The 115,280-nt window shown below is 42.5% G+C and overlaps 1 protein-coding gene and 1 pseudogene across 1 annotated transcript; both read left to right on the top strand.

Moving 5' to 3' along the window:
* The first annotated feature begins 42,732 nt into the window (after window positions 1–42,732).
* On the top strand, window positions 42,733–81,626 carry LOC117516193 (annotated as a pseudogene).
* A 1,795-nt stretch (window positions 81,627–83,421) lies between these two features.
* LOC117516189 (cytochrome P450 2D15-like) lies at window positions 83,422–112,090 on the top strand. Its single transcript, XM_034177101.1, has 11 exons — window positions 83,422–83,591; window positions 89,641–89,803; window positions 91,242–91,406; window positions 101,333–101,493; window positions 101,742–101,810; window positions 103,750–103,854; window positions 103,973–104,111; window positions 107,909–107,994; window positions 108,087–108,188; window positions 110,935–111,076; window positions 111,325–112,090. Exons 1-11 carry the CDS (start codon window positions 83,433–83,435, stop codon window positions 111,510–111,512), a joined length of 1,479 nt encoding a protein of 492 aa, XP_034032992.1. The 5' UTR covers window positions 83,422–83,432; the 3' UTR covers window positions 111,513–112,090.
* Window positions 112,091–115,280: the final 3,190 nt, after the last annotated feature.

Raw genomic sequence — 115,280 nt, 5'->3', positions numbered from 1 at the left:
GACCTCCACAGGGACGCCAGAAAAGATCCACCAGAGGTGTGAGTTGAAGATCTGTAAGACAGTGGGCTCCTCCAGACGTTCCCAGTTCACCCGCACGTTCCGTTTTGGCTTACCAGGTCTGTTCAAAGTCCCCCCCACCCTCTGATCCAGCTCACCCCCAGATGGTGATCAGTTGACAGGTTTGCCCGTCTTCACTCAAGTGTCCAGAACATGCGGCCTCAGATCAGATGACACCATCACCGATCACAAAATCGATCATCAACCTTCAGCCTAGGGTACTTAACATGTGCACTAGGGTGCCACTCATTATTATTGCCAAAGTTTTTTTTGTTCTACTCTTTCCAGGTCCCACCCGCTAATAGGCCTGGGCGACAGATTTGGCCTAAAAATAAAATCTCTGATTTTTTTTTTTTAGAAAAAAATTTGACTTAGATTTTTTCCGACCCCCCCACACACACACGCACACTTTTTTTTTTAAAGAAAACATTTAGTACAAATGACAGAGATAACTCAAAACAAGTTTTGCTTTTATTTGATCAAAAACGGGTCATACTAAAATACGAAATGGCTGAAATGGGGACTGATAATCACAAAATGGGGGTAAAATGTAACAAAATGGAGCAGAGTGAACCAGACTGACTCCAAATAATTACTTTTATTTAACTGTTTAGCTTTTGTTTTATGTGAGATGCGCTCAGTACATGTAGGGGCAGGTGCGCCATCTGGCATTCGAGAGATGAAACTTCAATTAATGGGTCAGTCTGCTCCATTTCGTTAAGTTTGACCCCATTTCATTATTATCAGCCCCCATTTCGTCCCATTTAGCTAAAAAAAAACTTAATAAAAGTACTTCATTGAATCATATTTGGAGTCAGTCTGCTCCATTTCGTGACATTTAACCCCCGTTTCATTATTTATCAGTCCCCATTTCGTCCCATTTACCTAAAAAAAAACTTAATAAAAGTACTTCATTGAATCATATTTGGAGTCAGTCTGGATTAGACTCAAGGTGATTGAGCCTTTTCGGTGGCTGTGCCCAAACATTGGAACAGTCTGCCTTTACATATCAGAGCTGCTCCAACTCCAGAGTCTTTTAAATCTGCTCTTAAGACCTATCTTTTTGCTTTGGGTTTTAATACAATTTAAGCTGTATGTGTCTGGTTTTTTATTTTTTTTTACTTGTCCTTGGTTTATTTGGATTTTTTTAATTGCCCTATTTTTTTGTAATGTTTTTGATATTGCTTCTTTTTTTTTACGTGAGGCACTTTGGGCAGCTGGTGTTGTTGAAAATGTGCTATATAAATAAAATTGACATTGACACGTTTTACTCAAATATGAAATTTGACCTAATTTAAGCCAAATTTGACCTGAAGCAAAACCATGAAGTTCAAGGTCAATTGCTTATTCCAGGTAATAGTTTATGGGCAAGACCAATCAGTATATTCATGCCAAATTTGGAGGAAAAATTGAAAAAAAAATTGCGACAAAGATGGAAAGTTGTTTTGTTGAATTTAGTGTTTGACCTTCCTGTGTTCTTGACCTTTGACCTTGATACTTTTGCATACTGTGAGGTGTCTTGCTAGGGCTGCTATGTGTGAGGTTGCAGTTTAGATGACACCGACTGCTGTCAGACGGCCATAAAAGGCACTGAAGACTGCCCAATGTCCAAATGTCTAGATGGCAAACACGGGACCAGAGTGGGAGGCAGCGTTGTGTTCCTCACGCGCACATGCACATGCGGGGGGCTGAAATTATCACTCAGCTCTGTGTGTGTGTTCATACACCCGTTTATGGCCAGATTTTCTTTTTTGAGTTGTGGAAAAAGTTGCATTAGTACCTTTGAGATTTTTTATTGTGAGTAGAAAATGACAGTAATACACTTCGGCAGGGGTGGGCAACGAGGGCCGAGACACTGCAGGTTTTCCTTGCAACCAATCACCTCACCAGGTGGGTTGCTGATGAGCTTCTCCCCTGCACATAAACACCTGGTCATCAATGAAATCACCTGTGAAGGTGAGTGGTAGCAAGGAAAATCTGTAATGTCTCGGCCCTTTATGGCACATGATTGCCCACCCCTGCACTTCGGCAACAATTGTTGCCAGTGGGGCAAAATGGGTTAAGGCTGCATAAGCCACTAAGCGCATGCAGCACCTCTCAAACTCCATCAGGTTGGATGGGGAGCGTCGGTGCACAGCCATTTTTTGAGATGGTCTGATTGGTGGATTGCTGCGGAGATGGTTATCCTTTTGGAAGGTTCTCCTCTCTGCTGGAGCTCTGCCAGAGTGACCATCGGTTTCTTGGTCACCTCCCTGACTAAGGCCCTTCTCCCCTTATTGCTCAGTTTAGACGGGCCGCCAGCTCTAGGAAGAGTCCTGGTTGATGCGAACCTCTTCCATTGTCAGATGATGGAGGTCACTGTGCTCTTTGGGACCATAAAAGCAGCAGAAATGTTCTGTACCCTTCCCCAGATTTGTGCCTCGAGATAATCCTGTCTTAGAAGTCTACAGACAATTCCTTTGACTTCAGGTCTGTGGTCTGACATGCACTGTCAACTGTGGGACATTATACGAGGTCTATTAGATAATAAACCGACCCTTTTATTTTTTTTTTAACTATATGGATTTGAATGACGTGCGATTACACCAATCATGCTTCAACCCTCGTGCGCATGCGTGAGTTTTTTCACGCGTGTCGGTGACGTCATTTCCCTGTGGGCAGGCCTTGAGTGAGATGTGGTCCCGCCCTCTTGGCTGAATTCCTTTGTTTCACACGCTGCTGGAGACGGCGCGCGTTGCTTTATCAAAATTTTTTCTGGACCTGTGAGGAATATCCGAGTGGACACTATTCGAGAAATTAAGCTGGTTTTCGGTGAAAAGTTTAACGGCTGATGAGAGATTATAGGGTGTTTCTGTCAGTGTAAGGACTTCCCACAGAGCGGGACGTCGTGCACTTCCAGGCGCCATTGTCGGCCTGTTTCGACCTGAAAACATCCTAATTTAAGGCTTAATTCACCCAGCACGTCGTGAGAGAACAGAGAAGATTCAGAAGAGGCCGGCATGAGGACTTTTTGCGGACACTCCACTGTTTAATGAAAGACGTGCGCGCAAATTCGCCGAGTCATTTCTGTGACGACTCGGCAAATCTGTGTGCGCTGCAACAGGATAAACACCTCCTTGTTGAAAACCATTTGTAAAATTCAGGTGGCTTTTGATGGCTTTCAAGAAGTAACTGAGAAATTGTTTAACAGCTTGGGCATGTTCCAACTTGCCCGTTAAGGTTTCCAACGGAGGTGTTTTTCCTGTCGCGACCCCCCGCGGTCGGGTCCGGCCCGACATGCGACTCTGCCCGCACGTTCTTTCATTACAAAATGTCTGTTAACAATGGAATGTCCGAATAAACTCCTCATGCCGACTTCTTCTGAAAGTTCTCTGTTCTCTGACCACTTACTGGGTCAACAGAGCCTGAAATGTGGAAGTTTTCAACTTGAAACGGCGAGACGCTGCCGCCTCGAAGCGCAGATCGCCGTCAGGCGCCGTGGGCCGTCCTTACGGCGACACTACCAGACCAAAATCTCTCATCAGCCGTTAAAATTTTTACCGAAAACCAGCTGAATTTATCGAATGGTGTCAACTCAGTTGTGCCTTACAGTTTTGAAAAAATTTTGATCAAACAAAGCAGCAGTCTCTGAGCCACTCCTAAACAATGAAAAAATCGACGAGAGGGTGGGCCACTCCTCACTCAAAGACTGCCCACAGGCGAATGACGTAACCGACAGGCGTGAAAAAACTCTTGCATGCCCACGAGGGTTCAAGCATGTCTCATGGAATCACACGTGATTCAAATCCATATTTTTTTTGAAAAAAATAATAAGGTCGGATACTTTTCTAACAGACCTCGTATGTCTACAGGTGTGTGTGTTTCCAAATCATGTTCAATCAACTGAATTTACCCCAGATAGACTCCAATTAAGCTGTAAAAACATCTCAAGGATGATCAGGCAGCATTGGAGGGATCTCTCGAGGGTCTTCATTTGGCACAGGTAGGTGGTCCAGGTTCCAGATCTATACAGCCGGGTTGCCATGACAACAGCTTTGTAGACGAGGCTTTTCCTGTCTTCTCAAAGGTGCCTCGTTTAAAACAACGGTGTGAAGCCGTCCTAAGGCAGTTAAGGCACACTTGAGTCGGTGTTGGATCTGTTTTTGAATATTTGAGGTATGGAAAGTTCTTTTGTAATATTCCACAGCTGAACAGTGCACTTATTTCGAAAAATGTACTTTTCACCGATAGCTTTATATCTTGATCACAGAGAAATCTTGAAGACCATAACAGCACTGACAAAAACTTGGAAAAACACTTAGCATGCATAAGCCATATGCTTTAGTGTGTATTTTTTGTGAACAACTGGACAGTGTTTGTCTTTGTTCTATGCACTGATATTAGACTTTTTCAGTACCTATGTCAATATTGTTAATAGCAGTAACATCACTGACTCACATTAAACATACTGGTCAAAATATCTCAGAAACATATCAAATTCAACAGATCACACTCTCCTGCCCACAATTTTGAACTTCCCACCAAGGTCAAAGGCAGTGGGAGCCACCAGTTGGACACCTGAGGATCTGGGGGTGTTAAGTCTTTCAGCATTGGAAAACCAATTGTTTGGTAACAGCACTGACATGTGTTATGTGCTGACGCGGGTCAGAGAACCGAACCAGCATCTGACAATGGCCCAGCGCTAAATAACCAGAAAGCGGTTCCAAGAAACTAATTTATTTCACTCCTGGGCAATAATTCATGTACAACATAAATATTCAGCTGTCTGGCAAGGTGAAGGACGGTGCGCTGTCCAGCGCCCAAATGGATCAAAGCCCGGCACTTCTGGACTCAGATTCACCACCGAACACCCCCCAGGTGGATACGACAAACTGACTCTGTGAAGGACGGAAAAGGTGAGGTAAGTCAGAGCTACAACAAATATCCTTCAGAGGCACACACTATCAGCAACACATTCAGGTCTGAATTTAAGCTTTATGTAAATGAGCAGCTTCTCACAACAGGTGGAGGATCATCAATCCGTACGCCACGGCAGTGAGAAGCAAACTGCACAATTCTCATCAATGTTCAAATATACTGTATAACAAAACGCCAAATTACTATTAACGATTATTCAGACGATAATCACCTCTGATGTGTGCTGACAGCATGTGTCCCTCACCCGTCCTCCTTCACAGGCACGATGTGTCAAACCCTGGTGCGGTCCTCAGCGTCTCACAACCGCACGTCACAAGGTCGAGTTCCCGGCAATTCTGCTCAAATCACTCATGGCTTAAATGCAGAACGCCATCTCATTATCTGCTTCAGCTGAAAGTCTTTAAGTCTGCACGTGAACATCCTCCACAGGTGCAGCCAATAGTTCTGATGAGGGTGAAGGACTCTTCTGCCTGCACCTTCTCCACAGAAAAAACAGTTTGCATACCACTTGGAGAGCAAAGAAAAGAAAAGAAGCACCAAAATGTCCAGCCAAACCCCCCAACACACAACAGACATGATACCTTTGAGGATACTGGTAACAATGAAAAAAATATCTTATAGGGGTACCTGCATACTTAATGTTGTGGAGTGTGAATTAACATCATCATTGAACTCAACAAAATATAAGAATTTCCTCCAAATAGAACTCGACTTAATTTTCAGCCAAGGCTTTGAGACACTGCCATTTTTCATTCAACTTTCAGTTTAAATCATCATATCAAAACTAATAATCATGGACAGGGTCTTTATTGGGTCAATTCTTTCAGTGATGTTTACACTGATTACTGACCCGAAGAAAAAAATAAAACTATCCTGATTTTTTTTAAGGGTTCAATCAAGCGTGGAAACAATATCACCTGGGCCAAAATGTACCCACATTTGTGGGTACATTTATTTCCAGTTAAAGTTCAAAAGCTGCAGTGACATGCCCTCAGTGTAAGGTTACTGGGTTCAGTTTTTACAAAACATTAACTAGTTATGTATGCTCATTGTCAGGTCAGAGATTAACTAATGACAGACACACTCTTAAACTCAAATTTTTAATGTGTGACAAAGTCTTGCATCAGTTTTCAATGAAATGTTTTATGGCTTTTTATGTTTATTTCTAGTTACACATTTCTGGTTTCAAAAAGACAAATACACACATGCATCCACAAGTTTGATGTAATACCCCTGTCACAGCTTGATGGTTTAACCTGCGTATGCCGACCATATTAAAAAAAAAAAAAACCACTGGCCTACGCTGGCGTACGTCTAATAAGTTATGGGTAGATTTTGTGTAAGTTAAGAGCACATTGAAGCACGCTGATTTACGTCGTAATGCACCGAGCACCTCGAAAAAGTTTGGGCATGCACAATATTTTCGACATATGGCAGCGTATGACTCATATGTTCTGCACGTGCGGGACATAAGTTGTGTAATTTACTCGAGTCGAAATTGATTGGCTGAAAGCTGCAGTCCTCATGCAAACAGACTGTTTCAAATATTAAAACCATTCACACACGAAGTAAATAAAAAGTCTTAATCTTACCTGTTTATTTCAGTCAGATTCATCATGACGAACACGTATCTACATAAAGCATCCTGATTTTGGAAAACGTCTGAAAATAACACGATGTAACACAATTTTTGTTCCTGGCTTCTACGAGGTCTGTTAGAAAAGTATCCGACCTTTTTATTTTTTCAAAAACCATATGGATTTGAATCACGTGTGATTGCGTCAGCCAAGCTTGAACCTTCGTGCGCATGCGTGAGTTTTTTCACGCCTGTTGGTTGCGTCATTCGCCTGTGAGCAGGCTTTGTGTGAGCAGTGGTCCACCCCTTTCATCGGATTTTTATTGCGAATAAATGTCTGAACAATTTGGAGCTTTGCTGCATCAATTTTTTCCAGAAACTGTGAGAGACCTCCAGTTGGACACCAATCGGAAAATTCAGATGGCTTTCAGGGATGATTTTATGGGGATTACACAGATTAAGGGGTGCTCCAGCCGGTTTAAAGACCGCCCACAGCTGCTGAGAGCGCGCTGTGCTCCGAGCGCCGATCGACAGGCTGAATCAACCAGATCATTTCCAACGTGAAGGCTTTGTTGATCCGGGACGTCGTCTGACTTACACAAAAATGGCAGGAGACATGGACATCAGTACTTTTCGGCACATTCCACTGTTACAGGAGTTTTTTTTTCATGGAAAGAGAAGCGGAGGAATGCGCCACGGAGCCGTTCATGGCGCGGCACAAAACCACCTCCGTGTTGGTCTCTCAGGATGGCTGGGATGGATGCCTTTCTGATGGCTCCCTTGATGACGTGAATGACTCATTACCATGAACAAAAGACTGAAACTCCTTTGACCTGAGTACCCCATTGTAAACAGGGGATAAAGTGTGTCTCAGACCCCCTCCCCGGTTAAGGCTGGGTTTCAAATGTTTCACAAAGAGAGAGGGGTCAAGGAGGCATTCTTTGTGAAACGTTTGAAACCCAGCCTTAACCGGGGAGGGGGTCTGAGACACACTTTATCCCCTGTTTACAATGGGGTACTCAGGTCAAAGGAGTTTGTCTTTTGTTCATGGTAATGAGTCATTCACGTCATCAAGGGAGCCATCAGAAAGGCATCGTCACATCATTAGAGGGACAGCTGTCCAGCCATTAGGTGTGCTAACTACAGCACAATAGTTGCTAATTAGAGCTATTGTTTAGTCACTAGCCTATAGCAGTCTGCCTCTCAGTAGGAGGGGTCTGGTTAGGTTTAAAACTCCAGCTTTTGTTGGCTTCTGTTTTATTCTTCTCTACAAGAGTCAGACAGAAGTCAGACTTCCAGAGCAAGAATTTTAGCTGAGGAAGCTTCTGCGATTTGAAGCGAAACGTCCTCGCGTCAAGCAACCCAGTCCAGTCGAAGATTCAAGCTTCTCTACTATGGCTTTCAGATGGCTTTCAGATGCATTCGGTGGCTTTTCAGTCATGTGACTATCCGAGAAATTATGGATGAGCCTGGACATGCCAGAACATGTCCTGTGAGGCTTCATCACGGTGTTGCTTTGCACCATGCGGCACCGCCGCGATGCACGGAATTCCCCCGCTCCTCTTTCCATGACAAAAACTCCTGTAACAGTGGAATGTGCCATTCATTTCCAAACTGGACTCTGTGTTTTATCCGGGATGTCGTCTGACTAGCACAGGAATTGCGGAAGACGTGGACATCAGCACTTTTTCGGCACACTGAGACAGACGTGCGGAGGAATTCCGTGTGTCGTGGTGGTGCCGCATGGCGCAAAGCAACGCCGTGATGAAGCCTCACAGGACATGTTCGGCATGTCCAGGCTCATCCACAATTTCTCGGATAGTCACACGACTGAAAAACCACCGAAAGCCATCTGAAAGCCACCTGAAAGCCGTCATGTGAGACCAACACGGAGGTGGTTTTGTGCCGCGCTATGAACGGCTCCATGGCGCATTCCTCCGCTTCTCTTTCCATGAAAAAAAACTCCTTTAACAGTGGAATGTGCCGAAAAAGTACTGATGTCCACGTCTCCTGCCATTTTTGTGTAAGTCAGACGACATCCCGGATCAACAAAGCCTTCACGTTGGAAATGATCTGGTTGATTCATCCTGTCGATCGGTGCTCGGAGCGCGGCGTGCTCTCAGCAGCTGTGGGCGGTCTTTAAACTGGCTGGAGCACTCCTTAATCTGTGTAATCCCCATAAAATCATCCCTGAAAGCCATCTGAATTTTCCGAATGGTGTCCACCTGGAGGTCTCTCACAGTTTCTGGAAAAAATTGATGCAGCAAAGCTCCAAATCGTTCAGACATTTATTCGCAATAAAAGTCCGACCAGAGGGGTGGACCACTGCTCACACAAAGCCTGCTCACAGGCGAATGACGCAACCGACAGGCGTGAAAAACCTCACGCATGCACACGAAGGTTCAAGCTTGGCTGATGCAATCACACGTGATTCAAATCCATATGGTTTTTGAAAAAATAAAAAGGTCGGATACTTTTCTAACAGACCTCGTAAGTGTTATATTTCAACTGCTTATGTCTAAAGTCTATGGAAAAATGACTACATTAAGCACAACTTTGATTTTATGAGCACAGCCCAGAAAATTTCGAATTTATTGTGACAAAACAAGGAAATTTTTATATTTTCGTTCATTCGGTCTGATTAAAAAACATCACTTGCATGGTAAATAGACAAAGTCATTCAAAAACCACTCAGAATGGTTCAGAAAAGAGTAGGTTTTCTAGATTTGCGAGTAAATTGCAAATCGCTTTCTCGAAGAAGCGCCCAAATGTAGTCCCCCATCATGTTTTCGTTATACTGTCCTTGGTAACGATGTTCAAAGTCCAATATAACTTGATGAAAGTGCTCGCCTTGCTCCTCTGAGTAAGCTCCCATGTTCTCCTTGAATTTGTCAAGATGAGCGTCAAGGATATGGACTTTGAGGGACATTCTGCATCCCATTTTGGCATAATTCGTTATGAGAGTCTGAACCAACTGCACATAGTTTTCAGCCTTGTGATTACTCAGGAAGCCCTGTACAACTGCAACAAAACAACAAAGCCTTTTTCTCGGGATGAACTGTCTATGAATAGGCGCCATTCACTCGGGTTACAGGTGATACCTATCGCCTCAAATAGACCAGCCACATTGTTGCAGAAGCACAGGCCATCTTGCTGACTGAAGAAGTTGGAAAATGTTTGGTGACACTTTCTCTGATGTGTGACTTGCACGCCTTCATCCAACAAGTTCCACTGCTTGAGCCTGGATATTAGAAGCTCAGCATTGGACTTGGTAAGACCAAGGTCTCTGATCAGATTGTTGACGTCTTTCTGGTTAGGGAATTATGGCCTTCTCTCCTCAACCGCATCTGTGAAGCCATAATCTGGATCTCCGATATCTTCCTCGCTGTCTGACTTGCTGCTGTCTTCTGAAGGTGGCTGATCCCTCTTCGGGGGAGAAGGAACAGGCAGCTCAGGGCAGTGTGGTACTGGGGCAATGGAAGAAGGAAGGTCTGGATAAATGATTTCTGGTGCATTCTTGCCAGTGCGATGTTTGGTAGGATCCACCATGCAGAAGTAGCAGTTGCTTGAGTGGTCAGTCGGTTGCCGCCAAATTCGTGGGATGGCAAACTTCATGGCTCTCTTTCTCCCCTGTACCAACCTGTAACATAGCAAATATAATTAATTATATAAATTTAAAAGTTGTGTACACATTACTCAATACAGGGTATGATATTAACATATAACATATTTTCCTATAGTACATTGACATATGTGAAATTTTGTCAATTGCATCTCCTTAAACTGTACTAGATCTAAATCATCGAAATTCTACAAAATAAAGCACTGCCATCTAAGCAAGCAGCAATTGTTCACTTTACCTTCCAGAGTTTTCTTGCAATATTCGCATGTGAAATGAGGTGCCCAGGACTTGTCTTGATCCCCAACAGGCATGCCGAAGTATGCCTTGTAGGCCTCACACATCTTACGACATGCTTTCACAGAATACTTTCTCGCTTTTGTCTTTATATACGGAAGCGTATTGCATTCACTGGATAAAAAAAAATTTGACCACTGATCTCGTAATTACGAGAAAAGATCTCGTTATTATGAGATCTTTTCTCGTAATTATGAGATCCTGATCTCATAATTATGAGATCTTTTCTCATAATTACGAGAAAAGATCTCATAATTACGAGAAAAGATCTCGTAATTATGAGATCTTTTCTCATAATTACGAGAAAAGAAATCTCGTAATTACGAGATCAGGAGGCACCTGATCTAATAATTACAAGATCAGGAGGCACCTGATCTTGTAATTACGAGATCAGGTGTCTCCAGCTTCCGTATGCGCGTTTCCTCAATGATCAGCTGGCATGATGGCGCTGTCACAATTAATCTGCTATTACCACCTTCTTGGTCTGAGACACTGGGAAATACTGATATTTCTTAAAAATGAGGATGATATTAATATTAGTATGTCAACACTGCGCAGGCATCTCAAGTCGTTGGGATTGTTCCGGCGGAAAGCCCAGTCTGACGTGCTGGACATCGCTCTCTTTCTGCAGGAGCAGTTGAACCAATACGGTATGCTTCATGGATACAAATTCATGCATTTGAAATGCATCCAAGATGGTTTGGTAGTGACTCAGAGAACTGTGCGGCACCTGCTTAAAATCCTAGATCCTCAGGGAGTAGAGCTGAGGCAACGGAACCGTATAAGACGACGCCTGTATGCAAACCCGGGCCCCAACTTCTTATGGCACATCGATTCCTACGACAAACTGAAACCATATGGAATATGTATTAACGGTGCTGTTGATGGATTTTCACGTATGGTCATTTGGCTGCATGCTTATACCACCAATAGTAACCCCAGAGTTATTTCTGGTTACTTCATTGATGAAGTTGAAGACAGGAGCGGCGCGCCCACACGAATCAGGGCAGACCTGGGCACTGAGAACCGCTCAGTGGAGCAGATGCAGATGTTTTTAAGAGGTACCCATGACGATGAGTTCAGTGAGAGATGCTACATTACGGGTTCAAGCAATCACAACCAAAGTGTTGTGTGGGCCGCTGAAGAGGAGGTACTGCTGGCCCACCACCACCAGAGGGCACCCTGCCTGGAGTGCGGGCTCCAGGCACCAGAGGGCGCTGCCACCTTATGGGAGCAGCCTGGGTGACAGCTGTCACCCATCACTGGACACAGCTGTTCCACTCAGCACGGAGGTATATCAGTAGGACGGCGTCTCCACCTCAGTGCCGAGATATCGCCTTGAGTTTAAGGTAATCCTTCTCTGCAAACGTATACTAAAGACTCTGATAAACCTTGCTAAACCTTTTCAGGACAGCTGATTACAGAAAGCAACTTGCTCGGATAAGTACTCACCTTTCCTGCTTCAGTGTAACAAGAGGTGGAGGCGGCTTCGCCCCTCTCCATCTACTGGGTGCGGTCGCATCCCTACCTGTGTGTTTGTGCTCTTTCCCGCCAGCAGTACCGGATCCGACGAGCGAAGGCAGTGGCCACCTGGGAATTCGGGACTTGGCGGTTCCAGTACTTCTGGGTTTCGGTGGCAGAGGAGATCTGGGTGGTTCCGGTTCGACTAGGACGGACGTCTCCTACCTTCGAGCCTGCCCACACGACACCAGCAGATTTCGGCTTACACCTCCAAATTATTAATTGTTGTATTAGTTGTGCTCTTTTCACAACAGTAAAACTTGTTCTTTACTTTTCTCCATTGTCCGTTCATTGCGCCCCCTGTTGTGGGTCCGTGTACCTACACTTTCACAACAGGTAGGACCGCCAAGCGGCTGAACCCCAGGCAAGCCCGCTGGTCACTGTTCTTTGGCCGTTTTGACTTCCGGATTACCTACCGTCCCGGGACCAAGAATCAAAGATCGGATGCATTGTCCCGGGTACACGAAGACGAAGTCAAAACGGAACCGTCGGATCCCCCGGATCCCATCATCCCGGAGTCCGCTATCGTGGCCGCCCTCACCTGGGACGTGGAGAAGACCGTCCGGGAGGCCCTGACCCGTGACCCGGACCCCGGAATCGGACCAAAGAACAGACTATACGTCCCACCAGAGGCTAGGGCTGCAGTCCTGGACTTCTGTCACGGTTCTAGGCTCTCCTGTCACCCTGGGGTGCAAAGGACCGTGGCAGTCGTCCGGCAGCGCTTCTGGTGGGCGTCCCTAGAGGCCGACGTCCGGGACTACGTCCAGGCCTGTACCACCTGCGCCAGGGGCAAGGCCAACCACCAAAAGACCTCAGGGTTGCTACAGCCGCTGCCCGTCCCACATCGCCCCTGGTCCCACATCGGCCTGGACTTTGTCACGGGCCTCCCGCCGTCCCAGGGAAACACCGTCGACTTCACGGTAGTGGACCGTTTCTCCAAGGCGGCCCACTTCGTGGCCCTCCCGAAGCTACCAACGGCCCAGGAGACCGCGGACCTCCTGGTCCACCACGTCGTCCGTCTGCATGGGATACCATCAGACATCGTCTCCGATCGCGGTCCCCAGTTCACCTCGCACGTCTGGAGGAGCTTCTGCCGGGAACTGGGGGCCACGGTCAGCCTCTCGTCTGGGTACCACCCCCAGACCAACGGGCAGGCAGAGCGGGCAAATCAGGAACTGGAGCAGACACTTCGCTGTGTGACAGCCGCGCACCCGACGGCCTGGAGTACCCACCTGGCCTGGATCGAGTACGCCCACAACAGTCAAGTGTTGTCAGCCACCGGCCTCTCCCCTTTTGAGGTGTGCTTGGGGTATCAGCCCCCCTTGTTTCCGGTGGTTGAGGGAGAGGTCGGTGTGCCCTCGGTCCAGGCCCACCTACGGAAGTGCCGTCGGGTGTGGCGTGCCGCCCGCTCTGCCTTGTTGAAGGCCCGGACGAGGGCGAAGAAACATGCAGACCGGCGGCGGGCCCCGGCCCCCAAGTATCGTCCTGGGCAGGAGGTCTGGTTGTCCACCAAGGACATTCCTCTGCAGGTGGACTCTCCAAAACTCCAGGAACGGTACATCGGAACTTTCAAGATCCTCAAGGTCATCAACCCCGCCGCAGTGAGGCTCCAGCTTCCGGCCTCACTGCGGATCCATCCAGTTTTTCATGTTTCCCGGATAAAACCCCATCACACCTCACCCCTCTGCACCCCGGGTCCGGCACCACCTCCTGCCCGGATCATCGACGGGGAACCGGCTTGGACTGTGCGCCGGCTCCTTGACGTCCGTCGGATGGGCCGGGGTTTTCAGTATCTGGTGGACTGGGAGGGGTACGGTCCCGAGGAGCGCTCCTGGGTGAAGAAGGGCTTCATCCTGGACCCGGCCCTCCTGGCCGACTTCTATCGTCGCCATCCGGACAAGCCCGGTCGTGCGCCAGGAGGCGCCCGTTGAGGGGGGGGTCCTGTTGTGTGGGCCGCTGAAGAGGAGGTACTGCTGGCCCACCACCACCAGAGGGCGCCCTGCCTGGAGTGCGGGCTCCAGGCACCAGAGGGCGCTGCCACCTTATGGGAGCAGCCTGGGTGACAGCTGTCACCCATCACTGGACACAGCTGTTCCACTCAGCACGGAGGTATATCAGTAGGACGGCGTCTCCACCTCAGTGCCGAGATATCGCCTTGAGTTTAAGGTAATCCTTCTCTGCAAACGTATACTAAAGACTCTGATAAACCTTGCTAAACCTTTTCAGGACAGCTGATTACAGAAAGCAACTTGCTCGGATAAGTACTCACCTTTCCTGCTTCAGTGTAACAAGAGGTGGAGGCGGCTTCGCCCCTCTCCATCTACTGGGTGCGGTCGCATCCCTACCTGTGTGTTTGTGCTCTTTCCCGCCAGCAGTACCGGATCCGACGAGCGAAGGCAGTGGCCACCTGGGAATTCGGGACTTGGCGGTTCCAGTACTTCTGGGTTTCGGTGGCAGAGGAGATCTGGGTGGTTCCGGTTCGACTAGGACGGACGTCTCCTACCTTCGAGCCTGCCCACACGACACCAGCAGATTTCGGCTTACACCTCCAAATTATTAATTGTTGTATTAGTTGTGCTCTTTTCACAACAGTAAAACTTGTTCTTTACTTTTCTCCATTGTCCGTTCATTGCGCCCCCTGTTGTGGGTCCGTGTACCTACACTTTCACAACACAAAGGATTGAACAATGGTGGGGATTTTTAAGGAAACACCATGCACAATTCTGGATCAATGTATTCCAAGATTTAAAGGACCATGGCCACTTCTCAGGGGACTTCATCGACAAAAATCTCATACAATTCACATGCTTGGAAATAATTGAGGTAAGTCTTTCTCTCCTTTTGGGTGAATGAAGATAGCACTTTGAATGAGTTAAGTAATGAATTAGGTCTGTTTGTTACCTTCACTGGGCTAGACTTTTTATTCTGTCAATAAATCATGACTTGCCCTGAGATATGCTGGCACTGTTCATATGCCCAGCTGATCCAGTCGTTTAGTACAGTTTTGTGCGCTGTGATCATCTCTCTCCCTTCCAAGCTGTTCATATTCACAATTCAAATGTGAATAAGAATCCCAAAGTATTTTCTTCCTGAGCTGCTAAAAAAAAAAAAAAAATGTTGCAAAAAGACTCACATTCACAACAGGTTAATTATTTCTCAGTTCAAACCTCATGAGCTTCACTTAAGTTCAGAATGAATTTTACACAGAAGACTTATCTGTCATCAGATTTATTAGATTCCCTTCACAGCCTCTTTGAGGTGAAAAATGGCTGCAGTGTCACTAAAGTATGGGATAAAAAATGAGTAAGTTTAGGCTAAGTTTTTTTTTTTTTTTCTTGTTTGCTTTTCTTCTTCTAGAGAGAGCTGCAGGACCTTGCTAACCTGTGGAATTGCCACAGAATTCGCCCCAGTAGGAATGCAGTTTCTCCAAGTGGACGACCACTATTGATGTACAACATTCCCCATCTGTTTGGCACTACAAACTACATCAAGGCAGTATCCCATCAACAGATCCAGGCTTGTAGAGAGGAATGCCTGCCAAGAGGTCCATATCCATGTGATGAGACTGTTTTTGACATTTGCTGCCTTGCAATGTCAGAAAACTATCTGCACCCACCTACTTCTTCTGAGGAGGCAATTGAACTCTACCTTTTCTTACGAGCCTACATCCACACTCAGATTTAATAGTAAGTATAGTGCTAAAGGCCTAGTATAGTGGTTCCAAAAGTTTGACCCATAATCAAAAAAATCAAAATCTATCCAGTACCCAGGACCCCACCTCATATTTTTTTATCCATAAACTCAGAAAATAGTAAAATAAAAAATATTATGTGTGTGTGTGTGTGTGTTAAAGTTCCCCACAGTCATTATCTATTTTTGTCTAACAGTACAAAACCAAAAGATATTGAATCAATCAACTATCATTCAAGATAGTGAATCATTTAGTTCCACAAATAAAAGCAATAAAGGGTGAGCGGTGATTAGCTTCTGAAATGGCCCTTTTCACTTGTAATGATGGATGTCACCGCGGCCACAGTCCACAGGCTGCTTTCACTTTCTTTTCAGCAACTCAGCTCCACTTAATGCTGCAAAAATGAAGTGAATTCAGCAATTTACAATTAAACCAGCTTCAGGACAGGACTGAAGAACAGATTTATCAGATTTATTTTAAGAACAGATTTATCAAACTAATGTGGTTGTCTGTGATTTTGTTTAAATTTATACTCTTAAATTTATTCAAAATGAAAGAGTTGTTCGTGTGTGTGGTGGAGATACAGTTTTACATCGTGTGTTTGCCTTTTTAAATTATTATTATAAAAACTTGGTAGAAAATATTAATTGTTGCATTGATTTGTTACTGTATTGTTTTTCACTTTCTCTACATCTTTGCTTAATAAAAATGAAAACAGTTATTCAGTTATCAAAGCAGTGGTTTACTGATCTTTGGTCGATTGACTTAGTTAAATATTGTAACTGATCCAGCTGATCTGGAGAGAGGACTTACTTTGTTTTGTGTAATCTGAATCTTGAGGAGGTTGTTGTTGTTGTTGTCCATTCAGCTGCTCCCATTTTTGTTTGGGGTCACCACAGTGGATACAGCCAGATCCACACTGGTATTTGGCACAAGTTTTACACCGGATGCCCTTCCTGACGCAACTCCAGTGTAACCTGGAGAAACACACAGAGCCGCTGGTGTTCCAAAGAGGTCTCCCATCCAAGTATTAACCAGGTCCTGCACTGTTTAGCTTCTGAGATGTGACGGGATCAGGCTGACACAGAGCAGACCAGCTGCAGAGGCTTGAGGAAGTAAAATGCCAAAATCCAAAATAAATAAAGCAGAAATGACAAAAAAAAAAAAGGCTAAAAAAAAATCACATTATGTTCAAAAAATATTTTCCTGTATCATATCTTGTCATCTTGTGACCCTTTTGATTAATCCAGTAATGTCTTGTGGGGGGTCCAGACTCCTGAGCCCCAGACCAAGAATTACTGGCCTAGTAGGCCTAGAATGACAGTATACTAATATCAGCAACAAAAAGCAAAAAAAAAAAAAAAAAAAAAAGTACATCAACGATTAACATGGATCAACAATAATAAAGTGTGTTGCTTTGATTCATGCACCATTTTGTAAAATGTCTTGAATGACTCCCACTGTTTCAGTTTATTAGGTTAGGGATAAGGGATGGAAATTAGCCACTGGCTATAATCCTGCATATTTACATGAAACTGTTTATTAATATGTACTGTCCCTAATTTAAAAAATAAATCTATAATTTAGCTTTATTAATCCCCACAGGGAAACAGATCCACCACAAGGTCACAAAACAAGCAAACAGTCAACAAACATCAGAAATACAAGAAGTTTATGATTGAGTTGTTGGTTTTATTGCGTGTTCTTTTGTGACTAATCAACTTACCATAATGTTAGTCACAATTCTAGTCCTGGTTAAAACCAACAATACATTCAGATTTTTATGGTTCTTTAAAGAGTAACAATGTTGTCTTTTTTCTGTGTTTCAGGGTGTTCCCAGACAGACAGCAGCGACCTGCAGAAAGATAACTAGCCAACCGGTGCATTTTAACTTTAAAATTGCCTGTAACTGACCTGAAATATCATTGTCACTGTTGTTATTTTTGTTGTTAATATCTGTCTAATTAATGTTTTGTAATCACCATGGCAGTGACAATTGCAAATTTACCTGTATTACATCTGAATGTCATTTTAGTATGAAGACAATTGAAACCTGTGAGGTACAGTATATGTTTAAAGTCTTGATTATGTGTAATGTATACACTGTGGGCTTTGTCAAAAGAGTAAATAATTTATAGGCTCTGTTATAACTTTGATTCAAACACTTTACCTGATTTATAAAGGGACCAACTGGTACCAACTGTGCCCAAATCTTTGTAATATAATATTGAAATTCAAGCACTCTGGAATTCATCTTCAGGATTATCGGTCTCTTAAAAAATGCTGAAAAATTACATTAGACAGCAAATGGTGAACACTAATATCATTAATGTGGCATTTTGTTGAATGCAATGAAGTTAATAAAAACTTTTTTGTAGTTTGTGTTGTATTAAGTGAATACATACTGATAAGTGGCACCTAACACAAAAGGAAATCCACACAAGATAAACAAAAGAACACATTTAATTAATGGCACTTAATCAACATTAATGAAGTATAAAGTCATTATAACTCATTTTACAACTATTAGCAGAGCTTGCCTTTATTATGAACATAGTACTTGAAAACTGAATTGATCAAATCTGTGACAGATTGCCACAGCCAAAATTAAAGTAAAAGTTTATTGGGGCAACCTACCAACATAGTACTGGCCTCACCCAGAACAATATTTTAATCATTTGCATGAAACATTTGTCTTACTTATAATTTGAATAGCACTCATAATAACTTTGACTAGAATTAAAACCACAGAACACACTGCTGGTACGTAATAATCTTTCAAGTTATGTGATGTGAGGGGCCAGCCTTCAAAACCATCACAGTGGAAAAAAAAACAACCTCTGAGTTCAACTGAACATTAATACATCAATGTCTGAGGGGTTGCAGTGCATCAAAGACACACTAATAAAACCACAAGCAGACAACTATGAATTAACATTGCAGCCATTATTGCACTTTTCTAATGTATAAAATTTTCACACTGAATGATACTGTCAAACACATACCCATAATGGACAACTGGCCTCTGGATTTGCTATAACATTGCAAGATATTAAATTCATATATAACAGCAACCTTTGAACCACACAGTATGTTTACACAGCTCTGATATGAATATGCTGATACAGTGCCCTCCAAAAGTATTGGAACACTTGGTATTTCACACATTTTAATTTGTTTATGTCATTTCAAAAACAAACAAAAAAAAATTAAAATTCTAATATTATCTTCCTTAAACTCAAAGCAGATCTCTTAACTTGATATAAATTAATAAAAAATATAAATGCCAAGATGGTGGGTTGCATATGTAATACAATGCTTTGGTATAATACCTATAAATAAAACATTTTATTTCCAGTTTTCTTCAGACAAGTCAGGGGATGGATACATGGACATTTCCAAGTCACTGAATATGTCTTGGACTTGATTTACATAAATTATGAGGAAATACAAACAGTTTGGAGAAGTGATGAAGTGGAATAGAGAATGGTTTTCCTTCACCAAAATATCAAATCTATCTCAGTTGTACTTTCTGGCAAATTGTAGCTGAACTTTCAGGTCTTCTTTTTAAGAAAATCCTCCTCTGTGCACTTCATCATGAAGGTGTATAACTGAGGATACAAAATGCGAAACATACACTGTGCACAATTTCTCAGCCACAGAAGCCCGTAACTTCTTCTGGGTTGTCTGGGTGTCTTGGTGGCTTTCCTCACTCTTCTCCTTCTTGCACAGTCACTCAGTTTTTGAGAACTGTCTACTCCACACAGATTTACCACAGAGTGCCATACTGTTTGTATTTCTTCATAACTGATGTAATAAAGTCCAAGACATATTCAGTGATTTGGAAATGTTCATGTATCCATCCCCTGACTTGTGTCTCATTACTTATGCAATCCATCATCTTGGCTGTTAGATTTTGAATGAATTTATACCAAGTTGTAGAGATTTACTTTCAGTTTGACTCTAAGGAAGATCTTTTTTTTGTATTTGAAATGTCTTAAATTTAAATGTGTGAAATATCAATTGTCCCAATACGTCTGAAGAGCACAGTATATGATATAATCATGTCTGCTTTTAACTTGCAGTATTTTTTTTGAACTGCATGCCAAACTGCAAAAATAAAATAATCTCTTGAGTTTATCTCATAGATGAACTGTAGAACTTCTAGAACAGACTGGTATAAAAAAAGTGCAATTTGATTCAGAATTTTGGGACTTCATTTGAGACACAAAACTTTTCTTGAAATCTACTTCTGTCTGAGGTTTCTGATATTTAAGAGTGCAGTTTGATTAGATTCAGAATGTCAATATGGACCCTGCTTGGTCTGTACACAGTTACATGCCATTCCTCACTACACAATATCCATAGTGTAATAGTTACTCATCAGGACATTCTCCATCTCCACACGTAACTCTGGGTAGGAGTTATATGTACAGGGTAACTCCAAAACCGATCCACAGGTGTGTGCAACTGGTCTACGTTGCAGTCCCTCCAAAGCTGTAAATATAACTTCTATGTTTGTGACACAGATGATATCGGAGCCTGTTACAAATCTCAGCAGCCTTCTGAGACCCACTTCATCCAATCTTCGTATGTACTGCTGTAAAAATCCAAGGGCTTGTCTCTCAGCTGGACTCTCTGGTCTTGACTCAATTAGCTTTAGGACTTTCCTGCAAGTTGGTTTTTTGTCTGTATACATGATCTGTAATTTTGCTGGTGTGGTTATGGTGGTCTTCAGGAGTTGTGCTGCAACTGCTGACATGTTATCAAGAGCATACTTTGACTGCTGTATGATTTCTTTGTGTGCAGCTTGAAGGAGGACAGCTTTAAGGTTGTCTTGTGATGGAACCGTTTTCACTCCCAGACGATCCAGCAGATCTAATAACTCATCCTGGCCATCACTATCAAGGTCTCCCTCTAAGGCAACAGTTATGAGTTCTCTCTCACACTGACTCAGGTACAACATCATAGATTCAAACAGTGAATCAGTAGGCACAGCATGCTCTCCAAATATCAGTGCTGTGGTAAATGCTGGGGCAAGGCGCAATGGAAAGTATCCTTGATCCAGAAATCCCTTGACCAGTATTCTTCCCACAGCTCTCCACTCTTCCTCCTGCCACTTTGGTGACAGAGATGGCACCCTCATTTCTGCCCCCTCTGCTGCAGAATCCAAAAATTCTGTCCAAAAAGCAGCATAGGCATCTCTGGCCACACCATCTGCATCTGCACCCCTTTCATTAATAAACGAAAACTTTAAAGGATACGTCAACATTAACTCATCTTTGAACTGACAAATCATTTCCTCTAAAAGATTCACTCTGTGAAGTTTGAGACTCACATAATGCTGGTCATAGTCTGCATCAGAACTTGAGCAGTCAGTATGTTGTTCATGGTCCCCTGACACAGGAGTGGATGTGGAGGGGGCACTGTTGATGTCTTTCTCAACTGAAGTTAAAACTGGGGTGGCATCATCCAGCTGAATCTCTGGGGGTGTGTCATTATGTGCATCACCACCTGAATGGACAGCACAGCCAACACGATCCTCTGAGACAGGAGTGGATGTGGACAGGGCAACACTGAAGTCTTTATTTGTTGGTGTGAAAATTGGAACAGCAGAATTCAGTTGGACCTCTGAGAGTGGGTAACAGTGTGCACTTGAATGGACTGCATGGTCATCTGCTAAGACAGGACAGCTTGTAGTAAAGGCAACACTGAAAATCTCCTCCATGGGAAAGAAAAGTGGAACAGTGTCATCCAGCTGGCTTGGAGAGGATTCACCTACTAGGCCACCAATGATCACCTCTGAATGATCAGACTCAGAGGTAAGATCAACAACATTTGAGTCTTCAGCTGCACCCGATTGTTCTCTTTGTGGTTCATTCAGTCTGCTTGGCTTTTCTTGGTGCTCATCAGAATTGGTCTGTATCTGCTGCTCTCCTGTAGTGTCACCACATTTGTTCTTTTTTCTGTCCACTTCTGTGTCAGATAAGTCTACCAAGTGTGTTGTGCTTAGGTAGAACCGTAAAATCCCAAATTTTGACACTGTGTACAAGTCGCCAACAGTACTGCTGTCATCAAGGCGTGATTCCTTAAAGTCATAAATGTCGTGTACGAAATCCTCCCATTTTCCTTTTTTCGACTCACCATCTGGAAAAAACAGTTCTTTGGCAAGTGACAAAATGTCTGTCTTGGTTGAATACTTGGATACCTCAAGTACCCTGGTGCCACCACCAGAACGCTTCCTCACTTGTTTTCCATCATGGATCCACCCCAACTCAAATTTTTCTTGTACTCTTAACAGCATTTTTAGAACGATCCCGGATTGGGTTTTTTGCACTTCTTGCAGGCCAGGGTTCCTGTTCATATTCCTCATCTTGACTTGCTGTTGCTGTCCTTAGTTTCTTTTGAAGTTTTTCAAGAAGGGACATCCTTGAACTACTGTCTTTTTGTTTTTCTTTGTCCAGACAGTATCGCCTCAGAGCAATCCTGTCACCATAAGCTGGTATATAGCGTGCAAGGTAGGCATCTTCTATTTCTCTGATAAGTGACGTGTCAATCTGTAAAGAAACATTATCAATGTATTTAAGGCATAACAGGTTAGGAAAACACACTTTGTACCCAGGAACAAAATAAAAATAAAAATTTGTCCTTGTCATGGCTGAAGAAACAAGTGCCTCTGTGGTTTTCTGCTCCAGGTGCACGTCTCAGCCGGCACTTTGCGCCACAGCGCAATCAATTCTGTCTGCACGCAATGAATATAAATCCCATGATCCACAAAGACAAAAATAAAATAATGTTAAAATTACTCTGTTTTGCCTCCGTGTGGAGTGAACACACTGCACGACACCGTACGCATGCTGGATGACATCCTCATCAGCGTTTAAGTGTTCCATCTGCTGAACAAAAGGGTTCTGCCTGCGGCGGAAATGCAAATCAAGCCAGACTTAACTGTTCCGACACGTACAATACCATGCAGTACCAACCCGAACCACTCGGTGGAAATGGGACTGTCGGTATACGCTGGTTAAATCATCAAAGTGTGACAGCTGCATTAATTTATTAGACATACACCTGCGTATGCCAGCGTTTTTAATATGGTTGGCATAAGCTGGCTAAATCATCACATTGTGACAGGGCCTTAAGGTTAAGGTAACCAACATTTATGAAATGAAAACTGGGAACAATTTCAGTTTCACAGTTCTTTTCCCTCTCCTTTTCTTTCTGCTGCCCTCAGTTCCTTGGGGTAGTCACTGGCAGAAGTTATGTGGCTTCTTGAAGGTCAAACAGCATTGTAGTTCAGAGACAAATATATCATGAAAATATCACATTTATGCCCACAAATTAAAAGCAGGGACAGATCTGGTTGAATGTATTTTGCCAATGGTAGCTACTGTACTATTATAAAAAGCTATAGCACAATCTATGGTATGGTACACATTACAAAAAAGATCTGAAACTATCAAACATCCTTTACTGACCTGTGGACAGACACCAGACTCAGCTCACTGCTCAAAGGCACTGTTCTTGAAATGACACGTGGCTGGATCAGTTACCTGGGTAGTTGCCATCCATGACATGGAGATGTTTCATGGTATGGCAGATGCTGGGACACATGGCACCAGAGTATGCACCCGGTGTTATGGTTTATGGCAGAACTGAACCCCCCAAAAATTCAGGAAGGGACCAGACATGAGTAAAAATCAGTTAATGGTTTATTTTCCAGGCCAAGACAAACAGGATCACAGGAGGGCCATTGGCAGCAGCACCAGGGCAAGCAGAGATGAACAAACACAGGACAAACAAAACCAGACAGGAGCACAATCAACCGGAATAACACAGCAACTGAGAACAGCAGAGAAAGCGAACCATCATTTCAGTCTTGTCCGAGTTTAAAAGTAGGAAATTGCTTCAACATGGACATTCAGCTTTTCACTGATGCAAGGCAATCCTCTAAGGATTTTACATGTATGAGATTACCAGCAGTTTTCGGCATGTATAACTATCATTAGCATTACACTGAAAGGTCATGGGACGTCACAGACTAAGCTAATAGCGAGCCTCCGGTAAGCTAGCTTTCGGTGTCTGGGACCATCGCACTGTGATTCGTTTTTAATCAAGATCTGCTATGTCCTGAAAGCATCATGGCATTAAAAATTCTTCAAAAACACATGGAGGAATTAAAGGAATCCATGAACATGATGTCTGCAGAAATGGCTTCTTTGATAAAGCAAAACCACATCATTACAGAAGTGCTGGGAGAAATCAAACAGTTAAAACAGCAGAACTCTGAACAAGAACAGAAAATTTTACATCTGGAAAATCGGGTGTTATACTTAGAGCAGTATTCACATATGAACGATGTCATCATCTCCGGACTAAAAATCAAACCAAGGAACTTTTCACAAGCTGTAACGGGGAGTTACTGCTGAGGACAGTGGACATGAGGAAACTACGGAGGAACAGGCGACTGCATTCCTTCATAGTAAACATATTGTCATTAATAAAGAAATATCGAAGCATGTGACACTCTGCCGACTCAGGATAAGACATCCACTCCAGTTATCATTATCTGTTTTGCAAACAGAAGGCACAAAATTGAATTACTTAAACAGGGAAGGAAACTGAAAGGCACAAACGTTTACATAAATGAGCATCTTACCAAGAGTACTGGGAACACTGCTAGAAAAGCAAGGCTACTTAGAAAACAATTTCAAACAAATTCACTCAGTCTGGGTCACAAATTGCAAGGTTTTTTTTTTTTATCAAACTAAAGGATGCACCTGAAAATGCCAGAGGTCTGTGTATCAGGAATATGAATCAGTTAGAACGCTTTGAGTAAGTTACACTTTACTTAATATGCTTTTTTTTTATTATTGTGGATTACATTGCTTTTAAGATGGCAATTGAGTTTTCAAAATTTACTCCTGCACAGGAGCTCAATTTAAAAAATTTGATGACACCAAACACAGATTTCATAACATTGAAAATAATATTGATCTAGATTGTTTCTTTCTTAAAAATAGAAACCATCATTGTAATTATTATACTGAGGAACAATTTAAACAATATTCCTTCACAAACGGGGCACTCTCTATTATGCCTTTTAATAGCAGAAGTCTTTCAAGGGATTTTCCAAAATCTAAGACTGTTTAGTGGAGCAGATATGCTCAATATTTGAGGTGAATCGTGACTTTGATGATAAAAGCATGAAATTTGGCAGAGTTAGAGCATACCAACCAGATCATACAAACCAGATTTGATACTGTTGACCATAAAATTTTATTACAGAGATTAGAGCATGTCATAGGTATTAAAGGCACTGCGCTGCGGTGGTTTGAATCATATTTGTCTAATAGATTACAGTTTGTTCATGTAAATGGGGAATCTTCTTCACAGACTAAAGTTAATTATGGAGTTCCACAAGGTTCTGTGCTAGGACCAATTTTATTCACTTTATACATGCTTCCCTTGGGCAGTATTATTAGACGGTATTGCTTAAATTTTCATTGTTACGCAGATGATACCCAGCTTTATCTATCCATGAAGCCAGAGGATACACACCAATTAGCTAAACTGCAGGATTGTCTTACAGACATAAAGACATGGATGACCTCTAATTTCCTGCTTTTAAACTCAGATAAAACTGAAGTTATTGTACTTGGCCCCACAAATCTTAGAAGCATGGTGTCTAACCAGATCGTTACTCTGGATGGCATTTCCCTGATCTCTAGTAATACTGTGAGAAATCTTGGAGTTATTTTTGATCAGGATATGTCATTCAAAGCGCATATTAAACAAATATGTAGGACTGCCTTTTTGCATTTACGCAATATCTCTAAAATCAGAAAGGTCTTGTCTCAGAGTGATGCTGAAAAACTAATTCATGCATTTATTTCCTCTAGGCTGGACTATTGTAATTCATTATTATCAGGTTGTCCTAAAAGTTCCCTAAAAAGCCTTCAGTTGGTTCAGAATGCTGCAGCTAGAGTACTGACGGGGACTAGCAGGAGAGAGCATATCTCACCCGTGTTGGCCTCTCTTCATTGGCTTCCTGTTAATTCTAGAATAGAATTTAAAATTCTTCTTCTTACTTATAAGGTTTTGAATAATCAGGTCCCATCTTATCTTAGGGACCTCGTAGTACCATATTACCCCATTAGAGCGCTTCGCTCTCAGACTGCGGGCTTACTTGTAGTTCCTAGGGTTTGTAAGAGTAGAATGGGAGGCAGAGCCTTCAGCTTTCAGGCTCCTCTCCTGTGGAACCAGCTCCCAATTCAGATCAGGGAGACAGATACCCTCTCTACTTTTAAGATTAGGCTTAAAACTTTCCTTTTTGCTAAGGCTTATAGTTAGGGCTGGATCGGGTGACCCTGGACCATCCCTTGGTTATGTTGCTTTAGACGTAGACTGTGGGGGGGTTCCCATGATGCACTGTTTCTTTCTCTTTTTGCTCTGTATGCATCACTCTGCATTTAATCATTAGTGATCGATCTCTGCCCCCCTTCTCGGCATGTCTTTTTCCTGGTTCTTTCCCTCAGCCCCAACCAGTCTCAGCAGAAGACTGCCCCTCCCTGAGCCTGGTTCTGCTGGAGGTTTCTTCCTGTTAAAAGGGAGTTTTTCCTTCCCACTGTGGCCAAGTGCTTGCTCATAGGGGGTCGTTTTGACTGTTGGGGTTTTTCATAATTATTGTATGGCCTTGCCTTGCAATATGGAGCGCCTTGGGGCAACTGTTTGTTGTGATTTGGCGCTATATAAGAAAAAAGTTGATTGATTGATTGATCATTTTTGGCTTTAGGGGCATCGCAGAGGCAGCCATTTTCTAAGATGGCTGCCACGGGTTGTTATTTTATCAGTTGCTCAGGCTGTGGACCATCAAGGCTCTTTATTTCGGTGGCTAATCCTACATATTCAAGGATGAGGAATGCAGTAGTACTATTTACAATATGCTAGCACCTACGTAACAACATATGGCTAGCATTAAGGTAATTAAATAATTGTAAAACCATTAAAATATGTAATATTGGTGATATTATACATGTTTTTGAACTGTGACTAATGAAAGTAAAACACAGTGCCTTACTTCTCAATGTTTCATTAATTGCTGTTTACAAGAACTATCCAGTAGAGGGAGCTCTAAAAATAGTGAGCCCTTCAGCAGCTTTTGGTCATCCACTATTCTCTGTAGTAAGACTTGAAGATTTGATTGCTGCAAGAAATGTATCAGCAGTTTTTCTCAATACTCAACAATGAACATGTGAAAGTTTTTAATTAAATGCATTTATACAAGCACAGTGTTTATTAGTCCTCATTATTAAGCAAGCTAGCTACCTAATCATCATGGCTAACATCAGCAATCTAAATGAGTAGCAAGCATTTATGAAGGGGCTGTAAGTACATACGCAGCACATTTCAAACTGATTTGAAATTGTGATTTCATTGGTCAAAACATGAGTAAGTTACACTTTACTTAATATGCTTTTTATTATTGTGGATTACATTGCTTTTAAGATGGTAATTTGTGTGAAATGTGCATATGCAGCACATTTCAAACTGATTTGAAATTGTGATTTCATTGGTCAAAACATCGGTATTCAGTTGGTTTGGGTCCGATGCCAATCTCAATTTTTGGGACTAATCTCTATGTACATTTGTATGCTTTCAGCTGACCTTGACTGGTCTGTTGCAGCTAAATGTGCCCTGACACTTGCACGACTTTGATCCGCGCACTTGCACGCACTTCGTCATGAAGATCCCACCCACTGTGTTCCCACCTGGATGCCATGGTTTGTTTCACTGGACGCTGTGCTTTAGTATGCTGGATGCTGCTTTATGTAAAATAATTATTTTGTGGCAGATTCATTATTTTCTGTCACAGTTGGCTGTTGAAGACACCTCCAATTGTTTCCGGAATCACAGAGGACTGTTGCAGCTGGACCCAATGTATGATTACTGGAGGAAAAACGCAGCTCATGACATTTAATATCCACAACAAAGTAAAACATTAGGAAAACAACAGCGCAGTCAACAAAATTCTCTTGCCACCCAAAACAAATGAACCTTCTTCTTCTATGGAAAGTATTTTCGGCTTGCAAACCAACACGGTCATTACCGCCACCAACTGTTTTGGTGTGGAACTGAAATGAACTGAATGAATGGACTCTGATGTATGTTGTCAACAGTGTTGCCACAGTTACTTTGAAAAAGTAATCCAATTACTGATTACTGATTACTCCTTGAAAAAGTAACTTAGTTACTTTACTGATTACTCAATTGGAAAAGTAACTAAGTTAGATTACTAGTTACTTTTTTTGTTACTTTCCCCAGCTGCCAACAACAACCCTCTGCCACCTCAACATGACAATGATACTTGTTTTGCCAAAACTCACTTTATAGTCACCCTTTCTTGACTTCAATGAAAATAAATACTTGTTTTATGAAAAATAAAATAAAGACGTCTTTCTTGACCTCATATTTAACTGCTGACAGCACTGTAAAACTTGCCATTTCTAACCTACATTGTTTATAAATGTAACTATTGAATTCTTTCTAACATTTTTCTAACATTTAAATTCTCTCTAAACATTTTACTTGTCCAAATTATTATTATAAGTAGTATTAGTAGTTGTAGTAAACAAAAAAGGCTTCAAAACTGGACCTTTAATCTAGGGGTGTTGTGGGGGGGCACATCCCTGCCCCACACCCCCATTCCATCTGGATTTGCCCCTGCTTTGGCGTTTGAGCACAAAGAATGGATAACATTTATTTATGCAGAAAACATGACCAGATTTACAGGTAAGAAAGTTTTATTGCGTTTTCACATCATGTGCTCCTCAGAAAGAGAGTTTAGGTGCATTTGAGTGAAAAATAGTGTTAGTTGTTGATGTGTCACGGAGGATCAGCTGTTTTTAGCAGCAGATATGGAGCGGCTCAGCTCAGAATTCTAAATAAAGGAGAAAAAAGCATAAAAATGTCTTTGTAAAGCTCAGTGCAGGTGTGCTGTTATCACTGCGCTTTAAGAGGTGAGGACGAGTCGTAGCTGTTGCAGAAAATCGCGGATGAAAAGCTCACAGCTCTCTTAAAGTGGGCAGTTCAGTCGAACCCCAACCTCCTCACCACGGACCAAGTTTAATGCTGCTATCGACCCACAATAGTAAAAATAATAGTAACGCACTGTGACTTGGAGAAGTAACTTTAATCTGATTACTGATTTGGAAAGATTAATGCGTTAGATTACTCGTTACTAAAAAAGTGGTCAGATTACAGTAATGGTTACTAAGTAACGCGTTACTAAGTAACGCATTACCGGCATCACTGGTTGTCAAAAATAACCCAGAAACATTCACCACATGAGTAAAAACCCTGATTTCCGGTCATTTACGGGAAACTTTCATGACTGTGGTCTCATCCGACCAGACTATATTCTCCCTCTGTTTCACAGGCTTGTCTAAATGTTGTGTTGACCAAAGTTCAATATTGTAAACTCATGGTGTCACACTCGAATCAGTTAAATAACTCAGAACACCTGCAAAGGTTGCCTGAGGTCGTCTCTCAGTCTGGTTCAGTAGCCTACACAATTATTGGGAAGACTGCTGACATGTCTGTCAGGTTTACTGGAACAGCGTGGCTGGACACAAATGCTGGATGCAGATGTCAGTAAAACAGAGTTTAATAAAAGTTCAGACAGGGTTTGGTACACAGGTAGGCAGGCCAAAATAAGCAACAGGATCCAAAGTCAAGGGGAGCAGGGGATTTCAACCGATTCCTGTATTACAATTTCCATTTTGCCGTACTTGGTTATGGGCACCAACTTTTAGCAGTTTATACACACAAAATAACTAACAATTACACACTCAACTGGGCTCTCCTGGCTGGCTCACCAAATCTGTAACCCTAATTATCATGTAATAATCAGAGCACAGGTAAGTAATCATTAACATTAATAGCTGGACCAATAACAGAAGATTTTAAGCTTGTGAGAGCCCTTATTTTTGAATACCCAAAAGACACAGACAACAATGGCTTGAGTTTTGATTATGGCCACTTGTTAAGGAGTAATTGTTGTATGGCTGGGGGGGCCTGGCTGCCTTTTTGTTTCTGTCTTTTGTCCTGTCTTTTGTTTTTCCTTCCAGGTGGCTTGCATTTGGGACTGAGTGGCTGTGTAGCTGAGTTTATCAGGACCTCACCCTGATCACCTGAGGCTGATCACCTGTGGCTCGTCAGGACTCACAGCTGTGGTGCATCTACATGGATTGGAACATGGTGGCATTTAAGACTGGAGTACACAGTGTGTATTTGCCAGAGACTCAACCTTGTGACCAGACGGGTGAGATCGTCGTCTCGGGAGCCATCTCATCATCAGTGGATGCAGAGAACGTCCAGGTTTGATGCATGGTCTGTGAAAGAGGAGGGGGTGAGGTCTCACGCTCGTCAGCACACTTCCTGAGGTACGTTAGATTTTGTGACTAACATTTATACAGTCAGCAAATGTGGTGTCCCTCACACCTTATTATATTGAGCTGTATGTTGGTCGTGTAATCAGCTTCCACTGCAGTGGAGTTTTGTGAACTGGGTGTTCCATGCCTCCAGGGTGGGAAGCTGATTAGTAATTAAGCCAGGAAGTGTTTGCTGTTTGTGCACCTTTGAGCGTTCTCTCTGTGTGTTGAGTGTGGACTCACATAATGATTCCTTCTTTCACAGACTCGGTTTGTCGCGGCCACCTGGGGGGTGTCGGTGGGGTCCTTGGGTCCGAATTGGTTCTGGCTCCGGACCGTTAGCGCTGCTGGGAGCGCACCGCAAAACCACCACACCAGACCGCGCACTTTTATATTTTTTCACAGCACTGTTATGTTCATTAAACTCTGTTATCCTTTGTACCGTGCTCTGCTTATTTTATACTGGGTCCTTCAAACGCTGTTAGTCTGTTAGTCTTTCTTTTTATTTTTTTTAGTTTCACCTCCCCAGGGTTTGATGGGACGGTCCCCTGGGGGGTGATGGGGTGGTAATTGGGTTGTTTTTTCTTTTTTCTTTTTTTTTTGTTTGTTTTTTGTTATGCCCTCTCTTCTCCTCTGACTCCAGCCGGGTGTGCCGTACGTGTCGGCGTCGCTGGAGTGGTGCAGTTTGGTTATGCTGGGCGTTTCCCAGGTGACCTCTGCACCCGGGAGGGGGGGGGGGTTTGGGGTATTTTCTTTTTGTTCCCTCTCTTCTCCTCTGGCTCCAGCCGTGTGAGCCGTAGTGTCGGCGTTGCTGGAGTGGTGCAGTTTGGTTATGCTGGGCGTTTCCCAGATAACCTCTGCACCTGGGGGGGGAGGGGGGGGGAGGGGTGTTGTTGTTTTTTTTTTTTTGTTGATTCCCTGTTCCACCTCCGGCTTCAGCGCGCCTTTGAGCCATCTGCCATCGGCGTGGCTGAGGTTTGGGGCAGTGGGATATACCCGCAGCTGGTGGCTGGTTTAGAAGTCGGAGGAGTGCCGCCGTTTTGTGCCGTCTGCCATAACCGCTGTTCCACTCCTCCCGGTTGGCTTCTGGGGTATAGTCACGGTTGGTGACACTGGACGTGCTTCCAGTTTCCACTGCGCCAAGGGGGTGGGGTTGTTTTGTTTGTATGTTTTTTTTTTCTCCTTTTGTTTTTCCCCCCAGTTTCCGCCCTCAGGGTTTGACTGTGGTGTCCTCTGGGGGGGAAAGGGCTGTGGGTCCATCTAGCCATAGACGGCCGGGGCTGGGTCCGTTGGTCATGAGGGGAGGCGTCTCCTGGGGTTGATGGAATGGTCCTCTGGGAGGCGCTGGGAGACCCCGTGGGTGACATTGGATCCCAGAGGGACCTCGGCTGTGGTTATTACTCCTGGAGCTTGCGGGATGTCCTCTGGGGGGTGTTGGTCCCTACATGTCGTTAGGGGGGGGGGGGGTGTTAGTGTTTTTATTTGTTAGCTTAAGTTTGGGTTGTTTTTCTTTTCTCCCCTTCCCGGGGTTTGATGGAACGGTCCTCTGGGGAGGGGGGGGTGTTAGCATTTTTATTTGTAAGCTTAAGTTTGGGTTGTGTTTTTCTTTTCTCCTCTTCCCGGGGTTTGATGGGACGGTCCCCTGGGGAGGGGGGGGGGGGTGTTTTGGTTGTTTGTGTTTGTCTTTTTTGTTTTATGACTAATCAGACTGTGAACATGGTTGGACAAAGGCTGACCGCACAGGTTTAAGAACTCCTGGCCACACCTGTGCTAAGTGACTGACAGAAACAAAGGCAAAGATGCAGCCAGAGGAGAAGACATCAACCATTCTGTTGGAAGACGAAGGCGGATACGGTTTCCAGCCATGGTCCCTGGAGGGGGGTGTTTCTCCTGGGCCTCATAGCCAATTCCTTGGCCGGGTATCTATCTGGGCTTACACTTCTGGACACGGTGAGAAGCTTGACTATCAAGGAGAGACTTAGTAGAGTTGTTGCTTCTTCACATTAAAAAGGAGAAGGTTGAGGTGTTTCAGGCATCTGGTGAGGATGCCCCCCTGGTTGTCTCCCTATTGGGGAGGTCTTCTAGGCACGTCCAACTGGAAGGAGTCACTGGGGAAGACCAAGGACCTGCTGGAGGGATTATACTGCCCAGCTGTCTTGGGAAAGCCTCAGTATCTCCCGAGAAGGGTTACAGGAATTAGCCAAAGACAGAGAAGCATGGGATGAGCTGCTGAGTCTGCTGCTCCCAGGACCCGGACTGTGTGTGTGTGTATGTATATATATATATACATATACACACACCACAAAGACAAGAAATGGATGCCTGCAACACGTTTCAAAAAAGTTGGGACGGGGCAACAAAATACTAGGAAAGTTGATGAATGCTTAAAGAACACCTGTTTGGAAACAGGTGCGTGTCATGATTGGGTATAAAAGGAGCATCCCCAAAAGGCTCAGCTATTCACAAGCAAGGATGGGGCGAGGATCACCCCTTTGTGAACAACTGCGTGAGAAAATAGTCCAACAGTTTAAGAATAATGTTTCTCAATCTTCAATTGCACGGAATTTAGGGATTCCATCATCTACAGTCCATAATATAATCAGAAAATTCAGAAAATCTGGAGAACTTTCTACATGTAAGCGACAAGGCCGAAAACCAAGATTGAATGTCTGTGACCTTCAATCCCCCAGGCGGCACTGCATTAAAAACCAACATCATTGTGTAAAGGATCTTAGGGCCCTGTCCCACTGGCGTTTAGGAGGATTTGCATATGGAATGCGCACAAAAGTGGGCCACATCCACCAAACAACCGCAATAACCATGTAACATTCCTGTCGGCCGCCATCCGAACACGTCCGTGATCATCCACAGAGGCACACATGTCCACAGCCAGGATTTTTGAGCGGCTCAAAAATCCTGCTGCGGATGAGATCTGCGTCACTGCCTGAACATATACTGAAGACATACACAGGACATACACAACCAACGCGCCGCATATCCCCTGTCATCCATTGATATCCGCAACCGACGGGTTGGCGCAGCTTGGCGGCAGACCGGAACAGCGTGCAAAACAGATATGACGCGTGCCCAGCACGGCCACAAATGGTATGTCGCGCATGCAGACAGAATGGGTACGGATGAAGTGAGTGCATCACGGCCGCTGTGCCCCTCATGGGGGCGCCTCCGCGGTCGCCTTCGCTTCTGTTCCCTGTTATATCCGCTTTTTTTCCTCATGTATTCACTGATCCACCCCGGGACATTTGTCATTTCCGCCCACCTTTGTTGCGGACGCTCAGCTTTTGTCTCCTCATTTCATGCGCAAATCCTCCTAAACGCCAGTGGGACAGGGCCCTTACCGCGTGGGCTCAGGAACACTTCAGATCATGGGCATTGTGTCCTCCGGACAAAAGAGAAAAAGGACCATCCAGATTGTTACCAGCGCAAAGTTCAAAAGCCAGCAACTGTGATGGTATGGGGGTGTGTTAGTGCCCATGGCATGGACAACTTAGACATCTGTGATGGCACCATCAATGCTGAAAGGTGCATCCAGGATTTGGAGCAACACATGCTGCCATCCAAGCAGCGTCTTTTTCAGGGATGTCCCTGCTTATTTCAGCAAGACAGTGCCAAGCCACATTCTGCACGTGCTACAACAGTGTGGCTTCATAGTAAAAGAGTGCAGGTACTAGACTGGCCTGCCTGCAGTCCAAACGTGTCACCCATTGAAAATGTGTGGTGCATTATGAAGCGCAATATACGACATCAGAGACCCCAGACTGTTGAACAACTGAAGTCGTACATCAAGCAAGAATAGGAAAGAATTCCACCTACAAAGCTTCAACAATTAGTGTCCTCAGTTCCCAAATACTTACTGAGTGTTGTAAGAAGGAAAGGTGATGTAACACAGTGGTAAACTGTCAGGGTTGTGGGGTTGGTTTTGGGGCTTGGTCTGTCTTCTTTCTGCTTGTGTTTACTCTGTCTTGTTATCTCTTGTCTTTTTCTCTCTGTTCTTGGTGGTGGGTGTCTCCGTCTGTCTGGCCACGCCCCGGTTCTGGGTGTCACCCCACACACCTGTTCTGTGTTTCGCTTAATCACTTGGTGATTGCTTTATTAACCGCTCAGTTTGAATCTGTCCTTTGCCATTTCGATGTGCCTTCTGCCTTCTTGCCAGCTCTGTTCTCGTTTCCTTGCCTTGCTTTTTGTGTCTCTTCGGTTTATGACTACCTTCTTGACCTCCGACCACGTATTTTGCCTGATGTTCTGGATCCTGTTGTTTTGTTTGGACTGCCTATCTGTGTACCGACCCAAGCCTGCTTACTCAGTAAACGTTTCTCCTCTACAGAGCTGTATACCTGCGTCGTGCATTTGTGTCCAGCCTGTCCTGCCTTTTCAGTCTGATAGATCGAACTGGCCAACAATGGACGCAGCAGACGCAGATCTGTTCCAGCGGGCAGTACGCCACCACAGCCAACAATTAGCGCAACAGGAGGATCAACTAGCTGCTTTGAATTCCGGTCTCACTGCATTAGCAAAGAGACAAGATACATTCATGGACTCAGTAAGTGCTCAGATGGAGCAACTGCTAAATGCTGTAAAACATCAGGCCACAACCCGAACAGCTCCTGCAGCGACAGCTGTTCCACCGGCTCCCGTTTCTGTACCAGAGGTCTGCAGTCAACTGTCGTGACCAGAACGTTTTTCGGGTGAGTCAGGGGATGTAAAACCCTTTATCACACAATGCGAGTTACACTTTGAGTTGATGGCACCAATGTTTCTGACCGATCGGTCGAAGATAGCATTCGTCATCACTCACCTCACCGTTCGGGCGGCAGCGTGGGCTACGACTGAATGGAGCTGGGACTCGCCATCCTGCTCCTCCTTGGCAGCCTTTATCAAATCCCTGCAGCAGGTTTTTCAGCGCTCCTCTCCTGGACGTGAGGCAGCACGGGAACTGTTGAAGTTAAAGCAAGGCCATCGCCGTGCGGCTGACTATGCGTTCGACTTCCGCATTCTGGCCGCACAGAGCGAGTGGAACCCCGCCGCACTCCACAACGTGTGTTTTTCCAGGGGTTAAATGATAACATCAGGAGCCAGCTCATCGCAACAGATCTGCCGGAGGACTTGGACGGCCTAATTGCCTTGGCCATCCACACTGATTGCCGTCTGTCGGAACACCATCGCCGGGACCGCCATCATCTCGGGACCACGACGGACCGGCCGTCCACTTCCGGTCTCTCGAGTGCCCTCCCTTCCACTTCCGCCGAGGAACCCATGCAGGTGGGGAGGGCACGACTCACCAGCAAAGAGAAGGAGCGCCGCCGCACGGAGGGACTGTGCTATTACTGTGGTCAACCCGGTCATGTACTCGTTCATTGCCCAGTCAGGGGTGCCCCGGTGCGGCCAAGATCGGTAGTGCGGGTGAGTCAGAGTTCAATTCTCCCCTCATCTCAGAACACGTTAAATGCTGAGTTTAAGTCTGATTCGTCCTCCTTAATCTGCCCTGTATTTACTGATTCTGGTGCTGATTCTAACCTCATGCAATCTTCTCTTGCCAGGTCCCTCGGTCTTAAGTGGTACAGGCTCTCACGACCTTTGACAGTCCATGCTGTGGATGGCAGCTCGCTAGGCCAAATAATTTTCCGAACACAGTCGGTTCATATGACCATACCAAATAACCATTCCGAAAGCATTAGTTTCCATATCTTCGACAAAATGACTCACCTGGTTATCCTGGGGCATCCCTGGCTGCAGTGCCACAAACCCCGCCTGGACTGGTCGCTCCTGGGGACCAGCTTGTACTAATGTCTGTTTATCCAAACCTGTTAAAACCTCTGTTGTACATAACTCTGATTTGGAGGGAGTACCTACATGTTACCATGATCATGAGGTATTCAGCAAGTCAAAAAGCTAAATCACTACCTCCTCATCGTACATATGATTGTGCGATAGATCTTCTCCCAGGGGCTGTACCCCCCCGGGGAAAGTTATTTTCACTCTCGGCTCCCGAACGCGAGGCCATGAACACTTATATCCAAGAATCACTAGCTGCAGGCTTAATACGTCTGTCGTCTTTGCCCGCAGGGGCTGGATTCTTCTTTGTAGAAAAAAAGGACAAAACACTCTGTCCGTGTATTGACTATCGAGGCCTTAATGACGTCACTGTCAAGAATCGATACCCCTTACCACTGATCTCAACAGCCTTTGAGCTTCTGGAGGAGGCCAAAATTTTCACTAAGTTGGACTTGCGGAATGCATATCATTTGGTTCGCATACGTGCTGGGGATGAATGGAAAACTGCCTTTAACACTCCCACGGGTCACTATGAGTATTTTGTCATGCCCTTTGGTCTCACTAATGCTCCTGCAGTATTTCAAAGTTTGGTGAATGATGTATTGCGTGAATTCGTCAATAGGTGTGCCTTTGTTTATCTTGATGATATATTAATTTTTTCCCCAGATCTAGAAACGCATGTCCGACAGGTAAGGTCTGTCCTAACAACCTTGTTACAGAATAACCTCTACGTCAAGGCAGAAAAATGTGAATTCCATTGCACCACTGTGGCATTCCTCGGTTTTGTGATTTCAGAAGGGCTCATACAGATGGACCCAGCGAAGGTTGCCGCAGTTCGTGATTGGGCGGTCCCAACAGATCGAAAGGCTGTTCAACAGTTTTTGGGCTTTGCTAACTTTTATCGTAAGTTTATTCGTAATTTCAGTACAGTCGCAGCTCCGCTACATAATATCACGTCCTCGCTTCTTCCGTTTGTATGGACTCCGGAGTGCGACGAGGCGTTGAGGACCCTTAAGAATCGTTTCACAACGGTCCCCGTGTTACTCCTCCCTGACCCCGCCCGGCAGTTCGTGGTTGAGGTCAATGCGTCAGATGCCGGCATCGGAGCAGTTCTCTCTCGAGCCGGGCCCTGAGATAATAAGCTACACCCATGCGTCTTCTTATCAAAGAAAGTCACTGCCGCTGAGCGCAATTACAGCATCGGCGATCGCAAACTGCTGGCGGTAAAAGTGGCCTTGGAGGAGTGGCGCCACTGGTTGGAGGGGGCACAGTTGCCTTTTTTAGTCTGGACAGATCATAAGATTCTTGCATATCTCCGCTCCGCAAAACGTCTAAATGCGCGCCAGGCTAGGTGGGCCATCTTTTTCAGCCATTTCAATTTTGTTTTATCGTACCGTCCTGGATCTAAAAATGGCAAACCTGATGCGCTTTCTCGGTTGGATGATTCCGTCACCTCTATTGCAACTCCCAAGCCGATTCTGCCAGGCAAATGTTTTGTGTCAGCACTGACTTGGAGCATTGAAGCTAAGGTTAGGTCTGCCCTTGGTAATACTCCTGTCCCCCCGGAGTGTCCTACCGGCAAGTTATTCGTTCCGGCCATGCTACGGGGAGAGGTCATTCAGTGGGGGCATGATAGCCGTTTTTCGTGTCATCCTAGTGCTATGAGAACAAAGTATTTGCTCTCACAGCGGTTCTGGTGGCCTAAGATGTTAGCTGTTCTGTTTGTGCCATGCACAAGACCTCAACACATCCACTTGCAGGCGCTCTGTTGCCTTTGTCAATTCCGGTTAAGCCTTGGACTCATATTTCTGTGGACTTTGTAACTAGGTAACCTCCCTCTAAGGGCCATACCGTAATCATGACGGTTGTTGATCGGTTGTCTAAAATGGTTCACTTTGTGCCACTGCCCAAACTTCCATCTGCCAAGGAAACGGCTGAGGCCTTGTTACAGTATGTGTTCAAATTGCATGGGTTGCCTCAGGATATAGTCTCAGACCGGGGCCCTCAGTTTGTATCTCATTTCTGGAGGGAATTCTGTCGGCTCCTCGGGGTCACGTCGAGTCTCACTTCTGGTTACCACCTCCAGGCCAATGGTCAGGCAGAACGCCTTAATCAGGAATTGGAAAAGGGCCTGCGGATCTTGTTGTCTCAATTTCCTGCCTCCTGGTCCACCCAGCTGCCCTGGATTGAACTCATTCACAACTGTTTGCCGTCGGCCTCCTCCGGCTTCTCTCCATTTCATGTTGTCTATGGTCATCAACCTTCTCTTTTTCCTCCCATGGATCTCCGTTCTCCTGTTCCTTCTGCACTCAGTCTGGTGATGCGGTGCCAGCAAACCTGGAGCCGGGCCCGGAGGGCCCTGTTATGGTCCTCCGTCCACTATAAAGCGGCGGTGAACCGCAAACGGTCCGTTGCGCCTCCTTATTCTTCTGGTCAACGGGATTGGTTGTCCACGCATCACCTGCCCATACGGGGTGTTCCTCGTAAGTTGGCTCCCAGGTTCGCTGGCCCCTTTTCGGTTGCTAAGGTCGTCAATCCTGTCTTTGTTCGTCTGTCACTTCCCCGGTCTATGAGGGTTTCTCCCACATTTCACGTCAGCCAGCTCAAGCCGGTCCGGTCCAGTCCGCTGTGCCCACCGGCCATTCCCCTGCCGTCCGCCCGGTTCCTGGGCGGGGGTCCCGTCTTCTCTGTGCGTCACCTTCTGGGTTCCCGGCGGCAGGGTCGTGGTCTGCAGTATTTGGTGGACTGGGAGGGTTATGGCCCAGAGGAGCGGTCTTGGGTTCCCTCCTGCTTTATTTTGGATCCCGGTCTTGTTCGCACCTTTCATGCTTCTCACCCTTCTGCTCCGGGGCCGTCGGGGGTCGGCCCTTGAGGAGAGGGTACTGTCAGGGTTGTGGGGTTGGTTTTGGGGCTTGGTCTGTCTTCTTTCTGCTTGGGTTTACTCTGTCCTGTTATCTCTTGTCTTTTTCTCTCTGTTCTTGGTGGTGGGTGTCTCCGTCTGTCTGGCCACGCCCCGGTTCTGGGTGTCACCCTACACACCTGTTCTGTGTTTCGCTTAATCGCTTGGGTGCTTTATTAACCGCCCGGTTTGAATCTGTCCTTTGCCAGTTCGATGTGCCTTGTGCCTTCTTACCAGCTCTGTTCTCATTTCCTTGCCTTGCTTTTTGTGTCTCTTTGGTTTATGACTATCTGCTTGACCTTCGACCACTTATTTTGCCTGATGTTCTGGATCCTGTTGTTTTGTTTGGACTGCCTATCTGTGTACCGACCCAAGCCTGCTTACTCAGTAAACGTTTCTCCTCTACAGAGCTGTGTACCTGCATCGTGCATTTGTGTCCAGCCTGTCCTGCCTTTTCAGTCTGATATAAACATACCACTGTCCCAGCTTTTTTGAAACATGTTGCAGGCATCCATTTCAAAATGAGCAAATATTTGCACAAAAACAATAAAGGTTATCAGTTTGAACATTAAATATCTTGTCTGTGTGCTGTACTGAAATGAATATAGGTTGAAGAGGATTTGCAAATCATTGTATTCTGCTTTTATTTACATTTTACACAACGTCCCAACTTCATTGGAGGAAAGAAAAAGTTTGGCCAATCACAGTGCTATATCCCATTCAAATAGCTAATGTCTGAGCAAATCGTGTCTATCAGAGACCAGGAGCAGTAACTGTTGTAGACTCATTGGGCCTCATGTATCAACGTTGCGCACTTGTGGCGTAAATTTACAGTGTAAATTTGAAGTACACCAAAGCTACAGTGACATGTATCAAGCAGTGTGCACCTGCCCATTTCCGGCGTACGCCTGACGTGAACTTGATAAATGCGGTGGGTGAAAACAATCGTAATTATAATAAACACGCCCATAAATATTCAGACTCCACTTCAAACACACCCTCATTTTACGACATGGAAGCCAGGAAGACGGCAAAGAAAAAGAACTCCACCAATCACGACGCATGCCAAAAGACAGTCAAAAGCGGCCGTCGTATCAATTGTTTTGTAGTATAATCAAAAAAGTGTTATAGTGGTCCCTCGTTTATCGTGGGAGTTACGTTCTAAAAAATAGCCCTTAATACGCGAAACTGCGACGTGGTCAGCGTTATTTTTTACAATTATTATAGACGTTTTAAAGCTGTAAAAACCCTGTCAAACCACTTTATACACTTTCTCAATCAAGCATGAACATTTTCTCACTTTTCTGTCATGTGTAAACACTCTCAAAGTTCAAACCTTATTAGAAAAATAAGACCAACCTGTTTTCAGGCCCAAACATTTGCTTGAGAAATAAAAATAGAATGTTTTCCTATAAATAATTACGATGGCTTTTAGAACTAACGAATTTAATTTTAACGATCAACGTACGAGGTTGGACACATAAGAAATTATTAATAGTGACTGACCAGTATTTCACAGTTCCTCTGATCGCGCCTCTGCGTCCTGACGCCGCGCTTTTTTCCACTCACACCTCGCTGCAGGTGTCTGTTTCCGAGTGACAAACACAGTTATAAGTAGTTGTTGGCGCTATTTTTTCTTCTGGGCGAGAAGATTCTTATAAACAGACACACAGACCACAATGCACTGTAAAAAAAAAGCATGCAAAACTGGACTAAAGAAATCCGCGAAACGATGAGGCCGCGAAAGGTGAACCGCGTTATAGCGAGGGACCACTGTATTCTCTTTTCACATGTCAGTAATTCTTGACATGTGGATATTTGCTTGCTCAATTAATAAGACGCCTAATTTTTTGGATTTCTTTATTTTTAAAATGTATTTCTTTATTTATTTTATTGTGACAAACGAATGGAGAAAACACAACCTGATTGCAGCACGGGCGAAGGGAATGACAACACTACAGTTGTAATTATCAGTTTCATTGTCTAAAACGATCACACCACATAAAGTTAAGCTCAGCGCTGCTCTGGCTCCAGGCTCTGGAGAAAAAGGCGAGCAGTGATTTCTTTGCAGTCAGCGCTGTGGCCACGGATCATGCTCGATAGACCAGCAATCCCGCAAAAGCGGGATTTGTATTGATTATTATGTAGTATAATCAGGAAAGTGTTATTTATGTAACATATGCATTGATTTGTATAATGGCACTGTTTATCATGTTGATCATTTACATTTTTATGTGGATTCCAGCGCTGGTTCATTTTAGTGTATAATTTACACCACCTCTCGACCTGGTGTATATTTTCAGCACAGCATACGCCAACGACCACATTGATAAATGCCAAGTAGCATAGCCGTTTTGGCGTACACCCCATATACGCTCAAATATCGCCGTACGCACGTTGATACATGAGGCCCAGTGAGTGTGTCCTTTTGGAACATGTTATATAACTTGCTGTGCGATTAGTTATACAGGGACTATCTTAAGGGTCTATCTTTCTTCAAGTGAAATTTTCGTGGCATATAATAATGTGTATGTTGGTGTTGTTGCAGCGTGGAGGCCAAGTGGTTAATACTGTACACTTGCTTTCAAAACTGAAGGCTCTCAGTTCAAGACCACACGGAAACAGTCGCATGACTGCTGTCCAATGTCAAGTCGCAACATCAAGCCCACACTGAGCTCTGTGTAGAACTCAGTGTAAAAAAGTCTATACACACACACACACACATTCAGTCTCAACTGAATGTGCACTGTAGAAATTAAAATGATTTGGGAGGACATTCATCTGACACAGTTGGACCCCCTACAAGTTACTTATAGACCAAACAGGTCAACGCATTTACCACAATACTGCTGCATACTGCTCTTACACACTTGGAGAATGACTGCTGCACCTGACAGCTGCTTATTGATTATAGCTCATGTCACATGCCACACTTGAAATGAATGCAGTATCCACTGCCACTGAAATGTCCGCAGTTTTATACATGTACACGGTTTATTTATTTAATTATTTACATAAATCACGGATGTGAGCGCAGGGGTGGTGGCCAAGTGGTTAATGCTCTTGGTCTTGGTGCGGAAGGTTCCCGGTTCAAATCCCACCCCTGCCACATTTCTCCATATGGGCTGCCGCAGACTTTACCCGGGCGCCCTCTGGTGACTGTTTTTGGCCGATGAAAACATCGCCGAGCTCAATACACATGCATGTAATTTGGTCATGTAGGGGTCAAACTCGTCAATAAAGTCGATTTAATGTACAATGGTTCATTTCAGGTCAGCTTGGCGTGTAAATCTCATGTTCCAGGCAGTGAGAGCTACCAGCTAGCTGTTAGAAGCAAATTAGAGACCAAACAAAACCAGCTGATTTCAACAAACAAACAATGCAGCCTGAGCTTGTTTTCATCGGGCGGCCAGTCGCGGAAGTACGAATTCTCGCCTTCGGATTCAACACTTCGCCGGAAGTGACGTGGCTCCGTGGCAACCCATAATTTGTAGCTGCATCAGGAAGGGCATTCGGCATAAAACTTGTGCCAATTCAACATGCAGATCCTCCTTGGGTTTGTTGTGGTGACCCCGAGTGCAAACAAGGGAGAAGCTGAAGGGAGTTACATACGTTACGTGTGAGCATAAATCCATGGACTTACAAATGAATTACTGTGGACACTACATCTAATATCTTTTATCGTAAGTTGCGTTTTATTGCCTTGTGTTGTTTTATATAGCTCAATGTTTGTTGTTCTTTCTTTCTTAAATATATAAAACTTTCAAAATAAAAGTTTAATAAAAGGTTTAGCGATTTCTCATCAGTCCAGACAAACTGATTCCCTTTAACACCATTCAAAACAATTTCAAACTGAGGAGTCCTGCTCAGAGACCACATGACTGTGTAAAGGTTGTTCCAGCAGACGGGGGGTGAGCATGGGACACAATTTAAGCACAGTGACACCCGTTATCATATTTTGTCCCAGAGCCCACGTTCCACCATGTTTGCGTCTGCTGCTCTGCTCTTTGTGGCTGCTTTTGTCTTGTTGCTTCTCCTACGCATAGAGAGGCCTAAAAACTTCCCTCCAGGACCTTGGCCCATTCCCGTGTTTGGAAACGTGCTGCAGCTCAGTGCAAAGACGCCACTGGAACAGGGTAAATTAAACATAAATGATATAAAGATAATCCCACTGCTCATGATGTTTCTATCCTGGATTAGATTTGGGCTCATTTAAGATTCAGCCGTTCAATCTGTTTGTTACTTTTGCATTGTTGTTGTTGTTGTTGTATGTTTTGAAAATAACAGATCTCTACTGGCCTCTACTGGTGGTTGGCTCTCACTGCGGTATTGTATCACTTACTGTTCCGGAGCACAGCGGTGTTTTTCTGTATCTGTTAGCTGTTTAATCTGCGCAGTTAGATTGATCTAGTTATCTAGATTACGATTTGTTTCCCAGTGTAATCTTTACGTGCCTTAACTAAAGCACTCCTTCTGCTGAATCACCTCTAAATTATTTACACATTATTCACTTTGCGTGTTTTTAGGAATCCGCTAGCTTAGCGCAGATACTAGCTCTTAGCCGATTTAGCATGGCGGCTTCTCCTGTCTCTCCCGCACTTTTCTGCTCTGGGTGTGAAATGTTTAGTTATTACTCGGCCTCCTTTAGCAGTAATGGTACTTGTAATAAGTGTAGCTTATTCGTAGCTTTGGAGGCCAGGCTGGGCGAATTGGAGACTCGGCTAAGGCTAAGCGTAAATTTGGTAAGATTGTAATTCACGTCGGCAGTAATGACACCCGGTTACGCCAATCGGAGGTCACTAAAATTAACATTAAATCGGTGTGTAACTTTGCAAAAACAATGTCGGACTCTGTAGTTTTCTCTGGGCCCCTCCCCAATCGGACCGGGAGTGACATGTTTAGCTGAATGTTCTCCTTGAATTGCTGGCTGTCTGAGTGGTGTCCAAAAAATGAGGTGGGCTTCATAGATAATTGGCAAAGCTTCTGGGGAAAACCTGGTCTTGTTAGGAGAGACGGCATCCATCCCACTTTGGATGGAGCAGCTCTCATTTCTAGAAATCTGGCCAATTTTCTTAAATCCTCCAAACCGTGACTATCCAGGGTTGGGACCAGGAAGCAGAGTTGTAGTCTTACACACCTCTCTGCAGCTTCTCTCCCCCTGCCATCCCCTCATTACCCCATCCCCGTAGAGACGGTGCCTGCTCCCAGACTACCAATAACCAGCAAAAATCTATTTAAGCATAAAAATTCAAAAAGAAAAAATAATATAGCACCTTCAACTGCACCACAGACTAAAACAGTTAAATGTGGTCTATTAAACATTAGGTCTCTCTCTTCTAAGTCCCTGTTGGTAAATGATATAATAATTGATCAACATATTGATTTATTCTGCCTTACAGAAACCTGGTTACAGCAGGATGAATATGTTAGTTTAAATGAGTCAACACCCCCGAGTCACACTAACTGTCAGAATGCTCGTAGCACGGGCCGGGGCGGAGGATTAGCAGCAATCTTCCATTCCAGCTTATTAATTAATCAAAAACCCAGACAGAGCTTTAATTCATTTGAAAGCTTGACTCTTAGTCTTGTCCATCCAAATTGGAAGTCCCAAAAACCAGTTTTATTTGTTATTATCTATCATCCACCTGGTCGTTACTGTGAGTTTCTCTGTGAATTTTCAGACCTTTTGTCTGACTTAGTGCTTAGCTCAGATAAGATAATTATAGTGGGCGATTTTAACATCCACACAGATGCTGAGAATGACAGCCTCAACACTGCATTTAATCTATTATTAGACTCTATTGGCTTTGCTCAAAAAGTAAATGAGTCCACCCACCACTTTAATCATATCTTAGATCTTGTTCTGACTTATGGTATGGAAATAGAAGACTTAACAGTATTCCCTGAAACCTCCCTGCTGTCTGATCATTTCTTAATAACATTTACATTTACTCTGATGGACTACCCAGCAGTGGGGAATAAGTTTCATTACACTAGAAGTCTTTCAGAAAGCGCTGTAACTAGGTTTAAGGATATGATTCCTTCTTTATGTTCTCTAATGCCATATACCAACACAGTGCAGAGTAGCTACCTAAACTCTGTAAGTGAGATAGAGTATCTCGTCAATAGTTTTACATCCTCATTGAAGACAACTTTGGATGCTGTAGCTCCTCTGAAAAAGAGAGCTTTAACTCAGAAGTGCCTGACTCCGTGGTATAACTCACAAACTCGTAGCTTAAAGCAGATAACCCGTAAGTTGGAGAGGAAATGGCGTCTCACTAATTTAGAAGATCTTCACTTAGCCTGGAAAAAGAGTCTGTTGCTCTATAAAAAAAGCCCTCCGTAAAGCTAGGACATCTTTCTACTCATCACTAATTGAAGAAAATAAGAACAACCCCAGGTTTCTTTTCAGCACTGTAGCCAGGCTGACAAAGAGTCAGAGCTCTATTGAGCTGAGTATTCCATTAACTTTAACTAGTAATGACTTCATGACTTTCTTTGCTAACAAAATTTTAACTATTAGAGAAAAAATTACTCATAACCATCCCAAAGACGTATCGTTATCTTTGGCTGCTTTCAGTGATGCCGTTATTTGGTTAGACTCATTCTCTCCGATTGTTCTGTCTGAGTTATTTTAATTAGTTACTTCATCCAAACCATCAACATGTTTATTAGACCCCATTCCTACCAGGCTGCTCAAGGAAGCCCTACCATTATTTAATGCTTCGATCTTAAATATGATCAATCTATCTTTGTTAGTTGGCTATGTACCACAGGCTTTTAAGGTGGCAGTAATTAAACCATTACTTAAAAAGCCATCACTTGACCCAGCTATCTTAGCTAATTATAGGCCAATCTCCAACCTTCCTTTTCTCTCAAAAATTCTTGAAAGGGTAGTTGTAAAACAGCTAACTGATCATCTGCAGAGGAATGGTCTATTTGAAGAGTTTCAGTCAGGTTTTAGAATTCATCATAGTACAGAAACAGCATTAGTGAAGGTTACAAATGATCTTCTTATGGCCTCGGACAGTGGACTCATCTCTGTGCTTGTTCTGTTAGACCTCAGTGCTGCTTTTGATACTGTTGACCATAAAATGTTATTACAGAGATTAGAGCATGCCATAGGTATTAAAGGCACTGCGCTGCGGTGGTTTGAATCATATTTGTCTAATAGATTACAATTTGTTCATGTACATGGGGAATCTTCTTCACAGACTAGGGTTAATTATGGAGTTCCACAAGGTTCTGTGCTAGGACCAATTTTATTCACTTTATACATGCTTCCCTTAGGCAGTATTATTAGACGGCATTGCTTAAATTTTCATTGTTACGCAGATGATACCCAGCTTTATCTATCCATGAAGCCAGAGGACACACACCAATTAGCTAAACTGCAGGATTGTCTTACAGACATAAAGACATGGATGACCTCTAATTTCCTGCTTTTAAACTCAGATAAAACTGAAGTTATTGTACTTGGCCCCACAAATCTTAGAAACATGGTGTCTAACCAGATCCTTACTATGGATGGCATTGCCCTGGCCTCTAGTAATACTGTGAGAAATCTTGGAGTCATTTTTGATCAGGATATGTCATTCAAAGCGCATATTAAACAAATATGTAGGACTGCCTTTTTGCATTTACGCAATATCTCTAAAATCAGAAAGGTCTTGTCTCAGAGTGATGCTGAAAAACTAATTCATGCATTTATTTCCTCTAGGCTGGACTATTGTAATTCATTATTATCAGGTTGTCCTAAAAGTTCCCTAAAAAGCCTTCAGTTAATTCAAAATGCTGCAGCTAGAGTACTGACGGGGACTAGAAGGAGAGAGCATATCTCACCCATATTGGCCTCTCTTCATTGGCTTCCTGTTAATTCTAGAATAGAATTTAAAATTCTTCTTCTTACTTATAAGGTTTTGAATAATCAGGTCCCATCTTATCTTAGGGACCTCGTTGTTGTGAAAGTGTAGGAACACGGACCCACAACAGGGGGCGCAAATGAACGGACAATGGAGGAAGTCAAATAGCACTTTTACTGTTGTGAAATAAGCACATCAAACACAACCGATTACAATAATAGACAATAAAGTCGAATCACAAAGGTGTCATGTGGGCAGGCTCGAAGATAGGAGACATCTGTCCAAAGCAGAACCGGAACCACACGATTTCCTCCGCCACCGAACCCCGGGAATACTGGAGCCGCCAAGTCCCGAACTCCCAGGTGGCCACTGCCTCCGCTTGTCGGATCTGGTACTGCTGGCGAGGAACAGAAACAGTCAGATGTGGGTGCGCCTGCACCCAGCAACACGTATGGTGGAAAAACCACCTCCACCTCTCGTCAGGAAAACACTGTTAGTGCAGGAATGTGAGTACTTATCCAAAAGGGTCCAATACAGTCTCCTGCTGTTCTACTCACTATCTGCGTGAAGGCAAAAAAGTATTTATGGTCAAAAGACAATACGATTGGCTGGATACGTTACCTCCTCGGTAGAGCGATATCTCGGCAAAGAAGTGGAGATGACGTCTTGCTGATATACCGCTGCGGATCAGATGATTGGTAACAGCTGTCGTAGGTGACAGCTGTCACCCCGGCTGCTCCTGTGAGGTGGCAGCGCCCTCTGGTGCCTGGAGCCCGCACTCCAGGCAGGGTGCCCTCTGGTGGTGGTGGGCCAGCAGTACCTCCTCTTCAGCGGCCCACACAACACTCGTAGTACCATATCACCCCAATAGAGCGCTTCGCTCTCAGACTGCAGGCTTACTTGTAGTTCCTAGGGTTTGTAAGAGTAGAATGGGAGGCAGAGCCTTCAGCTTTCAGGCTCCTCTCCTGTGGAACCAGCTCCCAATTCAGATCAGGAAGACAGACACCCTCTCTACTTTTAAGATTAGGCTTAAAACTTTCCTTTTTGCTAAAGCTTATAGTTAGGGCTGGATCAGGTGACCCTGAACCATCCCTTAGTTATGCTGCTATAGACGTAGACTGCTGGAGGGTTCCCATGATGCACTGTTTCTTTCTCTTTTTGCTCTGTATGCACCACTCTGCATTTAATCATTAGTGATCGATCTCTGCTCCCCTCCACAGCATGTCTTTTTCCTGGTTCTCTCCCTCAGCCCCAACCAGTCCCAGCAGAAGACTGCCCCTCCCTGAGCCTGGTTCTGCTGGAGGTTTCTTCCTGTTAAAAGCTAGTTTTTCCTTCCCACTGTAGCCAAGCGCTTGCTCACAGGGGGTCGTTTTGACCGTTGGGGTTTTACATAATTATTGTATGGCCTTGCCTTACAATATAAAGCGCCTTGAGGCAACTGTTTGTTGTGATTTGGCGCTATATAAAAAAAAAATTGATTGATTGATTGAATTGATTACTGTAGTAGACATTGTCATTTCTGTGTATTTGTCATCTTGGTGTGAGTTGCTGATGTGCAAGATGCTAATCTTTTCTGTTGATGCAGCTTTCCATATCCAAACTGAACCTAAAGGCTTTGTAAAGGTGCTCCACGTGTCAGGATTAATGATTAATTATGTGGGACAGGTCTGCTGAGAACCCAAAATCCCACAAAGATATTTATTAAAGGTTATTATTTTGCAATCATGTTAATCTTACTAGGAACTACCGGTGGATGAACAGAGTTACGTCACTCATTCATTTAGCTGATAATCTTCTGACTGACGTGACCTCTGACCTCCTGTTCTGTTAAGTAATTGATCATTGATAGCAAAAAGTGAGTTTGCTCTGGTCTTCAAGGGTCCACTTTGTTTGTCTACTTTGTCACTGCACTCTCTGGGTATTTTCTTTTAATCTGGTTTATGCTCTTTTCCACCTATTATCTGTTGCTGATTAGATTTTAAAGCAAAACATCTTAAGTTATGTATAAGATAAGAGATAAAAACTGAATTCATGATTGTGCTTATTGAATCTTTGGTTTCTGTCTCCAGCTGGCCAAGTGCTATGGTAACGTGTACAGCATCTTCATAGGTCCCAGACCTGCTGTCATCCTCAACGGGCTGCAGGCTGTAAAAGAAGCTCTGATCAACAAGGCTTCTGACTTCTCCGGCAGAGGACATGACCTGCTGGTCAATCGTGCATTTGAAGTAAAAGGTAAATGTTGCTGTACTATGTGCAATAGAATTATAATACTGACAAAACAATGGGGGGGGGGCAGTAAGATTACTTTTCATGGGGGCCAAAATCCCCGGTGGTGCCCCTGACCATGTGAGTCCATCAGTATTACCACAACACCCTTTAGAAGACAAGTTAGACTTGACACCTTAGTCATGTCCTTGCAGCTTGGCACATAGGTGTAGGAGGTGGGAGGAGCAGGGGGAGCGGTTGGGCTCGGCAAAACGCTCAAATTCAGGCAGATCGGCTGGGAAATTCGGGCATGGGCCATGTAGACTGAATACAGAATAGAATGGCCTAAAATGTTGTCAGACTTATTTTCGCAATTGATGTAAACAATCAAACCGTTATTTGGTCACCAATATAAATATGGGTATGTAAATATGTGGTCATTTAAAGAGTCATGGGGGTTTCTGAAATTCAGGCAAATTTGGTGTCGTCCCCCCAAATAGACCCCACCTCCTATGCCTATGGCTTGGCAGACATTTAGATGCCTAGAAGATAATGTTCACAGTGACCTATTTAACATTTGCTTTATATATATATATATATATATATATATATATATATATATATATATATATATATATATATATATATATATATATATATATATATATATATATGTATATATATATACACACACACACAAGGTTGGGTAGGATTACTTTGAAATGTAATCCAAAAGTAATCAGATTACAAGTAATCCAAATGTATGTACATACATACATGTAATCCACATGTATTCTTTCAAAGTAATCCTACCCAACCTTGTAATATATATATATATATATATATATATATATATACACACACACACACACACACACACACACACACACACACACACACACACACACACACACACACACACACACACACACACACACACACAACCCCAGTTCCAATGAAGTTGGGACGTTGTGTAAAATGTAAATAAAAACAGAATACAATGACTTGCAAATCCTCTTCAACCTATATTCAGTTGAATACACCACAAAGACAAGATATTTAATGTTCAAAATAATAAACTTTTTTGTTTTGGTGCAAATATTTGCTCATTTTAAAATGGATGCCTGCAACACGTTTCAAAAAAGCTGGGACAGTGGTATGTTTACCACTATGTTACATCACCTTTCTGTCTAACAACACTCAAGCGTTTTGGAAAAAAATGAGTGTATAGTAAAACTGTAAATTAAGGACACAGAATACTGTGTATTATATAACGGCTGAGTGGATCCTTGTCATTTGATTGGTGCTTTGTATGTCACATGTCATGGATTAATTCATTCCATTTGTGTTCCATTGCATTTAGAGTGCAGCTTGGTTCCATTTAGAGTGCAAATTTGGTTCCATACGTTTGGTACCATTGCACTCTGCACACGCACACACACACACGTGCGTGTTCACGTCCTCGTGCACGCGCACGCACATGAGCCAAACCAATTTTGTGCTCCAATAATTAGTGCTAAATGTATTAAAATCAATAAAATGACAAGTGTGCCCAAATTTATGCACCTGCCTATTTTTGTTTAAATAATTATTGCACATTTTCTGTAAATACTAGAAACTTCATTTCACTTCTCAAATATCAGTTTGTTCATCTGCTATATGATATATTTAACTGATATTTCTGATCCAGACAATCAATGATTTATAAACAAAAATTATGAAAGTGATCAGGGGTGCCCAAACATTTGCATACAACTGTAGTTAGTTGTTTTGTTGCTAGTACCATAAGTGTGAAGTGTACTGCATTTGTCTTCCGCCACCGTCTCTGTTTGGCTCTAAAATTAGAAGCACCCACTTGTGGCAGATTGTGTGTGTGTACGAGAGTGTAACTTCAATCACGGCAAAACTGAGGGCAGCTTACATTTGCCGTTTGGTATGCTTATGTATTTTGGGTCAAGGATGAACGCCACCAAAACGGAACATTGACAGGACTAATCTTTTTTGGGAAACTATGGATATTAGCTAGCGTTGCTAACTATATTCTGGACTCAGCAGGGGGCGGTAAATCATCTTTATATTAAAAACGTGAGTGCATGTGTGATTTTATTTAGTAAGTTCAATGTAAGTACATAATATAATTGTAAATATGTTAAAAAATACATGGATGACACAAGAAAGTGAAAACACTTATTTCCATTATGGTCCATTAAAAAAATCAAATGACAAAATAAAAGTAATAATAAAATAAAATAATAATAATGATAATAATAATAATAATAGTGTGTATATGATAACAAGAACCTATACAATTGACATAGTTTTGCCTATATGCTTATTTGTCTATTTGACTCCTTTACTTATTACAGAAGTATTTTTTCCTTTTACTTTTATTGTTGTTTATGCACCAATTACTTCTTCATCAGTATTTTTTTGTTGTTGTTGTTTATGCGCCTATAACACCAGATCAAATTCCTTGTATGTTACTTGGCAATAAATTTGATTCTGATTCTGAATGAATCAAAAAGCCCATTTTCTCTGAGGGAGGCATCACTCAACTGACGTCATAAATATTATCCAGTGTTTTTTATTGTGGCGAATGTTTCCAGCACTTGAGAGAAATTAATGTGCAAAGAAGAACAGAAGAGTATTTTGAGGGTTTGGTCCTTAAGCGTTGATTTATTTGCATCTTCTATTACAGAAAGCTGCAACAAGCTATAGCAATAGAGAGCTTTCCTACAAGACCACAAAATGCTTTGTTCAAAAAGTCGAGCATATCATATATTTTTCTCCTCATTGTGATCTGTAGTTTGTTTGTGCACATTGCCGTTCTAGCTGGTGTTAAAGGAGTGGTTCTGGGAGGATACGGTCCTCAATGGAGAGAACAACGACGCTTTGGCCTGATGAATCTGCGAAATTTTGGTCTTGGAAAAAAGCCCATGGAAGAGAGAATTCTGAGAGAGACAAGCCGCATCTTGAAAATACTTGAAGACACCATTGGTGTGTTCACATTCGAAACAGTACACAGGTTTTTTTTCTCTCAAATGACATTTAGCCAACTGTTGTAATCAGAAGGTAACTGTTTATTTCTCCAGTTTAGCGCGTTTGGTCGTAAAACATTCTGTCTCGCTGACTGACAGTCACACCTGCTCCTAATCCATCATCAAACCAGCATCTACTAACTATCCAACAGGTGGCAGACATGTCTATGGGATATTACATAGGCTAAACAAAGTTGTTTTTTGATTGATTTGGTGCATTAAAGTTCATTAGATGTCAAAAAGGTTTGTCGCCATTATGTTGCTGTAATTTGATGAATTTCAGGATATACGAGGTCTGTGAGAAAAGTATCGTACCTTTTTATTTTTTTCAAAAACTATATGGATTTAAATCACGTGCAATTACTTCAGCCAACCTTGAACCCTCGTGTGCATGTGTGAGTTTTTTCACGCCTGTCGGTTGCGTCATTTGCCTGTGGGCAGACTTTGAGTGAGCACTGGTCCACCCCTCCCGTCGGAATTCCTTTGTCTGAGAACTTGCTGAGAGACTGGCGCTTTGCTTGATCAAAACTTTTTCAGAAACTGTGAGACACATCCAAGTGGACACCATTCGAGAAATTCATATGGTTTTCGGTGAAAATTTTAACGGCTGATGAGAGATTAAGGAGTGTTACTATCGCTTTAAGGACAGCCCACGGCGCCGGACAGTGCGCCGTGCCCCGAGCCTCCGTCGTCAGCCTGTTTCAAGCTGAAAACTTCCAAATTTAAGTCTCTGTTGACCCAGGACAAGTTGGAACATGCCCAGCTGTTAAACAATTTCTTAGATACTCACTCGACCGAAAGCCATCAAAAGCCGCCTGAATCTTTCGAATGGTTTCCAATACAGAGGTGTTTCTCTGTGCTGCCGCGTGATGAGCGGCTGCGTGCCGCGGCAGTCTCTCAGCAAGTTCTCAGACAAAGGAATTCCGACGGGAGGGGTGGACCAGTGCTCACTCAAAGCCTGCCTACAGGCAAATGACGCAACCGACAGGCGTGAAAAAACTCACACATGCACATGAGGGTTCAAGGTTGGCTGATGTAATCGCACGTGATTCAAATCCATATAGTTTTTGAAAAAAATAAAAAGGTACGATACTTTTCTCACAGACCTCGTACAATTTATTTTCTGATTATTAAGATAGTCAATTGAAAATGTGCAAATTGAAAACATGTATTTTGAGGGGAAAAAAGAACAAACACGTTACAGCAATATTAGATTTAAGAAAAACAAACAACAGCAAAATGGTAATGTTGAGGAGGACGTAGGAGGATCCACTTCTATGACGACTGGAATTAGAGTTATCACAAGAGGACAAAAAGCAGTCATTGCATTACATCAGTCATTGGAAATGCTGTCATTTTGAAGTTGTTTTTTGTGACATCCTGAAAATATTCCTTAACGTTTGCACAAATCTGCAATGGAAACCCACTTTATCTGTCTCTCTGTCCACTCACTGCATGTTGGAGGGTTTGTGTGTCTTTAGGGATTTCTCTGTTGTTAAGGTTATATCATTTTTACTTTTCTGTTTGTTTGATTGTTTGTTTTTTAGGCAAGGCTGTGAATCCCCGAGTGATGTTTCACAATGCAGCATCCAGCATCATATCTCAGATTCTGTTTAACACAGAGCACAACTATGACGATGAATTTGCAAAGTTTTTTGTTAATTTTTTCCATGATACCTCCAAAATTCTCAGCAGCCACTGGAGTATGGTGAGTCACAGTTTACAGAGATAAAAATTCATTTCAATTTATTTTCATTTATATAGCGCTCACAACAAAGTTACCTCAAGGCACCTCACACAAGTAAGGTCTAACCTTACCAACCCCCAGAGCAAGCACACAGGTGACAGTGGTAAGGAAAAACTCACTCTGATGATTTGAGGAAGAAACCTCAAGCAGACCAGACTCAAAGGGGTGACCATCTGCTTGGGCCATGCCACACAATTTACAAAATGAATATACAGGAAGTTTTGCCGGTGCACAGGACGGGAGGCCTGCAGAAGTAGACACCACACTCATCTCTGGATGGAGCCGCACCTCAAAGAGAGAGAAAAAAACGAATCAGGCATCAGAAAGACAACAAATAAAGTATAATTTGTCAGCATTAAGCAACAAGAAAAACATAAGAAATTCTAAAGTGATCACCGGCCACTAGCCCTAAACGTCACTAAAACACCCAGACTTTAGATATAAAGTTGAGGCCACGGCACGTTCCGTTTCCTAATAAAATGAATGAAAAGAGTTAAAAAGCATAGTAACATACTATGCCAGTATGCTAGCCATATGAAAGGGAAAATAAGTGCATCTTAAGTCTGGACGTGACAGTCTCTACAGAATCTGACTGTTTTAGTGATGCAGGGAGATCATTCCACAGAACAGGGGCATGATAAGAGAAAGCTCTGTGACCTGCAGACTTCTTATTCACCCTAGGGACACTAAGTAGTTCTGCACCCTTAGAACGCGGAGCCTGGGCTGGTACGTAGGGTTTAATTAGGTCGGCTAAGTTAGGGAGGTGCTAGTCTGTGAATAATTTTATAGATTAGTAGCAGAACCTTAAAATCTGATTTCACTGGGACAGGAAGCCAGTGAAGAGATGCCAAAATGGGTGTAATGTGGTCACACTTTCTGTTTCGTGTCAAAATTCTGGCAGCAGCATTTTGAACCAATTGGAGACACCTAATGCCGGACTGCGGTAAACCAGAAAATAGAACTTTGCAGTAGTCCAATCGAGAAGAAACAAACACATGAATTAGGGTCTCTGAATCAGCCATAGACAGGATGGGACTGTCAGGATTAGGTTTTGCCAGCTTTTATTTCTTGGCTTTGTGTTTTTCAGTTACATCTTGTTTATTCTCTTGCTGGGGTTTTTCTTTTTGGGTCTGTCTGTCCTGTTCTTTCCTGTCTGTCTCTGCTGGCTCTTGGTGGTGGGTGTTTCCCTCTGTCTGGCCACACCCTCCTTCTGGTGTGTTCCACGCACACCTGTTCTCTATCTGCACCTCATCACCTGGGTGTATTTAAGCTCCCCATTGTGCCTTACTTCCGCACCACATTATAGCGCCTTGTGCCTCTTTCCAGCTCTGTATCCTGTATTTCCTTGCCTTGCTTCGTTTGCCTCGTGTTTTTTGACTACCTGCCTGTGTACCTCGACCACGCCTAAGCCTGATGTTTTTGTTACTGTTGCTCTTTTTGGACTGCCTTTCTGTGTACCGACTCCAGCCTGTTTACCCAGTAAACGCCTTAACTCCACTGAGCTGTGTACCTGCGTCCTGCATTTGTGTCCAGCCTGTCTGGCCTGTCGAACCTGATAGGGATGAATCTTCGCTGTATTTCGCAGATGGAAGAAAGCAGTCCTCATAATATCTCTAATGTGGAGGTCAAAGGACAACATAGGATCAAAAATTACCCCAACGTTCCTCACTTTGTCAGTGTGATGTATGACACACGAGCCTAGAGTAAGCGCTACTTGGTCAAATTGATGCCGATGTCTCACTGGACCAAGAACCATCATTTCAGTCTTATCAGAGACTGAAAAGTAGGAAATTGCTAGACATCCAGCTTCTCACTGATGCAAGGCAATCTTCTAAGGATTTTATGTGGATGAGATTACCAGCAGTTATCGGCATGTATAACTGTCATCACCATAGCAATGAAAAGTAATCCCAAAACATCACAATATGTGCCAAAGGGGTGCTATATAAAGGGAGAAAAGCAGGGGGCCTAAGACGGACCCCTGTGGAACCCCAAATTTCATGTCTCTAAGGTTTGAGGTAGTGTTATTGTACAAAAGACAGTGAGAATGACTGGTAAGGTATATGACTAGTCAAATACAAAATAAAAGTGATTTTTATATTTCTGTGTATGTTTTGAATAATATTCAAGGTGAAAGGTTTAAATAATTTTCACATCAGCGATTCACTGTCACTTTGGACCAAAAAAATGCAAAAAAAAAAAAAAAAAAAAAAATCAATTAATCACACTTCTTGATTCCCTTTGACCTATTTATTATTCAGTAACTTTGTGCATTAGATTAGATTAGATAGAACTTTATTAATCCCTTTGGAAGACTCCTTCAGGGAAATTGAGGGAGTCAATAAATATTGACCAGGCCATAAATATTGTAAAAAATAAACACTGTATAAATAAATATTGTTTTTAATAGTGCCAATGAAAAATAATGCCCCAAACCTTCAAATATACCTGGGATGGTCCGTCTGCCACCTGCTTTTTACTTCTGAGTGCCACGCATTTTTTACACTCTGTGCCTCATGATTTGAGGGTTGCTTTTTTAAAATATATATGCAATTTATTTGAATTAACTGGAAAGCTTGTAATTATTAAATATACAAATTTTCTAAATTGCCTGACAGCCCAAACTTTAACATTGTTTTAGATGTTTTTGCTTTGACACAACCATTTTATTTTATTTTTTTATTTTTTTGTGTGTGTTTGTTTTTGTTGTAGTTTTATTCAGTCCATCAATTCTGTTTAAAAACAATATTTGTTGTATGTTTTATGTAATGAGGATAATAGCTGTAAAAGAAATGCTTGTAAAGGTGTGTAATATGTTTTATTTCAACAGTCAGTCAGTCAGTCTGTCAATTCCATTTATTTATACAGCACCAAATCTTAATGTTACCTCACATTGTTACATAGGAGTAAGGTGTACTCTCTAACCTTTAAATCATCCCATGAGCAAGCACACTGGTGGCAATTTTGATTAAAAAAAAAAAACAAAAAAAAAAAAAACAAAAAAAAAACTCTTTCTGCCCCCCCCCCCCAAAAAAAAGCATAAATCTCAACCAAACCAGATTCAGTGGGGGAACCATCTGCTATGGTCACACCTAACATACTGCTTTTATTTTACTATGGCTCTTGGCAAAATTCTATACCTGCATTAATGGTAAATCTCCACCAGGTGTAGATATTGCTCCATTTCAAGAGCCATGACTACAGACTTCTGTGGGTTATGACTTGAACCTGTTGCTTAGTAGAAGTAGTAGAAGATGCCTCGTAGTCCTCAGAACGTTCTCTCTGCTCCTGCAGATTTATGATGCTGTTGCTGTCGTGCGATACCTGCCACTACCCTTCCAAAGACTCTTCACATTGAGGAAGGTATGTTTCATAATTCTTTCAATTCAAGACCTGTGATTTTCAAATTCCCTTGAAGGACACAAGGCAGTACAGGTTTGCATGTCCTTTAATATAACTAAGTTCTTTCAGCTTCTCCCTTTTTCCCCGGGATCACCACAGCAGATCTGCATCTTGAGTCAGCACAGGTTTGATGCCAGATGCGTGCACTTTGGAAAGAAGCACATCAACCGCTTGGCCACCACACTGGTTGCACACTTTTAATATAAAACACATATATAATCATTACTTTTAGAGTCAATTTTTTAAGGCACATGGCAACGTTTGTCTGTTTTCAGCACAGTTTTTTTAAAGAATGCCTTTTTTGTTCATGAGTAGAAACATTGTCATTGTTTGCATTTATTGAGAGGTGATACCGTTTTAAATCATTTAGTATTCAAACCATATTGCACAGACGTACTTGTGTTCTATAATTAATTTCTTTGAAGAACATTCAAATTGAAGATGAATTGATTAGACAACGTGATTGTAACCGTACAGACTCCTAAGGCAGGAAATGTATCCATAATGTGTCCATGCATGAACTGCACTCAGGTTCAGACCAGGTCATGTATCCTCAATGTCACATGTAACATTAAATATTTGATGTGCAAACACTGACTTGCATAATTTTTTAGTTACAACCCCAATTCCAATGAAGTTGGAACGTTATGTAAAATGTAAATAAAAACAGAATACAGTGATTTGCAAATCCTCTTCAACCTATATTCAATTGAATACACCACAAAGACAAGATATTTAATGTTCAAACTGATCAACTTTGTTGTTTTTGTTCAAATATTTGTTCATTTTGAAATTGATGCCTGCAACACGTTTCAAAAAAGCTGGGACAGTGGTATGTTTACCACTGTGTTACATCACCTTTCCTTCTAACAACACTCGGTAAGCATTTGGGAACTGAGGACTTTGTAGGTGGAATTTTTTCCCATTCTTACTTGATGATGTACGACTTCAGTTGTTCAACAGTCCGGGGTCTCCGTTGTCGTATTTTGCACTTCATAATGTGCCACACTTTTTCAATGGGCGACAGGTCTGGACTGCAGGCAGGTCAGTCTAGTACCCGCACTCTTTTACTATGAAGCCACGCTGTTGTAACACGTGCAGATCTTGGTTTGGCATTGCCTTTCTTAAATAAGCAGGGACGTCCCTGAAAAAGACTTTGCTTGGATGGCAGCATGTGTTACTCCAAAACCTGGATGTACCTTTCAACACTGATGGTGCCATCATAGATGTGTAAGTTGCCCATGCCATGGGTACTAACACACCCCCACACCATCACAGATGCTGGCTTTTGAACTTTGCGCTGTTAACAATCTGGATGGTCTTTTTCCTCTTTTGTCCGGAGGACACGATGTCCATGATTTCCAAAAACAATCTGAAACGTGGACTCATCAGACCACAGCACACTTTTCCACTTTGCGTCTGTCCATTTCAAATGAGGTCGGGCCCAGAGAAGGCGGCAGCATTTCTGGATGTTGTTGATGTATGGCTTTCACTTTGCATGGTAGAGTTTTAACTTGCACTTGGAGATGTAGCGACGAACTGTGTTAACTGACAATGGTTTTCTGAAGTGTTCCTGAGCCCACGCGGTAAGATCCTTTACACAATGATGTCGGTTTTTAATGCAGTGCCGCCTTAGGGATCGAAGGTCACGGGCATTCAGTGTTGGTTTTCAGCCTTGCTGCTTACGTGTAGAAAGTTCTCCAGATTCTCTTAATCTTCTGTTATATTATGGACTGTAGATGATGGAATCCCTAAATTCCTTGCAATTGAACGTTGAGAAACATTGCTCTGAAACTGCTGGACTATTTTTTCACGCAGTTGTTCACAAAGTGGTGATCCTCGTCCCATCTTTGCATGTGAATAGCTGAGCCTTTTCGGGATGCTCCTTTTATACCAAATCATGAAACTCACCTGTTTCCAAACAGGTGTGCCATCACAGATGTGTAAGTTGCCCACCGCTGTGGCTCACCTCTTCAGTGTTGATTAGCTATTGTTCTGTCCTTTGATTATGTTACTCTTGGATTGTTTTTGGATGCCTTTGTTGTTCTGTCTTTGATTACTTTGAGGTTATCCAAACATCCTGCCTCTTCAGCTTATGGCTCCCTGAGTGACCTTTATCTACTAAGACATCCTGGTGACCTCTCATTTACCCACTTGACCTTTGTTGGGGCTCTGTCTTTGCTCTGTTTTTTCTGTTATAACCATGAGGCGGGGGGACCTAGAGTGCCTTTATTAGAGAGAGTGGCAACCTGACGAGTCGAAAAAAAAATCGGTCACGTGACTCGTGGCTGTTAATGTGTCTGCATGTAAATTCAGCTTTTTTTTTTTATTTATTTATTTGCTGAAAATGCTGGGTTGCTGTGGATTTGGAGGCACAAATAGACAACAAGGGCTTCAAGATGTATAGATTCCCTTGAGATCCGAAGAAAAATTTGGGAAAAAAAAAAGTCAGCTAGTGTGGGATGGAAGCAACTTCATCAAAGTTTTGAGAGGTAAATTTATTGTTCAGTCCCATGTACAGTAAAACTAAAGTAAAACTGTCATCGTATAAACCAGATGTTTGCAGTCACCGGACAAAAAAAGTCCCAAAGTTTTTGTATTGTTTTCCCAACCCAGTCTCACGCCAATTCGTTATTCAGCAGCACGAAATATACATTAATCTATTAATTTGTGATATTGTGACGAAAAGTGCCTCATTTTCGTCACGGCAGCACAAATTCATTCTAATTCATTCCATGATGGCTGCACAAAATTAAAAGTGAAGGGGGGGGGGGGGGGTTATGGTTAGGCTCGGGGGTAGGAGTAGGGTTAATAATAGTGAGTTTAAAAAAAACCTTGTCATGAAAATTTGGCTCATTTCATGACAACATGAAAAAAAAAAGTGACACTGGGCTGTGTTTTCCATATAATAAACACTGTACAGTGGGGGAAATAAGTATTTGATCCACTGTCAATTTTGCAGGTTTTTCTTCCTACAAAGAATGTAGAGGTCTGTAATTTTTATCGTAGGTACACTTCAAATGGTAAATGGACTGCATTTATATAGCGCTTTTCCATCTGCATCAGACGCTCAAAGCGCTTTACAATCATGCCTCACATTCACCCCGATGTCAGGGTGCTGCCATACAAGGCGCTCACTACACACCGGGAGCAATAGGGGATTAAAGGCCTTGCCCAAGGGCCCTTAGTGATTTTCCAGTCAGGCGGGGATTTGAGCCCATGATCTTCTGGACTCAAGCCCAACACCTTAACCACTAGACCATCACTGTTATGTGTCGACGCGGGTTGAGGAGCGGACCTGCGTCTGATGGAACCCAGCGCCAAAACAACCAGAAAGCGGTTCCAATAACAAAACAATTTATTTTCCCCCTTCTGTGCAATACAAAGTGTACAAACGTAAATGCGTCTGTCTGGCGGAATGAAGGACGGCGCGCTCTCCAGCGCCCAAAAGGATCAAAGCCCGGCGCTTCTGGACCCACGTTCACCCCCAAACACCCCCCAGGTGGACACGACAAACCGACTCTGCGAAGGATAGAAAAGGTGAGGTAAGTCAGCAGCTACAACTAATATCCTTCAAAGGCACACACTATCAGCAACACATTCAGGTCTGAATTTAAGCTTTATGTAAATGAGCAGCTTCTCACAACAGGTGGAGGATCATCAGTCCGCACGCCACGGCAGTGAGAAGCAAGCTGCACAACTCTCATCAATATTCACATATACTGCATAACAAAATACCAAATTACTGTTAATTATTCAGACAATCAAATCACCTCTGATGTGTGCTGACAGCATGTGTCCCTCACCCATCCTCCTTCACCGGCACGATGTGTCAAACCCAGGCGCGGTCCTCAGCGTCTCACAAACGAACATCACAAGGTCGAGTTCCCGGCAATTCTGCTTAAATCACACATGGCTTAAATGCAGAACGCCATCTCATTATCTGCGTCAGCTGAAAGTCTTTAAGGTTGCACGTGAGCACCATCCACAGGTGCTGCACATCACGTTGATGAGGGTGAAGGACTCTTCTGCCAGCACCTTCTCCACAGACAATAAATCAGTTTGCATACCACCTGGAGAGCAAAGAAAAGAAAAGAACACCAAAATGCCCAGCCAACCCCCCCCCCAACACACAACAATCACCTCCCCTTCAACTGAGAGACAGAATCTAAAAAAAAAAAAAAAAAAAAAAAAAAAAATCCATAAAATCACATTGTATATAATTAAATAATTAAAAATATTAAAGTATTTGACCCCCTAGTAACCAGTAAGAATTCTGTCTCTCACAGACCTGTTAGTTTTTCTTTAAGAAGTCCTCCTATTCTGCACTCATTACCTGTATTAATTGCACCTATTTGAACTCGTTACCTGTATAAAAGACACCTGTTCACACACTCAATCAATCACACTCCAACCTATCCAGCATAGCCAAGACCAAAGAGCTGTCTAAGGACACCAGGGACATATGTGTAGACCTGCACAAGGCTGGGATGGGCTACAGGACAATAGGCAAGCACCTTGGTGAGAAGAAAACAACTTCTTTTTTGTCTTTCAGCTGTTCCCGTTAGGGGTCGCAACAGCAGATCAATCGTTTCCATCTCACCCTGTCCTCTGTATCTTCCTCTGTCACACCAACCACCTGCATGTCCTCCCTCAGCACATCCGTAAACCTCCTCTTTGGTCTCCCTCTTCTCCTCCTGCCTGGTGGCTCCATCCTCAGCATCCTTCTCCCTATATACCCTGGGTCCCTCCTCTGCACATGTCCAAACCATCTCAGTCTCGCCTCTCTGACTTTGTCTCCAAACCGTCCCACCTGAGCTACACCCTCTGATATGTTCATTCCTAATCTTGTCCATTGTCATTACTCCCAAAGAGAATTTCAACATCTTCAGCTCTGCCACCTCCAGCTCTGCCTCCTGTCTTTTTGTTAGTGCCACCATCTCTAAGCCGTACAACATAGCTGGTCTCACTACTGTCTTGTAGACTTTCCCCTTCACTCTTGCTGATATTCTTCGGTCACAAATCACTCCTGCCACCTTTCTCCATCCACTCTACCCTGCCTGCGCTCTCTTCATCTCTTTACCACACTCTCCATTACTTTGAATAGTTGACCCCAAATATTTAAACTCATCTACTTTCACCACTTCTACTCCTTGTAACTGCACTATTCCACTGGGCTCCTTCCCATTCACACACATGTACTCAGTCTTGCTTCTACTGATGATCATTCCCCTTCTCTCCAGACCATATCTTCACCTCTCCAGACTAGACTCAACTTGCTCTCTACTCTCACTCTCGCAATGTCATCTGCGAACATCATAGTCCATGGGGACTCCTGTCCGATCTCATCCATCAACCTGTCCATCACCACTGTGAACAAGAAAGGACTCAGAGCTGATCCTTGGTGTAATCCCACCTCCACCTTGAATGAGTCTGTCATTCCGACTGCGCATCTCACACTATTCTTGTACATGTCCTGCACTACCCTAACATACTTCTCTGCCACTCCAGACTTCCTCATACGATACTACAGCTCTTCTCTTGGCACCCTGTCAAACTTTTCTAAGACCACAAACACAATGTAACTCTTTCTGGCCTTCTCTGTACTTCAACAGTATTCTCAGAGCAAATGTTGCATCTGTAGTGCTCTTTCGAGATTTTGGCAAACAATCTCCTTCCCTCAGTAAGAGCACTGAAGATGGGTCATGGCTGGATCTTCCAGCATGACAATGACCCCAAACACACAGCCAGGGCAACTAAGGAGGGGCTCTGTAAGAAGCATTTCAAGGTCCTGGAGTGGCCTGGCCAGTCTCCAGACCTGAACTCAATAGAAAATCTTCAGAGGGAGCTGAAACTCCAAACCTGAAAGATTTGGAGAAGATCTTTATGGAGGAGTGGACCAAAATCCCTGCTGCAGTGTGTGAAAACTTGGTCAAGAACTACAGGAAATGTCTGGCCTCTGTAATGGCAAGCAAATGTTTCTGTACCAGTTGTTAAGGTCTGTTTTTCTAGGGGGTCAAATACTTATTTCATGCAATAAAATGCAAATTGATTATTTAAAAATCATACAATGTGATTTTCTGGATTTTTTTTTTTTTTTTTTTTTTTTTTTTTTTTTTTTTTAAGATTCTGTGTCTTACAGGTGAAGTGTACCTATGAACTCTCCATTCTTTGTAGGTGGGAAAACCTGCAAAATTGACAGTGGATCAAATACTTATTTCCCCCACTGTATATACCGGATTTTGTATAACAGATTTTTCGCTCACATCAGATAAATGTCCTGTCCGATCACAATGTATTTCCATTAAAAACCCTGAGCAGTCTGGACGTGCAGAGGTACAAATTAAAGTTCACCTCTGACACTCACCGATTTGTGGAAAGTGGGAGAGAAATCATTTCTGTGATTAAAAGTCCAACCGTTTAGTTTTTTCACACCGTGTTCAGACTCAGACCCGCAGTCTGACGTGCACCTGTTAAATCACACACAAAAGGCTGTGATTTGACACTTTTCTGCTTTTAATCCTTTGTCTGCCATCATATTATAATAGTTTTTATAGCGCACACCCTGATAAATGGATCAGAAAAGTCCACATCACATTTATAGCACGAAGAGGAAAGTGTACAGCTTACCTTTGATTTGGAGGTGATGATTGTAGAAAGAACAACTTGTTGAGGGTCAAATTAGTCCGGAATAAAGCATAATCTAGAGACGGAGAACTTTAAAACTGTCACACACATCATTGCATGACAGAGTTACAGAGCTGCAGCTGCATAAATCAGGCTTTAAATTAATTAAATAAACCATCATAAATTGTAAATTTATGTACATTTGATAGCATAACTATTTTTATATTTATTTTCATCATACCTGTACCTGGATATGTTGCTCTATGTGCTTAAATGAATTAAAAAAAATGCTGAAAACATAAAAGTTCATTCAGTAATTCAGTGTAGTTGGACCCAAAATGGCACCATGTTCTGAGTTGATGCCACTCTCTCTATTAAGGCACTCTAGGGGGACCTGAGTGATGTTTCCTCCTGACCACAGAATATAAAACATACCAGCTATAGGAGGAGCTTCATTGTATAAATGTCTTCCCAGGCAGATTTCTTTGTCAGACGGATCGCTTCTGAACCTCTGACAGAGATTTGTTGTTGTTTGTTTGTTTTAATAAAGCTGTCTAATGTCTAACAACCTTGTCACTTCAGACTTTCCACCACATTTACTCTGTTTAACTCCTGAGCCCGGCATCAGGCACCACAGTATTCTACCGCTTTAAAAAAAAGTATTTGTAGCATTTTGTGAAAACTTTGATTATCAATATCTCAAAACTGTTATTTTGTGACTTTAGTACTTCATGTACCCAGGTCTATTTTTTTTTATTAAATCCTTTTTTGTTGTTTTTTGCCAGGATGCCTATGAAAGACACATGCAGCTGTTGGATGAGAACAAGAAGACCCGAATTCCTGGAAAATCACGACATTTTATCGATTGCTACCTGGATGAACTGGATAAGGTCTGTGTGCAGGAAAAAGTAGTTTAAGTAGCTGAAACCGTCCTTGTTATTGTACAGGTAGATGTTGTCGCTGGTGTAGTTTTCCATGAGGAACAGCAGTGTGATTTATATTCATGTGGGTTTTCCTCTGTCTCTTCTTTCAAAGCGAGGAGATGACGGCTCGTCATTTTCTGAAGCTCAGCTCTGTACTGTGCTGATGGATCTCCACTTTGCTGCCACTGACACCACAGCCAACACCCTCCTCTCCGCCTTCTTGTACCTCATGAACCATCCACAGATACAGGGTCAGTCTCACTCTGGATCCTCAGACCCACTGTTGTGGTCAACTTAATATGATGATGTCACAAAGCCTCTTTAATGCACAATTGTTTCAGTGTAGTTATGTCATATGGAGACTGAAATAAAAAACAACAACAAAAAAAAACACTTCACTGTGATGGTCAGCAGGATGCCTCAGAAGACGTCAGCTTGAGTTTACTTTGCTCTGAAGTTAGGCCATTAAATTTTGGATTTGCCTTTGAGCTTTGATCCTAATTCAGTTCACTGTTCACGACCAAAGATGAGTAACCAAGATCAAAGTTCATGATCAAAGAATGAGTAATCAGGATAAAATATTAGCAATCAGGATCAAAGCTTGGTGATTAGGCTCAAAGGTCAGCATCCGCCCCTTCAGCCAAATTCATTTGATCTTAACTTCAAGATTGAAGAAATCATTCAATCAGTTATCAGGATCCAAGTTCAGTAACCAGAATCAATTGTCAGCGATTGGGACGAAAGATGAGTGATCAGGATCAAAGATTAGCAATCAGGATCAAAGCTCTGTGATTAGGCTCAAAGGTCAGTATATGCTCCTTCAGCCAAATTCATTTGATCTTAACTTCAAGATTGAAGAAATCATTCAATCAGTTATCAGAATCCAAGTTCAGTAACCAGAATCAAATGTCAGCGATTGGGACGAAAGATGAGTGATCAGGATCAAAGATTAGCAATCAGGATCAAAGCTTGGTGATTAGGCTCAAAGGTCAGTATCTGCTCCTTCAGCCAAATTCATGTGATCTTAACTTCAAGATTGAAGAAATCATTCAATCAGTTATCAGGATCCAAGTTCAGTAACCAGAATCAAATGTCAGCAATTGGGATGAAAGATGAGTGATCAGGATCAAAGATTAGCAATCAGGATCAAAGCTTGGTGATTAGGCTCAAAGGTCAGCATCTGCTCCTTCAGCCAAATTCATTTGATCTTAACTTCAAGATTGAAGAAATCATTCAGTCAGTTATCAGGATCCAAGTTCAGTAACCAGAATCAAATGTCAGTGATTGGGATGAAAGGTGAGTGATCAGGATCAAAGCATGGTGACACAAAATAAATAAATAAATCAGGAACACATCTTATTGTCCTGGGCCCTTATTCACTAAGGCTTCACCTTATCCTAAGGCTAAAAGTCTTAAGGATGCTTAGTCTAGTCTAGTCTAGTCTTTCTTAGAATTTTCCCCACGTAACGTGATGTTGGTGCACGTTTAGACAAGGGTTTGGCTAAAATTCCTTGCTAGGAATCTTTAGGCTAAGTTGGGAGCTCCCTGAGAGGACTCAGAGTCTTTGTGAATCAGGGACCTGGTGTACAGGTGAGTCAGCAGGAGCATGAAGGAACAGGACAAAACCTGGGAGGCAAAGAACACTGAACTGCACAGCAGCACAAACAGCACCCACAAGAACAATCTGGCAACTGAGTAGAAACTGTGACAAACTGAAATAGTGACAGGTAATAAGGAGACGAGAGACAGGTGTGTGACTGTGATGAGGAAGAGCTGTGAGGAATATCAAGTTGCAGGGTCACGTGCCTACAAATACACAGACTGACAAACAGTGCAGCATCAAACTACAAGGAACCCAGGCTGAGAAGAACTTAAACCCTAAATGAGACACTAAAAGACCAGTGTAGGAAACTAAAGCAGAACTCAAATAATGGTGAAAGAATAAAACAAAGGTAAAGTAACCAAAAAAACAACACAATTCTGGAGGTTGGTTTGTTGCTTCATTTAAAGTAAAGTGGTCTTTCAGGTCTTTGGGGAGGTACAGAATGTGCCTTCTGAGTTCCCTTCTAGTTAATCTGTCCCTGATGTTTGTCTTTCTGTATGTTTCAGAGCGCTGTCAGCAGGAAATAGACATGGTTCTAGATGGGAGGGATGAAGCCAGTTCTGAGGACAGGCACAACATGCCTTACGTGCAGGTATTAATACGAGTGGAGCGGCGCAAGGCGCTCTATGGTAGATGAAGGCACAAACCGGAAATGGCACAAAAAATCTCTGCAGTGGGGAAAAATCCACAAACCGACGGTGGACAAACATGGACATTAGACATGGACAAAGAAGAGACGACGCCGCATTGGTTACTGTGGCGCAAGAAATGCGGCCGCCATCTTGGACCAGTCATCGTAGTGATTCTATCACAAGGCCGACGTTACACCAATATAGACATTACAAAGAGGTGTAGGTGTATTGGTTGCTGAGGTGCAAGAAATGCGGCCGCCATCTTGAAGTGGTCATCGTAGTGATTCTATCACAAGGCCGATGGTAGACGAATATAGACATCATAAAGAAGAGTAGACGCCGCATTGGTTGTTGAGGTACAAGAAATGCGGCCACCGTCTTGGAGTGGTCATCGTGATTCAATCACAAGGCACAGTGAAGATTTGATTTTATAATCTTATTTTCTTTTTTAATCTTTCTAATATAATATATGTAAAATTCCAAGTGTTCCAATACTTTTGGAGGGCGCTGTATCCTAAGCTTATGATGAGTGCAAAATGAGTGTGGTATTATTACTCTTTTGTTTAAGAATGTTTAATTTTCACTGTTGCTGCACTTTGTGTCAAATCATAGTCATATCTTATGTCATATTGATATGACAATATTGCAATATGATAATTTGGCCATATTGTAGGCAAAAAAACAAAAAATGCTTAAAAAGGTGGGGGGTCTGGGGGGAGCGGGGCCCCTCAGAAGCTGAAAGGCAAAAAATAAATAAATAATTAAAAGGTGGGAACCTGAAAGGTTTTAGACATGCTCCACTGAAGCATTTACTCAAAAAAGTCTGAAGGACCTAAATGACATGGTGAGATGCTGAAGAGCTTCATGTACTTGACATATACATATTATCTGAGTTCATAACTTTCACATATGGGTTGGTGCGGCTCTACGTCACATCCGGATAGGAGCGTGACTGCAACAAATGGGATTTGCTCTCAGCGGTTTGTTTTCAGCGGCTCTGCCATTTCTAGCCAGTGAGGGGGACACTTCCGGGCTGCGTGCGCAGTAAATGCCCTGCTGTCCACGGGAGTCCATATGTTCTGTAGTAAGTTCAAAGAAGTATTAGTTGTTAAATTGTGCTCGAGCTTCTACAATAAGTATTACCACAGTACTGACACTTTACTGGCTGTGTGTCTTACTCAGGCTGTCATTCATGAGATCCAGAGGACAGCTGACACGGTTCCTCTTGCCGTTTTCCACTGCACCACTAACGACACCGAGCTGATGGGATACTCCATACCAAAGGTCAGTAATCCTCATTAAACTCAAAGAACAAATTGATCATTGAATTCTTGCCATTTTAAAACTGCTGTGAGACTTTGAGTACCATAGTAGCACATACCTTCACCAAGGCCACACTCTAAAAAAACTAACTGCTGATGTCACAATTTGCATAATTTTTTCGTTATTTCAACTTAGTAATTTCAACTTTCACCTGAGTTAATGCCAAAAGACTTCTCTAGTTAATGTCATGCTCGGCCCTGATCGGGGTTATGGTTTAATTTTTTTCCCCTTTCTTAGACCCACCTTCTGCCCAAGCTCTGTTTTATTAGTTATTTATCATGTGTTTATTCTCTGTTCTATTTTGCTTTGTCACTTTGTTTCTTTGTTACTTTTCATTCTTTAGACATTGTCCAGTTCCATTCTAGTTCTGCAAGATTGTGTTTTCATTGTTTATCATTTAGTTGTCATCTGTTAATTTTTGCTGTTCTCATTTCTATTTTCTGTTCTTTATTATTGGATTTTGCTTTCAGTTTATTATGTAGTCTTTGCTTGCTGGTTTTGTCATCCAGTTATCTTTATTGTATTCTTCAGGCATTTGTCAGTTCCAGTTTAGTTTTGTCTTTGTGTTTCCGTTCTTATTTTCCCCTGATCAGTTCTCATGTAGTTTCTTCTAGTTCTTATGCTCATGTCTGATTTTAGTTTCTGTCACAGTCGTATTATATTCTGTTTTAGCTCTGTTCATGGTTCCCTGTTATTCCTCGCGCCCAGCTTATTATGTTCACTCTACACCCCGCACCTACCATTATGTCTTTGTCCCTCACTTTGATTCAGCCTGTTTAGTGTTTCCATTCACTCATTTTCTTGGCACCTGTTCACATATCTTGGTATCTGACATCACTCCACTTTGTCCACTCACTTCCCCACTGTCTTGCCCATGTATACTCTTTGTCCACTAGCCACGCCCTTTTCTAGATTGTTCCTCACGTGCACCAAATTAACACCTGCTTCACATCACCCTGATTTGTTTGCTTCTTATTTAAACCATCAGTCTCACAGATCACCACCAGTTTGTCATCGCTTCTAGCACATATTCCAGCCTTTTGTATTCAGTCCTGATTTGTCTTGCCCTGTACCAGTATCTTGCTCCGTGTTTCTTGACCGCGCCTTTTTCCCATGACTGTTTGCTCGTGCCGCCGACCCCTGCATGGATATGACTGCATTTTTGCCTTACCCTGTTTGTACCTCTGCTCCGCTGCCTGACAACCTATGTACCGAACCTCAGCCTGAAATAAACATGATAACTACTTTTACTCCAAAGCCCGGTCTGGGAGTTTGTATTGTGGGTCCACACTCTCTAGGTGTCGGGCTTCTGCCCGGCCTGACTGTTAAGTTGAAATAACGTTAACAAATCTGTGCAAATTGTTACATCACTTTTTTCGCTGAGACGGTTGTGAATTTTAGCTTAGTACTTTACTCTTGTGTTAATCTTAGGAGTGGTTTACTTGTAAGAGGGTTTTTTCTGTTCCTACAAGTCTAATACTTCTGCTACTCTTTCAGTGTAATTGCTGTGAATTTTAATTCATTTTTTTACATCTGTGTGAGCCTTAGGAGTGGTTAGCTTATCCAATATTGGTTAGCTCGTGCTTGCTTGGTGATACTCTTGAATTTCTTAGTGCACAAAGTACACTACTTTATCTACTTTACACCCTCCGTAAAGGTTGTATGATGTTGGAAGATAGGGTAGCTCTCTTAGAGAGCCATGTCCGTAAGTTAGAGCAGCTTCTTAGCTCAGTGGAGTTAAATGTTACGGGCACTCCAGATGACAAATTGTGGATGAGCCTGGACATGTCAGAACATGTTCTGTGACGCTTCATCACGGCGTTGCTTTGCGTGTCGCGGCACCCGTGACGCGTGGAATTCCTCCACATGTCTCTTAATTTGCCGAAAAAGTGCTGATGTCCACGTCTTTTCACAATTCCTGTGCTAGTCCAGACGACGTCCCGGATAAAACACAGTGTCCAGTTTGGAAATGAATGGCACATTCCACTTTTAACGAGGAGTTTTTGTCATGGAAAGGAGCGGACGCTTCGCGCGTCACGACGGCAAGAGAGACAAAGAACACCTCCGTTTCGGAGTGCCAGAAGGACAAGCTGGGACATGTCCAGCTCTTCACAATTTCTCTGATACTCACTCGACTGGTAAGCACTGAAAGGCATGTCCCAGCTTGTCCTTCTGCCACTCCGAAACGGAGGTATTTTTTGTCTCTCTTGCAGTGGTGACGCGCGAAGCGTCTGCTCCTTTCCATGACAAAAACTCCTCGTTAAAAGTGGAATGTGCCGTTCATTTCCAAACTGGACGCTGTGTTTTATCCGGGACGTTGTCTGGACTAGCACAGGAGTTGTGAAAAGACGTGGACATCAGCACTTTTTCAGCAAATTGAGAGACATGCGGAGGAATTCGGAGGGTGCCGCGATGCGCAAAGCAACGCCGTGATGAAGCGACACAGAACATGTTCTGCCATGGCCATGCTCGTCCACAATTTCTTGGATAATCACTCGACTGAAAAACCACCGACAGCTGTCTGAACACCATCTCAAAGCCGTCCTGTGAGACCAAAACGGAGGTGGTTTTGTGTCGGTCCAGCAGCAAATCCATCGTGACGCGTGAAGCGTCCGCTCGGCTTTCCATGACAAAATCTCTTGTTAAAGGTGAAATCTGCAGGAAAATAGTTGATGTCCAGCTCTTGTGATAACCAGAGAAATTGCACACGATGGTCATGGATCCACAGAGTGATCCGTTTAGAAATGAAATGGTCGCTCAGCCTGTCGATGGCAGCTGGAGTGCGGCGCGCCCCACAGCTGCTGTAGGCCATCCTTAAAGGGACAGTAACATCCCTTAATGTCTTTGAAGCCCATAAAATTTTCACCAAAAACCACCTGAATTTCTCGAATGGTGTCCACATGGATGTGCCTCACAGTTTCTAAAAAAAATTTGATCAAGCAAAGCGGCAGTCTCTCAGCCATTTCCCTGACAATGAAAATCCGCCGAGGGGGGTGGACCACTCCTCCCTCAAAGCCTGCTCACAGGCGAATGACAACCGACAGGCATGAAAAAAATCACGCATGCGCATGAAGGTTCAAGGTTGGCTCACGCAAGTATACGTGATTCAAATCCATATGGGTTTTTTAAAAAAATAAGGTCGGATACTTTTCTAATAGACCTCGTATATCACTACGCCGATGCATCAACTCCTCAACTAAGACTGAACTTGAAGCTAGACTTCCTGATGTCAGCTTCACATTTGGCAAATACCCAATCAGTAGACAGTCTTGTGGATAGTTTAAACTCAGTGCTCAAAACTACACTCGACATGATTGCGTCACCTGTGTTAAAACCACGCTCCCCCCAAATCGCAGTCACCTTGGTTCAATGATTACCTGCGTGACCTCAAGCATAAAATGGAAATGGCGTCGTTCAAAATTAGAAGTATTCCACCTTGCGTGGCGTGATGCTATCTTAGACTATAAGCATGCATTATTAGTGATCGATCTCTGCTCCCCTCCACAGCATGTCTTTTTCCTGGTTCTCTCCCTCAGCCCCAACCAGTCCCAGCAGAAGACTGCCCCTCCCTGAGCCTGGTTCTGCTGGAGGTTTCTTCCTGTTAAAAGGGAGTTTTTCCTTCCCACTGTAGCCAAGTGCTTGCTCACAGGGTGTCGTTTTGACCGTTGGGGTTTTGCATAATTATTGTATGGCCTTGCCTTACAATATAAAGCGCCTTGGGGCAACTGTTTGTTGTGATTTGGCCCTATATAAAAAAAAATTGATTGATTGATTGATTGATTGGCTACAAAGCGTACCCATTACTCTGATTTGATGAAGAAAAACAAGCATAACTTAAAGTTCTTGTTTGACATGGTGGCAACACATTCATGAACAACCACCTGTAGTTTGCTCTCCTTTTACAGCACAAGATTTCCTGGATTACTTTGAGCAGAAAATAGAAGACATTAGGTTAAACATGTCCCAGCTTGCCTTAACCCAGCCACTACACCCTGCTATTGAGGTGGGTATCATTAAAGAGGAATTACCTAGATTTACAGAATTTGATAGTATCTCTCTAGGCATGCTGATGAAACCCGTAACGTCAACAAAAAGCACAACCTGTTTATTTGATCCTATACCAACAAAACTGTTTAAGGACCTGTGGCCCACTCTTGGGCCGACTGTGCTGGAAATGATTAATCTTGGTTGAGGTTCATAGAGTTGATGCAGTTGATGGCTGACTGCTTGGATGTGAAACCAAAACAGTCACTGAGTAGCAAGCTGCAGAATCTTGCTGAAAGTCACCTTTGGAAGTACCTTTCCTGCTGCAGAGACAGTAAAATATGGCTATGCTTAGTGCAGTATAGGCAACTGCCTTTTTCTTTTTGGAGAGGAAAAACAAGTCATTCCTTCCAGTTAATTTGCATACCTGTCACCCAAATAAAAGCAAATATTCTTTGCAGTACAAAGAGCTTAGCATCACCACCACCCTGAAGAACATCAGGCCTAACACTACGGATCGCTACAGCATTATACTGTATGTCCGAAGTTCTTTCACTATCTTTACAATCTCAGAAAGATTCAGTGGTCTGCAGATAAGTGGTGGATCTTTTTTTTTTTCATTTCATTTATTTTCTGCCGATTATTTGGATCCAAATGGCAGTAGAACAAACATCTTACACTTCCCTACCCTTGGCCAACTCCTCTAATTCTTCCTGGGGAATCCCGAAGTGTTCCCAAGCCAGCTGGGAAATATAATCCCTCCATCATGTCCTAGGTCTTTCCTGGGGTCTCCTCCCAGCTGGATGTGTTTGGAAGGCCTGTCTAGGGAAGCCACCAGGGGGCAGCTTCATCTTCCACATCAGATGAAGCTCATCGTTCTTAATGAGAGATATCACCCACATGACATGCCTCGGGTTTGAAGCTCGGTGCCAGTGTGCAGTGGACAACCCTCCAGCACTACACAGGTCACCTCCCTCCGGAGATGGGACGTTGAGTGCTTTCTGGTGGTTTCATCATTTTCATTACACTGCCATCCTCTGAAGGCACCAACTGAGTGACTTAAATGAATCAAGTCCGATCGCGGTCGATCGCGGGCTGAGTTCCAGTCGATTGCATGAAAAAAAAAATCTGTCCCTGAACTCGAAAGAATTTAGTGCTGCTATAACAGACTGATGCAGCAGGTGGCAGCAATGCACCAACAAGGACGCCGGATGCTGTTAAACACCAGAGAAGAAGAGCTCTTCTATGGTGGATAAGAAACAAAAAAATATAATTTTCATCCTGGATTTTTTTTTTTTTTTTCATTTATTCACATGGCAAATCCATCTGTCTTAATCATCAGAGCAGTAAATTGATCAGTCCGCGTGAACACCGCGTAGATCGCTGCTGCGTTCATGTACCGTCGGAAATTATAGCTTGTTTGCTTGGATTATTTTTTATGTGGGTGGGGGTTCTGCTTCACTGGGCTCAGGCACCTTATATAGGCCAGAATGATTTTTTTTTTTTACCAAAAATAAAACAAAAACCACACTCCTGCCATGAGCAACAGCTGAGTATGAAACAACTCAGCTGTTGCTCATGGCAACAGTGCTGTAATTACTGACGGTACCTGAACGCAGCAGCGTTCTGCGTGACGTTCACATGGAGTGATCAATATGCTGCTCCAACGATATATTCAATCATCTTTAGACTTATCTCTATTACCCCTTTTCACAGTTGTGTTATAAACCTAAATATCTGGCTTAGTAACGTAATACAGTTGATACCCTTTGATCTTTTCAGGTCATGCGCGTCCTGTGCCTTTCAGTCCAGCCCTTTCTGGAACGGTCTTCTGCCTGAAATTAAAGAATTTCTGAAATGTTCAAATCATGCTGAATATGCACAGCTTTTGGAATTGAAAGCATGTTTAAAAGCATATTACATGTGCTATCAAGCAGGTTGCAACAGTGTGACCTGCAGAACTTTCCACAGATGGACACAGAACGTAAGCACCAGGACAAAGAACGTGGATCCTAAGAGTCCACGTTATGATGATCACGTGCAGAGCATCTTGTCAGAATTTGACAGGCATTTCACTGACTGCCTCCAAAGAGCCTGTTGTCAGTTTTCTCTGTTTTCCATTTGGGGAAAATATAGACGTGGACTGTATATCGTCCAAAGTGGCATCACTCTTCAACCTGGATCCTCACATTGAAAAATGACATTTAGCTCAGATCCTGAGCAACACATGACATGAATGTCCAAATCTGGAATTTAATGCAGACAGAGAGAGTCTGAGTGGCTGCTTACGGCTGCACTCAGCTCCTAATGTCCGGACTATGAGAGACCAGCTTCCTCCCCTCGGGGCAGAAGTCCCACTAATGTAGGGTACAACTTTTCCAAGTTCCAAGTTAAATCATGTTTTGCCTCAGTAGGATCTTTTCAAGTTCATGGATCATCAACATCTTTTGAGGAGTATAACTTTGGCATTGCCTCAGTCTGAAGTCTAAGATGCAACAACAGCAGGTGAATTATGTGTACATGTGCTTTAAAAAAAATCAACAACTTCTGTTTCTGTTTATTTGTTTACAGGGGACCATTGTCATTCCAAACCTGTCCTCAGTGCTGTTTGAGGAGGGTCAGTGGAAATTCCCTCATGACTTCAATCCAGAAAACTTTCTCAATGACAAAGGAGAGTTTGTCAAACCAGATGCCTTCATACCTTTTTCTGCAGGTTTGTGAATTGTTATAGCTGTGTTTACACAAATGTCATGGAACACACAAATCCTATGTTACTGTTTAACGTGTTAATTTGGTGGATTCACAGTAAAGTGCACCGTTAGCAGTCACATGTGAGAGGAACGTCTGCATCGAGAAGGGCAGATGGTGGAGAAACTAAATACGTAATTATCAGGAATAATATTTATTCACAAATTAAAACTGTTGCAAAATTTATGAAAATGGTCAAAAATGGTTGGCAGCTGTTTTTCTACACACAGTAAACTCATAGTAACACAGCGGACTGTCCCCTTGGAGACTTCCAATATCAACGAGTTCCCCTGATGAGCTGCGTATTTCATCCTATCTGCACCAACCAATAGGTGGCAGAGTTTGTTGTGAAACTGGTTAGTTGTGAAGCTTGATATCAGGATAACAATAGCTGGGGTGTTAGGGAGGGTTGCCAAAGAACCAAATCGTATTGGTTCAATCCCCAACACAATTATCCCCAAAAGGGACTAACTTCAACCTATTACTTTGATTATTAGTTTATAATTTAAAGAAATATGTGAACATAAAATGTTAATTTGTAAGATATTTTCTTTGTAATACATACGTCAGTCCACTCAGTGCAAACTGCAACCATATAACTTGAGAAACCTATTTTAATAATTTTTTGTCAATATTTAAAAAAATATGATGATACCATTAGTGGATAATGTGAAACACATAATTGTTTCTATTAAGTAAGTAGGTCCACTGGGTACGAAATACAGCTACCAAATTGTTCAGATATTTTTGTGGATTTTTTAAAACAAATTTTTATTTATTTATTATTATTTTTAATGAGCCCACAATTTGACCTACATGAACAATTTCGGTTGTAGTTTGTAAGTCTGATTGGGACCCACTGCAACTATAAGATTTTGAAAGAAGTTACTTTGTTGATTTTTAGTGAATATTTCAAAATAAGGTTAATCACTGCTCACAGGCCATCTAATTTAGGAAAATAATAAATGCTTTTCTTTTTTTTATTAGACTGCTCATTACAAACAGAATTCCTTCAATCTGTCAAAGTCTTTCAAGGACAAACAATCAGCAATCATGGAGACATTTCACATTTCAGAGGATGTTGCAATTGTCAAATGGTCTGTTGTGCTTTTGTTGAGATTAAAGGCCCCTTCACACATAGTGCGCATATGTACAACTCCAGGGCGACACCCATCAGACCAGTTGGTATGTGCGCACCACGAAACATTACACCGATGGGCAGGCGTGCACGATGCAACAGTGCCATCTGCACAATGTGGTATTGTGCAGCTGGTGTGAAGAAAAAAAAAAAAAAAAAAATGCATGCTACTTTGGTTCTGTGCACGTGGAAACACAGCAGCTTTTCCACTTCCACTTCACCCACAGGATTCAAACCCACGCCTTCTAAAAGCTGTGATTGCAGTCAGAAACTTTACCAAGTGAGCTACCATCACTGTTCTGAAAAAGGTGTTAAACACTGCCTTATATCAGGAAGCACATGGACTTATTAAAAAAAATGATGCACCATATACGAGGTCTATTAGAAAAGTATCCGCCCTTCTTATTTTTTTCAAAAACCATATGGATTTGAATCACGTGTGATTGCATCAGACAAGATTGAACCCTCGTGCGCATGCATGAGTTTTTCCATGCCTATCGGTTGCGTCATTCGCCTGTGAGCAGGCTTTGAGTGAGGAGTGGTCCACCCCCTCGGTGGATTTTCATTGTCAGGAAATGGCGGAATGATTTGGGCTTTTTTTTCCATCAGAATTTTTTCAGAAACTGTTAGAGACTGGCAGCTGGAAACCATTAGAAAAATTTATCTGGCTTTCGGTGAAAATTTTATGGGCTTCACAGAGAATAAGGACCGTTACTACAGCTTTAAGGACGGCTTTAAGGACGCTCGGCGCACCGCGCTCCGTGCCGCCATCGAGAGCCACAAACCACCGGATCATTTCTAAACGGATGGCTCTGTGGAGCCGGACCGTCGTGTGCACTTTCTCTGGTTATCACAAGAGCTGGATATCAACCATTTTCCGGCAGATTTCACTTTTAATAAGAGATTTTGTCATGGAAAGCCGAGCAGAGGCTTCGCGCGTCACGGCCGATTTGCTGATGGAGCGAGACAAAGGAACACCTCCGTTTTGGGCTGGACCACTCCTCACTCAAAGCCTGCTCACAGGCAAATGACGCAACCGACAGGCGTGGAAAAACTCACGCATGCGCATGAGGGTTCAAGCTTGTCTGATGCAATCACACGTGATTCAAATCCATATGGTTTTTGAAACCACCTCCATTTTGGTCTCACAAGACGGCTTTGAGATGGCGTTCAGACAGCTGTCGGTGGTTTTTCCAGCGAGTGATTATCCGAGAAATTGTGGATGTGCCTGGACATGCCAGAACATGTCCCATGAGGCTTCATCACGGCGTTGCTGTGCGCCATGCGGCACCGCCGCGACGCGCGAAGCCTCCGCTCCTCTTTCCATGACAAAAACTCCTGTAACAGTGGAATGTGCTGTTCCAAACTGGATGCTGTGTTTTATCCGGGACGTCATCTGACTAGCACAGGAATTGTGAAAAGACGTGGACATCAGCACTTTTTCGGCACATTGAGACAGACGTGCGGAGGAATTTGTCTCGCTCCATCAGCAAATTGGTCGTGACGCGCGAAGCCTCCGCTCGGCTTTCCATGACAAAATCTCTTGTTAAAAGTGAAATCTGCCGGAAAATGGCTGAAGTCCAGCTCTTGTGATAACCAGAGAAAGTGCACACGACAGTCTCGGATCCACAGAGCCATCCTTTTAGAAATGATCCAGTGGTTTGTGGCTCTCAATGGCGGCTCAGAGCGCGGCGCACCGAGCGTCCTTAAAGCTGTCCTTAAAGCTGTCATAACAGTCCTTATTCTCTGTGAAGCCCGTAAAATTTTCACCGAAAGCCAGATAAATTTTTCTAATGGTTTCCAGCTGCCAGTCTCTAACAGTTTCTGAAAAAATTCTGATGGAAAAAAAGCCCAAATCATTCTGCCATTTCCTGACAATGAAAATCCGCCGAGGGGGCTGGACCACTCCTCACTCAAAGCCTGCTCACAGGCAAATGACGCAACCGACAGGCGTGGAAAAACTCACGCATGCGCATGAGGGTTCAAGCTTGTCTGATGCAATCACACGTGATTCAAATCCATATGGTTTTTGAAAAAAATAATAAGGTCGGATACTTTTCTAATAGACCTCGTAAAAGCATTGCATTGTATTAAATCCCTCTTATGAAGCGGGCAACACAAATTATCTGTCTGTTCCTATGTACATGACCCATGGTCACTGAGGTACAGTCATGAAATGACACGAATGAGAAGCAGTTCACTCATCTCATTCATGTCCACATCTGCTTGCAACACGTGTCTTGTGGACGGCGCACCGCAGGACACTGCATCATGTGGTTAGAGCTCACGTGGGTGACGTGACAGTCAGATCGCCTGCTGCGTGTTATGACCTGACAGCCCATTTCAACCTGGGGGCAGCCTGCCATGTGCGCATCGTGCACTGCAGCCCGTCGCCACAGTGATATGTTTCTATTTATGTCCACTTGATGACAGCAAACAGACGTGGTGTCACAGTGGTCAGTTGTTAGTCCATGTCCGTTCAAACACAGTACTGTCCAGCTGGGATGTCCAGAATGACAGATCTCCACAGCCGCTTCTGTCATAACCAGACCTCCTGCCAGTTCAGCGCACACACCAAAGCCACACTCGTGGGGCACTTAGACAAATTTCACTGCAAGCACGACAGTGACTGTCTGCAGTCTGTTGTGCCAAGAGTGCTAATGGCCACACATTTTCTAAGTGCCATGCGAGCGGTGTTAGATGTTTGTGTGTGTCATCTGGAATTTGGCTGACACCTGCTGCGAGAGGGTTCGATGGGCTTGCACAGCACACACTCTGTCTTTCAGCCACTGGTGTGCGCAAATAGTTGTAGCAGCAGGTGTACGAGGCGTTGGAGGCAGGTACGAAATTACACGGTTTGCATACAATTCCTGCTTCATGCGCACTTAATGCACAATTTGACCAAATTCACACTATATGTGAAGCCCGTAAATCTGTAGAAACAGTGAATACTGGTTAGTGAATCTGTTGCATTTGGTTAGAGTCCATGGTTGTTATTTAAACCAGACGTTTATGTAATAGTGATAATTTAACCATATTCCAGACCTGAGTTAACCTTTGCTGTGTCCTGCAAGTACTCATGGGAATGTCAGTGTATAATAATCTGTGACCAAAATTTACATACATAAAAAACACCAAAGATACAACGTAACTGTCGGGCAGGTCATAAATCTGCAAAAATAAAAAAAGTTATCAGGAAAATAGGTTCAAGCTGAAGAAGGAGTCCTATTTATCTTTGTTGGTAGGTGGGACCCTAGAGGCAGCTGACAGGTACCGGCAGGCCAAGCGTGCTGCAGCATGTGCGGTCGCAGAGGCAAAAACTCGGGTCTGGGAGGAGTTCGGGGAGGCTATGGAGGAGGACTATCGGTCGGCCTCGAAGAGATTCTGGCAAACCATCCGACACCTCAGGAGGCGGAAGCAGCTCTCCACCAGCACTGTTTACGGTGCGGGTGGGGAGCTGTTGACCCTGACTGGGGATGTTGTCGGGCGGTGGAAGGAGTACTTCGAGGATCTCCTCAATCCCATCGTCACATCGTCCGAAGAGGAAGCAGAGACTGGGGACTCAGAGGCGGACTCATCCATTACCCAGGCCGAAGTCACCGAGGTGGTTAGAAAGCTCCTCGGTGGCAAGGCCCCTGGGGTGGATGAAATCCGCCTGAGTACCTTAAGTCTCTGGATGTTGTGGGGCTGTCTTGGCTGACACACCTCTGTAACATCGCGTAGCGATCGGGGACAGTGCCTCTGGATTGGCAGACCGGGGTGGTGGTCCCTCTGTTTAAGAAGGGGGACCGGAGGGTGTGTTCCAACTATAGGGGGATCACACTCCTCAGCCTCCCCGGTAAGGTCTATTCCAGAGTACTGGAGAGGAGAATTCGACCGATGGTCGAACCTTGGATTCAGGAGGAGCAGTGTGGTTTTCGTCCTGGTCACGGCACACTGGACCAGCTCTACACGCTCCATCGGGTGCTCGAAGGTTCATGGGAGTTTGCCCAACCAGTCCACATGTGTTTTGTGGATCTGGAGAAGGCATTCGACCGTGTCCCTCGGGGCACCCTGTGGGGAGTGCTCCGGGAGTACGAGGTCCGGGGTCCTTTAAGGGCTATCTGGTCCCTGTACGACCGCAGCAGGAGCTTGGTTCGCATTGCCGGTAGTAAGTCAAACCTGTTTCCAGTGCACATTGGCCTCCACCAGGGCTGCCCTTTGTCACCGGTTCTGTTCATTATTTTTATGGACAGAATTTCTACGTGCAGCCAGGGTGTAGAGGGGGTCTGATTTGGGAACCACAGAATCTCGTCTCTGCTGTTTGCGGACGATGTGGTTCTGTTGGCTTCGTCAAATCAGGACCTTCAGCGTGCACTGGGGCGGTTTGCAGCCGAGTGTGAAGCGTCCGGGATGAAAATCAGCACCTCCAAAGCCAAGGCCATGGTTCTCGACCGGAAAAAGGTGCTTTGCCCTCTTCAGGTCGGTGGAGTGTCCTTGCCTCAAGTGGAGGAGTTTAAGTATCTCGGGGTCTTGTTCACGAGTGAGGGACGGATGGAGCGTGAGATCGATAGACAGATCGGTGCAGCAGCTGCAGTGATGCGGTCGCTGTATCGGACCGTCGTGGTGAAGAGAGAGCTGAGTAGGGGGGGCAAAGCTCTCGATTTACCGATCGATCTACGTTCCGATCCTCACCTATGGTCATGAGATTTGGCTCATGACCGAAAGAACGAGGTCGCGAGTACAAGCGGCTGAGATGAGTTTCCTCCGCAGGGTGGCTGGGCGCTCCCTTAGAGATAGGGTGAGGAGCTCGGTCACTCGGGAGGAGCTCGGAGTCGAGCCGCTGCTCCTCCACGTCGAAAGGAGTCAGTTGAGGTGGCTCGGGCATCTTTTCCGGATGCCCCCTGGACGCCTCGCTGGAGAGGTGTTCCGGGCACGTCCCACTGGGAGGAGGCCCCGGGGAAGACCCAGGACACGCTGGAGGGACTACATCTCTCGGCTGGCTTGGGAACGCCTTTGGGTTCCCCCAGAGGAGCTGGGGGAGGTGTGTGTGGATCGGGATGTCTGGTCTGCTTTGCTTGAGCTGCTGCCCCTGCGACCCGACTCTGGATAAAGCGTAAGAAAATGGATGGATGGATGGATCATGAAAATAAATAATAGCATTAAAATCAAACATCTGCAAACTAGTATTTTGACATCTTTTGGTCCTTTTACCATTATTTTATTCATAAAACAAAGTTTTAATGTTAATATCAGGGCTGAGAAAGCAGCATGTTCTCTCGCCTGTGCTGGGAAATGTGAGTTTCATCAAATTTGTGATGTTTTCTTATCTGTTTAAAATCTCAGGTCCTCGGATGTGTCTCGGCGAGGGCTTGGCTCGTATGGAGCTTTTTCTCATCCTGGTGACTCTGCTGAGGAAATTCCAGTTTGTTTGGCCTCGGGCCCATATTTGGGCTAACTCAGACTCCCAAACCTTTATCTCATGGAGGTCCAACTCAGGAGGAGATCCTGATAGACCAAGAATGAAACCCATGCTCTGAGATCTGTTAGACAGCCAACAGTTTAACAGCTTAAAGAAGTGATGAAAGACCAACAGTACATCACCAAATAAAGAATGGAGTTTTTCACCAAATAAACTACAGTCTTGGTTTGTTTGTGGGGTTTGTTTTTTGCTAGTTTGGGAGTTCCTGTGACTTATACTCTGGTGCAACTAATTTCCTGAAAAATCACATTCTGCAATGGTGATGATAACAGGAGCAATCAGAGATTTCTGACAGCCACAGATCTGGATCACCTCCAAAATTCAGTGAAGTCTTCCATGCCCTAATATCTATGGTGCAAATTTGGTGAGAATCTGTCAAGTGGTCTTGATGTAATCCTTCAAAACCTATATCAAGTGAAATCTTCACCTAGAATCCAGATCAGCTCCAAAATTTAATAGTCTTCCATGGCCTGATATCTGTCTGTGGTGAAAATGTCATCAAAATCTGTGCAGTAGTTTTGACGTAAGCCTTAAAAGCCTATAAAGTGAAATCCTGGTCCTGAATCCGGTTCACTTCCAAAATTCAGTGGCGTCTTCCATGCCTTAATGTCTAGCTTTGGTGCAAATTTGGTGAGAATCCATGAAGTAATTTTGACATAATCCTCCAAAGCCTATATATATGAAGTGTAATCTTGATCCACAATCCGGATCAGGATCAGCTCCAAAATTTAATAGTCTTCCATGGCCTAATATCTATCTGTGGTGAAAATTATGTTAAAATCGGTGCAGTAGTTTTGACATAATCCTGCTCACAATCAGACAGACAAATAAACAATGATTTTATTACGTCTTTGGTGGACATAATAAATTGATACATTTTATGATGTAAGCTGACAGTGAGCGTCCCCTCTCTGAAAGACCAACAGCCTCCACTGCTAAAAGTACGCTTGAGCAAGGTCTTTAACCCCAAGTTGTTCCATTGGGTAGCTGACTGCTTTGCATGACAGCACCCTAACATTTGTGTGTGAATGTGAGGCATCACTGGAAAGCACTTAGAATGCATTTCTGTAGCATTTTTCCATGTAATGCAAACAAATTCAAATTAGATTGTTTTGTTGTTCAATGGCGCATAATAGTATTCATATAAGTCCATCAAATTTACAGTTTTGGTTGCTTAAATTTTTCAATCCGGTGTGCATGTGTTATCCTGCACACTGAAGAAATACAGATTGGTGCTGAAATTCACTTTTGAAGCCCACTGGTTATACGCCATGAGCCAGAAGGGGCTCCCTTGCATTGCGTGTGTAATGAGCATTTCCTTGATATATATTGTTATATTGTATGCTAAAGTCCAAAGTTTACTGACTAAGCTAGAAGCTAATTAATATGGCAGAAAATGTTATGTTTTATGAAAGGTGACAATTTATGATTTGGGGTATCCTTATTTAAGTAGTCAAAACATGGCTGACCTCCCAATACTTTTAATGAATTCAAATTCATCTTCATTAGATCCAGAGGCTTGGAAAAAAAAACTGATTTTGTTTTGTTTGGCGGCGGGGGGGCGGTCAAGGGACCCATTTCTGGCTTACATCCTATTAATTTGTTACCAATTGTGACTCTGTGATCTAAAAGATAAAAGACACAAAAATTGCATTTTGTGTTTGAGGCACTGAAACACATTAAACACACAGAGAAGCAAATCACATAATTTTACTTGTAAATTATATTACATATACAATGCATTTGAACTAAATAGATTTTGTTTGTTTTTTGTTTTTTTTAGTGTACATCAATCAATAGTTGATGAATCATTTCCAGAGTCCACATAGCTGTGCAAAGGTTTGTTTGAAAAGGGAACATTTAAAAACCGGAAGGGATGAGCCATGTTTCACCAACAAGACACACACTTAATCTAAGTAATTCAGAATCAAGCTTTCACCATGTTAGCTTCTGTGACTTTAGTGTTTTTGGTTATTTTGCTCTTGTTCCTCTGCCACACCCCGAGGCCAAAAAACTTTCCTCCGGGACCTCGACCCATTCCCATCTTTGGCTCCTTTGTGCGACTCAATTTGGAGCGCCCAATTGAAGATCTGGAGAGGGTAAAATTTGTAACATTTTTACTATAGCATTCTGCTTTAATAGTCCGTGGGCCAGATAAGTTGGTAACCTCTGCTATGGCATTTTGGGCATCGATCTCTAGGGACTACTCAGGGGTCAAAATTTGAAAATCCTCAAATCATATTGAAAGTTAGACCATATTATTTGTCTGATCATAGATTGCAAAAGGGTATAGTTTGGACTATCCATGATGGAATGTTATGGAGTTATGGGGTAAAAATGGTGACAAAGGTCAATTTCATTTTGTACAGGCAAAAAATTCAAGTCTACCCAATTCTGGTAAAAACATGCAAATTATTGGTTGAACTAATAGGATTAAAAAATGGAATAGTTTTGACTAATAGTTGAAAGTTTGAACTCCAAAGTAAAGATCAAATAAGGTTGACGTCCATTGGGTTCTATGACATATGTTATTCTGTAACATGATAACTAACCATTACAGATGGTGCAGCAGTCAGCGTGTCAGAGGTATCAGGCAAGGGTAAGGCTGAGGCGTGGTCAAAAACTGGTCGAGGTCAAAACACAGTAACACAGAGTTCAAAGGCTGAGACAAAAACCATGATCCAAAAACACAAAGCAAAGTCAAAAAATCAGCAAGGCAATCAGGACTGTGACAAGAGGCTTGGACGAGGTTTACAGAAACAACAAACTAGCAAAAAGAACCAAATACACAAGGCTTAAATAACAGAGGTGGCAATCACAGCAAGCAAGGCACAGGTGTGGGGAACAAAGAGACAAAGATGAGATCAAGAGGGGGCAGTCCGGCAAAAAGCAAAGCAGACAGAAATGGAGGCATTTCATTTCATTTCATTTCATTTATTTATTTAATTCATTTAAAAGAAAAAACAAAACAGAAAAGCAGAAATAAAGTATCTCAATTACCAGAATGAAAAGGAGCAGAGAAAAGAACAAGTCTTATATTTTCTGCCCGTTTTTACAATACAATCTTTCAATATCCAGCATCATTATTCAACATTATTTAACATATTGTATTTCTTTAACTTGTCACATACCACTGACTTATTTCATAATTATGACCATTATTTAATAGATTACATCTCTGACATTTTTAAACTTAAAACATTTTAAACATTATTAACAAATTACCTTTTTTACTTCCTTACAGCCCACTGACTTATTTCATAGTTTCATACTTACTTAATACATCTAGTTTAATACGTTTTTTAAATAATTTAAGCGACCTTAATTCTTTAATTTCTTTGTTGAGATTGTTCCATAATTTTACACCATTTACTGCAATACTCCGTTCTTTTACTTTGGTTCTGTATCTTGGTTTTCTAAAGACTTCTATTCCTTTCAATTTATAACTACTTACTCTTTTCTCAAACATATTTTGAATGTTTGTTGGTAAAGCATTTTTATTAGCTTGGTACATTGTTTGTAATATTTTCAAATTGACCAAATCACGAAATTTAAGTACCCTGTACTTAATGAACAATGGATTAGATGGATCTCTAAAACCACTGTTGCTAATCACCCTTAAAGCCCTTTTCTGCAGAATAAACAAAGGTTGTATATAAGTTGTATATGTTGATCCCCAGATTTCTACACAATAAGTTAAATATGGGAAAATCAATTAATTGTACAATGTTAATAAACCATAACTATTTAATAAATATTTTACTTTATGCAAAACAGCAATGGCTTTCGCTATTTTTCCTTTTATGTAATTTATGTGTGACTTCCATGTAAGATCTTCATCAATCATGACTCCTAAAAATTTTGTTTCTTTTACCCTTTGTATATCCATTCCATCTATTTGTAATGACACGTTCATTTTTTTTTTTTTTTTTGCTCTGTCATTAAACAATATGAAATTTGTCTTATTAATATTTAGTGACAGTCTGTTTATATCAAACCAATGTTTAACCTTTTCCAGTTCTGTATTTATCACTTGTGCTACTTCCTGTATATCTGATCCAGAGTAAAACAGTGTTGTATCATCAGCAAATAAAATGCTACCAAGCACATTAGATACATTCACAAAATCATTGATATACAACATGGAAGGAGGAAACAAAGATGAGGAGAGCAGATGCAAGAGAGTGCAGTAGCGTGAACACTAAGCAGACAGAAATAAACTGAAAGGTGAATCTTAAATATAATGCAGAAGAATCTACACACGGAACGAGCAAAGAAAGAAAACCAAGAAAGACAAAGGTGAGAACTGGAAAGTGATCAACAAGACAATTAAAGGCAGGGGCTGAAACTAATGTGTGACAAAATCAAAAACTAACAGAAATTACAAGCAATGACTCTAGTGGTAAAATGCAAAATAATACCAGTGACTAAAGTGATCCTAAACTGAAAAACAAATACAGAGGATCAAAGTGTAAATCAGACGCAGACAGAAAGTGACAAAGACCAAAGCAGGGGAGGACATGGGACCAGACAGGGACAGACCTGACACACTCGTCATGTCCGCGACATATACAGCAATTTTATCATATGCCCCCTGCGGAAACTGGCCACCTTTAATTTTTACCTGAGGCCATCAAACATGAGCTTTCACTCCGTCCATCCGTACATGCTCAGCATAAGTCCAGTCCTATTACTGCCAGACTTGAAATTTACAGGGAACATTCTTGAGACACAGATCTTGGACAAGTTCAAAGATGCCTAACCTTGATGTATTTTAAGAGATTAAAAAGTCACATTCTGTTTCACTCCGATCCATTTTGTTTTTGAGTGACGCAGGTGACAGCCAATCAAAGTAGAACTGCACCGTGATGTCAGTCAGAGGTCTCTTCAAAACTGCTTCATGATGTGTGGTTATGTACACGTTTCTCATATATTCTGTAAAAGCTGGAAATTAACACTTCTAAAACTGAAAACACTGTTTTTGGAACATAATAACACTTCTGAACTTATTTACAAGACATTTCGCCGAGGTTAGCATGGTGACGTCACTTTCTGGTGTAGCTACTTGCTAACAGCTTTGTTTCTGGTATATTATGTAAAAGCTAGTGAGAAATAAACACTTCTAAAACTGAAAATGCTGTTCTTGTAACCTGATAACACCTCTGGAGTCATTTACAAGACATTTTCCGGCATTAGCTTGCATGCTAACCTTCACTAATTCAAAGCTAACTTCCTATGGAGTTAAATTTGTCTCATTGTATAACATTGACAAAAAGGTCTTATAAAAATGGTTGTTTTTACATTTTCTAAGCTTTTTAAAACTGTGGTGCACAAGGGTGCAATTTAGAACTGGAAATTGGGGGGGGGGGGGGGGACAAAGTGCGAGGCCCACAGGGCCGAAGCCCATAGGCCGGGGATCTGGGGGCCGCTTTAGAAGCCAACGGTTTCTAGATAAGCTCAGATGCATTCTGAGCATCCAGAACAGTAATTTTAATGTTTTGAGAAGACCATAAAGTGGACACCATTTAACTTATGCAGTTTGAAACTGTGGATATAAGTACTTTATTCTGAGAATAGCCAACACTGATTTTATTAACATCCTGGTGTAAATAAGGTATCACCACATGTGTAGAACTCAAAAAGAATGATAGGTTGAGTTCTCATTAAAAAACAACTGCAATGTGGTAAAATGTATTCATAAATATGAAAGAACAGGCTCTTAATAATTATTAACTATCGCATACTGTATTTTTTTTTCTCAAGATTTGTTTGTGCATAAGTTTGAAAAAACAACAGATCATAAGTTTAGGATAAATTACTTATCATGAATTTAATTTTCGAAGTGGCACTAATAACAACACTCATACTGAACATAATTTCGCTTGCATAGACTGATTTTGGAGATCAAGCAATAATTGCAGATGGGCTTTCTGAGGTCCCAGATAGCTTTTCTGATTTCCTTTTCTAACTTTCAGAATTTAGTCAATTAGCATATGGTCCATTGATACTTATGTGTAGACACTAGTCCCTAGAGGCAACTACTTTTGGTTTCAAATCTGGGCAAATGCAGTCCCAGAAAATTCTGAATGTGACAAACAAGAAACGGGTGTTGTAAACAAGTCAATTATGCTAAAAATACAAACTTGCAGAAACAAAGATACTATTCTGACATGGTTTTGCACATAAGACTGACATGGTTTGCACATACAGTAGTGTTTAGAATAATAGTAGTGCTATGTGACTAAAAAGATTAATCCAGTTTTTGAGTAAATTTCTTATTGTTACATGGGAAACAAGGTACCAGTAGATTCAGTAAATTCTCACAAATCCAACAAGACCAAGCATTCATGATATGCACACTTTTAAGGCTATGAAATTGGTCTATTAGTAAAAAAAAAACAAAACGTAGAAAAGGGGGTGTTCACAATAATAGTAGTGTGAGTTCATCAATTTTGTGGAACAAAGAGGTGTGAATCAGGTGTCCCCTATTTAAGGATGAAGCCAGCACCTGTTGAACATGCTTTTCTCTTTGAAAGCCAGAGGAAAATGGGACGTTCAAGACATTGTTCAGAAGAACAGCGTAGTTTGATTAAAAAGTTGATTGGAGAGGGGAAAACTTATACGCAGGTGCAAAAAATTATAGGCTGTTCATCTACAATGATCTCCAATGCTTTAAAATGGACACAAAAAAAACAGAGACAAGTGGAAGAAAATGGAAAACAACCATCAAAATGGATAGAAGAATAACCAGAATGGCAAAGGCTCACCCATTGATCAGCTCCAGGATGATCAAAGACAGTCTGGAGTTACCTGTAAGTGCTGGGACAGTTAGAAGATGCCTGTGTGAAGCTAATTTATTTGCAAAAATCCACGCAAAGTCCCTTTGTTAAATAAAAGACATGTGCAGAAGAGGTTACAATTTGCCAAAGAACATATCAACTGGCCTAAAGAGAAATGGAGGAATATTTTGTGGACTGACGAGAGTAAAATTGTTCTTTTTGGGTCCAAGGGCCGCAGACAGTTTGTGAGATGACCCCCAAACTCTGAATTCAAGCCACAGTTCACAGTAAAGACAGTGAAGCATGGTGGTGCAAGCATCATGATATGGGCATGTTTCTCCTACTATGGTGTTGGGCCTATATATCGCATACGAGGTATCATGGATCAGTTTGGATATGTCAAAATACTTAAAGAGGTCATGTTGCCTTATGCTGAAGAGGACATGCCCTTGAAATGGGTGTTTCAACAAGACAATGACCCCAAGCACACTAGTAAACTAGCAAAATCTTGGTTCCAAACCAACAAAATTAATGCCTCGCAGATGCGAAGAAATCATGAAAAACTGTGGTTATACAACTAAATACTAGTTTAGTGATTCACAGGATTGCTACAAAAGCAGTTTGAACATAATAGTTTTGAGGTTGTCGCGTCAACAGCAGATGCTACTATTATTGTGAACACCCCCTTTTCTACTTTTTTTTACTAACAGCCCAATTTCATAGCCTTAAGAGTGTGCATATCATGAATGCTTGGTCTTGTTGGATTTGTGAGAATCTACTGAATCTACTGGTACCTTGTTTCCCATGTAACAATAAGAAATATACTCAAAACCTGGATTAATCTTTTTAATAACATAGCACTACTATTATTCTGAACACTACTGTAAGACTGGCATAGCATGTTTCAAGTACACACATATATGTCAAAAGGTGGAGGGGACATACCATATTCTGTCTCCCCTGGTTGAAAAGGTGGGGCGGACATGTCCCCCCTATCCCCAACCAAATTGCGCCCATGGTGGTGCATAGATTATTGGTGGACCCTCTTCTTGTTGTTGTACTACCGCCTCCTGCTTGAGAGAAGGAATCATGCATTGAGTAAATTTATAATATATCTGAATTTAATAGCATTTTGAGAGGACAAGAGCACTTCAGGGCAACCATATCAGCTAGGGTCAGTGCTCCCTGCTGCTTTTTAAAGAATGTGGGCACTGGCAGTGAAAATGATAATGGCATTGGTTGGAAACTGACAGTGACACTTGCGTTGCACGCTGCTTTCCATTGGATGGAAGACCAACAGACTCACAGTGATTGGTGATTGTGTTGAATGAAGATGATTTTATCTAGCTCTTGCTTCCTGTGTTCTCAGCTGGCCAAGCAGTATGGCAACATCTTCAGCATGTACATTGGTTCCAGACCCGGTGTCGTGCTAAATGGGACCAAGGTCATAAAAGAAGCTCTAATCACCAAAGCTGCTGACTGCTCCGACAGGACACTAGACCTATTGTACAAGCAGATACTTCAAGTTAAACGTACGTATATATTATTACTGTGTGCATAAGCTGTATTAGCAGGGTATTAATTTCACTGGGGAGAGTGTGTGTCTGTAGGCAAGATAACTCAAAAACAGCTGAATGGGTTTTCTTCAAACTTGGTAGGACTATTACTTGGATAGGTGATCAGATTTTGGGGCAGCTTAATCAGAGGCAGAGGTGGGACAAAGTCACCACCAAGTCGCTCTCAAGTCATGAATCGGCAAGTCACAAGTCTCAAGTCAAGTCCCAAGTCAAGACTCAAGTCATAATGACCACCAATTGCTTGCGATTCATGACTTGAGAATGACTTGACAGTGACTTCGTCCCACCTCTGGTCAGAGGTCAAAGGTCAAGGAAAATATGGTCCAATAAACACTTTTTTTGTATAACCCAACCTTCAAGAAACAGATGGATCAACCTTGGTGCAAATATTACTGAGCTAGATATCTAGATGTAATAGAATTTGGAGTAATTTGGTCAAAATTCATAGGTTAAAAAACAAACAAACAAAAACACCTTTGTTGTATATCTCAACAACCAAGAAGCCTACATAGATGATGTAAAGAATATATTATATTGCTCAGCAAAATATTTGTGATTGACTGGTAACTAAGTAAGACTTAATTATGATGACTTCATAATGAAGTCCCACAAAAGTCATATGATGAAGTCATACATAGTCAGAAACACCATTACAGCTGCTTCAAGGCCCTTTATTGTGGCCAGCCTAAGGCACACCTGTGCAGTAATCATGCTGTCTAATCAGCATCTTGATATGCCACACGTGTGAGGTGGGATGGATCATCTCGGTAAAGGAGAAGAGCTCACAAATACAGATTTAGACAGATTTGTGAACAATATTTGAGAGAAATATGTGTGTATATTTTTGTGTATTTGTGTATATCAAAGATGTTTTAGAGCTTTGAGTTCAGCTCATGAAAAATGGCAGCAAAAACGAAACCGTTGTGTTCATATTTTTGTTCAGTGTGTGTAGAGCTTCCAGATACGCATTTCATTGTTTTTCTTTCTCTAAGTCATGGGTTTGACAGGGGCAATATGCTGTAAGGTTGAAATGTTTAGGGGTTTTGTCTTGCTAGAAGACACTTCAACATGCAGATGCACTCAGCGATCAAACGCACCAACACTTTAGTTAAGAGAAAACACTCTACCACAGCTGGCCAATGCAGTACTGTTGTCAATACCCATATTACATCATCAAATTAAAGAAAATTCATCATGAGGATCCCAGTCTGTGGGACACGTGTGGATCATTGATTGATTGATCACTGGTGCTTTGTCACATTTGTCACCATCACACACTTCGGTTTTTACACTATGACAGTGTTCGACTTGCGGTGCTGAAAGAATCATGTCTCTGTAGGTCCCCAGCTCTCTGTAATAACAGTGTTGCTTTGTGTCTCCACGCTGATTGTAGCTCACGCCTCGGCAGTGCTTCAAAGTGATTTTAATTCTAGCTGGAAAGAGCAACGACGTTTTGGTCTCATGGTCTTGCGAAACTTGGGTCTGGGGAAGCAGGCCATGGAGCAGAGGATTCTGAGAGAGACAAGTCTCATCATCAAAGAACTGGAGAAGAGTATTGGTATGGAATACTTCTACTGTCCTTTCAGTTTACAGTGAAATTTGTCCTCTGCTGGTAACCCATTCAATAAACAGTTCAACACATACACAATGGTAACTATGTGGTCAAATGTGACAGCTGGTACACTTTAGAACAAAAATCTGAATGTGCATATTTACATTTTCACTCATCTTCAACCGCTTATCCAGGATGGGGTTGTGAGGGTAACAGCTCCCACAGGGGACCCCAGACTTCCCGTCCCCGGGCCAAATTAGCCACCTCTGCCTGGGGGATCCTGAGGCATCCTTACCAGATGCCTGAACCACCTCAGCTGGCTCCTTTCAACACGAAGGAACATTTGCACTTGTATTATATATTCAAAAACTTATTTAAAAACTAATTTTTATTCCATGGCTTTTAATACTGTATGAGAGTTGTGTGGTCTTCTGTCTCTGTTTTTATTGTGTTTTTTATCTTTTTGTATTTTATCTTATCTGATATCTTCCTTTTGTTTTTATATGTTTTTAATCTAGTGTATTTTAACTTTATTTTATTTTTTATATTTTATCTGTTGTGCAGCACTTTGGTAACCTTGTTGTTTTTAAAACGTGTTATACAAATAAATGTGGATTGGATTGGATTGGATTGGAAAAACATGAAAACCGAGTTTAAAGTCTTTGAGAGCTTGCAGGAAAAAAAATCTGAAGTTTTGTACGTTGGAAGAAGACATTCACGCAGACGTAAGAAAAATATTCACAAATATACTGATTTATACTTAAATACAATAATGGTTGCGCACTTGCAATGCAACATTTACTTGTAATTATTTTTTATGTTGGCATGGAATGAGTGACAGTTTAAATTTGGCCCTCTTCAGAATGCTATATTTTTAAGAACTGAAGAAAAATATGTAAATGCAGAACTTGCTGTTTCAATAATATGCACCTCACACCAACGTAAATATAAGATTATGGAGGAAAATGAAAAAAAAATGGAAGTTTGAGGCACTGAATTCACTGAACTGATGCTTTAATAAAATATATATGTTGATTTAGGTATTAAAGGCACTGCGCTGCGGTGGTTTGAATCATATTTATCTAATAGATTACAATTTGTTCATGTAAATGGGGAATCTTCTTCACAGGCTAAGGTTAATTATGGAGTTCCACAAGTTTCTGTGCTAGGACCAATTTTATTCACTTTATACATGCTTCCCTTAGGCAGTATTATTAGACGGCATTGCTTACATTTTCATTGTTACGCAGATGATACCCAGCTTTATCTATCCATGAAGCCAGAGGACACACACCAATGAGCTAAACTGCAGGATTGTCTTACAGACACAAAGACATGGATGACCTCTAATTTCCTGCTTTTAAACTCAGATAAAACTGAAGTTATTGTACTTGGTCCCACAAATCTTAGAAACATGGTGTCTAACCAGATCCTTACTCTGGATGGCATTACCCTGACCTCTAGTAATACTGTGAGAAATCTTGGAGTCATTTTTGATCAGGATATGTCATTCAAAGCGCATATTAAACAAATATGTAGGACTGCTTTTTTGCATTTACGCAATATCTCTAAAATTAGAAAGGTCTTGTCTCAGAGTGATGCTGAAAAACTAATTCAAGCATTTATTTCCTCTAGGCTGGACTATTGTAATTCATTATTATCAGGTTGTCCTAAACGTTCCCTGAAAACCCTTCAGTTAATTCAAAATGCTGCAGCTAGAGTACTGACGGGGACTAGAAGGAGAGAGCATATTTCAGAGCATATTTCACCCATATTGGCCTCTCTTCATTGGCTTCCTGTTAATTCTAGAATAGAATTTAAAATTGTTCTTCTTACTTATAAGGTTTTGAATAATCAGGTCCCATCTTATCTTAGGGACCTCATAGTACCATATCACCCCAATAGAGCGCTTCGCTCTCAGACTGCAGGCTTACTTGTAGTTCCTAGGGTTTGTAAGAGTAGAATGGGAGGCAGAGCCTTCAGCTTTCAGGCTCCTCTCCTGTGGAACCAGCTCCCAATTCGGATCAGGGAGACAGACACCCTCTCTACTTTTAAGATTAGGCTTAAAACTTTCCTTTTTGCTAAAGCTTATAGTTAGGGCTGGATCAGGTGACCCTGAACCATCCCTTAGTTATGCTGCTATAGACTTAGACTGCTGGGGGGTTCCCATGAGGCACTGAGTGTTTCTTTCTCTTTTTGCTCTGTATGCACCACTCTGCATTTAATCATTAGTGATTTATCTCTGCTCCCCTCCACAGCATGTCTTTTTCCTGGTTCTCTCCCTCAGCCCCAACCAGTCCCAGCAGAAGACTGCCCCTCCCTGAGCCTGGTTCTGCTGGAGGTTTCTTCCTGTTAAAAGGGAGTTTTTCCTTCCCACTGTCGCCAAGTGCTTGCTCACAGGGGGTCGTTTTGACCGTTGGGGTTTTTACGTAATTATTGTATGGCCTTGCCTTACAATATAAAGCGCCTTGGGGCAACTGTTTGTTGTGATTTGGCGCTATATAAATAAAATTGATTGATTGATTGATTGATTTTGAAACAGCTCACCACAGTGACATCTAGTGGTCAAATATATGACATTTGTTGAGAATCTAATACAACCCCCGGCAAAAATTATGGACTCACCTGCCTCTGAGGATGTTCATTCAGTTGTTTAATTTTGTAGAAAAAAAAAAAGCAGATCACAGACATGACACAAAACTAAAGTCATTTCAAATGGCAACTTTCTGGCTTTAAGAAACACTATAAGAAATCAGGAAAAAAAATTGTGGCATTCAGTAACGGTTACTTTTTAGACCAAGCAGAGGGGAAAAAAATATGGAATCACTCAATTCTGAGGAATAAATTATGGAATCATGAAAAACAAAAGAACGCTCCAACACATCACTAGTATTTTGTTGCACCACCTCTGGCTTTTATAACAGCTTGCAGTCTCTGAAGCATGGACTTAATGAGTGACAAACAGTACTCTTCATCAATCTGGCTCCAACTTTCTCTGATTGCTGTTGCCAGATCAGCTTTGCAGGTTGGAGCCTTGTCATGGACCATTTTCTTCAACTTCCACCAAAGATTTTCAATTGGATTAAGATCCGGACTATTTGCAGGCCATGACATTGACCCTATGTTTTGCAAGGAATGTTTTCACAGTTTTTGCTCTACGGCAAGATGCATTATCATCTTGAAAAATGATTTCTTCATCCCCAAACATCCTTTCAATTGATGGGATAAGAAAAGTGTCCAAAATATCAACGTAAACGTGTGCATTTATTGATGATGTAATGACAGCCATCTCCCCAGTGCCTTTACCTGACATGCAGCCCCATATCATCAATGACTGTGGAAATTTACATGTTCTCTTCAGGCAGTCATCTTTATAAATCTCATTGGAACGGCACATTACTTTAAAACTAAAACATATATCTGATATTTTCACTTGATAAAACTTCAGACATGACAGTAATTTTAAATAACTTCTCCAAAATTAGCTTGGTTAAAGTTTGAACCATAAGTTAAAAATGTATGCCTCTGGATGACTTGGGTGATATTGCCAGTGTATCAGTATGGTGTTAAAAGAAATTTTTTGTTTGTGACTACAACCCCTGGCAAAAATTATGGAATCACCGGCCTCGGAGGATGTTCATTCAGTTGTTTAATTTTGTAGAAAAAAAGCAGATCACAGACATTACACAAAACTAAAGTCATTTCAAATGGCAACTTTCTGGCTTTAAGAAACACTATAAGAAATCAAGAAAAAAGATTGTGGCAGTCAGTAACGGTTACTTTTTTAGACCAGCAGAGGGAAAAAAATATGGAATCACTCAATTCTGAGAAAAAAAATGATGGAATCATGAAAAACAAAAGAACGCTCCAACACATCACTAGTATTTTGTTGCACCACCTATGGCTTTTATAACAGCTTGCAGTCTCTGAGGCATGGACTTAATGAGTGACAAACAGTACTCTTCATCAATCTGGCTCCAACTTTCTCTGATTGCTGTTGCCAGATCAGCTTTGCAGGTTGGAGCCTTGTCTTGGACCATTTTCTTCAACTTCCACCAAAGATTTTCAATTGGATTAAGATCTGGACTATTTGCAGGCCATGACATTGACCCTATGTGTCTTTTTGCAAGGAATGTTTTCACAGTTTTTGCTCTATGGTAAGATGCATTATCATCTTGAAAAATGATTTCATCATCCCCAAACATCCTTTCAATTAATGGGATAAGAAAAGTGTCCAAAATATCAACGTAAACGTGTGCATTTATTGATGATGTAATGACAGCCATCTCCCCAGTGCCTTTACCTGACATGCAGCCCCATATCATCAATGACTGTGGAAATTTACATGGAACGGCACCAAACAAAAGTTCCAGCATCATCACCTTGCCCAATGCAGATTCAAGATTCATCACTGAATATGACTTTCATCCAGTCATCCACAGTCCACGATTGCTTTTCCTTAGCCCATTGTAACCTTGTTTTTTTCTGTTTAGGTGTTAATGATGGCTTTCGTTTAGCTTTTCTGTATGTAAATCCCATTTCCTTTAGGCGGTTTCTTACAGTTCGTCACAGACATTGACTCCAGTTTCCTCCCATTCATTCCTCATTTGTTTTGTTGTGCATTTTCGATTTTTGAGACATATTGCTTTAAGTTTTCTGTCTTGACGCTTTGATGTCTTCCTTCGTCTACCAGTATGTTTGCCTTTAACAACCTTCCCATGTTGTTTGTATTTGGTCCAGAGTTTAGACACATCTGACTGTGAACAACCAACATCTTTTGCAACATTGCATGATGATTTACCCTCTTTTAAGAGTTTGATAATCCTCTCCTTTGTTTCAATTGACATCTCTCGTGTTGGAGCCATGATTCATGTCAGTCCACTTGGTGCAACAGCTCTCCAAGGTGTGATCACTCCTTTTTAGATGCAGACTAACGAGCAGATCTGATTTGATGCAGGTGTTAGTTTTGGGGATGAAAATTTACAGGGTGATTCCATAATTTATTCCTCAGAATTGAGTGAGTCCATATTTTTTTCCCTCTGCTTGGTCTAAAAAGTAACCGTTACTGACTGCCACAATTATTTTTCCTGATTTCTTATAGTGTTTCTTAAAGCCATAAAGTTGCCATTTGAAATGATTTTAGTTTTGTGTCATGTCTGTGATCTGCTTTTTTTTCTACAAAATTAAACAGCTGAATGAACATCCTCCAAAGCCGGTGATTCCATAATTATTGCCAGGGGTTGTACAATTATTTTCTTAGACCTTATTATTATGAAACCCTGATTTTGTGATATTTCCTGCTGAAAGTGATGAACAAAGGTAACCCAAAAAGGTGTTTTTTTGTTTTGTTTTGTTTTTTATTATTATTATTTTTATGTCATTTTTAAACACATCCCTTTTTGAGGGTGGGGTGCCATTATGTGAGGGGATGGAGACAGGGTGGCATTATCAGTGTTGAGGCAGAACTTTTGGGTGGTGTGGGTGAGCGAAGTAGGACAGATGATTATTTCAGACATGTCGCAGTTGAGTTTGAAAAAGCCCATTTGCATCCAAGACTTGATCTCAGTGAGGCAGTTAGTGAGAGTGGAGTAAGCTGAGGTGGTGATGGATTTTGTGGAAATGTAGAGCTGGACATCGTCAGTGTAACTGTAACAGTGAAAATGAAGACCATGCTGACGTGTGATTTTACCGAGGGGAAGCATGTAAAGGATAAAAAGGAGAGGACCCAACACCGAGCCCTGGGGGACCCCTTGGGACAAAGGGGTGATGGAGGAGGTGCAGTTATTGATGCTGATGAATTGTTGTCTGTTAGTGAGATAAGACCATAGCCAGGTAAGAGCAGGGTGGGTAATGTTAAGGGTAGGTTCGAGGCGGGAAAAGAAGAATAGTGTGATTAATAGTGTCGAAAGCTGCGGTGAGGTCAAGGAGGACAAGAATGCTGAGTTTACCAGAGTCTGAGGAAAGGAGGGGGTCATTGGAGACTTTGAGAAGGGCTGTTTCAGTACTGAGTTGGGAGTGAAAACCAGATTAAAAAGCTACAAATAGATCATTGGAAATGAGGTGGGCTTTGAGTTGGGAGGCGACAACATATTCAAGAAGTTTTGATAGGAAGTGAAGATTGGAAATGGGCTGGAAGTTTGTCATGATGTCAGGATTGAGTCCAGGTTTTTTTTTTTTAGAATGGGGTGACAGCAGCCAGTTTGAACGTTTGAGGGACGAGACCAGAGCTGAGGGAAGAGCTGATGATATCTGTGATCATAGTGGAAATGACTGGTGAACAGTCCTTAACAAGAGTTGATGGGATGGGGTCTAGAACACATTTGGAGCTTCTCGTACCTGCCATTAGGTCAGTCCTTCTCATTTAGTGCGGTGTGATGCCGGGGGGGCAGGGTGACCGCGGAGAACATGCTTTTTTCCGTACTATAATAAAATGTAATTGCACATCCACTACAGTAGGTGGCAGTGGCGCTCTCATTGTCAGAGTGTGCGCAGGGAATATTGAGGACTCTAGCATAATAGAACGCAGCTCAGTGTTGCCAGATGTACGATAATTATCTTATTTGTACGGTAGTTTTGCCCTCTGTACGATGTACGATCAATAATGGGAAAAAATCCAAAATGTACGATAATTTCAGTTGGTTGCCCAAACATGCATTTCTCTCTGACACCCAAGAATCATTTTGCAGGCGTTGCACTCAGATGGCATCAGACACACCACACACAGGGCTGCTGCTGGCTTTGGCCAGCCCGGGGACAACGTCATTTGAAAGCCCACCCCCTCTCCATACAAAGTAACGAGTTCCCAATTCTCAGCCCTGCCCCTCCCTCCCTGGACCCGCGACAACTGACCTGTAATGTAGACTGTTTTGGCTGCACATGCGCACATACGTAGCTTAGCCCACCCCCCGTCACCATTGGAAATAAAAAAAAAATGCTAAAATAGCTACGTTGTATGCGTTTTGTTTGTGTACGATAATTTCTCCCAAAATACGATAATTTTGAGGTTTTGGTACGATAGTTGCATATTTCCTATCTGGTAACACTGACGCAGCTCTATGTAGGGTTTTTTTTTTTCGCACTACGGTGGGAGACGAGTTGGCAGCGGAAAGCAAGAAGCCAAATAAATGAAGGCGTCAGTTAAAGACATTACATCCCAATCATACAGATAAGCCGCTTAAGTTTTTTTTTTTTTCAGCAAAAACGTGCCAAATATTGACAGTAAACTGCTTCAGTAAACCAGCGAGCACCGTTAGCATCATAGCACCGTTGCAGAGGAGCTGAGCAGCAGTAGACATGGTCTCTGTCATGCCGGATGACGCAAGTGCTGCAAAAATAAAAACAAACAAAAAAAAATAAAATAAAAATCATTAAAAAATCTGCACAAATTGTTTTATTCATTTTTGTTTTGTCTGTTGGAGTGTTTTATATATTGTGCTCCTGAGTAAGTGTTCTGATCTATTTGAATTCATGATTATTTATTGATTTTATTTCATTTTATTCTTCAATATCAAATGGCAGTCGGTCAAAAATGTTTATAGTTTAAAGATACATTTTTTTTTATTTCAACCAAAGTGGTGCAAATTTTTTTTTTCTGTTACATACTTTAAAACAATGTTGCTATAAGTTGATCTAAAGTTCTTTCTTTTTTGTTTTCTTTAATGTTAATAAGGATACAATGTTATGCAGAGGTGTACTTATAACAATTTTATGGACAAATGATACTATTTCTAGTCATGGCAGAGAATGGGGCGGGGGGGGCGCAAAATGTTTTCTTCTTCCTGGGGGGCGTAACAGAAAATAATTAAGAAATTAGGATTGGGAGAAGAGGTGGGCGATACCGGGAATTTTGGTATTGATCCGATACCAAGGAAATACAGGCCCAGTATTGCCGATATTGATACCGATACTTTTTCATATTTAAGCTTCATAGATCCAAAGGATCCAAAAGACCTTGGATAGAATTTTGCCAAACATTGTATGTGACAACAAAATACTTTATCACAATCAACATTTTTGTTTAAAAAATATCACTCAACACAACTTAAAATCTCCTGAGGTAGAGGGCTGACAAACCACAGTGCAACGGTGTGCTGCTCCGTATTGTGTGACACAGTGCAGCACTGCTCTTACAGAGAGTAGACTTTGATGAATCTGTGTGCGCAGCAGTCAGTGCGTGCAGGAGAGAAAAAAGCTTGAGTATCGATCTTTTTACACAAGGATCATTCAATATCAATACCAGCGTTGGTATCGATATTATCGATATTAGGATTGATCCGCCCACCTCTAATTTGGAGAACTGAGATGGGGACTGAGTGGTAAAAGGGGGAGAGGGCGGGGGGGGGGGGTGTGTGCTGAGGTTACTGTAAATGGTGTGAGTTTTTGTTTGGAAAAAGGAAAGGAAGGTGTTACATTTGTGAAGGAAGCAGAGGTGTTGTCACTGGGTTTGAGAAGTTTATTAATGGTGGATAAAAGAGCCTTAGGGTTGATGGAGCCAGAGTGTATGTTTCAAGCAAATTTGTTGACGCTAATGTGCTTTTAAAACGCACTGCGGTTCCGCGCTGAATTCAGCAGCTCCGCTGATTGGCTGCTTGCTACATTGGCACTGTGGATGTGAAACAAAGCAAGAGGAAACGCACGCTGATTTAGTGAATCTGGTTTAATTAATCCATCACTTTTATCGGGCAGATGCTGATCGAAACATCACTAGATTTAAACATAATATACAAATAATGAATGTTTATGAGTTCAATGGTACAAATATTTCATGAGGTGAAAGCTGGAACAAAACCATTCAACAAATTAAATATTCGTTCCATTGAAAGAATGTAAAAACATTCATTATTTGTTTTATATAACAGCTAAAATAGATCCTTGTCATTTGACATTTTATTCATTTATAAACAACAGAAAAGGGACTTACATGTTGGTGTTTCACTGCTGCTAAAGTCCAAATTGTGATGTGTAGTCCAGTGATGTTGTGCACTGACTTCAGACTTCCATTAAAAAAAAAAAGACTTTGTGTAGTTCCTCAGTCCAGCCAACATTTTCATGTGAACAGTTCTTCAATTATCCAGATGGTTTACAGCGGAGTGGATTTTGTGTGTGTATGTGTGTGTATTACAAGAATTAGCAGCGTCAGATAGCTTAATCAAATCAGTGTGTGTTGTCCCCCCCGCGCGCACACATGCAAGCAGGTGTGTACTACCAAAAAAAATCACGTCAGAAATGAGTCCAGCTTTTTTCCTTTCTTCCTGCTAACATCCTCCAGACAGCATAGTGGATTTGTTTTGTCTGTGTATGTGTGTGTGTGTGTGTGTGTGTGTGTGTGTGTGTGTGTGTGTGTGTGTGTGTGTGTGTGTGTGTGTGTGTGTGTGTGTGTGTGTGTGTGTGTGTGTGTGTATACAAGAATTAGCAGCGTCAGTTAGCGCAATCAAATTATGTCTCGGTAGAGTCGTTGTCCCCTGCGTGCACATGCACACACTTCCAACCTGGTTGGCACTTGTGCGTGTGTGTACTACCTAAAAAAGACTGTGTACATCCTCAGTGCAGCAAAACAAAAAAAATCGTGTCAGAAATTAGTCCAGCTTTCATTTCAACTTCCTGCCAACAGCCTCCAGACAGCACAGTGGCCTTTTTTGTGTGTGTGCGTGCGCACGTGCATGCACAAGCACGTGTGGGCGCGCGTACATGCATGCGTATGACCACGTGGTCGTGCGTGCACAAGGATGTACGCACGTGCGTGTGTGTGCAAGTGTGCGTGCAGAGTGCAATGGTACCAAATGTATGGAACCAAATTTGCACTCTAAATGGAACCAAGCTGCGCTCTAAATGTAATGCAACACAAATGGAACTGTGGGTAGAAGACGTCAGTGTGGGCAAAAGAATGTGGCTGAGGCCCACATTTGAGAATCTTTTTTTTCCCTCCCTTTTAGGTAAGGCCACGTATCATAGCAAAGTGTTCCACAATGCAGCCTGCAGCATCATGAGCCAAGTTCTGTTTGGTATCCAGCACTCTCACGATGATCCATTCGCAAAGCATTACATTGAGCTTTTCGCACAGCTTTCAAAAATTATCAACGGCCCCTGGGGAATGGTGAGTGAAATGCCATGACTTAAAAGAAGGAAATGTACATGTATGATTGGTAATCATCTTCAAGATAATCACAGATTAGGACATAGAAGCTCATGTTGAAAACAAGTTGGGATTTCTTCTCTCAATCTTTGTGTGTCTGTAACTCAAGTTGAAAACAACCATTCGTGTAATATTTCATCCAAGAATACAATCCATGTGCACAGAAGACTGTGCAGGCTTTGAATTGTCTTCATTGTCTCCGCCTACAGATTTATGACTCTGTTCCATGGGTGCGCCACCTGCCGCTGCCCTTCCAAAGGGCTTTCAAGTCTATCAGGGTATGTTTCGTAACGCTCCAAAATCAAGGCCTGCCCCTTTGGAAGGGAATGGAGGCTCTTCTTACTTTACTTTAGAGATGGTTAAAGGGTAGTGCTGAATGCTGATTGGCCCACGAGCCGCAGACAGCAAACAGTTGGTTCAAGGAATAAAGAGCAGCTAAAAGGAGGTGGATGCACATGTGAATGAATGGATTCAACCCCCAAAACTGAAATGTACTTGTTTTGAAATGAAGAAAAACAGTGCTGCATCTGAACCTCACATTTGCACATCGTGTTCACGATGCACTGTTCGTCTTCACGCCCTGTACCAACATTCAGAAAGATACAGTGGTCAGGCAAATTCTCCTACTTAGAAAGATGAGAGAGGTCTGTAATTTTCATCATAGGTACACTTCAACTGTGAGAGACAAAATGAGAAAAAAAAAATCTAGGAAATCACATTGTAGGATTTTTAAAGAATTTATTTGGAAAATAAGTATTTGGTCAATAACAAAAGTTCAACTCAATACTTTGTAACATAATCTTTGTTGGCAATGATAGAGGTCAAATGTTTCCTGTAAGTCTTCACCAGGTTTGAACACACTGTAGCTGGTATTTTGGCCCATTCCTCCATGCAGATCTCCTCTAGAGCAGTGATGTTTTGGGGCTGTCACTTGGCAACATGGACTTTCAACTCCCTCAACAAATTTTCTATGGGGTTGAGGTCTGGAGACTGGCTCGGCCACTCCAGGACTTTGAAATGCTTTTTACGGAGCCACTCCTTCATTGCCCGAGCAGTGTGTTTGGGACCATTGTCATGCTGGAAGACCCAGCCATGTTGCATCTTCAATGCTCTCCCTAATGGAAGGAGGTTTTGGCTTAAAATCTCACGATACATGGCCACGTTCATTCTTCCCATAACACGGATCAGTCATCCTGTCCCCTTTGCAGAAAAACAGCACCAAAGCATAATGTTTCCACCCCCATGCTTCACAGTAGATATGGTTTTCTTGGAATGCAGCTCAGCATTCTTCTTCCTTCAAACATGACAAGTTGAGTTTTTACCAAATTTTCTGTTTTGGTTTCATCTGACCACATGATATTGACCACATGATGTTCTCCCAATGTTCTTCTGGATCATCCATATGCAAACTTCAGATGGGCCTGGACACATACTGGCTTAAGCAGGGGGACACGCGTAGTGTGTAACCTTTGTTACTTTGGTCCCAGCTCTCTGCAGGTCATTCATCAGGTCCCTCCATGTAGTTCTGGGAGTTTTGTTCACCTTTCTCATGATCATTTTGACCCCATGGGATGACATCTTGCGTGGAGCCCCAGATCGAGGGAGATTATCAATGGTCTTGTATGTCTTCCATTTTCTTACAGTTGCTCCCACAGTTGATTTATTCACACCAACATGTTTGACTATTGTAGATTCACTTTTCCCAGCCTGGTGCAGGTCTGCAGTGTTCTTCCTGGTGTCCTTCTACAGCTCTTTGGTCTTGGCCATGGTTGAGTTTGGAGTCTGACTGTTTGAGGCTGTGGGCAGGTGTCTTTTATACAGATAACGAGTTCAAACAGATGCCATTAATACAGGTAACAGGTGGAGGACAGAAGAGCTTCTTAAAGAAGGAGTTACAGGTCTGTGAGAGCCAGAAATCTTGCTTGTTTGTGGGTGACCAAATACTTATTTTCCACCATCATTTACAAATAAATTTTTTAAAAATCCTACAATGTGATTTCCTGGAATTGTTTTTTTTTTTCCTGGAATTTTTACAGACCTCTCTCATCTTTCTAAGTAGGAGAACTTGCACAATCAGGGGTTGACTAAATACTTTTTTACCCCACTGTAAATCTGTATATCCGCACATCAACATGTTCTGAAAATGAAATGAACGTGTCAAATTCATAGACATGTCATTCAGTCAACCTGTTTATTTTAATGATTCCTTTTTGCCAGGAATCTCATAAAATGTATGAAAAGCTGATTGCCGAGAGTGAAAAGACAAGAGTCCATGGTAAGCCACGCCATTTCATCGACTGCTACCTGGATGAACTGGATAAGGTCTGTGTGCCAGATACTGGTGTCCTGTGAAGTTGTTGAAGGCTCAGATATCGTAGATCTGCATTGGACACAATGTCTTCTTGTATTAACACTTTCTTTCTCCTTGGATTTTCCACAGAGAGGAAATGACGGCTCATCATTTTCCAAAGATCAGCTCTGTGCTATGCTTATGGATCTTCACTTTGCTGGGACTGACACCACGTCCAACACGCTCCTCTTTGCTCTGCTCTACCTCATGAACCATCCAGAGATACAGGGTATGTCAAGTCTCTCTGCTTTCTCAGAGGTTCGACTTGAGTCAGCGCTTTGGGAACCTGAATATTCCAACGGGACAAAGCCTCTTTAAATCATCCCACTTTAGTTTGATCATATGACATGTGTAGCAACATCCTATAATGCCCTGCACACACAGCAGTTCCAGTGTGGTGGAGGATCTTTTTTTTTTGCAGAGTCAATGGAAGATCATAAAGACTGTATTTCTGAGGGAAAAGGCTTATTGGGTGACGTTTTTTCTTTGCCCCAATGCAACAAATCATGAATGGAAAATTTTGGTGCAAGCAAAAACATAAAACAAAAAAATAAAGGGAACACTACAGAATTCCCAGCAGTGAGCACCAAAACAAAATAATGATAAATGGACTGCATCTACTCAACAAAAATATAAACACAACACTTTTGGTTTTGCTCCCATTTTGTATGAGATGAACTCAAAGATCTAAAACTTTTTCCACATACACAATATCACCATTTCCCTCAAATATTGTTCACAAACAAGTCCAAATCTGTGATAGTGAGCACTTCTCCTTTGCTGAGATAATCCATCCCACCTCACAGGTGTGCCATATCAAGATGCTGATTAGACACCATGATTAGTGCACAGGTGTGCCTTAGACTGCCCACAATAAAAGGCCACTCTGAAAGGAGCAGTTTTGTTTTATTGGGGGGGATACCAGTCAGTATCTGGTGTGACCACCATTTGCCTCATGCAGTGCAACACATCTCCTTCGCATAGAGTTGATCAGGTTATCAATTGTGGCCTGTGGAATGTTGGTCCACTCCTCTTCAATGGCTGTGCGAAGTTGCTGGATATTGGCAGGAACTGGTACACGCTGTCGTATACGCCGGTCCAGAGCATCCCAAACATGCTCAATGGGTGACATGTCCGGTGAGTATGCCGGCCATGCAAGAACTGGGACATTTTCAGCTTCCAAGAATTGTGTACAGATCCTTGCAACATGGGGCCGTGCATTATCCTGCTGTAACATGAGGTGATGTTCTTGGATGTTGGCACAACAATGGGCCTCAGGATCTCGTCACGGTATCTCTGTGCATTCAAAATGCCATCAATAAAATGCACCTGTGTTCTTCGTCCATAACAGACGCCTGCCCATACCATAACCCCACCTCCACCATGGGCCACTCGATCCACAACATTGACATCAGAAAACGGCTCACCCACACGACGCCACACACGCTGTCTGCCATCTGCCCTGAACAGTGTGAACCGGGATTCATCCGTGAAGAGAACACCTCGCCAACGTGCCAAATGCCAGCGAATGTGAGCATTTGCCCACTCAGGCCGGTTACAACGATGAACTGGAGTCAGGTCGAGACCCCGATGAGGACGACAAGCATGCAGATGAGCTTCCCTGAGACGGTTTCTGACAGTTTGTGCAGAAATTCTTTGGTTATGCAAACCGATTGTTTCAGCAGCTGTCCGAGTGGCTGGTCTCAGACGATCTTGGAGGTGAACATGCAGGATGTGGAGGTCCTGGGCTGGTGTGGTTACACGTGGTCTGCAGTTGTGAGGCTGGTTGGATGTACTGCCAAATTCTCTAAAACGCCTTTGGAGACGGCTTATGGTAGAGAAATGAACATTCAATACATGAGCAACAGCTCTGGTTGACATTCCTGCTGTCAGCATGCCAATTGCACGCTCCCTCAAATTTTGCGACATCTGTGGCATTGTGCTGTGTGATAAAACTGCACCTTTCAGAGTGGCCTTTTATTGTGGGCAGTCTAAGGCACACCTGTGCACTAATCATGGTGTCTAATCAGCATCTTGATATGGCACACCTGTGAGGTGGGATGGATTATCTCAGCAAAGGAGAAGTGCTCACTATCACAGATTTAGACTGGTTTGTGAACAATATTTGAGGGAAATGGTGATATTGTGTATGTGGAAAAAGTTTTAGATCTTTGAGTTCATCTCATACAAAATGGGAGCAAAACCAAAAGTGTTGCATTTATATTTTTGTTGAGTATAAATTAGAAGCTCAAAGCACTTTACAATGATGCCTTACATTCAGGGGTGCCAAAAAGGGGAGAATAAAGAGAAGGATTCTAGAGGCCCATGAGGGCCAGACAGGGGGCCAAAGAATGCACAGAGAGGCCCCTAATACAATTATAATACTGAAAAAAATCATATGAGGTGTGGCCCAGTAAGATTTCTTTTTATCCATATCCCTTGTGGCACCCCCTCTTACATTCACCCACAGATGTCAGGGTGCTGCCGTGGAAAACACTCAACTCCACACCGAGAGCCACTGGAGGATGGAGGACCTTGCCCAAAAGCTCTTAATAATTTTCTAGTCTGGCAAGGATTTGAACCAAGGATCCTCTGGTTTCAAAACATTGCTTAACCACTAAATCATCGCCTCTGTGTAGTCTGAAGGATGAGGCAGCTGGGACACCTTGGATTCCCAAAAAGCATTCAAGGATTTGCAGTGAACACTTTAACAGTATGATTATAATATTAATTAGATTTTTTTTAAACAAACAAACAAATCAATTACTTTTTATTTTGCAGAGGAAGCCGGCGATTGTTGTGTTTTAGACTCAGTGGTAGAAAATGACACTGACATCTGTCAAATGCCACGTGAAATCATACAAACATATTCAACAAAAGATATTCTGGTCTGTGTATGAAACAACGAGTGACACGCAGTTAGCGAGGGCCACCATAATGTTGCTAACCTGAACTCCGCTAATGAGATGAAATGACTAAACCTTTCCTACACGGTTGTATTTCTTCAAAATGTTGTTGTTGTTGTTGCCATTAGGCGAACCTTAACATGTTAACCATTAACAATGTCACTGGCAACTATTCCCCTGATGTGTTTTGTCCACCTGCTTAGATTTCCCACACTAGCAGGAGCTTAAACCAGCTATATCTGATTGCTCTATGTCGTGGCTCCAAGCAGTAGGTTTTTCAGGCTCAGCAGTGATTTTCAAGAATTTAAACCTCTCGTGATTATATTATATTAGATTAGATTAGATTAGATAGAACTTTATTGATCCCTTGGGAAGACTCCCTCAGTGAAACTGAGGTTCCAGCAGTATTGTATAGCAGCACACAGGGTAAGAAGCACACAGAGTATCAAAAGTGAAAGTTAAAAAAACAGTTTGCAAATATAAATATAAATACACAAATATAAATACCAGACATACTGATCAATACTGGTTTACTAGCTACTACTGTTCCTCTCCTTCCCATCCTCTGTCTTCCTGTTACTCCTCCTCCCCCTGAGTGAGGAGTTGTACCATCTGATGACCTGAGGGACAAAGCAGTTTTTCAGTCTGTTGGTCCTGCACTTGGGAAGGAGCAGTCTGTGGCTGAACAGTCTCCTCTGCTTGCTGGTGACGGAGCAAGCACTAAACTCAAATCGCCATCCCAGAAGTACTGCATGTGCAGGGCATTATGGGAGGTTGCAAAATCAACTGTGGAGTTGTGAAAAAGCAACATACATCAAAAGAAGCACTTTGAGGTCAAACTTTGTCACTTCTGTTAGTTGTCAGAGGAGGGGATAAGAGCTTTGTGAGTAACACTCCATTTAAATTTTGTCATAATTCCAGTTCCTCTGTCAGGATATAAATGTAATAAAGGATGCATCATTATATCTGTCCAAGATGTGTGTGTGTATGTGTGTGTGTGTGTGTGTGTGTGTGTGTGTGTGTGTGTGTGTGTGTGTGTGTGTGTGTGTGTGTGTGTGTGTGTGTGTGTGTGTGTGTGTGTGTGTGTGTGTGTGTGTGTGTGTGTTTCTGCATGTTTTAGAGCGCTGTCAGCAGGAAATAGACATGGTCCTAGAAGGGAGAGATCAAGTCACTTATGAGGACAGACACAAGATGCCTTACACACAGGTATCAGTACCTGATGGTTTTGCTGAGTGAGCTGTTTAATACAATAAATCCAACTACCATCTGATGCTACAACAGTTGTGTGTTTCATGCAGGCTGTGATTCATGAGGTCCAGAGAATTGCCAACATTGCACCCCTCAGTGTTGTCCGCCGCATCCGTAATGACATGGAGCTCATGGGCTACTCCATACCCAAGGTCAGTCACATTTTACACTTTTCATTTCCCAAGAAAAGTAGAAAGAAGTGCCATCATGGGGGAATCCTTCTCCAAGTCAGATCAGGTGAGGTCAAGTCTGGGAGCATGCGCTAGTGCTATGCATTGCTGCATTAGGTTAGGATTAGATATTGTTTGAAATAAAAACATGGACTGTTGATAAAATATCAAGAGGATCCATAGCAACCTGTGCTTTGATACAAAAACACATTACAAACAGTATGTAATTACACACGCCAACCTGAACGAAAAAAGAAAAACTCACTCACCCCATATCTGCAGTACAGTGTAGTTTTTGGTTTATATGAGTGAACAGTTTTTATCTTACCACTGAAAGAGCTGCTTGGGTCTCAAGATCAAAGAACATGGACAACTATGCGAAATGAGAGACACAATCAAGGACACAAGCTGACTGAGCTTGCGACACACAGGAACGTGGAAGAGCATACGCTAAAGAGCACACAGAGAATTGTCTCCAGAGAGACCATCACACTGCCTCATAGAGAAACTCGTAACGACACAGATGGACCTCAATAAAAAGCGAAAACCAAAGCATGGTGGCGGGAGTACGGAAGGATTGTGACAGTTTACACACAGCAGTTTATGCATCAAGTCTTAATCAGTGTTTTGTACTTTAACAGCACTTTTTTGTGGTCTATATTTCTTATGCCTGCTGTTTCCACTTATGCACTATGTACATGCAAATTTGTGCAAAATCATGTCCTAACCTGAAAACCTCTCACTTCTGTCCGCTGAACAGTGATGCCCCAGATGTCAGTGTCCTTGTCTTAAAGGAGATGTCAGGTGACAGGCTGATTGGTGTATTTCATGTTATGCTCAAAACACACTCATCACTGATTCATTGATTATTTTCAGCATCTTTGCTACTTACCCACTCCTTCGTGCACAAATTTTACACTATGTAAATAGCAATGTGTAATTGGACATACCCAAAATACACTTGTGATATGCACTGTACACCGTGCATCATGAGTCACTAACCTTGTGCAGTTAGAGACAAGCGTCTTCCTCTAACTTCTCACAGGCATAACTTGTGTTCACATTATTGTGGGTCTCCTCCATTATTGTATATGTGGGCCATTGTGACAGTTTTGTGCAGAGGAATGCAATGTACACAGTTTTAGATGCATCACATTAAATTTTCAAAACAGTTTAAGTTTACCGCTGCAGTCCAATGCCCATAAAACAATAGTTGTAGAATTGTCAACTTTAGCATTTCTACAAGCAAACCTCATTATTGGCTGTGGAACACCTGTGTTCTACCATAAAGCTTCAGGAGGCAAGAAAAAAGGTAAAGATTTTCATCCGTAGTGATCAACAGAGTGTAGGGGCAACAGGGAATCCTGTTGTCAAAACAAGGCAAAGGTGGAGCCATCCCCCAGACATCAGACAGGGACTAGGTGGTGGTGGTGGGGCAGAGGAAGAAGTGCCCAGGTAAGTGACTGCAAGCAGCAGAGAGGTAACTTACAACTGACATTTTCAGATAATGTGTATGTTTATTATTGGCTGAGTTGATCACTGAAGGGGGGGGGGGGGATGCACTGACACACACACCTGTTTCCTATTAGATTACGTTTGTTACTGAATAGGTGAATCTGAATGAAAGCTTTGAAATCTGTGTCTTCCTGGCTGTCACGACTTTGGCTCTGGGCGTTGATTCAGTTTTTTCCTCTTTCTTTTTCCCTTCACACACCCCAAGCTTTGATTTATTAGTTGTTTATTTTTATCATGGTTTATTCTGTTATGTTTTGTCACTTTTCTGTGCTACTTTTATATGTTAGCCATTGTTTGGTTCTGTTCTAGTTCTGCTCAGCCAGTTTGTGTTTTCATTGTTTATCATTTAGCTTTTATATGTTTTTTTGGCTGTTCTCATTTCTGTTGTACTTTTATATCGGGTTTTGCTTTCTGTTTATTAGTCAGTTCTCATGTAGTTTCTTTTGTTCTCGTGTTCATGCCTGATTCTAGTTCTCGTCATAGTTATATTCTGTGTTCGCTCTGTTCTCAGTTTGCCCTCACATCCATCTTATTACGTTCACTCCACGCCCTGCACCTGCCATTATGTCTTTGTCCCTCGCTTTGACTCAGTCTGCTTAGTATTTCCATTCACTCACACTCTTGGCACCTGTTCACGCATCTTTGTGTCTTACCTCACTCCACCTTGTGCTGTCCCTCCTCACCTTCTGGCACCATGCATTATCTTTATTCACTAGGCACGCCCCCTTTCTAGATTGTTCCTCACATGCACCTTGTTAACTCCTGTCCTATTTAACCACCTCCCAGCCACCACTTCCCCGCCAGTTTGTTGTCATTCGTACACATCCTAGCTCTTCTATCCAGTCCTGTTTTGCCTAGCCGTGTTCTTTGAAATCTGCTCTGTTTTTTGATTACGCCTTTCGCCTCATCCCTGATGTCTGTGTTTGCTTGTGCCTTTGATCCCTGCTTGAATATGACTGCGTTTTTGCATGGCCCCATTTGTACCTCTGCTCCTCTGCTTGATTACCCATGTACCGTACCTCGGCCTGAAATAAAGACGACAACTTTTTTAACACGTAAACCTGAGCTGGGAGTCTGCATTGCGGGTCCAACCGCTTCGGGTACCTGGCACCCACCCTCCTGTCACTGGCAGAATTTCCATTACCTTTCATAACTTTGCACACATGCATCTCTTGTTGTAACAATGACTCTGTTTGTCCTTATTTGTTAACAGGGAACTTTAATCATTGTAAACCTGTCCTCTGTGCTGTTTGAAGAAGGCCAGTGGAAATCCACTCATGAATTCAACCCTGAAAACTTTCTCAATGAAAAAGGAGAGTTTTTCAAACCAGAAGCCTTCATGCCTTTTTCTATTGGTGTGTAAGCATTCCCATGACTAAGACATACAACAGGTGTGCTGCATTAAAATCCCTCTTTTTTTGCCCTGATAAAGGTCTTATAATACCAAATTAGATGGCACACGTGTGTAAACCCATATCAGGCTATAATCCCCATCCTAGGATGGCTTTCATAATTTTTTACAAGCTGGATATTTACTCAGTTTTATTTAAGATCATTTTTTTGTTTTTATTATTAATATTGTTGATGCTGTTTTGAACTGCAGGTCCTCGAATCTGTATGGGAGAGCCTATGGCTCGTTTGGAAATGTTCCTCATCTTGGTGACAGTACTGAGGAAGTTCCAGTTCATCTGGCCCGAGGACGCAGGACAACCAAACTATATTCCAACTTTTGGCACAATTCAGGCGCCCAAACCCTTTTCCATGGTGGTCCAGTTGAGAAATAAATCCTGAATGAGTCCTGTGCTCCCAGATCTCAGTACCAAATGAACAGTGATGCACAATTTGCTATTACCTCATTGAACAAATCATGCTGCCTTTCAAAGTGAATGAATTTCTAAGGTGTGACACCATGAATGATTGACACCGCATGATTAATAAAAACATTCCATATTTGAGCTGCTCAATCATAAATTAAAATTGAGATAGTTTAATACGTACTCATTAATGTTTGTTCTATTCATGTTTTGTTATTTTTAAGACACAGTCTTTTAGCACACATTATATTGTCCTCACTTAACATTCATCCTAGAACCTTGATAGCTTTGATTGTGATCCTGGTCTAACTTTTGACCATCAGTGTTGACTTTTTAATCCTGATTTTTCATCTCTGATGTGGATCACTGATCCCTCATTGGGATTAGTGACCTTTGGTACTGACCTGATTGCTGGTCTTTGACATTGTTATTATTGATGTTTATCCTGACCACTGACCTTTGATCCTCACTGTATGATCAAAGTAAAAATGTGGATCCTCTCCACAGTAGACCCATAGATTCTTCCTGGGTCCATGCCCCACTTTCCATCAAAATTAAATATATTGTAATAATGGTAAATGGTAAATGGACTACATTTATATAGCGCTTTTCCATCTGCATCAGATGCTCAAAGCACTTTACAATTATGCCTCACATTCACCCCGATGTCAGGGTACAGCCATACAAGGCGCTCATTACACACCGGGAGCAATAGGGGATTAAAGGCCTTGCCCAAGGGCCCTTAGTGATTTTCCAGTCAGGCGGGGATTTGAACCCATAATCTTCTGAAATCAAGCCCAACACCTTAACCACTAGACCATCACCTCCCCTAATTTGTTTTTATATTATATTTTTCTGTACACTCAAAAAACTGACTCATTTGGACTGGATTTCCAGCTAATAAATATATGCAGTCCCAACTAAATTAAATTAAATTATCTTTGTATGGATGTGCTTTATTTGAATTAAGGCTACATATATTTATTAGATGGAAATCCTGCACATAACTGAATTGAGTTCATCCAATGAGTCATAAACAATCAGATAGATGGATATGTGCGGTTGTTTTAATTCTGATTTTAATTCTGCCATTATTACGTTCAACTAGTAATAATTGTGGATTAATTGCTGTATATTTGTCTGAGGTAATTGGGTGTGAAATGAATTGCCCTTTTAAGGATCAATAAAGTTTTCTGAATCTGAATTTTTTTTTGTTGTGAAGGTGTAGGAACACGGACTCACAACAGGGGGTGTTAAATGAACGGGCAATGGATAAGCCAAACAGTAAAAATTTAATGTTGTGAAGTGCACAAGGGAATACAGACAAATACAGTTTTGGTACCACAGACAATTATATGTACAGTGACGTGTGGGCAGGCTTGAGGATAGGAGACGTCCGTCCAGAACCGAGCCGGATCCCACACGGCCTTCACCGCTAACGGATCTGAAGAACACCGGAGCCGCCAAGTCCTTGATCCCCAGGTGGCCACCGTCTCCAGCTGTCAGACCTGGTACTGCTGGCAGAGAACAGAAACAGTATTGATGAGTGTGAGTTCGCACACTCAGTAATCCCACAGACTGTGTTCGTTAGGGAGGGAGCACCTCCACCTCCAATCACACACTCGTGCAGCTCCTGTCTAACCACTTATCTGGTTGGGGTGTGAAGCGAAGCCGTCGCTGATCACACCAAACGCCAATCCCACAGATAAGGCAACACCCCAGGAAAACGGCTGCAAAAGAGTTCAGACTATTATTCAGTTTTAAGTCAGCAGAGAAATTACCTCTTCTGGTGGCTGATTTCTCGGCGAGGAGGTGGAGTTGCAGTCCGGCCTTTATGGTGATGAGTTGGATGAGTGACAGCTGGTGCTGATGATGTGTGACAGCTGTCACTCCCAGTGGCTCCGACGCCCTCTTGTGCTTGAAGCCCGCACTTCAAGCAGGGCGCCATCTGGTGGTGGTGGGCCAGCAGTACCTCCTCTTCAGCGGCCCACATAACATTTTTGAGTGTATAATGACTTTAGTGATTACCTCTTTTTTGCTGAGTTTCACTAAAGGAATTCACATGGCCAATCTTTCAATCGCTAATATGTTTACTCATGACTGTTCTCTTGAGCAAATGGAAAATAGGGAACATACATACAGTATTTATTGGAACATACTATATATATGGCAGCACGGTTAGTGGTTAGCACTGTTGCCTCACAGCAAGAAGGTCATGGGATCGATGCCCACTTGTGGCCTTTCTGTGTGGAGTTTGCATGTTCTCCCCGTGTTTGCGTGGGGTCTCTTCGGGTGCTACGGTTTCCTTCCACATCCAAAGACATGCAGGTTAGGTGAATTGGAAACTCTACAATTGTCCAGGTTTCCCTTGTAAAAGAAATCTTGATCTCAATGTGACTACCCAGATTAAATAAAGGTTAAATTTAAAATGGGTTGAAAATAATACAACAATCCCCAAAGTTTGCATGCACTCAAAAATGACTCATTGGATGAACTCAATTTAATTCCATGTAATAAAACTGTGTAGCCTCAACTCAAATAAAGCACATCCATGCAAGTTAGTTTATTTGGAACTACATATATTTATTAGATGGAAAGCCAATTCAGTGAGTCAATTTTTGAGTGTGGGCAAGTTTAAGAAAAACCTAAGGTAATTTTAAAAAATGTATTATTTTTGTCTTTGGCACACTAAAAAAATGACTCATTGGTTGAACTCAGTTCAATTATTTGCAAGGTTTCCATCTAATAAATATATGTAGACCCAACTAAAAATAATTTATTTGGAAATACATATATTTATTAGATGGAAAACCACTCCAATGAGTGAGTTTTTTTGAGTGCACCATATCTCATAAAAACATCATATTTTTTTTGCCAGCTTGCACTCAGCCGAGACGGACGCATTTTTCTCTTCTCCTTCCCTCCTTATCTTTCCTGCTTCTGTGGCATGTTGTCTGTGAGGCTGCAGCTTTGCTCTTCTGGAAAACTACAAAAATGGATCTGTTAAAGTGGTCTCTGAACGCAATTGACACTATTTTTTCCACAAGACATTCGGGGGCGGAGGACCCGACCTGTCCTGCCGGGACGCATGTGATGGGTTACGTGATGGACTCGTGGAGGAGATGGCAGGTCATGTGCCTTTACACGCTTTCTGTGGAGGACGTCGAAGATGTGTATATATTTGGCTTGGTGGTGACCGGCTTTCTGCTGTGTGGAGCAGGCATGGCGCTGGTTTACCGGAAAATTAAGAAAGTGGAAGCAGCATTAATTGGGCCGTCCAGGCTGCCCTACATGATTGATTTGATTGGGAAGGCAGTGGCTGCGCAGTCGGCGGGTGTTAACCGCACACTGGAAAACATCACGAGCAGGATTGCAGCTCTGGAAACCCGCTTTGACCGTCAGTAAAGACCACATCCTACATTCAGATGTATTGAGAGCCACTCTGTTCTCAGAACTGTGGAATCTTTGAGGCGTCTGCTAATCTGGATATTCATTTGGCTTCCCCAAACACAGCTGCACTTCAAGGCCGCTGTGATAAAAAACCTCCTCAAGAAGATCAACGCTTAAGCCTTGCTCCCTGGTCATCCCCCTCCCCTCAGCTTCTGACGTTGACTGTGGACAGTGGACTGCTCAGGGCTGAGCCCCTCCCCCTTCCAGGATTGTCGGACAAGGCCGTTGACGGCGCCTAATAGGCTGCCTTCGGAGTGTTCTCATAAACTGGACTTTCAAATCTCGGTTGTCGTCC

The sequence above is a fragment of the Thalassophryne amazonica genome, chromosome 8 (assembly GCF_902500255.1).
Source record: "Thalassophryne amazonica chromosome 8, fThaAma1.1, whole genome shotgun sequence".
In the NCBI taxonomy this organism is placed as follows: Eukaryota; Metazoa; Chordata; class Actinopteri; order Batrachoidiformes; family Batrachoididae; genus Thalassophryne; species Thalassophryne amazonica.
The sequence above is the reverse complement of the archived record's forward strand: the minus strand, read 5'-3'. Positions and strand labels throughout refer to the sequence as shown.

Excerpts from the sequence above, each read along its gene's own strand:
- LOC117516189 (XM_034177101.1), top strand. The coding sequence starts at position 83,433 with ATGTTAGCTTCTGTGACTTTAGTGTTTTTGGTTATTTTGCTCTTGTTC. Across the intron at positions 101,494-101,741 it reads TCAACGGCCCCTGGGGAATG|ATTTATGACTCTGTTCCATG; the intron begins GTGAGTGAAATG and ends CTCCGCCTACAG. Across the intron at positions 108,189-110,934 it reads TGGGCTACTCCATACCCAAG|GGAACTTTAATCATTGTAAA; the intron begins GTCAGTCACATT and ends ATTTGTTAACAG.